The sequence below is a fragment of the Acomys minous genome (assembly GCF_964271855.1).
Source record: "Acomys minous genome assembly, chromosome: 4".
NCBI classification, from domain to species: Eukaryota; Metazoa; Chordata; class Mammalia; order Rodentia; family Muridae; genus Acomys; species Acomys minous.
In genome coordinates, this window is record NC_140486.1 from 68,520,853 (window position 1) to 68,652,681 (window position 131,829).

The following is a 131,829-nucleotide window of genomic DNA, read 5'->3' on the forward strand; positions in this document are numbered from 1 at the left end:
ATTACTCCTGCATTATGTTTCCTATTATATGTGATATGCTGGTCTGCATGGTTTACATAGTTATTTGCTAAATTCTCACAGCCACCTTATAGGCCAGATACTTTTTTTTTTTTAATGAGGAGACAAATGTAAAATAATTTGCAAAAGGTGAAAGACACAGGCTTTTTATTACTGTGAGACACCATGAGCAAAAGCAACTTGGGGAGGGAAGGGTGGGTGTTTTTCACGTTGTAGTTCCACATTACAGTCTATCACTAAGGGAAGTAAAGGCAGGAACCGGACAGGAACCTGGAGGCAGGAGCAGAGGCCGTGGAGGAGTGTTGATTATTGACGAGTTCAGCATGCTTTCTTTTAGCACTCAGCCCAGGGGTGGCACCACCCACAGAGAACTAAACTGTCCCACATCCAAGTGCCCCACAGGCTTAGCCAAAGGTGAGCCTGGTAGGGGCATTTTCTGAATTGGGGCCTTTTCTAAAAGGATTCTAGCTCATGTCAAGTTCATATAGAAGTAGCCAGCAGAATTGCCTGTGATTAAGAAGAGATCAGAGCTGGAAAGAAAATCCTTTGTTTGTTTGTTTTTTTTTTAATGACAATTGGTAACAGTCAACTGCAGCTGAGAAATTAGTGGTGATTAAGGAGAGACTGGCATCACTGAGGTGAAATCTTCCAGGAAGTGTTTCCTCAGGGTCAGCACACAGAAGCTGTGTTCCTGAGGCATCCAGAGGGATGCATAATGTGCTGACGGCTGAAGGTCATAGTTGTAAGAGTCACCCAGGTGGCCCTGGTTTTGAAGGTATGATGGGTTCATGGAGAGCAGTGTTAGTACTCTGCGGTAGCGCTGCAGTCCCCGAGGAGAGGCCACTGGTGAAGGTACAGACCCAGTCGCAGTAGAAGATGCAGGATAGAAGGGCTTATGGTGAGAAGTTGAGGCTTCAGCACCACGTGACAGGTTTAGTGTTGAAGAGAGCACAGGGGAGGTTTGTGGCAAAGGCGCAGCCCAGCCCAGAGACTCCAGCACTGTCGAGATGCCAGTACTACCATATGACCAGCAAGGACTTGCTGTAGAGTGCAACCATCCTGAAATGAGACAAGCTGTGTGTACTGCCGATTAGGCAACAAGCCTAATCAAGACAATCCCTCAACAGCATTCCCAGAAGCTTGACTTGGGCGTGATTCTAGAGCTTAACAGGCTGACACCAGAGATAGAGTACAGCACAAGAAGAGTGGTGCACAGTAAAAACTGTCTACTAGGCTATATTCAGATATGTAACGCAATATGCATAGCCCCTGCGAAATATAACTGCAACTTCTGAGGACAAATTCGTACACACATTTAACTGAACTCATTCCACAACAGGCAAAATGAAAAATCCAAGTCAGCACGCACCTTGGTCCTGTGACTTTCCTGAAAATTATGCCTGAACATTGCTATGTTTTCTGCTGGAACCATAACATTACTAGTATAAACTCTTAATTCTAAATAAATTTCTCTCAGCAAAATTCTAATAAAACATGTCAATTATAATTTTGAAGAGTTTTATAGGTTTTAAAAATGCTTGTGGGTCAGTGAAATGGCTCAGCAGAATAAGGACACTTGCTGCCAAGCCTGATGACCTCAAGTGACCTCTGGCCCCACATAATAAAGAGAACCACCACTTGCAAGCAGTCCTCTGACATCCACATGTGCATACCTATAAACACACACACACACACACACACACACTTTAAAAAACATTTTTCAATGTTCCTTTTGAAAAGATTATTGAGATTAGGGAGTTGACAGTGGCTAAGAGTATTTGCTATACAAACATGAGAACCTGAGTTGGATCTATATAGCACTCGCATTAAAAACAAACAAACAAAAAAACAAGGCTTGTTAATATTGTGTATTAGAGACAATGCATCTGGAGATCAAATCTACCTCCATTTTGCCAACTGTGTGTATCTTGGATACACAGACTTGATTTTCTCCGTATAAGAAACATACCAAAACACAGGTTTCAAAATATTCGTTAAGGGACTTGAGAATGGCTCAGTAAGTAAAGTGTTTGCTGTGTGAGCATAAGGACCAAGTTTGGATCCCCAGTACCTATGTAAAGTGTTAGTCATGGTGGTGCATTCCTGAGATCCTAGAGCTCAGGGATGCTGACAGGAAGATCCACTGGAGGTGGGGGAGGGGAGCTGCTGGCCAGGCAGCCTAGCCAATCAGTGAACTCCAGACTCATGAGACCTTGTTTTCAAACATAAGATGAAGAGGCTGATGAGATGAAGAGATGAAGAGGAAGATACCCATATATACACCACACGTGTACGACAAAAAGGTTTTATATTTAAATTTTTGAAAAAGAATATCTTGCTAAGAAAAAAATCAATGGGCCCAGAAAAGCATTCATAATGACTATGTTAGCTTTCTTGTGAGTCAAATAGCAGGCAAATTTACAACTATTTCAAAGGAAGTGATATAGCAACTTAGATCTAAGTGAGATTCCAGAACTCAAATGTCCACAGTGCAAGGTAAGTAAAAGACTCAGTGCCAGGAGGATCAGAGACTGGCTACTAAAGAAAACTGCTGCCAAATCAGTGACTGAGCACAGTTTTGTTTGTTTGCTTTTAATCATAAAGTAATTATTTAATAGTGTATTTGAAATAATTTTAAACATCTGATCAATAAGATTATTACACAAATGTGGGAGTACACAGCATGTTACAAAAAATAAAGCTAAGCATTTAAATATACAAAACTTTGGGTATAGATCCCTTGTGAAGGTACTTTTTAAACATATACATAATTTACGGCATTTTACAGCACTTGCTAAAACAAAAATTGTGGCCAATTAAACTCTCACAATCGTATAGAATATGGCCATAACAGTCTCTGTGGGAAGAACAGGATGAGAGTGGCATACTGGAAGTGTTTCCCTGGGAGGATTTGGCATTCTTTTCGTATGCAATTTCAATTTCACTATTTTTTTTGTCAGCAATAATCTACATGGGTAGATTTAAAGGGGAAGGGGCTTTGAATATCAGCTATCTCCTCAGAGAGAGGTACATAATATGTTGCTCACATTTAGAACCATGCCCCAAGAGCCAGACACTGACTGCACCTCTTAAGTACAGGGAGCCCAAAGGGAGCCCTACTGTTTCAATACTTTACCAGCAGTTAGAAATTTGAAAAGCACTAGATGTTTAAAACATAGGGTAACTGGGAGATTCTTTAAAAGACAAAGAACTCCTTCTTGGGAATTAAAAATCATACAACCAACCATCCTTCTGAAATACTGTAAGTAAATGTTTGCCAGCTTTTCTTCTTTGGGTGACCTGTGATTTCTGCCGCCGCCCATCCCCCCGACTCCCCATCAACAAAGCAAGGACCGGCTTTGGCACTCTAAGTGCAGCTATCCCTCCTTGGGCACATGGTGCACACATCTGTCTTATAAGGCCATTTTCATTTTTCCCTTATTAATTTGAATGCAAGCCTCATATTGCTTCCAGTATTTTTTGGTTTTCCACTTTGCAGTGAGGTATATCAGTAGCAACTTCAGTTTTAGAACTTGGCTGACAAGGATAGCTTTCAGTAGGTATCACAAGCAGTGCAGGGTGGGGAGCCAGAGCCAGTAACCTCAGGCACAAATGGTCTCCACTGGCTCTGTAATTCTGGTTCAACTAACCCAAGTTGATTCCGTCCCTACAATGTGGCTTGTCATACTGGGACTACAGAAGGTAACTGTCACAGTTCACTAAGTAGCTTCTAACTGTAGGCCACCTAACACTAGTGGACAGGTTACATAGGATACATTCTGACTCTTCCTTTCTTCCACATCTAGATGCAGCCTGTATCAAAGGAAGGCACCTCATTGCTACCATGTAGAACAAACAAAACAAAAAATGAAGGTGGTAAAGAGGGCTACTGTAATTACACGTAGGCAGGTAAGTGATACTTCCACATAAAGTGTACTTGGTACTGACTTCCAGAAAGCATCTGAATTTTCATCTGCAAGAACCCACAGGACATACAGACAAGATGCACTGAAAGCTTGTCAGTGTAAACAATGGTCTTCCATACTGGTGACTATTTTTCAGAGTAGATTCCAGGACAGTGCAACAGTGCTCGCTCTGTCTTCTTTGGCAGTAAACAGTGAGCGTCTGGATGGATGGAGTGATCACTTAAGAAGGGCAAGGTATAGGGTTCGAGAATACTTCATTTCTTTTTCTTGTTCCATACAGAATATCAAGTCTCTGAGGCAGATTCTCGTGATTCTTGGACGAAGCAATGGTTTGGTAGCTGTTAGGCTGGAAGTCCCAGAAACAGAAGGGTTATCTTTGAAGCTCTAAAAGGAAGTAAGAGAGAAGTAGTTAAAATAAAGACTTTCGCAAGGGAAAACCTGTTGCTTGGGGCACATAGGAGCCCACTGTCCATTGGGAAGGTTCAACCCACAGAGGTCACAACCTCATCCCTCTCTCTCCTGGTCAGGCAGCAGCCTCTGGGATGATGTCTTCTCCTCCAGGTGCTCCTTTCCCCATTCTCCTGCCCCTTCCAGGTCAGACTTCCCATTTGGAAGATTTTACAAAAAAACTTCAAAGTGATGGATGAATTTAGTATTTTCATCATGGTGCTGATGAAAATGTACATGTACAGAAAATCCATTGCCTCACAGGACAACCATCTTTTGTGTATTAACAGTAAAAATAAATTTAACAAAAGCCCATTATGGTTCAGATGTCATCAAGCCACAGTACCATAAGATCTTTAATGGCTCTTCAGAGGCCAGAGCTTCACTTGAAAATTGGTTTCCTTTCTTTCATACAACACTGTGACAGGGTCTGTGAGGGCTGCTTCCCACTGCTCAGACCACAGGAAATGATCCTGTCCTGGTGAAGTCATGTGTCATAAGTCTCACAGCAAGGTAGAATAGGACTCCATTTTTAATCTGATCTGAAGTGTCATTGGCACTATGCTGTGCTGTATTCCTGATGGTGGCAGGTTTATGAATGCTGGGGGGCATGTACCACATCTAGTGTGTGGGTGTCGGAGGCCAGCTTTCAGGAGTAGGTTCTCTCCTTCTAACATGGATTCTCCAGGGATCAAACTCACTTGCATGGTAAGCACTTTTACCCACTGAATCATCTTGCTTTCCCCAAACAAAAAATTTCTTGGAATGATAATTGTGTTAAAGTGAAACCTTTTATTATACTTTGGGTGTGTGTGAAGAGAGGTTTAGAGTCACAGCAGCAAAACCTTTAGAGAAATGGCCATATATCCATATACAGAAGGAGAGTCACAGATATGTACATGGTTTCATCAGCTGGCACTAAGCATCACATTCCTGCATAGTTCAGAATCCCTTTCTTAGGGAACATTGCCATTCACATTGAATATGTCTTCTGATCTTCAATAACATAATCAAAATAATCCTCCACACATAGTCTAATAATCGAGACACTCACTCATTGAGGCTTGGGACAAACAAAATGATTCAGTGGGTAAAAATGCTTACTGTTTAAGTCCAGATCATATAAATCTTTTTGCCTTTTATTTCATTTTTTTAAAAAGTACTCTGTTTTTAAAACTATATTCAGGACTGGCAAGATGGCTCAGTGGGTAAAGGTACATTTGGCACAAGCCTGGAAACCTGTTTGGCTCTGCAACCCATATAAAGGTCAGAGAAGAGGACTTGACTTCACGCAGTTTTTTTGACTTCCATATGAGCAGGGCGTGCATACCCACACATGTGCATCATGGATGCACACACAATAATAAACTAATTTTAAAAAATTAAAGTACAAAAAAACCCCATTTTGATAGGATTGGCAACTCTGCTTCATCCACTTGAGACAGAGAGGTCTTTAGGTAACATGGGAATCAGATCTTCCCATTTTGCTTTAATAACACTGAATTTTAATTATTTCCTTCACAAGTTCGGTTCAACAGTACACAGCATGATGTGTAAAGTCTACAGAATACTCCAGTCGAAACCACCAACCTAATTCCATGCGTACCCATAGCATGACTTCAGTAACACTTAACCTAGTCAAACACATTTTCCTGTAATGCATTCAGTTTTTGAGGGCTATACCAGCCTAACCACATCTGTTCTTTCATTAGTTTAAACACGTTCATAAGACCCCATGGCAAAAACATTGGCCAGCCCATGAATAAAAAGGGCTGCTCTCCACAGCACCTATAGGACAGAGCACCTGTGGGCGCAGAGTATGATCTGTGCATGCCCAATTGGTAAGCTATGACAAACACGGCAGCCCACAGCGAGTTACGAGTGTCTTTCTTCTCTGCAAGCCTTGCTACTCAAGCATGCCATAGATGGCGCCTTACTACTGTCAATTATAGCCACCAAAACATTTTCACATGATTTCTGCAGGATGACCTCAAAACTCAGTTTTGTAAACAATAAATATATACATTAGGAAGTCAGTAAAATGTATTATTGACAGTAAGAGGCAATCTTGTTCATAGAAGTTAGATTTATATAAAATATAACTGCATTCTTTAAAAGTACTGGGACAAAGAAAGGGAGGTAGAAAGGAAAGATAGTGAAGGAAGGAAGGAAGCCCTCAAAAGAGGGCTTTCTTCAGCCATAAATGAAATATTATTGCTAATTCTGAATTAATACATACTCAATGGTGTTCACATCTGCCTGCAACCAAGTCTATCATCTTACATAAATTTTAAAATTGACTAGATGAATGTCTTAGCAGTCCTGTCTTTATGAAAACACCTAGAAATGCCAGTTTTACCAAAAGCCATATGTAAGTTATTTTTGCACTAGTATTCACAATCATCCTAACTGGAATCACTTACAATGACTATTATAAGTGAAGTAGGTGGTAGCAACAGAAAGGCCCAGGATACAATAGAACAACTACTGTATGCCTGCAGTTTTGCCATGTCTCCAAACAGGCACGGCTGCAGCAGTCAGGCAGTGAATCTTCCTGAGGAGCTGGCGAGCCACTGGGAGGGCACAGTAGTTTTCTAAAGTTGCCAAGATGCTTTCTTCTTCTTCTGAGCACTATCTAGGTGGGTTGTGTCCCCTGCATAAAAACTGAGTCAGCTTATGATTTGATTTTTGTTCCTTCTGCACAAAGGATAGAAATTTAAACTGCTAGCAAAAACCCTATCTCATCTCTGTAGGAAATTAAAAGTAAAGTGTAAGAGTGGGAAGAAAAGAAGATAAGATTGTTAAATGTAAAGAAAATAGAGACCCAATTATCTGGGTTAAGGAACAAAGGGGTCACGGTTCATGTTTGTCATGTGACAAGCCTGAAGGAATCAAGGGAAAGAGCTGCATTATAGCTGCCAGCCCAGGGTTGAAAAGGAGGTCACTGCAACAGGATGCAGTACAAGGCCCAAGGCAATGTTATAAATGAAACAAACCCCGAGGGACACTCTAAAACACACCACAAATGTCTTTCATAATTCCCAACTTCACAAAGGTGATAGCACTCTCTTCACCCAAATCATGACTGACTTAGAAAGCCAAAAACCGTATGCAAAATAAATGTCCACCATTTTTACAATTGGGATAGTTACCAATTCTGACTGGTTTCATAATGGCAAAGCTATAATATTTAGATAATTCTTGGTTATCAAATGACAACTTGTATCCATCAGCACTAAACCTGCCTCTTAGTTCTGCTTTTCCTCCATGCCACCACGTCCTTTTACCAAAGTTCACTCAGCTTTACAGTGCTAAGGCTGGAATAGTAATGTAGTTCAGGGAGAGGACAGAAGTAAAACAGGCTCGTATGAAGAGTGTACTGTCTGGTTCTGAAACAGAGGGCTTCCTAATCCACCTCTCACAGGAGGATGTTCTTTTATGTGGATTCTTAAAATGGAGAAACAATCAACTCACCAAATGCCTAAGCAAAACTAGTATCAGCACTCTCTAGACCTACAGACCAATTAGACTAGTTTCACTGATTTGTTGGGATTGTATCATTGAACAAAAAACCATCTTATTTCTATAATAAAATAATGGAAATTCTTTTAGTCTATGGAGAAAGTAAGTACCAGTGGATGCCAGCTTTAGATACAACACCATTCCATGACTAAAATCAACCAGTCACCCAAATTCTTATTCCCATCTACATAACAGAGCAGGTAGTATAAAATAACATCTGTAAAAGCCATTCAACTTTTCCTTAAGTTATGTTACTGCTACACCAAGTTGGTAGCCAAAACAAGAGCTGTGCAACTGGAGTGGCTTCAAGAGTCCTGCCACAGTTCTCTCTCTTCATGTAGACCGTTATCCAAATGTCACCACCCTTGCAGAAGAAGGGTATAAAAGTTCTAAGAGTCAGAGGTCAGGGAGAACTTGAGCAGAACAGTGTCTTCTGGACATGACAGGACCACTGCACTCATGGTGCATGAGCTGCTTGCAAGAGGCTGAAACATGGCTGACAGCCGATAGCTTCTGAGGAAGTGAGACCTGGTACCCTTTAGGGGCGTGGCCCCAGCAGGCCAGCCATGCTCTAGTGGATGGCAGCATGTGGGAATGAAATAACACTAGTTGTCCACCTCACTAACACTCTCAAACAAACTACTTACCTTCTCTGTACCTCGGTTTCTTAAACTGTAAACAAGGGTACTAACAGCAATAGCACCCCGCCAGATCTATTTGAAGATTAAATGAGAATAGCATTTGGAACACAGTATATGATCTCTAAATGTTGGCCTTTATCATCTTAATGAAAAAACTGGCCATTTGGGAGGCATTTGGGATATTTGCAAGCAGGAAAAAAGTATAACTTTAGCTCCAGACCTTTCTCCTAATCAAATTTTACCATCTGTACTGCATTTTCTCAAGTTCTCACTAAATCATCAACTCACTAACTTTAGAGAAATGATAGATGCTGTTATGCTTCTCTTGTTTCTCAGTGAATTTCCTAAATTTCAGTGAAGCTTTCAGTGCTTAACGCTAAAGTGTAGATTAAAGGCCACTTCTGCACGTAGCGGGTGGACAGAGGACACAGGTACATCTTTCCTGTACTTCTCCAATACAATTACATAAGTACAAGACAAGGCCTAGGAAATAAGGCTCAGCTGATTCCATGCTGTTCCCTGGATTGTAAGACTAAGAAAACACAAATTGTTTCTGAATCTTAACACTTAACCAAGCACAAAACTAGGGCATTTCTAAAAGAGAGGAACTTGAAGCAATGGCACACCACGTTTCTCAGATTCACTGCCCACTTTATACTAAGGCCCAGTGCCAGGCCATTCTAACCTCTCTTATAGTGGGACACATGTCTTTCTAAACCTGAAGGAAGAAACAAAGGTTACACATGGGAGTTAGGAATCATAAAGAAACCTGGTTCCAGAATGAAAACTTAATGTTCTCTAGAACCCTGGATCAAGAATAAATAAACGTGTACTGGCACTGGCTCAGTAGCTAAGAGTGCTTATTGCACAAGTGTGAGGACCTGATTCGGACACCGAGAGTCCACACAAAAAGCTGGGCATGATCATGTTATATACTTGTACCCAAGACCTGCAGGGAGGCATGGAAATGGAAGGATTGCTAGGGTTGCCAGATCCAAGTCCTGTAAGAGACCCTGTCTCAAGGGAGGAAGAGAGAGAGAGTGATAGAACAGAACATCCATCATCTTGTTTTGGTCTATGCACACACACACAGGGAACACAACTGTGCACATGAATACCAGCCCTCCCCCTGAAATAAAAAAGTACTGCTGTTGCCTAACCCAATACATAGAATCTATGTTCAAAGACTAAGCTTTCAAGTCAGATACAAGTCAATTGGTACAATGCTTGCATAATATGCAGTAGCCCTGGGTTCAATCCTTAATAGCACACAGACCAAGTACAGTGGTTCACAGCTGTAAATTCAGCACTAAGATGATGGAGGCAGGGAGTTCAAAAGCTCAATGTTAACAAGATCAACACAGTGAGTTGGAGCCAGCCTGGGTTACACAAGACCCTGTCTCAAAACAAAAAAATAAGACTAAGCTTTCTACGCCTCAAAGGGAACAGTACTGAACTTAGAGACTGACTGCCCTCTGCTGGTCAACAAACAGAATTTTGAAGCTACAGGTCTCTTGCCTTTCATCAATTTCATTTATTTTATCCTTGAGAGTTTGTAGCATGGTACAGGCAGTCTGATATGTCTATCTCTGCCCAAAAATTTTGTCATTCCTAAGTGTGTTTCAAAGGAAGTAAAACAGACTTAGATGCCATTGAACCACAGGCTTTGAACTGTAATTTGGGTTCTGAAATTATGTCAACTATTGAGGAAATGCACTGGTTGTCAGATGTAATAACGTTCATCTTTACTTCAGGTCTCGCTGTTCAATTTTCTGGCAAAGCATCCAAATAAATGTACTACACATATCCCACATTTAACATACTGTGAACTATGATTCCTTCCCTTCTTCTTTATTTTATTTAAAAAAATGCAAATATATGTATATAAAATGCCCAAACCAAAACCCTGGATGAGACAGAGATCCTCAGCCTTTCCTTCCACTAGGATCTACATGCCACTCTTACGAATCCTATCTCTCCTTAACAGTCTTCAAGTCACTTCTTTCAGCATTTTCATTTTTATTATCTTCTATTATTTGAAAAATAATCATTTTAAACAGTCTATCTCTTTTATTACTAATGCTTATAGTGGAGTGTGAATGACTGTTCTAAAACAATAAACTGGTGACACAATTTTCCTGTTTAAATTGTTCCAATGACTAAAAATCTACAGGACCAAATCCAAATACACAAGGACACAAATAGACATTTACAGCCACAATAAAGCCAGTCTTGTCTCTCATTTCTTTATTCCTGTCACAAACTACTGATCATGGAAGACGCAACGTCTACCCTTAATGCAGCTAGTTAGTATGCTCTCTTCTGCTTTCTTCCTGGAATGGCCTTCTCCAGTCCAGCTATCCTGTTCTCACATTCCAACACTGAAATGCTTAAGGACTCAAGTCAGCCAGTACATCCCTAATACCCACAAGGACCAATTGTCTAGTTGTAGGCTGGTTGCAATCCTGTGTACTTTTTTAGCATTCTCCTAAAGCCACAAGCCTGCTGCTTGGTTACCTCACACCTGTCGCTCACTGGACTCAGGCTGACTGTGAACTATGAAGGTTTTTATAGTCACTGAAGCAGGATCTGATCAATGTATGCAGGTTGGCACCTACGCAGGCTCCAGTCAATAACATAGCTGGTGTGTTATGAGCAGTGAAACTGAGTCACATCATAGCCTTTGGCCCTTCTGAGTCAGAACTGTGATGCTATTTTCAGCTTTAAGTCAAACAAATCTAAGAGACAAACGTAAAACTCTTGGATGGTGTATTTGTAATGTACTGTGTAGTCCTGTAAAAACTTTGTATCTACTCATTACCACTAAGCTACCATCAGATGGAATTTATCCAAAGCAAACGTCTCTTTAAAGCCCACCACCACCACACATACATTCTCAAAATAATGAGAAAGGACTTCAGCAAGCCAAGTAACATAACATGTAAGAACATCAAATGGCCAAACATCAGCTAACTCAAAGAAGCCGTAACTCAACTGCCTCCTGTGGCCAAATAGAAAAATACAATTTAGGACTTTTCTAAAAGACACATGCCTAAGCAGCCTGCAACAGCACCTTCACAGTATTGGAAGTAAACCTTGTATAATAACTGAGTTGTATGGGTACAATACCTCCTATTAGCATAGCTGTATATTTAATGTGTGATGAATAATTGTGAATTTGAATTCTATATCAATGTATCAAAATTGAACTTATTTTGCATCAATATACAAAATTCTATACCAATGAATTGAAAATAACCTTGTTTGTGAGTAACAGTTAAGGCCTTAAGTTGAGGCTTAGGCTCAATAATCTACTTTTTGTTCTGTCATCCCTATATATTTCTATATTCCCCCTTCTTTCTTTTTGACCTCCTACCTAAGAAAGATAGATAAAAGAAAAGAGAGAAATCCCTGAGTCCAACCTCATTTTCTCTCTGAATAAGATCAATAATAACTTATAACCAATTTAACTGTTAGTTGAACAACTCATGGATATATATGACTAGTCTATTTTTATCATAAGAATATACATCCTAGGTTTAACAGATAGATAGAATGCTATAGGCAGATAATGTCATTTCTCCCAAAGGTATCACCATCTTCCCATAGCCATGCTCCCTGGGGACGAAGGCCATATTCATGGGCCTCCAAGGTATCCAGTCTATAGCTAATACGTTAAATGATTCTTAATCATAAGAGAGATGGTCGTGAGTGAAGTGCAATGAGAGTCTTTCTAGTAAGTAGAGTACAGTGAGGGTATCTGTGTGTGATTCCACACCTAACACTAGACAAGATAATAGCAAGACAGGTCAGACACTTAAATGGAAAAACTCAAATCCATGAGGCTTCTTAACTGAAAAAAACTAACCACAATAACACAGTAAAGTTTTACAAATATGGGATAAAGCTTTTTATTTTAATATATAAAAATTACTAACCATAAAAGTGTGAGTTAGACTTTGTGATAATTAAAACCTTTATTTCTTCCAAGACAGCAAAATGAAAATACATCGCTCAAAGGAGTATGAAGTGGTATAACCTGTTGGAAACCAGCTGGAGCTCTTTGGAAAGTTAAGCGTATGCCTCTTCTATGCTCTAATACTTAAGATGAAATACTTACCTAAGAGAAATGAAAACATTTCCACAAAATTACTTTTACAAGGATGTTCATGGCCAGTTTATCTGCATTATGAGAAATGTGCAAGCCAACAACTACCCAGTACATAAGCAAATTATAGTCTTTAAAAACTAACCTACTGCTCATCACTGACAGGAGTATACTACTGAAATGGTCAGTATAAATAAATCTCAAAAACATTATGCTGAATGAAACTACTCAAATATAAAATGAGTTCATTATTCCATAATTTTCAATTATTCATAACTCTAAAACAGGCAAAACTAAGGCATGGTAATTATGTGCCAAGGACATTAAGGCCTTGGAAGGTCAGTGGTTGACAGTTCACACTACTTCTTCAGAGCACTTGAGTTCAGTTTCCAGCACCCATTCCAGGTTGCTCAAAACCGCTTATAATTCCAACTCACGTGTGATTGCACACAGACACACACGCACACTTAAATAAAATTAAACCTGAAAACACAGTGATTGCAAAGGGAGTTGAGGTTTGCGAAAAGAATCCATTGATTAAACTTTCTAAAAGGTGAAAAACATGTTTTATATCTTGATTTTAAGAATTATAGGGCTGGAGAGATGGCTCAGAGGTTAAGAGCACTGTCTGTTCTTCCAGAGGTCCTGAGTTCAATTCCCAGCAACCACATGGTGGCTCACAACCATCTATAATATAATCTGATGCCCTCTTCTGGCCTGCAGGTGTATATGTAGGCAAAGCACTGTATACATAATAATAAATAAATAAATCTTTAAAAAAAAAGAATTATAATAACACTCAGCATATCTTGCTTTATATATATCATGTCTCAAATCTAATAAAAATAAACTAAAGTTCAATTGAATTTTAACTTAAAATTCAGATTTCAAAGGTATTCTATCAATAAATCCCCAATAAAACCTGGTAACTCAGCCATATGGCATTGGTGCACTTTGGTATAAAAGTCTGAGAAGTTAGTGATGCTAGAAATTTACATTCACAAATAAAAAAATAAGTACTTTACTCCAATACCTACATAGAAAACAAAAGAAAACATTATCTGGAAGATGCTGAAAACCCTGAGACTGTGGGCTGGGAATGTACCTCAGGTGACAGAAGGCTTGCCTAGCATACACACAATGTTTAGTTTTGGGCTTGATCCCTAGCACTGCATTAAACGGGGCGAGATGTACATACCTGATCTCAGCACTCCAGAGGCAAGAGGATCTAAAATTCAAGAACATTCTACTACATACAAAGCAAGTTGGAGGCCAGCCTAGACTCCATGAGATCTGTCTTTAAAAATAAAACAGAACAAACAAACAAAACCAAGCTAGAATATGGCTAACTCCTCCAAGTGTTATAGAGAAATTAACAGTAACAGAATTTTGGGTAGCTTTAAGTGGGTGGACCTGAACCCTCCCATTGCTCAATGCTTCACATTAGCGGAGCCTATCTACCAAATTCTAGTAACATTTTGAAGGGAGTCACAGTGACAAAGTAACACTCAGAGTTGTGGTGTCTAATGACATTTCACACATTTCTAAACATTCCACAGGAGAAGGTACTGTCCATAGTTGAGAATACTCTAAACACATGTAAGCAGCATTAAAAAAATCCAATTAATAGACTTAATCTACCTCACCATTCTAACTCTGAAAGTGACGACTTAACAAGCATTACTTACTTAATCTCTAAGGAGACAAAATACATAATTTTATTTGCTATATCTAAGACTAACTCAAGCAAATGAGGAATACCAATTTTGTTGACATTTCTAATGAGAAATAAATACAACCAATGAAAGCAATGAACTAGAATACATAAGAAATGTATTAGAAATCAAATGATTGAGTAAAATAATGTATCTACAAGATGACCTCCATGGACAAGACCTTATGAAGGACTATTTGCCTGTAACACTGGCTCAAACAAACACATACATGGTGCTCCCAGCCAGTCCTCTATAGCGGCACTTGGTGAACGACTAAAATCTCCATGAATAACACACTCTAAACTACACCAAGCGTACATTTCCTTCCTTCTGGTCCTTAGCTGGATAGTACTGTTTCAGGAGGTCTAGGAACCTTTAGGAGGTGAAATGGGACCAAGCTGGAGGAATCAGATAGTCCTAATTCTTAACCCAGTTTCTGCTTCCAGGTAGGCACCATTTAAAAAACAACAGCCATAAACTCTGGCACATAGACCAAACCAAGCCTTCTACTATGTCTCATCACCATAATAAACTTTAATCCTGTGAAACTGTGAGCAAAAATAACTTCTCCCTCTCTTAAATTGTTTCTGTCAGGTATCCTGTCACAGCAGTGAGAAAAGCAACACATACACACCATGTTCATTTACTAGAATTTTTAATATCGTTAAGATGGCAATATCATTCAAACTTACATATTAAATTTACTTGTCAAAATATCACTTATCTTTTTAAATAAAATTACCAATCTGATCCTAAAATTAGTAAAAATGTAAGAGATCCGTAATGTACTCCAAACACTTGAAAGCAGGAAAACAAAAACAAGTTAAGGAATTCACATTACTCAACTTCAAGACGTACTATACAAAGCTTTAATAATGAAGTAATCAAGTACAGCACATAGATATAAAGATGAATGGAGTAAAGCCGACAAGCCAGAGATAACCTTCACTATCCACTGAGTCTGAAAGGTTGTTGAGAACCTTCAATGCGAAAGGAATGGTGTTTATAAAATTGACCCAGACAAACTGGATGTCAATGGCCAGGGAAAAAGGTCAACGACTTGCTCGATCATAATCTGCTTCCTCCTGAAACACATGGGAACAAATAAGGAGATTCACAGACAGATAATGTTCAGTCTAAGAGACTTTGAAACACTCTGCCCTAAATGTGACATCTCCATCAAACCCTCAGGGAATCCCACGGAAGGAGGTGGAAAGGGCCAGTGGGGATGGAAGACGGCAAGGGAACAAGGCTTTCTAAATACAGCAGGACTGATGCTCATAGGAACTCAGGGGCCTGCTTGATTCTGTACCAGAGGATCCCACGGTTGACAGGAAAAGTGAACACATGCCCCCATCTGTAACCCAGAAGATAGCTCCAACTGATAACCACTTGAAAGTGAATTATTAGTTTTCTCCAAGGGAGTCTCACTGAGGAAAAAAGCAAAGCAAAACAAAACAAAACCAAAAAACCACTTTTAAGGGCAGGCCACATGCCAAGCAGTAGATAGCAAACACAAAACAAACTCAACAATATCTTTAGAGGCTCTTTGTTGCATAGATATAAAGATGATTGGGACTCTAGGTGAGAGAAGCATGGGAGAATGGGGAAATAGAAGGATCCAGAGGGTCCTAGAAACCTACAAGTAGAACATTATGATGGGCAGATCTGGGCCCAGGGGTCCTGCTCAAACTATGACACCAGCCAAGGACAATACAGGCCGTAAACTTCAAACCCCTACCCAGATCTAGCCAATGGACAGGACGTTTTCCACAGTTGAGTGGAGAGTGGGGTATGACTTTCACATGAACTCTGGTGCCTCATATTTGACCACGACCCCTGGATGGGGAGGCCTGGTGGCACTCAGAGGAAGGATAGCAGGTTACCAAGAAGAGACTTGATACCCTATGAGCATATACAGGGGGAGGAGGTCCCCCTCAGGAACTGTCATAGGGGAGGGGAATAAGGGGAAAATGGGAGGGAGGGAGGGAGGGAAGAATGGGAGGATACAAGGGATGGGATAACCACTGAGATGTAATATGAATAAATTAATAAAAAAATTCAAAAAAAAAGTGTGCTCTAGGTGGGCATGGTGGCGCACACCTTTAATCCCAGCTCTCAGGAGGCAGAGGCAGAGGCAGGTGGATCACTGTGAGTTTGAGGCCAACCTGGTGTACAAAGTGAGTCCAGGACAGCCAAGGCTACATGGAGAAACCCTGAGGACGGGGGAAAGGAAGTGTACTCTAGACCTATCAAGAGACAAGTGATCAAGTCTAACATGATAGACACACAACCCCCCCAGCATCTTAAACTCTGAAGCCTGTGTAAACAAGTACTTGCAATATACAGATAAGAGTTCTAGGGCCTATTCTATTTTGCTTGGTAAAACACCATCTACATATCTAGCTTTACGTCAACTAACCAAAATACATGTTTCAGCCACTCCTAGCCCTCTGCCCTAAACCTTCTATCAACAATCTTTGCTTAGCACACGTCTACCAACAAATTTGGCCTGATCCTATCTATATATTCTTTCTACTTTGACCCCACCATTTCAGATCCATTCTCGCGCTATCTCTGAGCACTCTGTTTAGTGTGCCTCCCTATCTTCTCATGGGTCACACTTCATCTCCCCTTATGGAGGCCACTGGAACCCTAGTGTGCATACAAGCAGTGAGAGGTGGTGCGGGCCAGTTCTAAGGAAGGCCAGTTGACCTTTACAGGACAGTCATCCTAAGAGAAGCCGCAGCAGAGTCCTTGGGAGACTCCTTCACACAGCGCTAGGAGAATTAGTTTAAAGGCGATGAAGCACAGAGGGGTTCAGCGTACCCAGCTAATAGGGATCTACTTATATTTCCACCCCAATGTTCAGTTTTCCATCCTTTCCCCAAACGTGTTAAAATAGTAACTTAAAGAGACATTACACAGCTGTAAATTCAATTTGAGTTGTAGCTCAAATCCCTGTACACTTTGGATTTGGTTTTAAAAAGTCTGTGCCTTTGGCTAAAAGAGAAAAAAGCTTTCTTTTAGGGCAACCAGGAGCTTCTGCCATTTCTGAGGTCAAGGAAGTAATCTATCCCAATATTCTTGTTTTTGTTAGGGCAGACTTGCTCTTCCCAAACCTTCCCTTCCTTATTTGTAATGTGCAAAGTGTAGAAATACCTGTTTGCTATTGAATGCTATCTGTGTCTCTGCTACCATTAAAAACAGGGTGAATGTTGTCTAATTAGACAAGGAAAACAATTTTACAAAGCCCCAAACTACCTCAAGTACTTATCCTTAAGGTTCTATTCCTTTACAGCTGTTGATGGCATGCATCTCTGACAGTACTTGGTAAAAGAAGATAAATAAGATACAGGCAGTACCTCATGGCCCATGCTACCCAGGAGCTATATGAGAAAAGGAATTCTGAGAAGCACAGTACCAATTTAGCCATACAATACAATACAATGGCAGCATATACCATCTTGACCTTTTTCTTTCTAAGTATCTTTGGAGTATCCTGACTTTAAAGCTGTAACTCTTCTATTCATTGCTTATTTCTTTAAAAAATGAAGTGGTGTGTGTGTGTGTGTGTGTGTGTGTGTGTGTGTGTGTGTATGTGTGTGTGTGTGTGTGTGTGTGTGTGTGTTGAGAGAGACAGAGACAGAGACCTTGCCTTTACCTTGTTGATGCAGGGTCTCATTACTGCTGCTCCATTAAGCACTTCAGCTAGCTGTTCTAGGCCACAAACTTCCAGGGGATGCCACTGTCTCCATTACACTGTAGGAATGCTAGAATTACAGATCAGGTTTTTTGTTTGTTTGTTTGTTTGTTTGTTTTTAATGTGAGTCCTTAGAGATCAAACTCAGGTCATTAGGCTTTGATTACTGCTACCTTTACCAGCTGAAACATTCCCCGGTCCTTGTTGCTTATTTCTGTCATTACCTTCTCTTTACAAACAAACAAACAAACAAACAAACAAATCTTTTTTTAAAAAACTCTTTTTTATTAATTATTTATGTTTATGAGGAACATTCAGAAAACTGGTTTTGATAGCCTGGTGAAAGCAGATGGCAGTAAAAAGTGGTTGTTATCTGTGCCCCTGGGAGGAAATAAAGATTAAATCTGGACTTTTTCAGTCAACAGTATGCCAATTAATGATTTATGTACTTTTAAAGAAACCATTGCTCTCTGCCTCCTCATGTTCCCTCCTACCTAGTATAGAAAAGCTAACTTGGCTAGAACTCTAATTTTGCACCAATAAGGCCTTTTCAGGATATAACATCTAGCCTCTCTTCAATTCTTTTTTGGTAATGAGCAGGTAATCATACTGCGCACTTTCTGTGTGTGTCTGTAAAATGAAGCGCATCATTTCTGGTTACTTCCAAAGTACAGAAATAACAAGAATAAGAGGTGGAAGGAATCCTGCTGTAAAGATTAATGGGGAAGTAGAAGGGCTACCTATTTCACAGATTTCTTCACAAATGCACAGTAGTTCTGGGACTCAAGTTAGCAATTCTTTATTAAGTGTCTACAACATTCTAAGACATTGAATCTGTAGTATAGAATCACAAAGAATAAGAAAAGGGACATTGTACCATTATGACTTTGAGATTTTCCCCCAAATTAGTGTAATGTACAAGAAATTTGGGGCTATTAATATGACTTTCTTTTTTCTTTTTTTCTCCCAGAAGAATAAAATGGATCTTTTTCTGGCAAGGGCTGTAATTCAGTGGGAGAGTTTCTGCCTAGCATACAGAAAGTCCTGAGTTCAATTGCTTGGGGGGCGGGGGAACCAAACAACCAAAAACCAAACCAAACAAAAAAACAACCAAAAACCAAACAAACAAAAAAACCAAACCTCATTGAAGGCTTTAAAATAGCAAGCACTCAATACTAACTTGTCAAATCAATGTTAATTACTTTATTCAGCTATTTCAAGGAGGTCAAACTAATAAAACTAGTAATAAAACTAAAGAAACATATCCAACATACAATATATTTTATTACTTTTATTGAACACTGATTCGCAGGTGACTTTTAATTTTTCTTCAAACAAGCTCTGTTTATTTCTTATATATAAAGAATTGTAATGCTTGCCCCTTTAAGACAGTGGTCACTCTTTAAGAAGCCAAACCCACAGACTGCATAGATTAGGTCATGCTTCCCTGCAGGCTCTTCCCAACAGAGGTTTAAGGACACGCTTTGTCCTGTGTCCTAACAGCAGCCCCTGACTTACGTTCTTAACTAGGTCCTGGCTCTTCCATGCTCCTGGTCACATACATGCTGAACCAAAAAAATCATCTGATGTGAAATTTCCCACCAGACCGCACAGAACTTTATATAAAAAAGTTTGCTACTCCCTCCTTCCCCCATCTCTATTTCTTATTCTTGCTCTTTATGAAGCTCCTCTCTAGGCTTTAAATAGAAGCTGCTGTTTCCATTTAAGGCTCTCATCATGTTTTGAACTCTCTGGTATATTGTTCCATTTACTATTTAATGCTTCACCTCCCACCTTGAGGCCCCATCGCAGCCTGCAGGCTCTTTCTCCAAATAAACCTCATTCTTGAAAGAAAGCATGTATTAGCTTTCCCTTTCCCTGGACTGACCACTGTTGTTTTATCATTATTTCTTTATTATTATGTTTAACATATACCAGATGCAAAATAAAGTTCTGGTAGATTGTAGAGCCCCGGTATATCTTTGTATTTTTAATTTAAAATAGAGCAGAGTGCCATGAGATCACCCCATTCTCCTCATGACTAGAGGTGTGTAGTAGAGGAGAACTACATCATGTGGTTTTGGGGGCCGAGGTATAGGGACCCAGAAATGACAAAGCATGTAGTAAGGATTCTGAAAGTGTGATTCTTCCATACCATCACTCATTTAGCCTGACTTTTACTGCTGTTTCCTCGTTAACAACCTTTTGAAAATCCTCTTTCTCCTTCCCATGCTAACACCCCCAAACAAACTAGTCTAATAACTTGAATTTCAAGTCAGAATTAGAGGGAAAATAAGCTACTACACTCATGAATATGTATAAGACTCTACCTTTGATTCTGAAGTGTTCTATCTGAGTACCTACAATAGAGAATTTTAGGACAATTTGTGGTGTAAGATTTTTCAAAAGGACGTCTCCAAACACAGAAATATCAAGAGATTTCCCTTTAGTCATTTATCATTATCTAGATGATTTCTCAGTGGTCTCTCAGCCTTCTTTCCCCAATATCCAATGAGCTTGCGGTAAAGTACTTCAATATGATGATCCTTATTATAATAGGACCACTGAACATAAATAGTTAATATAGACACATTTTTGTTAAGTACTGTCCAAATACTATTTGTCTAGTTGATAATATTTAAAGAATGGTTGGCTTAAAATATGAATTTAGAAGATTGTCCAAAATGAAATAAAATCTTATTCTCAAATCTTGGAACATTTTATAAGTATCAATATTAAAACTGCACTAATTTGTGGGGTTAGATAACAACACTATTTTTTTCCACATTGCTCTGTGAATTAGAATTCAGTTGTAGGATTACTATATACTTTTTGGAATCAGACTCACATAATTCTAATTATTAATAACAATTTTTAGATTTATTTATTTATTCTTTGTACAGTATTCTGCTTGCATGCCTATACATCAGAAGGGAGCACCAGATCTCATTATAGATGGTTATAAGCTACCATGTGATTGCTGGGAATTGAACTCAGGACCTTTGGAAGAACAACTAATGCCCTTAACTAGTGAGCCATCTCTCCAGCCCCTAATAACAACTTTTAATTTATTCATAAGCAAAGATTCAAAACAGCCTTATTTTCCCCTTTCCCCGAAAATTAGAATTAAGGAAAACCCTTATTTCCTAGAGTAAATGTATATTCTATAAACTTAATTCAGTTCCCATCTTTTAAAAAAAAGTCTGTTTCCAAAGAACAGAATATTAAAAATGATTTCATATATTGCTCTATCTTATTTTCCAGAGAACAAGTGGATTTAGCAATGACTGATACTACTCAAGCTGTTGCAATGGCCACTAAATCAGCACATGTAATACCAAAAAACATGAAATAAGGTTCTTCCTGTTTTCTATTTTTAAAAGAAAACTGCCTTTAAACTTAAATTACTGTGGTGGTTTAAAATAAGAAGGGCCTCCATACACTTATATATGTAAACTCTCAGCCATTGCTCTAGTGCTGTCAGGCTGCCCATCATGATGGTCACAGACCCAGTCTCTGAAACTCTAAGTAAGCCTCCAATTCTTTTAAAAGTTGCCTTGGCCATGTCTCCTCACAGTAACAGCAAAGTAACTAAGACAACTGCAAAACTACCACCACCAACCAAAAAACAAAAAAACAAAAACAAAACAAAATAGCCTTGAATTTCAGAATAAAAATGTTACTAAAATACTGCCAGCTGGTTGAAGAAATGGATGTTTTAAATTCAGGATAGCATTACATAAAAGTTTTACAACTACCTAAGCTTAAAGTCCAAGAAACAACAGAAGAAACCAGTATCTTAGTTCTTAAAATTAAATAAGCACCATATGAGAAGAAAATTCAGTGTTTATACCCAAGGTAAAGAATACCTTTCTGAAAGTAAAAATCAGCATTTTTTGTACTTTAATATTGACAGACAGCTTGTGCAGTGGTTTTTACCTCTGTATGATAAGTTGTCATCTTGGACTTTGTCCTATTACCATAGCAACTAAAACAAAATAATAAAGTGGTACTAGGAAAAGGAAAAGAGGATGGTCATGAATCCCTCATCTGGAATTTCAGCTAATACTCCCTCCCATAGGTTCAAGACATCCTAAGAGATACTGTTTTATACAGACATGCAAGGCCAATACAAAGCCTGGCTTTATGATGCAGCTTCTAGAAGGTCATTTGATCTGAAATAATAGTATTTCTATTATGATGATAAAGATGAACTATTAAGCACATACATGACAGTAGAATTTACATAAAACCAATCCATAAAGCATTACAAGGCAAGTATGATACCTTTTCAACCTACTGAGATAATTGAAGAATGAGGTTTAAAGACTTATCCAAATCTAAAAGCTTATGAAATTTAAGTATCAAGCACAGACCTATACATTTACTTTTTTATTACCCCATGTGCTGCAATGAGTTTTCACTAGGAAAATGTTTAGCAGACTATTAGTCGCATAGTTGACGAAATAACATGCTCCATCTTGATATTTACCATATTTACGTAAGTATGAACAGAAAAAAAGGAGTAGTGAGTTGTTCAGTGCTAGAAAAGTAGAAAATAATTTCTCTGCTTATCATATTATATTAGGTTTGAAACACTGAAAATGTTGTGCTAAGTCAAATAAGCCAGTGGTGAAAGGAAACATATCATCTAATCCTACTTCTGTGTGATAGTTGAATAACTTAATTTATAGAGGCAGAGTGGAGTGGGATTTACAAGAGGGTTAGAGAGTGGAGAGATGGAGAATTGTTAAGTTAGTATTTTAGTCTTACAAGAGTAAAAGTATGTGAGATCTTCCAATAATGTTAGTATGTTCAATACACATTACTAAACACTTAAAATGGTTCAGGTGTTTTGGTTTTTTTGAGGCAGGGTTTCTCTGTGTAGCCTTGACTGTCCTGAACTCACAGCAATCTGCCTGCCTGGGATTAAAGGTGTGCGCCACCACGCCTGTCTCAGATGTTTGTTTGCTTTTTAAGTTTTGGTACTAAAATATTAATAATAGATGTACAGGGGCCTGAATGTACATTGCTGACAGACTATGTGAGGCACTACCACTAATACCTAACTAACTAAATAAATAAATAAGTAAGCTATATGCCAAGAGAACAGTCTTTTTGTATTGCTTGATAATATAGGCAGTAGCCACAAGTGAATATTAAAATTTATGTTCTTAAATGAAAATGAGATGAGAATTTCTTCCCTTATGCTAGATAACTTCATTTCAAGAGTTCAATAACCATATACAGCAGACACTAAGTATTTCCACATCCATAGCAAATTCTATTAGGACAGGTTCACAGTGTACATAAATGAGACTAATACAAATGCACTCAATTCAAATTTGTATGTGATAAAGGTGGCATTTCAAATAAGTACATTAAGAATTGCTGGATAAGTGGTGTTGAGTAGTTATTAGGACCAAGAAAATAAAACCAAACACAAATTAACAATTTTCTCCAACTTATTAAGTCAATGTCTCACTATATAGCCAAAACTGGCTCAACCTTACTATGTAAGGAAGGCTAGCTGTGAACTCCTGGCTCAACTGAGATTATAGGTATACACCATTACCATGGCTAATCTGCATTTCAAGTCTTAAGAGATTTAAGAATAAACTTAACCCACATTTTCCCCTTAAAAGACAGGAAAGATCCATGCAATCTCACAGTTTCAGAGAGGTCACTTCATCAGGACAGGGAACAACACATTAGAGCAGAGAAGTTCACATTACTGAGTCAGAGAGAAATGATGGATAAATGCGCAAGGCCATGGGTCCAATATCCAGCACTATGAGAAAAGCTAGAAAAAATAAAAAAATATAGACCTAAAAAGTACAACATAACTCTAACTAAAAAAGGGCTTTCACAGGCAGGATGATTATAATCCCTGAATTTAGGAAGCTGTGGCAAAAGAATCCATGTTCAAGGATAGCCTGGGCTATACAGTGAGAACCTGTTTCAAAATAAAACAAAAAGAAACAAAAGAGAGATAGGGATTTTTTTGTTTGGTTGTTTGGTGTTTTGAGATAGGTTTCTCTGTGCAGCCTTGGCTATCCTGAACTCGCTTTGTAGACCAGGCTGGCCTCAAATTCACAGAGATTCAACTGTCTATACTGGGATTACAGGCCTGCACCACTGAGCCCATCAGGATAGGGATTTGTAAAGTGAATATAAACCCCAAAGACAACAATGGAAGACTGATTTAAAAAAAAAAAATAATCAAAGCTTTCAAATGTAAAGCAAAGCAAACAAACAAGCATACTTTACATGAATAAAGACCAAAAAAAAAAAAAAAAGGAAAAGAAAATGATAGGGAAGGCTTCTATTTCTTTGATTATTATAAAGCATAAGTTAGTGGGAAAAAATTGAAAATGACAATAGGTGCTGTCCCTAACTTTGTATATGTCTGAGTTTTTCTAGTAAAATTTTCCAGGTATGGATATTCTCTAATGCAAGTATTTCTAGAATTTCACACACATAACAATCTAAGTAAAAAGAAACCCTAAGAGGCAATGAAAGCAAAGACCTGAAAATGACCTAAGCATTTGTTGGAAAAGTAGTTGAATAAATTATGATTCATTTAAACATAGTACTGTCCTATATCCAGATTAAAAACCTTTTTTCCAGGACATGGAAGTGTATATTAATAATCCCAGCATTTGGAAGGGGAAATGAGAGATGGAGACGTGAGTATCACCTGGAAGTGTGCAGGCCAGAGAGCCTACAGTAAGCACAGCAGCAACAGAAACAACAAGACCCTGCCTTGAGAAAGCCGAAGGTCAACTTTGAGTTGACCTCCAAGTTCTTCCTGGACAGCCTATATACACAAATATGAACAAAATAATTTAAAATATAAAAGTATTTATGAAAGAAAAAAAGAATAATTAAGCCTTATAAACACATTTGGTACTCAGATATGAGGGTAGATGCAGTCTTAGATAAGACAGGCTTAGATAAACAAAAGAGAGATTACATAAAAATGTCAGAAAGGAGCCTAGAGCGATGGACCAGCCCTTTGAGTATATATATGTTGCTCTTCCAGAAGAACCAAGTTCAGTTTCTAGCACCCATGACAGATGGCTCAAAACCACTCGTAACTGCAGCTCCAGGGGATCTGACACCCTCTGTCCACTACAGTCACCTGTACTCACATGTGCAAACCCACACACAAACCCTCCACATACCTTAAAAATGAGTATTTACAAATGTTAGAAAGAATACACAGATTTTTTTTAATGGAAACGCTATACCTGGAGATAGGGACTCGAAAGAGTGACATAATATGTAAGAATAGAGTTGAAAAGACACTCATGTTAAAAACAACAGCAACAACAACAAAAACCTGGCAGAATATATCTTATAAAATTGGCAAAGCAGAATTTCAAGAAAAACTTGGTAGCAGATAGAGCAGAATAGACTATTTCCGTGTCTTTCATCTTTGTTTTCTTTTTGGCTTACATTCTTGACCTAAAAAACAGTAACACCGGCAAATACTATGATGAGTACCTCGTTGCCTGACTCTAGTGGTCTCTTCTTCCGTGGTCCAATAGCTGCAAGAGCTGTAAGGTTAGCATCTCTGTACTGGATCTGCGCGAGCTCCAACTGCTGCAACTAGAAGACGGGGGAGAGAAGTCAGTGTTTACACAGACGCTCAAGAGAGAAAAAATGATCACAAAACCATTTTCTTTATTTATTCCCAAATAAAGTTATAGAATGAAATAAATATTGATTCCCTTGCAGGCAAGGGCATATTCCTCATATCTTAACTCCACTAACTCTTAGTCTTTAATCTTTACACAAAAGAGACAGAGCTGGAGAAAAAAGTTTCTCCCAGTTTACCTGTTTGGTAAGATATGCCTGCAGAAAAAGCTGATCAGCAACTTGGAAAGATATTGGTCAATCTACAGTCATCCTTTTCCAATTAAAAGGAAATCAGTATAGTGTTTGTACACTACAGAGCACAGTTCTAACATGCTATATGACTTACAAATACTCTTAACTCTTACAGCCACACTGAAAGGGAATTCACTGATTACTCAAAGCAAAAATAAATAAATTAATAAAAATTGCACAGTGATGGTCTAAGAGAGTAGGGCAACTTCAGAGAAGTCACCCAAAGAAGTGGTAGACCAGTTATTAGAAACCAAACATTTGCAAATAATTTACTCTGTATCTGTCTTCATGGTAAAAATCTTGAGTGATATACTTCACTCTGGAGTGGCTCAAAGTATATGGTACAATTGTTCAGTCTTTGGGCAACAATACAGAAGGTATCCACAAATGATGTCTTACTGAAGAAGGATTTCATGAGTGATTATGTGTGAAATAGTTACATATTTTTATAAAGACAAGTAAAAATAAAATACCACCGCATAAGCCCTTTAGCTTTTCTAGAAGAGCTTCAATTCTCATGAAAATTTTACTGCTGTGTAAGACAAAAAAGTTGTTGAGGCTGAATGATAGTCACACTTTAACAGGATCAAGACAGTGCACTAAGAGAAACTTTCACTGGGAATATTCTTTAGAAAACAAACAGTAACCACTGTTTGAACATGTTATAAAAGATAAGGATGACAGCACAACACAGGGACCATCTTTGAGGAATGGGCCTCATCACATGACAAATCAGCCCTCACTTTTCATCTTAGCTTTCCTAGCTTCCAGAACTGTGGAAAATACAATCCTGTTGAAGGTAAGCCATTCACTAAGGGCATAAATATATTTAGACAACCATTAATCAAAGTAAATAAACTAAGAATTATACTCTATTTGCTCCAAAATTACAGGATACAAATCCTTTTAAGTTACAGGCTTTCCTATAAATACACTGTTACAAAAGGGTTTTCAGAAGTTATAAAATCTTTTGTTGCTACTGGCCTTTTAAATAAAGACTATAGTCAAGAGTCTGATGCTGCCACAATCTAGAACTTCTATGTAACAAAAAAACTGGTTTTAATTCATCTATCCGACAGCACAAATCAAATAAAAATATATTTTAAAGGCCTTCCCGTAATGGAAGTTCTGGTTTTCTTGTAAACTGAGTTATGTTATGTAAATATGTTTTTTTATTTAATCCCAAGTGTGACATGGAGAGGGGCATGTCGTCCTAGGACTCTGAGGGTATAAATGAGCGCTCAGAGAGAACTTGGAGTGTCATGTTGTGTGTAGCAGTTTGGAGACCAAACATGGATGGTGTGGCAATTTAGAGCAGAGAAACAGAGGAAAGTGCCTCAGAGGCTTGGAGGAGACTGCTGGCTGCGTCTGCTGTTGATGAAGACTGGTATAGACCAAAGACCCTTTGACCCTACACAGCCGGGAGAAGTAAAGGAGGCCCCTCTCCCACTAACCTTCTCTCTTCTACGCAGGGCTGGCTGGTGGGAAGGGAGGTTGAAGGCTAAACACCCAAATAAAGTAGAGTTAAAAAAAAAAAAAGAGTTCTACACCTTCCCTATAGATATATGGCATCTTCAGGTTAGTCACACTAAATAAGGACCTATACCTGCTGCAAGGAAGGTTTTTAAACTCACCATGTAAATAACTCTTTCTTTACAGATGTTTTAGAAAATTTCTAAAACAAAACAAACAAGCCAACAAAATCATCTAGAAAATGACCATAGTTTTAGTTGGTTCTACAATTCTATAGTTCTAGTACAGTTTAACCAGCACAAAGAAAAGAAACCAGACACAACTGGAACAAGAGCATGCTCTGGGCATTAATATGGATTTGGTATATAACTGTAGTTGAAGATGATGCCAACAGGAAGCTCAGAAAAAATTCAAAGAGGACTACATCATTATTTATGCAGAAAAAGTGTATGAAAAATATCATCATCAACAACAGCCCCTCACCTCTCCAATCATGGCTAGTAGGCAAGATGGCTCAGATAGGTTTGGTAAGATGCTTGCTGCTGAACCTGATCACCTGAGATTCAATCTTTAGGACCCACGTGGTAGAAAGAAAACCAGCTTCCCAAGTTAACTTCTGGCCTCCACACATATATGTACTGAGAGTATGTACATACATACCCATATACTCATATACAAATAAATGCAAGGCAAAACAGAAAACAAAAATTACCCTAGTTGTAATGAATGCATTTAGCAAAACTGAAAGATGCAAAGTTGCCACAAACAATAATAATCATCTACCCAAATATCAGTAAGGAACAGGTGATACTTGTTTCAATGAAACAAACATACATTGAAATAAAGAGCGGAAGAATAAGTTATCTGTATGCTTCAAGCCACAAAATAATCACAGAAGAAAAACAAATGAAGAGACATGCTGTGTCCTGGAATTGCTAAATTGAACTTGATAAAGATTTTGTAAGCTGAGGACATGGTTCAGGGGCAGAGCACCTATCTAGTATGTGTGAGGCTCTGCCTTATACACCAAAAGGATTTTCTGCAGATTTACCCTAGTATTTAACATAATTCCAGCAGGCATTTCTGGTGACTAGGGACAAACTGGTTTTAAGGTTTATATGAGACTAGAGTTATAACTCAGTGGAGGGCACTTGCTTGGCATACAGAGGTACACTATGCAGCACCGCAAAGCGAAGTGCAGCGATGGCCTACGCCAGGCCTACACCTGGAGCTCCTGGAAGGTGGGTGCTACGTAAATGGTCACAAAGGATCAGAACTTTTGTATCAAGACTTGGAGGAGCTGCCTTCCCAGCTTACTAATCCACTTCTACCTTGAGAGTACCCAGCCCCCCACTTTTAAAGTAAACTGCTTCTTTTCTATCACACATACAAAATCTGTCCTTACCACCCAACTATCTAACATTACATCTATTCAAGAAATGAAAAAGCCCCAAAATAAAACAAAAAATTTAAAAAAGGCAGTGGTGGATCACACCTTTAATTCTACTCCTTTTAAAAACCCCAGAGGCAGAGGAATCTCTGAGTTCAAGGCCAGCCTGGTCTACAGAGTGAGTCCCAGAACAACCAGGGCTACTCAGAGAAACCCTGTCTTAAAGGGAGGAAAGCAGGATGGAAGGAAAGAAGGAAGGGAGGGAGGGAGGGAGGGAGGGAGGGAGGGAGGGAGGGGTAAATAACCACTTTCGTATAAAATAAAGTTTAAGAACATTCAATCCGGAACAGAACTTCAAATGTTATACAAAAATTAACACAAGGTACAGAAGCATAAAGTCTATAAAGAGCATACAGAAAATTGTCACAAGTTGGGAATCTAGCTGAGACTTCTTAGATATGGCATATTTATTCATAAAAGCACTGACAAACTGGTCTTCATCAAATTAAAACCTTCTGATCTGTGACAGATACATTTAAAAATGAAAGGCTACTTTTATGTCAACACAAGCTAGAGTCATTTGGGGCTGAGGGGAAACACCTCAGCTGAGAACATGCTCCCACCAGACTGGGCTGTGGTGAATTTCCTTAATTGATTATTGATATGAAGGGCTCAACTCACTATGAGTGGTGCCACCCCTGGGCTGCAAGTCCTGGGTGCTATAAAAAAGCAGGCCGAGCAAGCCATGAGGAGCAAGTCAGTGCGTAGTGAACCTCAGTCTCTGCTTCAGTTCCTACACCAGGTGCCTGCCTTGAGCTTCTACCTCCAGCTCCCTTCAGGATGCACCATGATTGGGATGTATAAGTTTAAAGAAACCCTTTCTTCCCCAAGCTGCTGCTTATTGTCATGGTCTTAATCACAGCAACTGAAAACCCTGATTGGTACCAGGTCACGAGCTACTGCTATGACAGGTCTGACGGTGTATATTAGGGAAGACATAGAAGGAATCTGTTGTGGGAGTTTTAAAGAGAACAAGGCAGATGATGAAGGCCTGACTGGCTTGTGAAGTTTCAGAGGGAAGCAAAGACTCTTCTGGGATTATTTATGTTACATTCAGAATTTAACCTGTAGTCTGGTCAGCTGGGGCTGAAGAATCAGTCATGATTAACAAGAGACCAGCAACACTGAAGTGAGTAATTGATGTTGGTTAGTTGGAGCTGAGAAACCAGCAGTGAATAAGAAGAGAGAGCACCACTGGAGAGAAAACCTGGGAGTGCCTACTCAGGGTCAGCACAGGGACACTGTCTCATGATAGCAGCTAAACCTGGTAATGTGTAAGAACCACTCAGATGGGCCGGGCATAGTGGCACTTGCCTTTAATCCCAGAAATCAGGAAGCGGAGGCAAGCGGATCTCTGTTAAGTTCAAGGTCAGCCTCAAAAAGGTCTACACAGAAAGTTCCAGGGTTACGTAAGGAGAGAAACAGAATAAAACAATGTCCTCCCAACTGTATTGATGCACACACCTTTAATCCCAGAATTTGGGAGGCGGAGGCCCCCAAATTCATAGAGGAGGAGCTCTATGAGTTCCAAGCCAACCTAGTCTACACTGAGTGTACCAAGGCAGCCGTGTCTAATAAATAAATAAATAAATAAATAAATAGTAAAACAGCAAAAGACGACACTAACAAAATTTTCATTGCCTTTCTCAAAACATACTTTCTATTCAGAAATGAGGCTTTATCTGAAGCATGCTATTAATTACACAATAGTGGTCTATGGAGAATTATACCCTGAGTTTTCAGTTTCATAATTTATTTAGAAGAAAAAAATCCTATTTCAGAGTATATGTTTCTAACCTGTTATGCATTTTAGTCACTTCCCCCACAGGTTGCTATGCAAAGTCAATGTGCCAGCACACACACTGCTGTAGTTCTTTTCTTCCCATATATTGTCTGATATAAAATGAAAGTGCGAATGCCTTGAAGTGTTAAAAAGAAAATGAATGAATTCTTTGCTCCACTCTGCAAAGATCCATTGAACTCAAATTTTTTTTAAAAAAAGAAAGAACTCTAAATGGATATAAGGGCCATAAGACATATTTTTAAAACTCTTTAAGAAATCAGGATGCTTAAATTTTAAGGTCAAATGGCTCACTCTGCAGAATTGGGTTGATGTACTAAGGGAAAACTAGATACTAATCCACAACACATAACATACAACATACATTTCAGACAAGTCGGCAGGTGGATTAAGCCTGCTTATTTGGAATTAGAATCTGACAACTAGTAATGTACTTTAAAGCTTTACAAATAGAGGGTCAAATGGAAGAATGCCAACATCTACATTTTAGAAAAACTATTAACCCTGAAATTGTAGCTGTGAAAATTGTTTTTAGAGAAACAACAACAAAAACAACACTTAAAGCAAAGCAAAACAAACAAAAAACACCACACATTGAAAATGGGAAGAGATACCCTTCAAGTTTAAGATAAAATATTTGAATGGCCACAGACATTTTGCCAGACAGCCATAAGGTTTCCAAATGGCTGGTCAATGGCAACAGTACGCAGCAGGAGCCACTGTAATGGGCTGAGACTAGGCTGAAGGCAAAACTAAAGTTGAGAATGGCAACATTTGAAGAAGTCAATACAAGAATAAAAGCAATCACTAGACATTTTCAGAAAAACCTGCCAATTTAACAGATTGTCATAAAAAATAAAGTTTCTAAAACTATTTTAGGAAAAAAAAGATGAAAAACCCAGGAGATCTATCAATATAAAAGCTGCAGTCTTTAACAATTCAAAGTCCAGGTTTAGGCATGACTTGAAACATGACAAACACTACTGTTGAAACATCTCCAAGCACAGACAAAGCTTACAATTTGGAATTCTGTATTTATAATGCTGTTGTTAGTTCGTCCACTTTCCTATAACCAGTTTGCAAAGAGGAAACAAAGCTGTTCTAACAGAGCAACTACCAAAAAAGAGCAGCAAGCTTAACAGTTAAGCAGTAATACTTCCTAGTTAATACTGAAAGAACAAACCACAGTACTACAACTTCTGTAAGTGCACAACTTTATAAATGACTATGAAGAGAATACTTCAACTCAGGAGTAAGGTAGGGACAATATTTTTATAAAGACAGTACAGTAACCCATGTGTGTGTGACTCTAAAAGGGAATGATTTTGTACAGTTAAGTTACAGCTCTACAGAACAGAAGGAAGATAAAAATGACAATATTTAACTTTCAAACTAACAACAACTTTGAAGTCAATAAATAATAGAGAATGGCTCTCTTCTTAGACCTAGGCTAAGAAGTTTTATTTCTTTTTTTTATCACAGTGGAGTTACTGTTAGAAGACTTCAAAACAGGTTTGGTACCCCTTACTTTCAGGAAAAGAAGCCACACCCTACCAGACAATGTTGTTTGAAGATTGCTGTCTGTCTATTCACTTCATCGAATAAACACAACACCAAAAATATGAACCAAATAAAATCATCTCTTTCCAAACTGAAGACCAAAAAAAAAACAAAAAACAAAAAACAAAAAACAAAAAAAACAAACTCTAAGTACCCATGTTTATGAAGTAACATCGTACAAGATAAGATAATTAACACTTTCTGAGAGATAGAAAAAGAGAATCCTTTAGAGAGGGGGAGAGAGATAAGTATCCAACCGTTTTTTAAATTAAAGCAAGAAGACATATCCAGGATTTAGAGCAATGACAAAAGGCATAGCTAAAAATATCTAACATTAATCTAGGTTTGCTTAGAAAGAATGCTAGACACGGTTCTCAGGTTAACAGTTAGATGAATTTCCAGGGGAAATAAATTAGAATAAGAAACAATTTTTTAAAAATAACTAATTCTAACACTTTAATGTTCTTTCTTTCTTATCCTAATCTTTATACCCCTTTACCCAAAGTTCATATATTTTCATTATGTTCAAGATAATACAATACGTTGATTCTAAGAATCTTACTAGATTTCCATGTGTTTTGCCTCAGCTCCTACATCAATCCAAACAATAAGGGCCTTAGAACATTAATAAATAACCTGCTGCTGCTGGCACCTAGGCGCCTAGTGCAGCAATGCTGAGAACAACAAATTTCATAGTTCAAGAGGCACAGTTAAGGAAAAAGGTTGCTCAGGAAATCACTCTTATTTAGCACAAAGATCCTTAAAAATTGCATGAAATCAGTCAAGTAACTATAGAAACCAATTTCTTCAGCTCCATATCACACGTCTCACACCTCAATTGTCTTTATTATCATCTGCTGTCAGTTCCTTAACCAGGAATGTGAACAGACTTGATGATTTATTCAGGAGGGAAAAGAATCTGTAGGTCAAGTGAAAAACCACACACACACACACACACACACAGACACACACACACACACACACACACACACACACACCCTCTTCAACCTTAGGTACTTTCATTTCATTCTGTTCTCAGTAGCTCTGGGGGCAACTCCAGTGAGATCCAATATTAAGGCTCAATTAAAATAAGCTCCAATTAGTGGAGCTTTTTTCTCTGAGGCTAGAGAAGTCAGGAAATGGATATTGGGAAATGTAAAAAGTCAGCTACTGAGAGGAGGCTGCAGACATAAATGAACTTATTTGTTGATTTCTACAGTTGCTATGCAGAGGCCTCTGGGAGTAAAAGCTTAACCAGTCTAAGCTATAAACTAAAACCCCTGCAGCTAAACATGAACTGTGTGAAACAAGGGCTCCATTCCAGAACAGAAAACTGCTGGGCCCAGAAAATTAAAAGCCAGAGGCATTTTCCATTTAAAACTAAATCCCAGTACCGCCTCCCAGCCAAAGAATTATAAGCAGTATCAGATTTACAAAACGAACAATTACCCTGGAAAAATGTAGCCTATTGTACAGTCCCAGATGCTAAATCTCAAAAGTTTCTTTCTTTCTTTCTTTTAATCCCACACTATATTCCTCCAAGTATATGGTTGCAGTTTACAAAGAGCCATTTCCAGACGGGCCTAAGCCTTGAAAATAAATTTTAAAAGGAGAGCACATAGCTCACTGACCTCATTTGAAGCACTGCCCTTGCCTTCAGCAGTTCCTGTCCTTCCCCAAGGCTTTTGCAAATGGTATGCAACAGTAAAATAAACCCTGACCTAATTGCCAAGAGAGAGGCTGCCAACCTTCCCTCAAACACAAAGACCAGAACGGTAACTTGAAAGTCCTACCTCTTTGGCTTTCTGTTTTAATCTCAGCTGTTCTGGATCTTCTTTATTGGAGCGGCTCTGTCAAAGGAAAAGAAAAATTTAATAGAAATTATCTAAACACTAGCATTGCTGTTAAATATTTAATAAATGATGATTTCTCTTGTGATTGAAAACCCTAGCTCCAAGGGTACTGCCTCGATCTAGTCTAGTTGCACTCCAGCCCTCATGCCCCCCCCCTCCCAATCTGGGCCGGCTGCTGCAGTTCTAGCCTGAAGGAAACACATACTGAAAATGATGCTAACAATGTCAGTCAGGTCCAGTCAAGGCATGACATTGTTCTTGCTGGAACATGGCAAAATGAAAACTGGACTGAACAAAAGAAAAAAAGGAAAAGAAGTGTGGGTTCAAATGAATGAAAATAAACCACACTGGCTCATCTTTAGGTGAAGCCATTTTGGAAAAGCATATGATATTTCAATAGCTATTAAAATCAAGAACTCACCTATCCTTTAACCAACTCTCTTGAAAGAGTAATTTCTGAAAGAAGTAGGAAAAACATTCCAATATTTTTATTAGAGTTTTAGGACCTCTATTGCATGTAATAAAATAATCCTATTGATACTGATGCATGCTATAAAAAGTGTGGTAAAAATGAACACAAGGAATGTGGTAGATACTTCTTTACTCAAGTAATGGGTTAGACATCTAAGTCTGAATAACAAGAAACAGGCAATCACATCAAGACATTAGGGAAGAACATTCAAACAGAAGTCATAGTAATATCAAAGCCTTAAAAAGACAGCAAGTTTGAGAACAGACCAGATGACCAAGTGTTTGAAGGACACAGAAAATTTAAAGGAGATAAAAAAGGAGGTCAAGTGTTGCCTTAACAATCAGCCACTGGAGGAGGACTATTATTGCAGAGCACAAGAATGAGAGTACATTGGAACAACCCTTTAGAAAGGGCTCCACCAGGCGTACAGAGCTCTTACTGTATTAACCTATGACTGAGGGCGCAGGTGCCCACATAATGACAACACTCCTCTCAAGCAAGTGCTGTGAACAGAGGATGACTGAGGGAACGATGACAGCAGCTTAGAACAGCGAAGAGGACAAACACAAACAGGTTCAAACCCCATTTTGAAAGTTAAGTCAAGCAGATTGGTGGTGGACTAGATCTAGGGTACAAACTAAAGAGGAAAAAAGGATGATATCTAGATTCTGGCCTAAGCAACTGAGAGGAATCCTAACTGCAGGGGAAGACCTAATGACTACATATCTAGGGAGAAGTAATTCAACTGTCAGTTTTAGATGCCAAATCAAAGGCTGAATATCCTAAGATGGACACAAGCTTGGAATACATACACTTTAGTGGGAAGACTGGAATGAGTGAAGAAGTGAACTCAAAGAGAGGTAAAGGCATTTTGAAGTCTTGTAAGAAGTTTGAACAAGTACAGCCAACAAGAAATAACTAGAAGCTATATTTTGTTCTTGTGACCCAGTCTATCCTGTATGTCTGGCTGTCCTAGAGGTCACTCTGTAGACCAGGCTGGCCTTGACACAGAAAGAGCCTCTTGCCTCTGTCGCTCAAGTTCTGGGATTAAAGGCATGAGCCACCACACCTTGCAAAGCCATGCATTTTTATTATGAAAAGCATTCTGATGAATGGATGTAGAAAGAAAAGATCAGTTAGAAGAAATCAAAATTCAAGGAAAAGATATCTTGAACTAGAATGATGGCAATGTGATGAAAAGAAGATGGATACTGTATCCTAGACAGAGTAAATCATGGAGGAAAAATAAACAAGTTAAAGATAACATCTGAGTTTTTTCCATAAACTTGGGGTAAATTGGGGTCTCATTAATTCAGTGAGAAAAAGGCATATTAAGGGAGAAGAAAAGTGGGGAATCTGTTTGGACATATGCAGTTTGAATGTCCCATTAGAGAGCGGGGCGGGGAGGGGGAAGATGACACTGCCCCTGCATGAACTCTGCCCCTTGGCAGAGAGGTCCTGTGGGAACACAGGGGAAGGGGATGCAGGTTATCCAGATGAGACCTGAGAGGTGGTGGTCAGAAAGTAAGGGAAGAGGGCCCCCACATGTCAGAGGTCTAGGGGAGGGGAATAGGGCGGAAGAAGGAGGGTGGGAATAGGAAGAGTGAGGGGATTATAATTATAATACTAATTTTTAAAAATCAAACAAAAAAGAAAGTTCTTATTAGCTAGAAAAATGATACCAAATAAGTAGTAATTGTACGTGCTGAGAGTTTCAGAATGTAGGCTGAGCTACAAGTACGATCTTAGGAGAGCACAAAGACGGAGAAGGTACAGGACTAAAACCCAGCGCATCCCAGTATTTAGTGCTCTGTCTCAAAAAGGAAGAAAAGCCAAAGAGACTGAAAGCTAGTATAATAGCTTATATAAATAATAACTAGACTAGTATTTAATAATTTATGATTTTATTTATTTCATAGTAATTAGAAATAAAGAACCATGGGCTGGAGAGATGGCTCTCCAACGAGAGCACTGGCTGCTCTTCCAGAGGATCCAAGTTCAATTCTCAGCACCCACATGGCAGCTTACAACTGTCTGCAACTCCTGTTCCAGGGAATCCGACACCCTCATACAGACATACATGCAAGCAAAATACCAATGTACATACATTTTTTTAAAAAATTTTTTAAAAAGAAATAAATAACCAAAAACTACCTTGTTATGATAGCTGAATTCTTGCGTATAATACTTCAAGCTCAAGAAAGACTACTTTCCTGTCCCATCTCCCTGACCTTCCTAGCACAGGGGTCAGTGTTGGGGCTGAGAAAACAAGGCAGTGTCAATGTCATGGTACCCATATCCTTGTGGAGGTTTAGGGTGTCTCAGTGAGACAAGGCCAGAGAGTGTACTGGCAAGGAGCACGGCCAATAAAATAGTAGACAAGGGCCAATCAGCTAAGCTGGTGACATATGACTCTCACTGATCGAATGCATACATTGACTGAGGACATAAGCCAAGGATAACAAAACAAGCTTCCTGACTCCTGGAGAAAAAAATCTTCAATTATTCAGAGAGAGGGAGAGAGAAAGACAATATGAATGAATGAATGTGTACACTCATGAAGCCCACTGACAAGTGTATAGGTCAGAGAACAACTTATGGTAGTTGGGTTTCTCCTACCACCATGTAGAACCCAGGGATCAAACTCTGGTCATCAGGCTTGGCAGCAAGTGCTCTTACTCCCTGAGCCATCTTGCAAGCAAGAGAAAAGTTTTATAAAGTGGATAGGTTATAGATAAAAAGAATGAGGTAAAGGATAAAGTTAGAGGCATCCCTATGAACTCGTGATTTTATAATATATAGAGAGAGACATAGAAAACATTGTAGATACTTGTATGAGTAAATATACACACTTCATACCAATATTTCCTATAGCTATCCACTATTATATCCTGTATGTAATGACAGTGTTAAGCAATGAACACAGTGTGTGCTCTAATACTGGCTTCAGACCAGCATCTTTAAGTAAAAAGAAGCAGAATTGCCTATAGAAATGGCTGATTCCAGGATGGAGGCAGGAAGAGCAAAGCTTGGATCTGAAATATCATAATGACAAAAAAAAAGTAGGACATGCTCAGTGGAGACACAAGAAGGAACAGTAGTGCTTAGGTTAGAAGGGTCTCCCACCTAGAGGCATTTTGAGCATCAAAATAAATCATAATAGTAAAGGTCATACAGACAGTTGAATTAAATAGAAATCTACAGGTTCATATTTCCATGAACAGGGAGGAAAAGAAAGCCTTTTCATATAAAAGAGAGGTACTCTGTGAAGGAAAGTTAATGAGAACAAACAATTAGCATCATGTGATCCTCAAAGAAGTGGCTGACTCAGGGACTTGCTAAGACTGATGTATGAAAATTAGATGAGGAAGAGATGCTGACATTTCTGAACATGAAAGTAATCTATGAAAAACTAAAAAACTACAAAGGAAAATGGTCATTGAAAGTGGAAAGAACTGGCAAACAACTACATGCCCAGGTTATTAGGCTGTCTTTTGAGATTATTAGCTCAGAAAAAAAAAAAAGTATCATCACTTCCGTGCATTCCCAGCAAAGGTACATGACTTACATAAAGTCACAAGGAAGTAACGAGAGGGCCATGATGTAGAAAGTGGGTTGAAAGTAAGGTCTTGAAAAGTGCTAAAGGAATGAGTGCATAAAAAAGAGTGAGATTGCCTGAAGTAACATGAATTTCTGAAAAGAAAAATAAAACACAAAGAAAAGAGACAAGCGAGACGGGCAGTGAAATGTGAGCAGGTGTCTGGGCAATGGGCAGCACTGTTACACTGCGGAATAGGCAGAATGCTTATTTTTACTAGTATACAGTAGGGTGTCTAAGAGTGACAGCTCCTATCTCAGGACTGCCCTCCAAAGATTCTCTGCACTGTCTAGTATAGACAATTACATAATTGTAAATATACTAAAACCTCTTAACTAAGGTAAAAGGACAGACTAAAGTGTGTCTGTGTAAGCAGTATGCAAAGGGCGGGGAAAAGAGTAGGGATGCAAAACTTGTAAGAAAATGTGGAGAAAATGAAAGAATTCTTAGAAAAGGTGCAAAGTGTATAGTTTTGATACTGTAAGTATAAAAAATTGTTTCAAAAATAAATCAAAGAAACAATTAGAGCCAAGTATCATGACTGACACTTGTCACTTCAGAGAAAGCAATAGAGCGAGTTCAAAGGCAACCTGAGCTATATACTACATAGATCCCATCTCATCAGGAGACTAAAATGATGAAAATAGCGGTTGGTGAGCTGAGTGTGATGGTCCATGCCTGTAACGTCAGCACTCAGGAGGAAGAGGGAGGCCAGTCTCTGAGTTTGAGGTCAGCCTAGTGTAAACAGAAAGTTCCAGGTCAACCAGAGCTACACAGTGAGACTGTCTCAAAAATAAAAAAGATATTAGTATGCAGCTGAAAAAAAACCTTTCAGAAACATGAGAAATTAAAAGTAAGGTCCTCAAACAAAAATTAAGACCATGGTATGCAGCCTTCACAATTTTGTGCGAGGCTCCAACTATGTCTATGATGAAGTGTGGAGGCACAAACATAAAACTACAGTGGAACTGAAATTTTTTGTGATACCCAGCCATTACTAGTCCTACAGAACCGCTTAAAAGGAAAACCTAGGTCTATTGCTCCACCTGCCTTTTCTCTTACTCCCGCTCTCTACTCCCTTTCCACCAAGTTATGTTTTGTTTCATATATTCCAACTTATTCCTAATTTTTCCAATCTTCCTGTCTTTTAAAAATTGTTAACTTCAACTTGGTACATTCCAAATAGTATCTTAAATGAGTCTAAAAGTTTTATAAAAGTCTCCCCTGGGAGTAGGGCAGGTGGATAAGAATGGTATCAGTACATGAGCACATGAGGGAGGAAACAGGAGATTATGACTCATTGACTACAGTACCTGAAAGCTATCAGAAACACTATTTTGGTTGTGAGACATTCTATTAGTGATTTCATTTTAGAAAATTCAAGAGAAATATAAAGGCTTAATAAAAGCAAGACTGTCAACCAATGACCAAGCCAACCATGATCCCATTGTCAGGCCACATTCCTGGAAATCACACAGTGTTTTACCTTGGCTGCCCTTAGTAACATCTCTCTTTCTTCTAAGTCCTTCCTCTGTTTCTCCAATTGATCTAGCTTTTCAAGAAATTTGAGCTGTGATCTGGTATCAGTAGACAAGACATAATTTTCACTTCCCTAGGAGGGAAAAGGTCTTATGAGTCTGGAGAATACATCTTGCATTAGGCATTTGATAAACAATACAAAAAAGGATTAAGTACAACACACATAGGAAACTAGGTTTCAGAAGACAATATTTTTGATTCTGTTAAACAAACTAGCAAATAAAATGAAAGCCAGAAACTTTAATCAACCTTAAAATTTGAGAGATGATTAGATATTTACATTTCAGAAAGATTTCCTTAGCAAGCCTATTCAGAGACAGGAAAAATAATTAAGTCAAATAGATCCTAAAAATAGGAAAAAGAACCCATTAGAATATACCATTACCTATAATTCAATCTCCCTTAGTTAAGTTATTTCCTATCTTAGTAGACATAAATATGAGTAATTAAGTCTTAGATAAAAAGCAAGAAACAATCACCTCACTGAAAATGACAGCTAGGAAAAAAGCTCCAATGGCTAGACTGGCTTATTCTTAACAAACTAAAACACTTCTATTCAAACAGAACATAATAAAATGGGAAACATTAAAATTATGAAGCCCTGGTTTGGAGATGCCTTTATAAAATCTAAATTTAGAAGCTTTACTCAAAATAATTTTGTATATAATTTATTCATTTATCATTAATCCATTTTTAACCAGGTTCTTTTTATACAGACCTGGCTGCTCTGGAACTTGAGATCATCCAGCCTTAGCCTACTAAGTACTGGGAAAGCATACAATTTACAAATGAGAGCTGTAATTAAAAAAAAAACCAACCCTATAATGTCTTATCTTAAGTATTTCATCAAAAGACAACATTCAAACTGTCTCATTTATCCTGGTATGCTAGAGTATAAAAATAGTGTTTTCTAGTTTTCTACACCTATGGCCACCTGGCTCCCTCTATAATATAAATATCCTTATCTGTGGTCTGTTGTGGGCAATCAATACTTAGCCTGCCATTTACTCATCTCAGCAGTCAACACCTGGGGGAAAACTCTTCCAGCAACAAAACAAAACAAAACACTGAGCTCAATGGTGAGCGCCTGGCTTGGAACCCAGCACAGCACGACTTCATCTCCATTTTATCCTCATGCTTATGACTGCTTCAATTAACTCAGACTAAGAGATCTCATATGCCCAAGATTCTTTTTAAATTAAATTTTTATTGTTGGTATTTAACTAGATCAAAAGAGTATTACATGGTTTAAGGAAGAAGGATGTATTAGTGCTACTTATTTTACTTGAAGCTTAATACAAGAATTCCCAAATGGTCTTTAAAGTTAAATAATACAAGATAAAATGTGGAATACATTATAGGCCAAGCATAGAGGTTAAACACACTAACAGTGGTTTTTTAAATACTTGATCTTTACCATTTCTGTGTGTTCAGAAACTCTGGAGACACTTTATGGACAGAAATTTAATTTAAAGGGGACAATAAACACTAGATTAAAAAGAAACACAGGCATTCTAAATCTTAACTATATCACATATCATGCTGTTTCCTTTACTAATTCAGATACAATTGCCTGTGGCATAGTTTCTCCTTCTTCTTCCAGCTACTGCAGATGAGTGCCTTTCCCTAAGCACCTTTGTTAAGTAACTGGTAACCCCAATATTATCATGTTCCTTCCCATCTCTGTGGACCAACTAAAGTCTTCATGTACCAAGAGTCTGAAAGCCACTAGATGTCCAGACCAAGCTGTATTAGTGCCATCAGGTGAATCCCATCTAAAGGGACCACCACAGCACCTTTCAGCTAGAGAGTGAAACTTCTCCACAGCCACATCACAGGCTGTAGCTCCAGTGGAAAAACACCAAGCAGAGCCTGGTGGTGGGGGTGGAGGCACACACCTTTAATCCCAGCACTCAGGAAGCAGAGGCAGGCAGGACCAGCCTGGTCTACAGGGCAAGTTCCAGGACAGTCAAGGCTACACAGAGAACTTTTGCCTGGAAAAGCAAAATAAAACAACAAACAAACAAACAGCAACAACAAAACCACAAAAAATTAAAAAGACAAAAACCACCAAGCAGGATTAAAAGGTCTAAACTAAAGACCACTTTGTGCTTCATTTAAATTTCAGTGTTTGGCCTATAATTAATTAGAACATTATAACTAACCAAGTAACAGATTTTCAAAAGTAACTAATGTCCAGAATAGAAAAAAAAATGGTGGTTGGAGTCGGGTGAGGCTGGAGAGGTGGCTCCCAGTTTAAGAGCACTGGCTGCTCTTCCACAGGACACAATTCCCAGCACCCACAGAGTAGCCTCACAACTGTCTGTAACTCAAGTTCCAGTGAATCTGATTCCCTCACACAGACACACATGTAGGCCAAACACCAAATGTACATACATATAAATTAAGTAATTAATTAAAACAATAGTGGGAACTTAAAGGTCCAGCCCAAATCTTTCTTTCTTTTTTTTTTTATGAATAAAATTGGCCCATTATTGGGTTGTCTATATCTTTTTTTAAAATAATAACACATTTTTATTGAAAATTAAAAATAATTCCTATTACATCTCATTTTCTATCCCATCCCATGCATCCTCCCATTCCTCCCTCCCTCCCACTTTCACCCCAATCCCCCTTCCCTATGACTGTGGCTGTGGGGGACCTCCTCCCCCTGAATATGGTGCTAGGGTATCAAGTCTTTTCTTGGTAGTCTGCTATCCTTCCTCCGAGTGCCATTGGGCCTCCCCAACAAAGGGACATTCCAGCCCAAATCTTTCATACAAATACTATTACAATTAAAGTCTATAAAATAATGGTAATTTTGAAGTAAGTTCAGCTGGAATTAAGTGGTTATTATTTCTGCTTAAAAAGGATAATTTTGTCTTTCTATATAATATTCAGACAGTAATGCTAGTTATGCTAAAGAATGAATGTAGGTAAGTGTGCAGGATAAATAATAAATGTATAACACAGTGGTTCTCAATCTGTGAGTCACGAGCCCCTTGGGGGGAGGTAGAACAATACTTTCACAGAAGCCACAAATCAGATATTTACATTGTTTTTCATAACAGTTTAGAAATTACAGTTATGAAGTAACAATGTAATAATTTTATGGTTGAGGATCACCACAACATGAGAAACTGTATTAAAGAGTCACAACATTAGGAAGATTGAGAACCACTGGTATAATAAAAAGTTAAGATGGTAGTTATTCTTGTTTGTTTGTTTTGTTTTGTTTTTCAAGACAAGGTTTCTCTGGGTAGCCTTGGCTGTCCTAAACTGGTCTTAAACTCAAGAGATCCACATGCCTCTGCCTCTCTAAGCGCTGGGATTACAGGTGTATACTATGTGCCCAGAAGCTAATTATTCTTAAACTAGTGGTTAAGGTTTTCCAGGCGGGGTAAATACTACTCATTTTCTTAGGGCTATAAAATCCTAGTGACACAAGCTATTGATACAATACAAAGATTCTACCTGAAGGCTATACAGTACAGCTTTAAATGGCACATTAAAATGAAATCTTTGGGGAATACTTCTTTTGGGTCAGCACACAGAGGCTGTGGTTCAGAGCAGGCCAAGGCTATATTTCATGCTGACTCCCAAACTTGGTAATGCGTACGAGTCAGACATGAAGAGGTCATGAAGTTACAAGGCTAAATAAAAAGGGCTGGATTCCCTGAGAAGAGGCCAGGAGAGGGTACTAGTAAAGATATAGTCTCAGTTGCAGTGGAGACCCCAGAATTGAAGGAATCATGAAGACTATTGATCCCATATGGTCAGGTCAAAGTCCCTGAAGAGAGCCCAAGGGACCATTGATGAAGTGCAGCCCATGGACACCTCAGCCTTTTGGAGATGGCAGGACCATGAAAGACAGCAAAGGACAGAAGCAGCTGGGGAGCAGAACTGGCCTGAGACTATAAGAGAAACTGTGTGTGGTGTAAATGGTTGGAGAAATGCCACGCTTTGGAGCTCAGAAGTTGTCAGACACTGAGCTTTGCTTTGATTGTAATATATGCTGGTCCTTTCCTTTTAAAGTAAGAAAGTATATAAGTTATTTTTATGTTATAGGAAGGAGCCTACAGCTGAGAGACTTTTGACTTTTAAAGAAAAGATAGACTTGAGTAATGGGCTTTTTTACAAACTGTATAATTTTGTTTTGTTTTGTTTGTTTTTTGAGACAGGGTTTCTCTGTGTAGCCCTGGCTGTCCTGGACTTGCTTTGTAGAACCCACAGAGATCGGCTTGCCTCTGCCTCACCAGTGCTGGGATTATAGGCGTGAGCCACCACTGTGTGGCATGAATTTTTATATTAAGAATTTTTTTTAATGATGGCTGGAAATATGGCTCAGAGATTAAGAGAATGATCTGTTCTTCCAAAGGTCCTGAGTTCAATTCCCAGCAACCAGTGACTCATGACTATCTGCAATGAGATCTGCTGTGCTCTTGTGGTGGGCAGATGTAAACGCTGGCAGAATACTGTATAAATAGTAAATAAATAAATCTTTTGGACTTGACTTAAGGTTAACTGCATGAGATGAAACCCATAGCTGACACTGCTTGGGTGATCAAGAACTAGATACTAGATATCCCAAAGACCTAAGGTAAAACCAAATACTACTGATTATACAGTGATAAAAATGACTTCTAATGACATTCTGCTATACTTTAGATCAGTGTCTTGTTCAGCTATTGTCAGAGAAGCAAATGGGAACAAATACAGAAACCCACAACCAGACTTGTCTGTGGGAAGAGTATAAGAAAAATAATAAGACCCAAAGGGAATAGAGGATACCAAGAAAACTAGGTCCCCTAAAACTCAACATGACCAAAGCTCATGTGAACTCACAGAGACTGAACCAGCAAGTACTCAGCCTGTACAGTTCTGTACAAGGTCCTCTGTGCATATGGTATGGCTTCCAGTTTAGTGGTGTTTGGGATTCCTGAGTGTGCCTATTGGGATTCCTGAGCGTGCCATTTCTGGTTCTTGTGCTTTCTCTTGTGTTCTTTTCCTTCTGTTTGTCATGTCCAACTCTGAGGTGGTGGTTTATGTTTTATCTTATTATATTTATTTTTGTTATATTTTCATCTAAGTCTATTTTCTACTGAGAGATAGAAAGTGGGTAGATCCATATGGGAGGAGAGGTGGGGAGGAACTGGGAGGAGTAAAGGGAAGGAAACTGTAATCAAGATATATTATGTAAGAAAAGTACTTTTTCAGTAAAAGGAAAAATTGGAAAGTTTTATGTTGTCATACTAATATTGAAAGGGCATCTCAGGGACAACAACAAAGGAAAGATTATAGTTTAGCAGTGATATGTTCATGTGTCAAGCTGACACAGAGTCAATTGTTCTGGGTTTTGGTTTTTTTGTTTTTGACATGTGCTAGAGTTATCTGAAAGAGGAACTCCAATAGAGAAAACGCCTATACCAGACAGCCTATAGGCAACTATGTAGGGCTTTATAAGGCATTTCTTGATTAATAATTGATGTGGGAGGGCTTAGCTGACTTATAGCAGTACCCCCATGGGCAGGTGGTGCTGGATTATGTAAGAAAGCAAGCTAAGTAAGCTCTGCAAAACAAGCCAGTAAACAGAACTCCTCCATGGCTCTGCTTCAGTTCCTGCCTCCAGGCTCTCACTAAAGTTCCTGCCCTAGCTTCCTTTGATGGCGGGCTGTGATGTGGAAGTGTAAGCCAAATAAACTCCTTATTTCCTAAACTGCTTTTGCTCATAGTATCATTCACAGCAACAGAAACTCTAAGTCACTCCCCAATCAAAAAGTAGTGATTAGGAGAATTATTCAGCCATATACTACCTCAAGAGACTAAATTTAGACAAAAGTAAGATTAAAAAGATAGTTTGAAAGAAAAAGATGAAAAAAGGTATTACAAAAACATAAGAACCAAAAAGGAAGCTTTGCTGTTATGACAATATTAAACAAAATAGACTAAGTCAAAATCTATGAATATAATAAAGTTAGGTGTGAAGGCATGCACTTGTAACCCTAGGCACTCTAAAGACTGAGCTAAGAGATCTTTTGAACCCAGAAGTTCAAGCCCTACTTGGGTCACATAGGGAGTCAAGTGTTTTTTAACTGGAGGCAAGGAGGGAGAATGGGATGATATATATTAATAAAAGGGCTAAGTATTCAATGACCTGTGTGGTCACAAGCCAATGTGCTAATGGAAAGAGGTAAACAGACCCTAGGAAATATTAGGACATTAGTCTTCCCTCTTATTTTCTATGGCTTCCTGGTTGCCTTGAGCTCAACCCCTCTGCTTCACCAGAAATGGTACTGTCATGAAGCCTCACCAAAGCAATCAGACTAGTCATCCACAGAATAGAACCTCCATATCTGTAAGCCAAATTAAACCTTTATTTAGGCTAATTAGCTTAAGCTTTGTCTTAATAACATAAATGTGATAAAGTTATACAAATCCAACAACAAAGGCTTCAAATATACACCAAACTTTGTTACAACTTTTTGTTTGGTATCAAAGATTGAACCCAGAGCCTCGTGTACACATCTATTACTGAACTAAACAGTGTACAATCTTAATACCTTGTTTCAGTATCACTCATATAAACAGTCAACAACAAAAACAGATGGCAACATTATAAACCAGCTAGATAACAGTTATATATCAATACAAAAGACATACTCGATATTCACGTGCATGTGGACACTCTCTAGGAATGTCTCTAGGAGACACCATATATTAGGTTACAAACCTCAATGAATGTAAATTATTTGAATCATATGAACTTTCTTCTCTTATTACAAAGGAGTGAAGCTTGAAAAAACTTGAAAGATTCACAAAAATGTGGAAATTTAACAATATACACTCAACTAGTGAGTCAAAGGGGGTAGAGACAAAACAAAAGACAATACTCCAAGACGTGCAAAATGCAAAAGAAAGATCTCAAACAAACACCTTGATTTCACATCTTATGGAATTAAAAAAGAAACAAAACTAATCCCAAAACTAGTAGAACAAAGGAAATAAGAAAGACCAAAAGAGAGATAGATAAAATTGAGAACACACAAGCAAAGTTAGTGAAATCAAAAATTTCTGGTTCTCTGTAATGACTAATAAAATAAGGAAGTTATTAGCTAGATAACAAAGACAAAAGGGAAGAATCAGAAACAAAAGTGCAATTACTGCCATCAATTGAACTGACAAAAATAATAGATAACCTACAAAAATGAACAAATACCTAGACTCACATAAAAACAAATACTGATACTTTGTTTTCCACAGCATTTTCTGATATTTATTCCATATTTTTAAGGCAGTCTGTCAAATTCTCACAAAAATTTTGAAAGTAAGGATCTTAACAGCTATAGGTCTTCTGAAGTTATACATGAAACAGAAAGTAAGATGATTTCTCCAGCAAGTTCACTAGGGAGACAGCAGCAGATACTCTGGATTTTCTTTAATCTATGTGGCTACATTGTTTTGGCAATAAATGACCCTTATTACAAACTTAAAACTTCATGAAGTTACCTATTTACCAACATGTTGAAAATCTAGCTCTCAACACTTTTTAATAAAGAAAAGGGTTATTCCTTTTCACCCCATTGTCTTTTCTTAAAATCCATAGTCATTCAGTGTATCTGCCGGCCTGAAACTTCAATTCACAACTGATCTTACCCTAAAGGCCAAGAAGCAATAAAAACTACAATTCAAACACAATAAAGGCTTTCATCTTGGTAACAGCAAGTCATTTTGTTATACTGCTAGGAACTAGACAGGCTCTTCCTCCATTGAGTCTTTCCACACAGCATGCCTAGAACAGTAACGGATAGCAGCAGCACCAGCCCTCACTGCCATCCTGTAACTAACTAACAGGCGTATGGCTGCTAGCAAAGAGAACACACCAACCAATATTCCAGCCTACAAACCTCCTTCCTAATCAAGGCCTGTGGAGGAGCCTCAGACAAAGCAGGTGCATATTCCAATCTACAACAACAAACTTACTTTGGACACTACTCCAAATTCTGTCTTAATTTTATTTACTATGTAAGTATATCTAAGTAAAGCAATCAAGGAAACTGTTTTCCTACCAACATGAAATATAAGTCTAAACCATTCGAAAAACACATCGAGAAATGGACCCTTATCCATGAAACTACCTTTAATACGGTTAAAGGAGATATTAGTTTGTACTTCCTTAATAATTTCCTTTACCTTATAAATAGTCATTCGATGCTGAGCGATTGTTGTCAGTTTCTCTAGAAGGCCTCGTAATCTCTCCTGTGTTGCGTGGGAGATCAAGTTCACAGCATCAGAGTTAAGTTCCGTAATGTCATGCTTTTTACCTGTAGAGGCAGAGAAAATCCATTACATGTTTTAGTAGTGGCTTATAATTGAAATAATTAGCACAGCAGGTATTCAGTTCCCCCTGGAAGTCATACCCATTATGAATAAAGGTTCGGAGATTATGATTTTCCTGGTAAAGTCACAACTTCAAAGATCTTAGACATTACATTAATAAAACCTAGCCTGGAGCCTCAGAATATATAGACATTGTTTCCCTTAGCCTCTAGAATCATTCTCCTTGCAAGGTCATTTATAGGACAAAGTTAATAAGAACACAAATCAAGTTTAGTGTTCAGGAAGGAAAATGGTAACTGCAGAAATTAGTGCTATACTCTGTTAATTTTAGTAATTAAAAAAAAAGGGAAGTCACATTTTACCCTGGTTGACACTGTTAACAATTCATGACATTTATTTCAGTGAACTGAAATTATAAAACTGTTAATTTTTTATCTATAAAACATACCTATATTCTTTTTGTCTGTTAACCAATTATATTTTGCACTATTCATGTTGCCATAAATTAACCTATTAAATATGAGCTGAAATATGCTCAAAACCTCCTCGTTTCACCATCAATTTCAATAATTTGTTTCTTTTATGAAAAAAATGTTATTCTGGTGATGGTAATGAGGAAGGAACTTAGAGGGGGAAATGACAAACACAAGAACAGTATAGCTCACTTACAAACAATCCTATCAGTGTTTCAACTGTTTCTTAGGAACAGTAAAACTTCCTGCATCAAGAGAGATAGGCAAACCAAAAGATACAGGAAGATGTATCTAAGGTAGATGTATTTCTAAAGATATGTGTGCGTGTATGTGTTGTACATATCTATGTGTGTGTATTCATTCATGTGTGTGTGGAGTACTGAGGATCCAGCCCTCATACTTGAAGGGCAAGTGTTTGATCAACTGAGCCATTTCCCCAGGTCTCTGTGATTTTTAAAAAACATATATGTGTGTGTGTGTGTGTGTATGTATGTGTGTATATATATATTTTTTTTTCACAGATATTTAAAATTTTTATTTTTGTATGCTAATTTATATAATACATACCCATATTCTCGTCAAAGGCTTAACTATAGCAAAACATAATTTAATTAAAACTCAAATATACTTTGACATTACCACATAGTAAATTTTAATTTAAAATGTAGTCTATATAGAAAACTAAATAGGGAGAAGACTTTAAAATCATTCAACTTCTTTTAAACTAAGCCCTCAAAATGTAACTCATTACTTTGCAACAAAACTGAACTTGTTTCAGAATGAAACGAGGAAAAGAAAAACCCACTACAAATTCACAACTTCTTTAAAACACTCAGCATAAGCAATTAGTTGGACCTTCTATACAAAGAACAGTAAATTTTTAACACAATCCAATGGTTACAGTTATAACTGGATATGGGTTGGAGTGATGGCTTGGTAGTTAAGAGCACACGCTGCTTTTCCAGAGTACCAGCACTCACATACAAATTCTCTCTCTCTCTCTCTCTCTCTCTCTCTCTCTCTCTCTCTCTCTCTCTCTCTCTCTCTCTCTCACACACACACACACACACACACACACACACAAATTTTACATATAAATATAAATAACAACTAGACATAGGGTAGGCAAGCTGTTTCATGATTAAAGAAAATGAGCATTAAAGATTAGTGCTTTGAAAAGAGAATTTTGAAAATAATAATCATACACTTATAAAACAGAAACAATTTATCTAAAATATCCAAAGCATGCCTTCGGTGCATGCATTTAATCCTAGCACTTGGGAGGCAGAGGCAGGTGGATCGCTATGAGTTCCAGGCCAGCCTGATCTACAAAGTGAGTCTAGGACAGCCAAGGCTACATAGAGAAGCCCTGTCTCAGAAAACAAAACAAAACAAAACAAAAAATCTATAGTTATTGAAATTTGGCTCCAAATAAAGAGTACATTCTCTTCTATTTTTCCTCATTCACTGCAGCCACCTAAAAACTCTGTATCTGTATTCTAGCTCAGCTTTCTTATACAGTAAGAGTGAAATTAAAATGTACGGTTGATTCAAGAAAAAAAAAAGAGACTGGTTTTCATAAGATATTTCTATAATTTACAAACACATCTAATATAAGCTTTCATTTGTATACACACACTCCTAAGGACCAACAAGAAATATCATGTAAAAATACACATTAAATATTCATGCAAATTATTAAGTTATATTAGCAACCCCAGAAACAAAAGACTGTAGTGATGATTTTTAAAATAAAATGCTTCATTCTGTAATACTCAGAAAATCTTAGACTATTTCTGGAGCTTTATCTAAGGTTTAGAGTTCAAGGCCATCTCTTTCAAATAACATTTCCCCTCAACAAACATTCTATCAGGTCAATAATCATGACTCTATACTTACCAATGTCTAAAATTCTCTTTTGCAGAGCTCCAATGAAAAGAAATGGTTCTTCTTTACATGACTGAATGAGTGTGCCAACAAATTCAGAATGTGTTGCTAAGATGCAGGCATTTTCCTCATCAAGGTTGACCTCTGCCATACAAGTCACATCATTGATGTCATCTTGACCTCTAAAGGGAAAAAGATTATGATTTTGGGGTGTGTGTGCGTGCGCACTCTTGCTCTCATACTTGCATGTACACACATGATTTCAGAGTACAAAAAAACATAGGTCTTAGCCAAGTATGGTAGTACCCACTGTAATCCTAGCATTTGGGAAGCAGAGACAGGAGAATCAGGAGTCAAAGGTCATCCTTGGCCACATAGCCAGTTCAACGTCAGCCTGCTGAAAGGGGAAAAACAACAAAAACAAAAACAAAAAGAAAACCAGATATGTTTCTTATAAATAATAAAATTATTTTATTGAGTTTACCCAAGAAGTGAATTGAAGAATGTCTATCTCTTTCCATAAACCTTTAAAATTAAACTGGCATCGCTAAGCACAAGAGCACATTTCCTGGAAGAGAAATCAGAACCTGCTGTGTGTTCCAGAACGTATCTTTTCCTCTCTGGTAAGTGAGACACACCAGGAGGGATCTGGACTTACCCCAACCATCCACAAATCCTACAATGAAAGACAAGGAAATGAAAGCGGACTCTTTGCTTTCATCCTGGATTGTTAAAAGCCCCTGAGATTTCACTTTTGCACTCCACTATTCCATTTAATGGCAGCAGAAACACTAGGTCAAAAAAAAGTCCTATCACATAAAGTCCCATGAAAAATTATTTATCTGCCTAACTACTCTAAAATAAAATTTTTAATTGTTTAGATCTCAAAAAAACAAAACAAAAAACCAAATGAAATAAAAACAAAAAAACACACTCTCAAGAAATTAGCTATAAAAGGCTTATATGCAAAACATAAATTGCACACATGTATATACATACACACAAAAACAAACATGAAATAGGTTTAGTTCCTTGCTTTACACCAGTAAAATTAATCTCATAAGATTGTTGTTTTTGGCTATAGTATTAACATGAGGATGTGTATTTAAGAAAAGGGAATATCATAAAATTCCCTCTGAGCATTCTTTTCACCATATGTTTTAACAGTCTAATTGCTGATCATGATTTACATACTAATTATGCAGAAAAGTTTAACATTTTATATTAAACAGTATTCCACAAAAAGATGACAGACTGTGTGTCAAATAGTTTAATTTATATATCCCCTAGTGATGATACATTTCCACAGAGAACAAATTATAATTATCAAATACTCAAGAAAAAAGTATCAGGTAGTGTCCATCTTTAAAAAGTAGCATGTTGCTGGGTCTGGTTGTGCAGGCCTTTAATCCCAGCACTCACGAGGCAGAGGCAGGTGCATCTCTGTGAGTTAGAGACCAGTCTGGTTTACAGTGTGAGTCCAGGACAGCCAGGCTATACAGAAAAACGCTGTCCCAGAAAATAAAAAAAAGCAGCACAGTAAAGGTTATGGAGAAAGAGTGCCCACATAAACATATAGACGTGAGCCAAATGAAAGAAAGATGCCACAGACATAGAGCTTAAAGTAAAAGAAAGAACAATGGCTTTACCATCATGCAGTCTACTAATAGCTCAACATTTACAGGTATGCATGTACTAGAGGAAAGAAAAAAAGAGAACCAATTAATAAATACTAATGAAACATTCATAATAAAGAAAATAAATTCCAGCTGGGTGCAGGGGCACATGCCTATAACACCAGCACTTGGAAGGCAGAGGCAGGTGGATCTCGGTGAGTTCAAGGTCTTAAAAAAAAAAAAAAAAGGAAGGAAGGAGAGAGGGAGAAAATAAAAATAAATTCCATCTATTAAACATGCAAAGTTTTCAATAGTTCTAAAAATCAACTTACAAGTGATATAAATTAAGTGCTATGCCCAAACTTAAATATTTAAACACAGGCTGGAGAGTTGGCTCCGAGGTTAGGAACACTGACTGCTCTTCCAGAGGTCCTGAGTTCAGTTCCCAGCAACCACATGGTGGCTCACAACCATATGTAATGTGATCTAATGCCTTCTGGCATGTAGGCACACATGCAGATAGAGCACTGTATACATAATAAATAAATCTTTAAAAAAGATTAAATATTTAAACACAAAGCATAAAAATAGTAGATATAATTACCTAAAAAGGATCAGACTCTAAGTACAAAACAAAAGAAATTCTTTCAAAAAGGCCTAACTACAATATTTCAAAAAGGCCCAGCCTCCCTGGGTACTAAGTTAAAAGTAAGTAGGGATAATGAGTTTCAGTGCTCTGCTGTACAGTAGAGTGACTACAGAAAACAATAACTGACGACCTGTTGCAAAACTAAAACACAAGGAAAGATCATGAAAGTTTTCATCAAAAAGAGATGGCGATTGTTCAAGACAGAACACATTCCTCTGATTTGAACTATATACACTAAATGTAAGTATTAAAACATAACACAGTATCCATGAATGTGTAACATTATAGAGTGTTTCCCAATGTCCTGTGGACTGCCCTATGATTTCAAAGTGGCTCTGTGGCATCAGCAATGGAGGAGTGCTCCCCTTGAGCTGTCACTTGTACCATTCTGGCAGACGTAAGATAGAACTGATCTACCTTAAGACCCAGTTATACCACTCCTGAGCATATACCCAAAGGACACCCCACCCTACCACAAGGACACTTGTTCAACCATGTTCATAGCGGCTTTATTCATAATAGCCAGAAACTGGAAAAAACTAGATGTCCCTCAACTGCAGAATGGGTAAAGAAAATGTGGTACATTTACACAATGAAATATTACTCAGCTGTTAAAAAATGACATCATGAAATTTGCAGGCAAATGGATGGAACTAGGAAAAAAAAATAATCCTGAGTGATATAACCTAGATCCAGAAAGACAAACATGGTATGTACTCACTTATAAGTGGATATTTGCTGTTAAGCAAAGGATAATCACGCTACAGTCCACACACCCAAAGAGGCTAAGTAACAAGAAGGGCTCAAGGGTGGACCCATGGGTCTCCCTGGGAAAGAGAAATAGAATAGATTTCATTGGTGGACTGCAGACAGGTAGGATCAGCCCTGAGATCATAATCCTTACAGGTTTATGATCCATACAGACTGAGAAGGTTATATTTATATATAGAGGAGTGTGGGGGATGGGGAGAGGGAGAAAGAAAAAGCGGGGGTGGGGAGGCACACATGTAGGTCAGAGAACAACTCCATGAAGTCGTTTCTTCCTTCCACCTTTACTGTGGTTCCTGTGATCAAACTCAGATCATCAGGCATGCACAGCAAGCACTTTACCAACCGAGCCACGGCAGCAGCAGTCCTCTGTTATTCTTTAAAAAGCACACCTACATAATAGGAACCACACTTGGAACTGTAAATGTAGAGACACCAAGATTTCAGACTCTGCTTTAACAGTTTCTAAGGCACCTGTGGTCAGTATGACTCTTCCCACCTAAAAATGACTCAACCCACCTAGAAAATGAAAATGAAACCATACCGATCAAGTAAGTGTTCTTAGCGGAAAGCCGTATTAGAAGCTAAAACTATAGTAGAAACTAAGCATGACTATTTTTAAAGGGCGAAATAACAAAACATCATATTAAAATAAATAACTTTAAATGTAAGCAACTGTAAATTTACACGAGTAACAAGCGAGCGAGTGAGCGATAGAGCAGAATAACTGCCATCCGCTCCTCTCCTAACCCTCCCTAAAATGCTGTGAGTATCTTATCTCATATCACCAATACCTTTTTAACGCCCTCAAAGAGTATGTTTCAAAATCCTTTTCTTCAGACTACATTGAAAGCAGTAGGTAACAGTGATGCATAACAGAAATACTTCAAAAGGTTTTTAAAACAGATTCTAGTCATTTCTAGTCTCCAGATATTTCATCCTGGGTAATCCTAGAACCCAAAAATTTAGCAAGTTTATTGGGTAACTCTAAAAGTGTTGATCTATATTATACTAGCAAGTGTTAAGCAGTTTCAAAAGTATCCATCAGCCTTTTCCTGTATTTGCACCTTCTCAGTTATATCAGTTCTGCTAAGAAATCTGTAGCATGAATCCCAACAGTATTATCAGCATCTTTGATTCTCTTCCTGGGTAGGCATGACTATCCAGGCCTCATAGCTTTAACTTTTGCTTATGGTGTGCTCACCTCTAAGGCTTTTCATCAGTTTGTAATGTCTTTAAGCAAAAAGATTTTTCCTGGACATCAGTTACTATGATAAACTATGTCTGCAATATAAATTATATTGGTAAATTGCCATGTGCTATCTGGACTTTCTGGGGAGCAATTACAACCTCTTGAAAGTAAATCAAAACCACTAATCTCAGACTCAAGTATATTTATCACCAGTGTCCTCAAGACCCTTGGCTGGGGCAGGATGATTCGCTGCACAACAGCCACTAAGGCATTAAAAATGTTGCACTCTTGAGATCAGCTGGAAGGGAAACTACTTCTAATGTAGGCTAACGCTTGGTTATCCTACGTTACAACAATCCCTGCAGTGGGATGAGAAGCTGGAAGCTCATTCCAGAAGGCGCTCTGCTCTGCCTACGTCTTTCAAATGGTTACTCTAGCATGGCTGCTGTATCAGGGTTTGCCAAGCCGTTTCAGCTGGGTGTGGTAAACATCTGATTTGACGATGGTGTTTAGCTGCTACTTACTCTTTGTTCTTTTAATTGCAATCTGCACAATAAATTCACTCACTCAAAATGAAAAGTATGGCAGCTGCAGATAATTTCTATAGAGTACTGTTTGACAGCTTTGAAAGACTTCATGGTCTCATCTCCAAGTCACGATGCGTAGGGCCTGTGTGGCATGTCAGGCAGCTAGCGCCCATCTTGTAATTTAATTTTAACACCATGCCAAATCTATTGCAAGCCTAGCTGACATGAATGGGCTTTCTACGTCTCCCTACTAGCTCCAGGATGGCAGTTTGGTTTGGCCACCTGACCTTTTTTTTTTTTTTCTTCCTCTCTTTTTAAAAATCACTATCCTAAAATGATTAATGTATCAGCAGCACATAAACAATAGATACTATTGATAGATTTATATACACAACATGCAATACACAAAACAAAAGGCAAGCACATTTAAAACATACCAGAGAACTTGATCCCCTTGAAATATTAATACAACTATCAAATTTAGCAGTAATACAACATACTTTGCTCTACATGAAAACTGAGTCTCTGGTGCCCTCTGGTGTTTTAAACACTACAGAACTTCTAATATTTATCCCAGATGCACCAAGAAGCTAAATACAAAGTAGGAGTTTTCTAGTGAAAAAGTCACATTCACAACAACAACAACAAAAAAACAAAACGAAACAAAAAAAGTATTCTCTCAGTGGCTGAAACTATGACATTTTGCCCCAGTAGCTGGTTTGCCACATTTGGAGCCACCTCCATAAGGAAGTTCTTTGATGCTCATCATCTTCTTTGAGATAGGCTGGGTATTAACAGGAGTTAACATGTCTTATTGTCAATGAACCTTTAAAATAGTAAAAACATCTTTAAATCCCATATTCTCTGAGGGATTTGAAGACATTATCTAACTATTTTACCTTATCTATCGATAGAATCATATCTATCTGTTAAACCTAGGATGTATATTCTTGTGATAAAAATAGACTAGTAATTGATAGGACCATGATTTGATCAACTAACAATTAGCTTGTATAATTTACTATCCTAAACAGCCTGCAATAACACTTTCAAAGTGTTGGAGGTCAACCTTGTATTCTACTTTAGTTGTACAGGTAAAATACCTCATATTTATTACAGCAGAAATATATATAATGTGAAGAGTAATCTTAAATTTGAATTCTATACCAATGTATCAAAATCCTGCCTAAAAATGGCCAAGCCTGGATGCAGGGAGAGTTGACGGCCAAACTCTGCCAAGACAGAGTAAGCAAGTCCTCAATAGTTCCTGCTTCACAAATCCACAGTGTTTATTATAGCACTATGAACAATAGCTATGTTATGGAACCAAGCAGGTGTCTATCAACAAAGAGCATTTATAAAGAAAAATGTAATTGTTTGTTTCAGACATAAAGAACGAAGTTTTATCATTTTAGGAAGATGAATGCAGCTGGAGATAATCATTTTAAGCCAATTAACCCAGGCTCAGAAAGACAAATATAAACAATACTTTCATTTATGATTCCTAGATTGCTGTAACTACATAAAGTCATTTACAAATAAATGACAAAAAATTAGTGGTAAAGCATTTTAAAGGTACAAAAAGCATCACTAGAAGGAAAGAAAATGAAGGAATGAAGGGAATACGCTCTGTGTATAGTATATGCTTATCAAATAAACATACTTTTATATAGTACAGTATCACATATAATTAATGTGTGCATAGAAAAATATTTAAATATATAGTTAAAAAAGAAAATAGGGATTTCGGAGATTGATAAGTGGGTGGAGGTGCTTGCCATGGTAAGTATGAAGATTCAAGTTAAAATCTTCAGAACCCACATTAAACCACATGTATAGCACAAATGTCCATAACCTCATGGTTCATAATACATGGTTCATAATATAAAGGCAGAAAGAGACAAGGTAATTCCTAGAAGCTCTCAGGCCAGCTAGCTGGATAAACATAAAGAAACCCTATTTCAAACAAAGTGTACGTAAGGCGAGATGTAAATACACATAAGGGTAAATAGCCAACCAGGTAAGTTAGCTAAATACCTGCAAGACAACACAGACGTTTGAAGAAATAACTTAATAATGGTTAGCTAAGTGATGTCTCTCTGAAGGACTGTGAAATGTACAAGCCAATGTATGAAGACTAGAAGCAGCTTTCAGTAGGTTCCATGATTACAACCAGATCATGGGAAAATAATTTCAAACCTAGAGACTGGGCCTCTCGTGCCAAAACTCTTCATTTATTTTCCTATGGGAACTAAAAATTCCAAATTATTTATGTAATTGTGAACAGGTTTCATTTTATCTACCAAAGAATCTAATAAATAAAACCATGGATCTAAGTGGGAACTCCTCTACATAACAAAAAGTCAATGTTTCCTGAAAATAACTTAATCACATGATTTCAATATTTTCATGGAACTTGAAAGCTGATCCTAAAATTTATGTTCAAGACAAAAATAACAAATAATACCTGGATGCTTTTGGATTTTAAAAAATACCACAGTCAGGAGATAACATACAATAATAATAAAAAGACAGCTAATCAGGTAATGTTACTTGCTGCCCTACAATGTAAGCCTGGCCGCCTAAGTTCAATCCTCAAAACCCATGTAAAGTTGGAAGGAGAGAACCCACTCCACAAAGTTGTCTTCTGACCCCTCACACATGCTACCCCATACATGCCAACACACATACACAAACACACACTAATAATAATATTATTATTAAAATTTAAAACATCCAAATATAACATAAAAATAAAATTGAAGCAGTTTTATATGCCTCATATAAAAGGATTTTACTTTATGATAATGGTGGCATTTCAAATCAGAAAGGTAAATCACTCCCTAGTAACTAGTGTTGAAAACAATTCATTAGGAAAAGTTAATGTCAAGAACTAAAGATGTAAATGTATCTACATGAGATAAGGTTGTACACCAAAAAAACACAGAAGCATATCATTGGGAGCCTGTAATAGGAAGGGTGTTTTAGAATTCAAAAGGCATAACATGATCTTAAAATTGCTTATACCAAAGTCACTAGAAACAAAGTTATAGCTAAAAGATTTGGGGAAAGGGATTTACAACATAAATAATAACGCATTACACCTCTCTGCATACACATAAATGTGGAGATAAGCAATCAAAAGAACACCGAGCAAAAGTCTGGCAAAAGCTAGAAACCTCCCATCCTTACACTTCTGGATGCAGGTGGACTAGACTTACTGAAGGACAATTAATTATGCAACACTAGAATTCAACCAGCTCAGTGGAAACCATCACTGCAGTTACAGAATCTATCAAAAACACTTTTTAAAGCACCAGAAAACCCAGCAATGAGCACATCCTGAAGGAAGAACTGCCTTATAAGCAATTTCCCGTAGCTAACAAAAGTCTTTGGCTGTGTGGGTAAGAACTGGGATAAAGTGTCTCCCCAGCCAAAGGTTATTTCTAGTTCTTTACCACGATGATAAATCTGCTATAAAATTAAGAAAACTGAATTTATATCTTTGGGTCAAATTTGACTTTCCTATACACTAAAGTTAAAATCTGAACTACAATTTTTATTTCTAAGTCATTTTAATAGATAATTATTGCTTTAATACATACTCAGATTTAAATAATAACATCCATCATTTGATCATGCAATGGCTGAAGTCACTGAAATCCAACCATGGTGCTGTTCCCCTGTAATGCGAGTCAAGGTGACTCTGCTGTACATATACGAATACCATGAAACGATGGAAAAACATCTTTAAAATACTCAAAGCCCCACAAATGTCATCCATAATTAAAATCTCACTCCTGACACCAGTCTAAACAACCCAAAATAATCTTAAAAGATCAGAAATGATAAGAAAAGCCAGTAGCAAAATATTAAGAACCTTGTACTTCTTTATATTAGTAACAAAAAAGCCAATTATCAAAAATATTACTTAGAATAATAAAAAGGTACCTAGAAATACATATCTATTGGATATATACAACAAAACCATATACAACCTACATAAATAAATCGCAATACTTTATTAAAAGTATTTTTAAAAGATGGACATAAATTCTGTTCACAGACAGCAGGTCATAATTTCAAAGAGGTCACCTAGAAGACAGAGGACCTATGGATTCAAGATCAGACCAACTGAAACCCTACAGAGATCTGGGGGAAACTCAACAAGCTGATTTTTAAATTTACAGGGAATGGCAAAAACATAAGTACATCCAAAAGAAGAAAGAGGGGAAAGGAGGAATGGAAAGAGAAAAAAAGAACAGAAAGCAGAGGCAGCAGAAACAGTGTCATGTGCCTGAAATTCCAGAGATAAGGAGACCAAGGCAAGAGAATGAAAAATTGTGTTTTGTATTTCTCTGGCACTTGAACAGTGCCTAAAACTAACTTTTATTCTCCAGCCTGTGCTACAGAGTGAAATACTGTTATTCCCACTGAGAGAGATAGGTAACTATACTGCTGAACAATAATCTGCTGCAAAAAAGAAATGGGATTACGAATTTTGACAGTAACAAAATATGTGATTAGTAACAATTATAAAACACTTTTAAAAATCATTTGAAAACCAAACAAAAGCATGTAAAAATTGCAAGGATGCCAACTCTCGAGTGATGGGAATATACTGAATTAAACAGGCACATTTCTGTCTTACGATATGAACACTCCCTTTATATATGCAGTCATATTGTTCCTACTGCCTTGAGGGATCGCTGTGAGTTCGAGGCCAGCCTGGTCTACAAAGTGAGACCAGCACAGCCAAGGCTGTACAGAGAAACCCTGTCTCGAAAACAAAAGCAAAAACATCTTTATTCAATTTCCCTGACTACAAGATACTTTGGAAGAAAAACAAAACAAAACAAAACAAAACATGGAAAGAAGTGTCAGATAATTGCACTACTAAACAAGAAATGAAGTCCTGAGAATCACATCAACAAAATAAAGCAAAAATTTGTAATTTTTAAGTGGTAGCTCAAGAGAAGCTGAACTTTAGTGAGCTACATTCCCTCGAGGCTTAATGGAGCACCCTGACCCCAAGTCTAATTTCATGTTAAGAGTCAGGTCTGTGGTGGTCTGTGGGCTAGGGTGGAGTGTGAGGGCTGTAGCAAGGAGCAAAAAACCTTTCTGGGATGTTGAAGTATTCTTTTAATCTTGAGGATGGTACCCCGTATATCAGTTTAGACTTTTGTCAAAACTCTCTGAACTGGAAGACATTGATCATATAAATACATCATTGTCTTCGAATATTTCCATATTTCCTCCAAAACCAATATAAAACAACAGCTATAGCCTCAGTGTAGCCTGGAGACAAAGACTATCAAACTACAAATTACTTCTAAATGAAAAAAGAGAAAGAAATCTCAGCGAAGAGACACTCATTCTATGATGCCTAATGCTTGCCCGACACGCCATGGGTACCTACCCTAAGCCTTGTGGTAAACAGAAACAGAGTGCAAAGGCCCCAGGGAAGAGAAAACAGAGGTAGCAATAGGCATAAGGACAAAATACACTATCAAAGAAAGGGTAGTATACTCCAAGTCAGAGAATAATTGGAAAGTGATTCTTGGTAACAGAAAAAGTAAAAGAAGGAAAGCACCTCTTTTTTAAAAATGAAAGTCATAAAAATGGAAAACTCAAGAGAGCCATAACACAAGGCTGGAGTGATAGCTCAGAGGTAAGAGCGCTGATACTCTTCCAGAGGTCCTAAGTTCAATTCTCAGCAACCACATTGTAGCTCACAACCATCTATGTGATATGATGCCCTCTTCTGGCCTGCAGAGAACTCTATACATAATAAATAAAAACTAAATCTTTTTTTAAAAGAGTGCCATAAGACAAACAAGAAACAACTATAATAAAAAAAGACCCTCTTATCAGAAAGTATCTACATCCCAAAAAGGTAAGCATCTAAAGACTTCAAATTGGACAAGGAGTCTTAGAACCAAGCCCTGTGTATATGACTTTTTTCCTAAACACAGACATTTACAGTAAATTAGGTACATTAAGGTTTGGAGGAATGTTTTGAGTGGATGTAACAACTGTCAATAAAGAGCTGTTTAGCCAATCAGGTGGAAAAAAGGACAGGAAATACAAGGTGGGACTTCCTGGAGAGGGGATGGAGCCTGGAGTGGACAGCTGACAGAGGAGATTTGACAGTTGACAGGAGTTGGAGGAGAGAAACCTAGGAAGGTTCAGATTGACTAGTGCTTGGGATATATGTACATTATGAGGATTAGCTTATTGTTAAAAAAAAAAAAAGTAGCAGTTTAGATTCCATCCAGCAGTAGTGCTTGCAGCTTTGAATTATGTTTCAGTCTCTGTGTCAGTTACTGGCTTCATAGGCGGAACATTTCATTTACATTTTATTGTAACAAATTGGCACCCAACAAATTTAGTGTACCTATACCCTTGAAAAAGGATACTTTGTTATAGTTTGGTGAGAGGAATAGCTCCCTAAGAGGTAACCCAAATAATAAAATAGACACTGCTATGGTTCCTTTCCAAGTTGCTATGGCAGAAGGCTCTTGGATCCTTTTTGGCTTTTTTTGTGTGTGTGTGTGTGTGTTCAGGGAGAAAGGCAGAAAGCTGAGAGATGCCAGGCTAAGTTACCAACAATGAGAAGGGAAGAAGGAACCAAACTCTTCCTTAGAGTTGATAGCGGCTGAAATTCAGAACTTACTAGCTGCAAGGTGTTTGTCAGCTCTCTCTGGAAAGGGTCCACCTATGCGAACTGGCAATAAGAATGGTGGACAGGACTTCACTTATTGAAGCCTAAATTGGCACAACTGACCCAAGACTTAGAAATTTTTGTGAGATTTCTGTGGATTATGACTAGAATTGAGAAGAAATATTTGTGCAGGGTGGTGTGGCACACACCCTTAATCTTAACACAATGGAGAAAAAGACAGGTGGATCTCTGTGAGTTTGAGACTAGCCTGGTCTCCACACTAAGTCAGGGGATGACCCCCTGATGATAAATTAAGTTACTTGCAGAGACAGCCTAGGATTTAAACTGACAATTTTTTCCTTAAATTTACTAAGTATGTTCCTTTGTCTTAACAATAGATTACATGTCCTTACTAATCTAAACAATGGATACACATCAATCTTAGGTTTATGTAAGGAAACGTCACTGCTCTAAACAGGCCAGCCAATCTCCTTAAAAGTGGAGCTTCCATTGGGAGAACTGGTGCCAAAGGGTAATTGGCCTAGGAGATATATATTCTGTTGGTCTATGTAAGGACCAAGGTTGGGCAGGGAGACAAACATGCAAGCTGCATGCCTCCCACATCGAAAACCCTTTGTACGCTGAGTTGAGGTGTAACTGCTCTAGCAGCTGGCTTATCCCTCTAAATGTGAGCTACGTTCACAGGGGACAGGTGATGGTCACACCAGATGCAAAAAAGATAAAGAGGACTTAGGGTGACAAAGTACATGTCAGTTTAGTTAGATCCCCAAAACTCAAAGGCCACAATTCATATACATAAAAGGTTTAAGCTTAATGCCTTCTCTTGTGCTCAGGGCAACCGACTTGTCTCTAAAATGGGACACATTTTCCCGGGAGGCAGGTAGCGGCCTGACCTATACATCAGGCACCATAAAGCCTAGAAAAGAATATTTAGAACTAAAAGTTAAAGTGCCCGTCCCTTATGAGAGAAGGCATGAGACAAAACCACCTGCAACAAATGTTAAAACCCAGGTACAAGATATCTAAGGTATGCATATACTCTAAAATGGGGGTTTATGTAAATGTGAAAACCCAGGTACAAGATGCCTAGGGTATGCATAAACTCTAAAATGAGAGTTTATATAAAGTTTAAAAGGTAGAAGCATCCATCCCCAATGGAGAGAAGGGGTAAGACAAAAACACCTTCAATAAATGTAAAAATTCAAGTACAAAATGCCTAGGGTGTGCATACGTTTATTTAAAGCTTAATGCCTCTTCTTTTGCTCAGGGCAACCGGCTTGTCTCTAAAACGGGATGCATTTCCTTGGGAGATAGGTAGTGGCCTGACCTATATACATCAGGCGCCTTTGTGCCTAGAGAAGGACATTTAGAACTATACAATCTTGTTTTGAAATCAATTAAATAATGATTATATGTTCCTTGGTAATGGTAATATTATACTTCCTCTTTGAAAGAGGTCAAAATAAAACAGACCTGGATGAAAGGGAGACTGATAACTTAAGTCAGTCTATACATACATGAACTCAAACTATAGAATCAGCCTCGATTGTTCTGTGCATCCTGCACACCTCATGCATTTATAGTTTTACAAATTTATAATGCTTGTGAGAAATTATATATTTTCAGAACAAAAGTACCAAACACTGATGCTGGATCAGACCCAACAGGATTCATCCTCCAGCATACTGATATGCTGACATCCTGAATTCTTCGTGTTCCATCCATAAGCACTTCAGTTGCTGTTCATTATGAGAACAGAGCAGCTCCCAGGACAGCTTCAAAGGAAGCTCCTGATTCCAAGTGGTCCAGCATTTCCCACTGTCCCATACAGGACCTTTATTAAGCCTGAATTTGTCAATATTTAGAGACTGCACCACAAATGCTATCTCTAGCTTGTTTAACCATTTTCCCAATTTTTATTTGGGCCCCTACATAGGTATTATTTGTCTCAAATTAGCTAGAAGAAGCCTTAAGAGAACGACATCCCATTTCCCTTAAGGAGAGTTGGGTAAGATTTTGGGCTATAGATGTAATTTTTTACAGGGAGTTGGTTATGTTATTATTGGTCTTAATCAGAGAGAGAATGAGATTGGATTCAGGGATTTTTCTCTGAAAATATAGAAATATATAGGGATGATTGGACAAAAAGTTGATTATTGAATCTATTCTTCAACTTAAGGCCTCATTTGTTACTCACAAAGTTATTATTAATTCATTGCTTTAGAATATTATATATTGATGTAAAATCAGTTTAATTTATTGTACTATTCAATTTTATCACAAGAATATACATCCTAGGTTCAATAGATATATAAGATAAAATATTTAGATAAGGTCTTCAAAAACCTCAGAGACCTACAGAATATGGCATTTAAAGTTTTTTTTTTTTTAATTGTTTTGAGGATTCTTTGAAAATGAGACAGGCTGACTCCTGGCAACACCCAGCCTGCCTCAAAGAAGGTAATGAGCACTGAGGAACCTCCTTATGGAGATGGCTTCAGATGTGGCAAATCAGTCTTGTTTTCTGCCACAGACAGAATTCTGCCTGAAATGGGCAAGCTTGGATACAGGTGGAGCTGAGGGCCAAACTCTGCCAAGACAGGTTAGGCAAGTCCTCAAGAGTCCCTGCTTCACAAATGCCTGTCAGATATACTGGACCAAAAGGCTGAAGATGATGCTCAAACGTATTAAGAGTTTTGAGTGACTGTTCAGTTCAGGCAGCCAAGTGTTGCTGTCATTTTTTCATTTTGGAAGCTGTTAACCTGCACTCTCTGTTTACTCAGGTAATTAATTTTATTCCTTCTCAAGTCTCTGATAGGGTTGAAGACAGCAAAACATTATGAGTATAACATGAATATAACGATTGTTTTGTGGTTCTTGTCTGTGTATATTGTATATTGTTGTAATAAATGTATAGGTAAAAGGTTCTTTTTATAATGAGACTAAAAGGGAGAATTGTGGAGGAATGTTTTGAGTGAATATAACAACTATCAATAAAGTGCTATTTAGCCAATCAGCTGGGTAGGAGGACGGGAAGTGGAGAGCGGGACTTCCTGGAGAAGAGGAGGAGCTGGGAGTGGATAGCTGATAGAGGAGAACTGAAGGCTGACAGTTGATAGTTGAAGGGAGTTAGAGGAGAGAAGTGGCCCAGGAATGATCAGATTGGCAAGTGCTCGGCATATATGTACGTTATGAGAATTAGAGTAGTTTATTTTAGTTTATTGTGAAAAAGGTAGCAGCTTAGATTCTGGCCAGTGTAGTGCTTGCAGCTTTGAATAATGTTTCAGTCTCTTTGTATTAGTTACTAGCTTACAGGCAGAAGAGATACATTGTATTGTAACAGTAAGGTTAATTACTAATAAGTATAACAATATACTTCAGTTAGAGTTTAATCTCTTTTTTCTCAGTCCTCAAAATAACCTGTACTCAACCCTTTTATGATGATATGAATGGAAGATACAATGCCTACGTAATAAGATGAAGAGGGCATCATAGGCACTGTGACATAGCCTCGCCTTAAACTGCCTGAACACAAGTACTATGGCTCATTTGATAATTGGGGTGGCTACCAACTGACCAATCAATATGGGGTACCCTATCAATTCTAGACACACTGGACAAAAGGATGATTCACCTGCTGAACATGATTGCACTAGACTTCACCATACTACTCAGAGTGACACATTGAAAATGCATGGATTATTTCTAGAATTTTACATTTAATATTTTCAGAATACTCCTAACTGCCATTACCTGAAACTATAGAAGCAAAATTGGAAATAAAAGACAACAGTAATAATGCATATATATTATGTGTATATATAATATTATATATAAACATATAAGGTTCAATAGTAGACAAATGTGACCTGCCATCTGCTGGGACAGGCCTAAGAACAGGGACTGGCCAGAAGCAGGGGACAGAGGTAAATAATTTGAAGGGTACATGAAGGTGATACTGGACATATTTAGTACTGGAATCTAGACTAATATTAAATAGGTTTTTAAAAATCCACTGAAAACGTATGTATGACTTATGTCTGGTGTTTACAAATTATATTCAGTAAAATACAATTAAAAACTTTTAATGTATATGGTTGTTTCGCCCACATGTATGCCTGTGAACTGCATGCATGTGTGGTACCTATGGAGGCCAGAAGAGGGCACTGATCCACTGGAACTCAAGTTACAGGTTATGAACTCCATACGGGTGCTAGGAATCCAACCAGTTTTGTCTCTTTTAGACTGTGTTACAGGAATTGATAGCTTTTGTTTGGACGTTATTCTTCACCATCTTTTCCCCTAAAAGTTTACATTCACACATTGGACCAAGTTTTAACTACTGATTTTTTTTCTTTACCTGAAACCGGTGGCTCCATTCTCTTTTATTCTACTATTCTGAAGAGGTGTTTGAGCTTGAAGAGACAGAATTTTATTTCCAGGTAAAGTAATTTGTTTTATGATAGAAGCTGTAAAAACAAAACAAGATGGAAAAGATACACTATCAGAGAGAGAGAATATGAATTATGTCACATTAGGATAAATTCAGAACATTTTCAGTAATATGAAATAATCAAAAACTATATTAAGCTGCCCAGAATTATGTTTAAATTTAAGTAGGCTAGTGAATGTAACCCATGCATAAGAATTCATCTTATAAAGATCTCTAGCCGGGCATGGTGGAGCATGCCTTTAATCCCTGCAGGCGGGTCTCTGGGAGTTCAAGGTCAGCCTAGTCTACAAAGAGTTAGTTCCAGGACAGGCAGTGCTGTTACACTGAGAAACTGTCTTGTTTTTTTTTGGGGGGGGGCCCTCTAGATTATGTTTTTATGTAGGCTCTTATTGTCTTTAGAATTAGCATCATTATAAAGTCATGCTCAAAAAGTGACTAAAATACAATATTTTATATATATTGTATATTAACACATATTTACTGTTAGAATGTTTTATAAGCAGTGTTTATTTCAAAACAATACATATATCCCTAAATGTATGTAATGTTTATGTAAACATAACAGCTATCAGTCTTCTCTTAAACTTCTCTTATTAGTCAAGTGCAAGCCCTGCCATGCTCCAGATCTACTGTGAAGAAGCTGAGCGCAGCACGTGCATGGAGGAAACTTACTAGTAGGCATTACAGTGCTCACTGCCATCTTCTGCCCACATTTCTGAGTGGCCAATGGTGAGGAACGGGAAATAGTGGTCACCTGATTTGCGCTGCCTCCTGAAGGCTGCTGGACTACCTGAAACAATGAGAGATGGTTACAGTCACTCAAGAGAGCATGCTTTAGCAATGAACAAGAGCTTCCATTTTTAATAGTTTGCTGTTATCTATCTGTATATATACCTCTGTCTACCACAGTAAGAATGCCTCCTTCAAATTTAGATTTTTTATTTTATTGAGACAAGATCTCTAGGATAGGCTCTGAGTCACGTGGACCCTCCCACCTCAGCTTCCCAATGTTAGGACTTGGGGGTATACTACTACACCTAGTTGAATTTGTATGTAGTAAAGTTATCTTGTTCAAAAGAGAAAAACATTATCACACACATTAATATTATTTTCTACAGAAGAATTCAAATTAAGGAAAAAAATCTACATTTTACAACTGTTTTTCTTGTTTGTTTGTTTTCCAAGACAGAGTTTCTCTGTGTAGCCTAGCTGTCCTGAACTCATTTTGAAGACCAGGCTGGCCTCGATCTCACAGAGATCCGCCTGGCTGGCTCAGCTTCTCTGAGTGCTGGGATTACAGGCTTTTTTCATTTTTTTTTCCCCTTCCTTGTTTTTAAGACTTATTTCTTCATCATCATCACCATCATCATCACATCATCACTATATACAGTGCTCTGCCTGAATGTACACCTGCACACCAGAAGAGGGCATCAGATCCCATTATAGATGGTTGTGAGCCACCATGTGGTTGCTGGGAATTGAACTCAGAACCTCTGGAAGAGCAGATCGTGTTCTTAACCCCTGAGCTATCTTCCCAACCTTACGTTTATTTCTTAATTATCATGGAAGCTTTTAAACACATGCAAAAGTATAGAGAACAAAATGAAACCTTTTATACCACTACCTAGATTAAACAATGACTAATTCTTGCATAATCATGTTTCACCTATACCTTTTACCCACTTCCTAATTATTTTAAAACAACCTAAGAAATATCTTCTTATTCATAATATTTCAAAATATGACTACAAAAGAGAAAGACTTTTATATACTATTTTTTTAAATGTCATCATAAAAACATCAGAAAGTGCTGTTCGCCTAAGTAATAGGTACAGAAATACAGTAATGGATGGGGATAAATAAAGAGAAATTAAAGTGCTAACAAGATTATTACTGTTAGCTTCAAAGAAAAGACAGAAAAGCAGAGTGTCACATTCTTACTTCAAAGAAGAACAGTCATCATGTATCTGGGCCAGCTACTGATAGGGAGATAATTACAAGTTCTTAAGTTTCTCTGTATTTATTATAAAGAGTGATGGTCTGCCCAAGAGACATGCTTCTGAGTAAAAATTTACAAAAACAATTTACTCTATGTTATAATTATCTGTAATTAAAATGTGTAAATCAAGTGTGTGCAACTAAAAAGAAAAATACAGTAGGCAAGGCATGGTAGCACATATTCCTTAGCACTGAGGAATCTACACACCTTACTGTACAGTACAGTAAGGGCTGCATAGTAAGGGCAGGGGGAGTAATAAGAAACACAAAGCATTCTAGTGTCTCCTTAGAGAATAAAGAAAATGAAATAATTCAATTGCTATCACTCTTCGCTAATAGAGATCTCCTACCAATGGAATATAAGAAAGAATGATTCAATTGCCATCATTCTTTGATAAGAGAAAAGTGTGTGTGTGTGTGTGTGTGTGTGTGTGTGTGTGTGTGTGTGTGTGTGTGTGTTTTGTTTTTGAGACAGAGTGTTAAACTGCATAGCTTAGGTGGGCTTAAACCGTATGATTCTTCTGCCTCAGCATCCTGAGTAACTAGAGTCACAGACCTGAACCGCAAAGTCAGGCTAGAAAAGAACCCTTTGATGAACAACTATATTTCAGTGGAGTGGAGATTGTGCATAATCTGAAGTCCCGATAAGGGCTCAGGGTCAAAGTATATTTAGTAATACACCTTATACATTCAGACTGATAATGAAGAAAAGGATCTCCATAATTCTCCCTATAGTTCTGTTCTTCCATCTCTATAAAATATTCACTGTACTCTCCAGAATCATCTGCCTTTCTTGAGGAAAGATAAAGAGGCTAGAGATTTTTTAAAAATATACTTTTATTTTATTACACATGTATAAGACAACCCACATACAGCAGGGAGAACCATGTGACAATCATGAGAATAATGAGTTCTATACATGTTACATTCATAGTGACTTAGCCATCTGCATTCGTCTCGTTTGAAGTAAGTGTTTTTCCTGTCTTGTTGGGTCTAAATTTTGGAACGAGATTCAATATTTATCCTTTCTCAACTGCAATAGCTTAACTTCTTTATCTTGATCTAAAACGATCTTGTCCCCTAACCAACTAAACTTGGTTGTAAAACTACACTATCTTGTCTTCAATGCCTCTCAGAGACTTGAGAAGGAATAAAACTTAAATTCCTGAGTGAACCAGCAGTGTGGGTTAGCAGCTTCCAAAATAAACAAATTGACTTAAGACAGTTTACTGCCTGACCAGTCACCCAAAACACTTTATAATGTTGGAGCCTCATCTTTAGCTTTCTGGCCCAATATTTCTGCCAGACTTGTTCGCAGGGCAGGAACTATTGAGGACTTGCTTACCCTGACTTGGCAGAGTGCCGCCACCGACTCTGCCTGCATCTAAGTAGCTCATTTTTAGGCAGATTCTCTTTGTGGCAGGAACGAGGACATTTTGCCCAGTGGCTATTAGATTTAGAAACATAGAGGGAAGACAGAACAAAAGCTAGATGACTGAACCTACTCCTTAACTCAAGGCTTTAATTGATACTTATAACGAAGGTTATGTCTAAGTCATGGCTATAGAATTTAGTATATTGATACAAAACATGGTCATGTCAAATACTTGGCAGGTTTTGACACAAGAATATATAGCCTAAGTCTAACAGATAGATATGACTCTATCGATATATGAGGTAAAATAGTTGAATAAGGTCTTCAAAAGCCCCAGCGACACACAGAATATGGCATTGAAAGCTGTTCTTATAATCCTAAATTTCTTCGACAACAAGACAAGTTAACTCCTGACAACACCCAGCCGACCTCAAAGAAGATGATGAGCATCAAAGAGCCTTCTTATGGACATGGCTTCAGAGGCCAGGGATTTTTAATTAACTTTCTCATTCTTGAATTTTGCTTGCAAATTCTGTAGATTTATAATTTTAATTTCATCTGGTAAAATTAATTGTAGAAATTTAATTTTAAAAATGAACTGACTGAAAATACAATTTTTCTGAAGTAAAAAGTTAAAATTGAAATTTAACTTTTATTCAACTGAATAAAAGTTTTACACAAATATCTAAAAGAAAACTTCAAGCATCAAATTGAGGGAGTAGGAGTTAGAGTCCCTGATAAGGACCTAGGGAGACAGGCCAGGCTAGGTAATAAAGATGATGAACTTCTAAGGTGGCTGGCTTTTTCCTCTTCTGTCCTGAGGGGGGGAAAAGCCTGGCAGCTTGAAACCAAGGCCTGTGGGCTTCTCTCCCCTGAAGGCCTCAGGCAGATGCACTTACTCAACAAGGTCAAAGTCAAAGCAGGACTCATCACACAACAGTTGTGAAGCCATCAAGACATCCTGTCTCTCTTCCCCTGAGTCATAAAGAAGACTCTTCAGAGACTTGAAGCCTCAGCCCTGGAGAACAGACTGGAATCATGGCTTCCTAGGTTCCCCCTCTACTTTTCTCTGGGTGTGTGTGGTGTATGTATCTCACCCTCAACAAAAGCCTTTCTTCACCTGCTGATTCTATCTGCTCCTGTTTGTAGTAAATTTTCTCTGCTGCTACCTCCTTCACTGGAGAGTGTTCCTGACTTTCAGTTCTTCAACTGCCAGAAAAAATTAACTAGATAAAAACCCATAGTCAGTAAGAAAAATCACCTGATTGTTTCTATACAAAAAAGTTAGGGGTAAAATAATAAGTTTGGTATTTACTTTGAGTACCTAGTTACTACAGACAAAAAGAAGAGCTAGTGAAATTAGCCATTTATAAGAATTGAATTCTTACAGAAACTCCTGGAACTACTAAATAGGTTTGCATTTCAGGTACTTAGTACAAAATAAAAAGCTTACACCTAAAAGAAACTGAACAAGAAGCTGGGTGCAGTGGCACACTCCTGCAACCCCAGCACTCAGGGAGGCAGAGGCAGGGGGATCTCTGTGAGTTTGAGCCCAGCCTGGTCTACACAGTGAGTCCAGCACAGCCAGGGCTACACAGAGACACTGTTTTGAACCGCTCCCCGCAAAGGAATACAATAGTTGACAAGGAAAAAAAGCAGAATGTAAAGAAAAGAACATGCAGTAATAAATCTAATATTTAAAGTGGTGATAGGTAAAATACATAATTTCATAAAATAATACAAATTGAAAACATGTAATAATGGTAGTTTGGAAGAATTTTTACAACTTGAAGTGCAGTTAGAGATCTTATTCAAAAGCCTAAAGATAGAAAATTCTTCAGAATTAGTTCAACTTAAAATAAATATTAAGCAAGTCTTAAGCTCGGGCTGGAGAGATGGCCCAGCAGCTAAGAGTACTGTTGGCTCTTCTAGATGTACTGGTTCAATTTCCAGCAACCACATGGAGGCTCACAACCATCTATATTGTGAGCTGATGCTGTCTTCTGGCATGCAGGTGTACATGCAAATAGAACACTCACATACATAAAATAAATAAATCTTTTTTTAAAAAAGAAAGTCTTAATCCCATTGTCAGTTATTAAAAGAACTGTCATCGTATGAATGCACATGTGGTTGCCGACTGGCTGATTGCAGAGCAAAGAGTATTAAGATTTGGCTATTCTGGCAAAGAGAAGCAGGAGGAGATAAAGCTTTTTGTTTTCGGTATTGTGGGGTGTCTTACCAGTGGTCACATTTATGTATCAGAAGAAAAAAAGAAATAACATCTCACAATGGAAAATATGGTACTGAGTGGTATTGAGATGAGGCTCACCTCAGAAAAAGCCTTCTATAAGCAGATGCTCTCTTCCTTAAAGCTAGACTGAAAAACAAATTGGCAGGTCTGACAAGCTGGCCACTGCGTATGAATAAAGAAGAAAAGCAGGGCTGTGCTGGAAACAAGTGTCAATAAAGCACGTGATGAAAAGTGTCTGAAGAGAGAGGGGCTGAGTGCAGTTCCAGGGCCCGGAAGGTGGACCAGGGCTTTAGCAAATGCAGCAGTGACCACAGGCCATGCAGGAGTTCACACAGCATAAGCCAAAACTAGAAACTGGTATAGTGCTCCAGAACCCATGACGTAAATATGCTCTGATTTCCTCTTGAAGTAAGAGATGCTAAGAGACTGATCTAATCTTTCTCAAAGGTGTAGTAAATGAAAGTGAGAAGTCATAAACACACAACTTTGTATCATACTCTGTCAAACTGTGTCTACCTGGTTGTAGTGATGCTGGGATTTTACTTACTTTAAAAAGCAGTTCCTGGATTAAATAAAGTTTTAATTCACCAAAAATTAATAATAATAAATTAAAGGAAGTAAGCTATAAAAACTGTATACCGGACATTAAGGAAATCGGCTCATGTTCTTCATAATATGTATCTTCTTCATAATGAGTAGCTTGACCACAGATATGATCCAGTATGGAAGTTTTGTTTTTAAATGATCATGTGTGGTATTTCTTATGAACTATAAAGAATGCTTGTTTGCTTCTTTTTAGCACTCTTCATCTAAACATAGAATTAAACTGGATTGTGGTTTATAATAGACTCAATAACATTCTTTAATTCTTTTTCAACTTTAAATTCAATTTAATTTTCTAAGGCTATAGAGGAGGCTCAAGGGTTGAGAGCAGTTATTGCTCTTACAGAGGATTCGCAGCACCGACATGGTGGCTCACAAACACCTGTAACTCTAGTCCCAAAGACTCCTATACCCTCTTCTCATCTCCATAAGCATCAGGTACGCGCAAAATACACATACATAAATTAAGGAAAAATATTCATAAACCTAGATATCAAATTCTTAAGCTAAAAAAATTAGCACCAAAAAAGGTTTCTAAAGTTGAAGTTAAAATACTAATTTTCAGAGTCAGTTTTTGAAGGCATATCCTAGCAACTAACATCAAATTTGTAGCCTAATAACATGTATGAGCAGCCAGGCATAGTGGCATATGCCTGTAATCCCAGCACTCAAGGAGGCAGAGGCAGGTGGATATCTGTGAGTTCCAGGCCAGCCTAGTCTACAAAGCGAATCCAGGACAGCCAAAGCTATACAGAGAAACCCTGTCTCAGAAAAAAACAAACAAAAAAACAAAACAAAACAAAAAAAACCACACATGAAGGCAAAATTTATATATTTTTTTAAAGATGTATTTATTTTTTTAATTATGTATACAGTGCTCTGCCTACATATACACCTTCATACCAGAAGAGGGCATCAGATCACTTTATAGATGGTTGTAAGCCACCATGTACTTGCTAGGAATTGAACTCAGGAGCCCTGGAGAAGCAATCAGTGCTTTTAACCTCTGAGCCATCTTTCCGCCCCAATATTTTTTTAAAAGAATAAAAATATCAGGGGAAAAAAAGCACCTTAAGGTTTATCATTACATTTTCTGTTATACTTTTCATGCAGTTCTAATGATTTCCAGTAATTAATATGTCAAGCAGGGCATGGTGGTGCATGCCTTTAATCCCAGCACTCAGAAGGCAGAGGCAGGCGGATCGCTGTGAGTTCGAGGCCAGCCTGGTCTACAAAGGGAGTCCAGGACAGCCAAGGCTACACAGAGAAACCCTGTCTCGAAAAACAAAAAACAAAACAAAACAAAAAATATGTCAAACCTATAAGAAATACATCCTTTCAAAATATTACCAGCAGCTTTCTGCTTCAGAATTCTAAAAAACTGGCAGTTCTTTCCAGTTAGGTAATTTAGTATATCTAGATTCTTAGCTTTTTTGTTTTTTGTTTTTCTCTTTGCCTTTTCTTCATCATAAAATTAGCTTTAAATCCATAATAGATTAATGATACACTTTTTCTAAAAATCTATGCAAGTGACAAAGTATGATTTTAGGCAATCAAAAAGATTAGCACCGACTTAATAATAATGACCAGTGGAGAAGATTCTGTTTCTACTCAGTTCTGCCAAAGAGAGGCCTTTCCCTGGAGTAGTTCCTCAAATTCTTTGGTTCCCAATCTTACTGCCCTCAACAATATTGAAGAATCATTAATTTTAAGAATGTTTCATTCTGGAGGGTGGCACACACCTTTAATCCCAGCACTCAGGAGGCAGAGGCAAGTGAGGCTCTGTGAGTTTGAGGCCAGCCACTCCATAGTGAGTTCCAGGACAGCAAGGCATACACAGTGGAACCCTGTCTCAAAAAAAAAAAAAAAAGAAAGAAAGAAAGAAAGAAAATGTGTGGGAGGTCAGTCTGATGTATTCTGATGCTAATTACTGGCTCCAAGATCTAGTTACTACCCTGGATCTTGCCTCCCTGATTGTCTGAATAACTATAACTGGACAAGACAGAAGGAAGGTGCGGAGTGAAGTTTCAAGGGCTTTCAGCAGAGAGAGTCTTGGGAAAGAGAGACCACAAGGGAGGAAGAGGAAGAAGACAGGATCAGATGAAAAGGAAAAGGGCCAACGCCATGGGTTGGCGTGGGAAAGGAGCATATGGCTGGGTCAGCGTGGACAAAGACATGAGAACATTAGCAGGTATTTTGGGATCATGGGCGGGAGGTAGCATGAGATGGGGCTGGGAGTTAAAGATAGTATAGAAGGTAACTATCTGCCACACTCCAGGTAAAGGCTCATTCTAATTAAATATAACAGGTTGCCTGGGTTTTCAGTGATTGTTAGCAGGTTAGAAAATACACCATACTGCCATAATAATAATTAGCCCAACAATAAAAACTAATTAGGCCATATTTTTAAATGAACCACAACAAATATCTCATATCTTGGTTTAAGTTCAGGAACCCAGTGAAATCCAGCCACAACCTGTATATCGCCCCACTTGAAAATCAGACCAAGAGTCTTAATGAGTAAGACAAGAGCTCTCTAAGTGACTGTTACCTTGGCTACCCAACAGTCAGACCGCCCTTCAATCTGGCCATCTGCTTTGTGCCTGAAGGTGCCTTAGAAGGCAACCATGTGCAGATGAAGTCTACCTCTTCACACCATAAGCTGGGAAGCATACACAGAACAGAGTAAACTAAATAAAAGAGAGCTAAAGCACAGTATTTAAAAAAAAAAAAGTTGACAGAAGAGAAAAGCAATCACCAAATAATCAAACAAACAAAAAAACCAGCAAGTGGTGTTAAGAACTTTACTTAGAAAAGCAACTTTAAGTTAATTCACCATGTAGTCCCATGGGTGAACCTTCATAGTCTAATAAAATGTGTCTTTTCTTGAATAAAATAGAAAATTTTGCATGTCTAATAGATAAGTAACTAAAATTCCCTTCTTCTATCAAACAATCTATTGAACATACCAGGAATAAGAAAAAATGCCCCTTCACTCTCTCCCTTACTTCTTAATATTTTATTTTTTAATATTAGAAGCAAAAACAAAAGCCACACCTAATGGCACAGGCCTATACCACTAGTTACCTGGTAGGATGAGGCAGAAGGATTGCAAGTTCAAGGTCAGCCTGACAACAAGTGAGTGCCTGTTTTAAAAGAAAAGGAAAAAAGGTCCTGGGGGAATGGTTCCGTGAATAGTGCTCCCAGCACAAACATAAAAGCTGAGTATGGGGCCTGGAGAGATGGCTCAGAGGTTAAGAGCATTGACTGCTCTTCCAGAGGTCCTGAGTTCAATTCCCAGCAACCACAGGGTGGCTCACAACTATCCATAATGTGATCTGGTGCCCTCTTCTGGCATGCAGGTAGAGTACTATATACATAATTAATAAATAAATCTTTTTTTTTTTTTAATGTGGGGAATAGCAGAGCACATCTCTAAATCCAACACTGGAGAAACAGGAGGAATACACTGTAGAGGGGATGGAGAGATAGCACTGCTGTTAGGAGTGTTTTCTGCTCTTCCAGAGACCCCAAAGTCCATTTCCAAACCAGGAGGCTCACAACTGCAGGCAATTCCAGCTCCCACTTCTGGCCACTTCAGGTACCAGAAAACAGATAGCATATATTCACACGCACACACATGCACAAATCTTTTTTAAAAAATAAGATGGAAAACAATCCAGGAGAAACCGACTGTCAACATCTGACTTCATACACAAGTGTGCACACATGCACACACACAGGAGAGAGAGAGAGAGAGAGAGAGAGAGAGAGAGAGAGAGAGAGAGAGAGAGAGAGAGAGAGAGAACACATGAGACATGAGAGACGGATAGACAGACAGACACAGAGAAAGTGTCTCAAAGGGCTGGGGTTATATAGCTCAATGATAGAACACTTGCCCAGAATATGCAAGGTCTTGGCTTCAATCTTCAGTCTTGAAAAAGGTCATCATAATAATCCCCTATGTAATATCTTGCAAAAAATGTTTAGTCTAAATGTAATTTTGAAATAATAACATAAAACAAAGAGACATCCATCAAATAACTAGACCAGGCATTTAAATTATTATGATAATGTAACCTCAACACTTAGGAATTAGAGGGAAGAGAATCTGTGTGAGTTCCGTGCATACATGCATGCAGGCAAGACATACACATAAACAAAAAAGTTTTAAAAAACAATTATTTTTAATAAAAAGAATAATATTAGTAAACTAATAAATATACCAATGTCTCATGTGTGACAAGTTTGACTATGTTAATTTAAAAATCATCCTTTTCATTAGAGACATACATAGTCACAGAGGAGGGGAACATCATGTATTCCCAAGACTGCAAACTTAAGGCCAACCTAGGTAACTTAGTCTCAAATTTTAAAATGTTTTAAAAGGCCAATGATGTAACTCAGTGGTAAAATGTTTGCCTAGAATGCTTAAGGCACTCTACCACAATCCCTATCACTGAAACAGAAGAAAGGAAAGGCAGAAGGAGAAGGCACAGGAAGGGAAGGGACAAATAGTTGTAAAATGTTTGAAATACACAGTCATGACTTCCATAACTTTCAAATGTTCATTCAGTAAAAACTATGTGTGAGCCTGTCTATGCAACTTTAGAGAGGGAATTTGAACAACTGAGGCTAAAAGGATTTCAATTAGCCAAATCTGGGAAGTATACAAAGTCTTGCCAGTTTTCTTGATGTCTGAAATTCTTTTGAGTAAGTAGCTGAGGAAGAGACAAAACGGTACTCACTAGCTGCTTGACTGTGACCGCCTGTGGAATGGCAGCTGAGTGTGGAAGGAGGGCACTTGGCTGTGCAACTTTGATCTGGACTGGAGTGCCAATGACGGGTTTGTCAGGTTTGGTCCCAGAGGAGGTACTGACAGGCTTCACAGACGGGAGACAAAGTGGTGCAGCTGATGCTTCTCCAAAAGTTCCTGATGGAAGGGCCAGCGTCACTGCTGCCCCAGACACAGCCGGCTTCTCAGGCTGAAGGGAGGCTGTGGTCACCGTACTTGGAACTGATGTTGGAAGTGGTTTTGAAGTCTGAAGCAGAATAGTTGGAGCTGTTGTATTTCCTGTTGCAGCAGCTGGGGCCACAGAATGCAGTGTTACAACTCCAGTGTTTGCTCCTCCTGGACCAGCAAGTGGACTCAGCGTCTGCTGAACAGATGGAGTTCTGGGTGCTGTTGCTCCAGAGACAAGGACTGGGGAAACTGTACTTGTCACCACAGGAGAAGCTGTTGTCCTTGTGGTACAAGAGGCAATGACCACTTCACCAGAAATTTCCTTAACACAGCTCTCAATGAAGCTCTGGGAGTTAGGAAGAAGCTGTCTTAAGGCAACCACACTCTTCTAGAAACAACAGAGGAAAGGAAGACACAGGTAACTTGTCAGTGGTCAACTTGATAAAATAGAACACGGTAGCATACTACTCTCTACTCACCTAAGCCCATAAGCAGATTATTTTTTTAATTTATTTAATTTAATTTTAGCATGATGGTGTCAGAGACATTGGAACTGGAATTACAGACAGTTGTGAGCTGCCATGTGGTGGCTGGGAATTGAACCCGGGTCCTTTGGAAGAGCAGGCAGTGCTCTTAACTACTGAACTATCTCTCCAGCCCAATAAGCAGATTATTATTATTTTAGTATGTATAAGATTATAACACAGAAGAATCTAGGTCACTTTGTTGAAACATTGTAAGTTCTCAAGAAAACCTAATTGGAAAAAAATGTTAAAGTAATGAGAGTTAAACAGACAGTATAAGTGTATGTTTAGTTGTCTCTTAATCATAATCAGGCTTAAGCTGAAGTGATAAATCCATTGTCTCTATAAAGCATTTAACACCCAAACTCTCTTGGTGATGCCAGGAGATATCAAGTTAAAAAAACGAAAAGAGGGGCGCTGAGGAGGTGGCTCAGAGGTTAAGAGCACTGTCTGCTCTTCCAGAGGTCCTGAGTTCAGTTCCCAGCAACCACATGGTGGTTCACAACCATCTATAATGAAATCTGATGCCCTCTTCTGGCAGGTATACATGGAGGCAGAACACTGTATGTGTAATAATAAATAAATAAATCTTAAAAAAACAAAAAAAAAACCAAAAAAAACGAAAAGAGGATTCAAAGGTCCTTAGAAAGCAGATCAGTCAGGCTGTGGTGGTGCATGGCTTTAATTGCAGCACTCAGGGGAAGAGGCTAGGACTATACAAGGAAACTGTGTCTCAAAGAGAGGAAGAAAAAAAGCAGATACAAAGCACAAACCTCTTCACAGTAACATGTGGTAACTTACAGGTAGTATGGTCTGACAACAAGTATCAGCCCAAATTCTAAACAAGTAAGTTTGATTTTAAAAATATGGAATTTAAGCTGGGTATGGTGGTGCACATTTCTAACATGAGTTCAAGGTCATCTTTGGCTACACAGTTTGAAGCCATTCTAGGATGCATTAGATTCTGTCCAGAAACAAAGAAAAGAAAGAAGAGAAAAAGAAAAAAGTTAGTGAACTTGCCAGGTGGTGGTGGCACATGCCTTTAATCCCAGCACTCGGGAGGCAGAGGAAGGTGGGTCGCTGTGAGTTCGAGGCCAGCCTAGTCTACAAAGTGAGTCCAGGACAGCCAAGGATACACAGAGAAACCCTGTCTCAAAACAAACAAACAACAACAACAAAAGTTAGTGAACTTAGCTAGGATACTAGCGTTCAAAGCCTTAGGTTCAATTCCCAATACTACCAAAACAAAAACAAAAACCCTTTATGGGGGGAGGGGCAATTGTGCTAGTACTAATCAAATACTGGCCCACATGATACAAAGCGGGTAATCCTAGGGGATAGAAAGATTTAAGTGAGGAGAGGAACAAAGATAAGCGAGGAGGGGGAGAGAGTCAACTAAAACTAACAATGTATGGAAAGACACAAACCCAATGCTTGGTGATGAATTTTTAGACCCTGCTACTGTCATGATCAAGACCCAGTAAGAGTTAGAATGGAGGTCATTAAATAAACTTCTCATTGTCAGGAGTGGGCTACTGCTTCAAGTTGTTGGTCAGAGAGTCCCAAGGTCCCAAAACAATATAGGGAATCACCACTGCTGTTAGTTGCTCACTGGGCCTAAATAATAAGGCCCTGTTACTGAGGAGGTCCTATGCTAGGGTCATAAAACAAAGAAAAACCAAGTTGAAACTGGGCTGGAAACTCCAGCTGTTGGTAACCCTCATAGTCCTTAGATGTGCTATTTAGGCCACTTGAGAGAAAAGTCAAAGACTTTATGTGGACTCTGTAATTACCAAGACTGGTACCAGCCAGGCTGGATACACCCACTAACTATCACAACAACGGCAGTTCTGCTATAGAGGTGATCAACCAGCTTCTTTTTGCAATGGTCAGTCATAACTGCAGAGACTAATAATTGGTCAAAGTGCCAAGGATGAGTGGCTGTTACAGGCAGTGGTAAGTGAGACATGTATAGGCCCCTTCAAGGCCCACGGAGTATCACAGAAGTGGGGAAAGAATGTCATAGCACCAGAGGAAGGGGGATGGGTGTGGAACATGGTTTGCAGCTGTGACTATCTTCGCAAGGTCTGCATAAAAGAAAAAATAGGGAGAGGATTTAGTAGGGAAAAGGAAGGGAGGATATGGAGAAGGGGATAATGAAAATGAAGGACATATATAAAAGGCATATGGAAACCAATAGATCTCTCAGTTTGAGGCCAGCCTGGTCTACAGTGCCAGTTCCAAGACAGCCAGGGCTATGCAGAGAAACACTGCCTCAAAAAACAAACGAACCAGAAAAAGAAGGAAAAAAACAAAAAACAAACAAACAAACAAACAAACAAAAAACCTGCTAAAGAGAAGACTCAGGTTTTGCGGACACCAGGACTGCAAATGGCATTGCTCATGCCACTGAAGGAAAAGGAACTCATGGAGGTTAAACTTGGAGAGCTGCCAAGCTGGATACTGATGGGGAATTTCACCCCCGGTGGGACTGCAGGAGCCTTCCAGAGAGGTTATGACCGCTATTACAACAAGTACATCAACATTCAGAAAGGCAGCCTATGTGGTTCCAGCTAATGCATTTCTTACAAGGAACTCAAACATGAGTGGCGACAGAAGTACCACTGAAGAGGGTCCTCGTGGAGGGTACCACACGCCTGAGCATAACTGCCTGCCCCAGTCCATCCATGAAAAAATCAACTGTGACTGAATTTTTATATCCTGAGAACTAGTGTCCAATAAAAGGTGACTGACTGGGGGGGGGGGGGGGGGGAGACAGACAGACAGACAGACAGAGAGATGATTCAGCATTTGTAGTAGTTTCCAGAGGACCCCAGTTCAATTCTCAGTATCTAGTGGGTGGCGCAAATCACTAGTAACTCCATCTCCAGGGTATGAGAAGGCCACTTCTGACCTCTGAGGGTACCCACACACACATGGTATACTCAAATGGACATATACACAGAAAATTAATCTTTGCAAAAAGAGAAAGGGCTGCATCAATTGCTCAGTGGTTAAATGCATTTATTCTCTTAGAGGCAACACAAGTTTGGTTCCCAGCCACTCACGTGCCAACTTACAATTGTCTATAACTACAGTTATAGTGGTTCTAACACCTTTTGATCTCCTGAGACACCACACACACATATATTGTACTTTTACATACATGCAGACAAAACATTCATAAAATAAAAAAAGAAGACAATTTAAATGGTTCTTGTATTCTTTGAAATAGAAAGTAAATACTACCTGGCATCTATTATCAAAAGGTCATATAATAATCAATGGACATTATATCATCCATTGTGGCTTCACACTATGGTACCAACAGTAGGTACGAATGTGAGACCTCATCTTAAGACCTCTGGGATATGCTATTAATGGGACTGTGGGACCCTTGTCTCTTCTTTCTCTTTTACTTCCAGGCTATGTGATGAGCAGTTGGATTTTTAAATGTATTTTTAAAAACTTATTAATTCATTCATATTACATCTCAATTATGACACCAACCAAGAGCAGTTGGATTTTATCACATGCTGTTGTCATGATGTGTTGTCATAGCTAATGCCAAGGCAAACCAATCACAAAATGGAAATCCTAAAATCTGTGAGCCAAAATATGCCTTTTTCTTTAAAAGTTCATCACCTCAACATTTATTATTAAAATGGAAAGCTGATTGACATCATCTGTCACACAGCAGTCATCAATTTTCCTCCTTCTCCCTCATAGTACATCCAATAGGGGCAAAACATCAATGGACTAAGTAGAACACCACTGCTATGAACAGCACCTACAACTAAAACATCTTAGCAATGTAGGGGTCTTAATATCTCAATTAAGTAGGCCAACACATTCAAACCATGGCCATGGGTCATTTCACAAATAGAACCTCACATTCTAGAATAATCTGCCTAATCTGCCTATGGGTCTAGATGTACAAAGAGCAAATCTCATTTTATTTTTGCTTTAAAAATTAAATACTAGGTAGTTCACTAATTTTTCAATTTTTCCTACCCTAAGGCTAAGTCTCTGGCTAACTAATACTTTCTCAGTTTCTCTGATCCTTCTTATCACAACCTGTATCCACCAATTCGGTCACTTATTCAGAAAGAGTTACTACTGTTTAAATATCCTTATGAAAATAGGATATTCTCACCGCCTTCCCACTCACCCTTCACAAAACAGAACAAGTCTTCCCTATGAACTGCCTTTTACCGCTGCTGGACCATTACTCCAACATTCTTAAAAGCCAACTCTTCATTCTATTACCTCAATATTTATACAGCAAACTTTTAACTCACTACATACAGTCCTGAGTTGTTAATGACTTTATAATTTCAAGCCTCTTCAAAACACACACACACACACACACACACACACACACACACACACACACACACATATTTACATACACAAAAAAACCTAAAAATAAAAATCTTTGATTATATTCCAATATAAACATTAGACAACATCAAGACATCAAGTTACATTCATGAATAGGACATTACTCCTAGAGGAACCAGTGGAATGGCTCAGTGGGTAAATGCATTTGCCACCAAACTTGGCAACCAGACTTCTATACCATGAGGCTCCCTGGGAAAGAAGAAAGCCTACTCATACAAGTCCTATGCCCTCCATGCATGTGATATATGCCCCTCCTCCTACCCAAATATCTAAATGCAAATAAAGTTTTACTTATTGTTATGCCTGTTTTTCTAAACTGTGCAAGTCAATGCTATGAATGCTGCCTTATACTTCATAAAAGTGCTAAGGTTTCTCTCATTAGTTTCTTCATACTGATTTCCATTTAAACAAGTAATTTAACCCAAAAATTTCTCCAAAGAAAAGCATCCCTACCTTAAGAAAAGGAACAAGGTGCGGCTGAGGTGCAGACTTGAGTTCGATATATAGTTTCCTAGTAAACTCTTCTGCTTCAATTTCTGAATCCTAAGGAATGAGAGAAAGCAGATAGTTTTAGATCTACAAATATTTTGAGAAACAAAACTGGGTACAGTGATAAATGCGTGTGAGACAGCTACTCAGAATGCTGACCCAAGAGGATCACTTTAGCCTAGGCCCTGAAGGCCAGCAGAGACTGTAGTAAGCCAGTCTCTTAAAATTTAAATGAATTTACAACATAAAAGGTGAAGTACTTAATTCATAATTGTAGACAACATTTTGTTTGTTTGTTTGTTTTGAGGCAAGGTTTCTCTGTTTAGGCCTGGCTGTCCTGGAACTCTCTGTAGACCAGGCTGGCCTTGAACTCACAGAGATTCGCCTGCCTCTGCCTCCCAAGTTCTGGGGAATAAAGGCATGCGCCACCACCTGGCTTACAGGCAAGTTTTTCAGTGGTAAATCCCATCTTTACAAGGCCCTTTTATCTCATGTCAGCAGAGAACTAAATGAACAATAAGTAATAGACATGTCCAACCAGAGAATACAGTGAAGACACGATTCTCTTTATGAAAAAGATTCCCCTATACAACGTGAGAGAAGAGCTAATTGTGAAACTTTTGTTTCTTCAAATTTTAAATTACCCTAGTAAGCCTAAGATTTAACTTTTTAAATATTATTGCAAATTTGTAATAGTTCTAAAGAAACAATGAGCCCTTAATTATTTTCTACTCTACACATTTCAGGGATCTTGTGGTGGGAGGGAGAGGGGGGTCACTGTGCTGAGATTTACACTAATAGTGTAAAGTTATCTTAGAACTACTGCTAAGAAGTCAATGACAGACGGAGCCAGTCCTCAGCGTACTGCTGTGCACTTGTGATTAAAAAGAGGGGCTGAAGAGACGGCTCAGCAATTAAAGAGCACTGGCTGCTCCTCCAGGGGAACCCCAGCACCCACAGGGCAGCTCACAACTATCCAACTATCTATCACTCCAGCCTCAGGGGAATAGAGGCCCTTTTGTGGTGCATAGACATAGACGTAGGCAAAAAAATAAAAAAATAAAAGGAATTTTAAAGGGAAAAAAATTCCACATTAAGACAAAGGGAAAGCCAATTCTATCATATCAGAATGCTTCACTGCAAAATAGTTTAATATTGTTTACCAACATATATCATGTCTACTGCACAACCAAGAAAATAACAGAGGAAAATTGCTGTGCGTGAAGCACTAGCCAAACCAGCAGTGTATTGTCATGCTTGCTTACCTATCTTTCTTTCCTTCCTTCACTGGATATTTGGTAGCCATTTTCTCAAAAACATAGAATTTGTTATCAATGATTAAAAACTAGAATTCTCAGCCGGTGGTGGTGGCACACATCTTCTTTAGTCCCAGCACGTGGGAGGCAGAGGTAGGTGGATCTCTAAGAGTTCAGGCCAGCCTGTTCTACAGAGTGACGAATTCCAGGATAGCCAGGGCTACCCAGAAAAACCCTATCTTGAAAAAACTGAATTTCTCGACCTAAAAAAATGACAATTCTGGAAAATGTATAACTATTTTTTCTGAACTTGATAGCTTCCTAGAATTTAAAGCTTTTCTTAAAAGGTTGCTGAGGGGACTGGAGAGGCGGCTATGACTTTGGAGCTCAACATTAGCACAACAATCGGGTATAATCTCTCAGGCACCAGTAACCCCAGTGCTATTCGGACAGAAACAAGATTACAGGGCATGCTGGCTGCCAGTCTAGCCAAAAACCATGAAGTCTAGGTTCAGTGAGAGCTTCTGCGTCAAAAAACAAGAAGCAGAGTGATACAGAAGGACCCCTGGTGCCTCCTCCGGCATCTGTGCATGGCATGTACACAGGTGCACGTGCCACAGCCACACACACAAGGAGGCAGCCACTGCTGGCCAAACTTCCCATCATCCCTATGAGGAGAGGCTACTAGAGGAACAAGATTGGCAACCCACACACTGTTCCACGAAGGTGACAGGCCACTGTGGCTCTATTTTGGTGTTTCTCATCCCTACCCCGAGAGGCACTGGTATTGTCTCTGCTCCTGGGCCCAAGAAGCTACTGATGATGGCTGGTATTGAGGACTGCTACACATCAGCCAGGGGATGTAGTGCCACCCTGGACAACTTTGCTAATGTCACTTTTGATGCCATCTCCAAGACCTACATCTACTTGTCACCCGACTCTGCAAAGAAACTGTGTTCACCAAGTCTCCTTATCAGGAATCCACCGATCATCTTGTGAAAACCCACACCAGAGTCTGTTCAGAGGACCCAGGCTCTGGCTGTGGCTACCACATAGGGCTTCTTATACAAGAAAAATAAGGTGAATTAACTGTTTAAAAAAAAAAAAAAAAGAATATTAAGGTATCCCCTACCAAAATATTTGAGATCTGCTGTTTGCTAGTCTTAGATAAATAGATTTTAAACTAAAAAGGATTATTTAATGAGTTTAATAACTTGATATCTGTCTACAAAATATACATAAAAATAACTATTCAAAGCCAGGCGGTGGTGGCGCACCCCTTTAGTCCCAGCACTTGGGAGGCAAGGGCAGGCGGATCGCTGTGAGTTCAAGGCCAGCCTGGTCTACAAAGGTAGTCCAGGACAGCGAAGGCCACACAGAGAAACCCTGTTTCAAAAAAAAAAAAAAAAAACTATTCAAAATATCATGTTTATCTTAGATATGATAAAAATTAAACATACTGCCAGGTGTGGTGGCGCACGTCTTTAATCCCATCACTTGGGAAGCAGAAGTAGGTGGATCTCTGTGAAGTCAAGGCCAACCTGGTCTAGAAAGTGAGTCTAAGACGAGGGCTGTTACAGAGAAACCCTGTCTCGAAAAATCAAATTAAACAAACAAATAAGCATATTAAAGATTTACTTTTCTATATGTAGTAATTACAATGTTTTAATGAAGGGAAGTATATTTAACAAATATACTTAAATCTCATTAAAACATCACTATTTCCCATTTAAACATCTCCTCTGGGCTGTCATCAAATTTATAAAACTATACAATTCCAACTTACCAAAAGTTGTTCCACCAGCTTCTTCACATTCCGCCCCATTTCTGGAGACTGTGATCCACTACATGCTAGTTTTATTAACATTGAAAGGAAGTTTTTACATTTTTTCACATTTTCTAGCACTGCCTGATATAGAAAAATAATCACAAATGTTAGTAAACAGGAATTAGAACATAGCAAGGAACTGTATATAAGATTTAAGTGAAAGTTTACCGGAGAAAGACTAGTCTGAGCAGCTACTGAGGTCTCTGCTTTGAGACTGGAGTCATTTGAAGGAGTAGATAATATTCCCAAACTTGGTGGCTTCAGGATAGATACAGTATTCACCGGCTTAGCAGGAGTAACCGTGACAACACTGCTTGGTACAGCCACAGACTGAAATTAAGTTAAAGGTTAAATGTGTATTGCTGTGATACCCCATAGACACTTTACACTGCAAGGACTAGGAATGAACTTTGACCTCTCTGCTTTCAGGTGAGGGTCTGTGGGTCCCGCTCAGCCATCGTTCTACTCCTCATTGTCATCTACCACCATACTAATAACCAGCAAGTTACTTAATCTTCTAACACCGATTCCCAGCTGCAAAAGCAAAAATAGGAATACAATTTACTGTCCCTAGGGTGGTCTATAAAAACCAGTGTCACACAAAAAAGTCCTTAAAATATTAATGAAAATAGATATTAATGGAGCTGGGAAGATGCTGAGTGTAATAGTAAGGTATTAAGTTCTGATCTTCAGCACCCACATAAAAGCTGGACACGGTGGTACACCCCAGACATCCCGGGGCTTGTGGGGTGGAGTTAGGTTAATCTCGGGGTGCAGGATTCCTCACTGGACAGCCATTCTAGGACAAATGGCAAGCTCCAGGCTCAGTGAGAATCTCTCTCTAAAACAATAAGGTAGAGAGCAATTGGGGAAAACTTTATTTAACACTCAGCATGCGTACGTGAGCATAAAAGACCTCTCTCCCTACACACACACACACACACTCTCTCTCTCTCACTCTCACATTTGCATTTTCTAAAATGTATTTGTAATAGCAAATCTTCATACTTTCTATAAACTTCCTTCTTTTTCTTTAGTATCAAACAGTTATCAGCTAATTTCCATATACTCAGCTGTACTAATCCTAAGTGTTGCATTGGAGTACGTAAAACAGCATTATAGGAGATAGATGTCTTATTTCCACACTACAAGGAATTTCATTAATTTCTACATGTATTAGAATGAGGTAGTGTGATTCTAGCACCACCTGCAGGACAGAAAACTTAACATAAAAACTATAAGCTACGGTACGAAATTAGAAAACCACATATAAAGCAACAAATATCTAAAAGTTACATAACCGAAGAAAAACGGGGTAGAGTGAATAGTATGCACATAGGAGACTAAACATTACAACATTATCGAAATGCTTGCATTCTCCTTAAGAAAAGTTTTTTTTTCCTGTACAAGTCAAGTGTGTGGACACCCAAACTTTCCATTCAGAGAAACTGGTACATATATCAGAAAGAATGTCCTGGTAAAATGGGAAATAAACTTAAAATATTAATGAATAGTGATTATAACTGATGATGAAATTCTGAGCAAAAGAGGTAAAATTAAGGTCCTGGAGAGACAGCTAAGATTAAGAGCACTTGCTGCTCTCCCAGAGGACCTAGGTTCAATTCCCAACACACATAAGGTGGCTCACAGCTGTCTCTAACTCGTTACAGGTGGTTCAACCCTCTCTTCTAGCATCCATAGCAATAGGAACATACATAGTACACATACATATATGCAGGCAATAATTTTTTAAAAGAATAATATTTTAAACGTTTAAAAATAAAAAAATTTAAAGGAAAAATTGCAACTAATTTTAAGGTAAGAAGTACAACTAATATCAATCCCACTTCATTAGATAAACAGAAAGCTTCAATTTCAGCATCCAAATGAGTTCTTCCCCAGTCTGAACCCTCCACAGTGTCTAGAGACAAGTCCTATGACGTGGCTTCTGAATCCTTCTGAGGACTCTGTGCTTTCAATTTCTGCTCACAAGGGACACATTTCCCTTAGGAGACCAGATACTACAGCTGCCACCCGGCACGTCAGGTGTCTATGTCCACCGAACAGCAAGAAAGATGAATCTGAACCTTGAGAGGGGTGATTAATTCTCATTATCTGAAAGATGTAGAGTTGCTATCACACAATAGAGGTCCCTGTAGTTTGAATATCACTTCTAAAACTCATGTTGAAATATAATTGTCATTATAGTGGTATCAAGAAATGAGACCTTGGGCTACAGAGATGGATCAGAGGTTAAGAGCACTGGCTGCTCTTCCAAAGGTCCTGAGTTCAATTCCCAGCGAACACATGGTAGCTCACAACCATCTATAATGACATCCGGTGACCTGTCATGCAGGTATACATGCAGGCAGAAACACTATACTTAATAAATAAATGAATCTTTAAAAAAAGAAAGAAAAGAAAAGAAAAAGAAATGAGACCGTTAAGAAATGATCAGTACAGCCGGGCGTGGTGGTGCACGCCTTTAATCCCAGCACTCGGGAGGCAGAGGCAGGCGGATCGCTGTGAGTTCGAGGCCAGCCTGGTCTACAAAGCGAGTCCAGGACAGCCAAGGCTACACAGAGAAACCCTGCCTCAAAAAAACAAAAAATAAAAAACAAAACAAAACAAAAAAACAAACAAGAAATGATCAGTACATGAGTACTTTTTGACTGTAAATGGATTAAGGCTTCTATTACAGGAGTGAGGTTCATTCTTAGGAGAAGCACCCTAATAAAAAGGTTAAGTTCAGCTCCGTCATTCTCCTTCTCTATTGGGCTCTCCTCCTCCTGGGACACCATGCTCTTTTGCTATGATATCTCTGCCTTAGGATAAGGCTCTCCCGTATACTGACAACATAATCCTAGCCTTCCCATCTCTAGAATCATGAGTCAAACAAACTTCTGTTCGTTGCAAATTATTCAATCTGTGCTATTCTGTTACAAGTGGAGAAAAACAGAAAACCCAGTGTAGGGCAAAAACATAGTCCACACAAATCCCTAAGAGGGGAAAGCCTACTAGTAGGCAACTCTCAAGACCAGCATAGCCAGTAGGCAAGAATGTGAATAATATCGGGGGGGGGGGGGGGGGGGGGATGAAAGACATGGGAGAACCGACATGTTCCTTTTAACCTCTTTGTTTCTACAGGAAAGAAGCCTACTGACATCCCAGAACAGTTGTCTATATCATGTATAAATATACATACAAGTGACATAAGATGTAAATTTTAATGAACCCTTACAAGGAGAGGTTTGTTCTGTCCTGGCTGCTAGAATGCTATTGGATGACTTTCAGTTATCAGTTCATTAATTTGGCCTCTGCTGCAAAGAAGAGACCTTGCACAAAAGTACAGTTTTCCCGGTAGAGTCCAGTAAAGCCTGGTAGACAATGTTGACTCACAGTAGGACAACGCTGACGAGATACATATGCTCCAGTGTTCTTCATTAGGTTGGCTGAAACCTTTATCAACTTTGAATCTAGGTTGAATTTATTCTTCTCTTTACAAATATTGATTCCTAACAAATAACGTATCTACCAAATTCTTATTTAGCACCTCCTTCTGCAGACTGCAATCCATGGTTATTAGATGTATTTATATTACTTAACACATTATGCAATGAATGTCTAATAATAATAGATAGCATGTTTTCTTATTTCTACTTCTCCAACAGTTCACAGTCTAATAAGCATCATCATATATTATATGCCTTCAACAACACACAGACACTTAAATATCTGGCAAGAAATAATTGAATAATAGTGAGAAAACAGCTAGTATGCACACACACACACACACACACACACACACACACACACACACACACCCCACTTACTTGTCCTGAGGAAGTACTGGAGACAGTGGTTGCCACAGTAGTTCCTATCTGTGTCAAATTTTTAACAGGCGCCACTGTTACTGTCTTCATTAATTGTGAGCTAGAATTCTTGGGGAAAAGGAAAAGATGACATAGTTATCGATAGTAGTCATTTTGTTTATTTACTTATTATTCTTTAAGAAAAAGTCACCCTATGTAGCCTTGGATGGTCTAGACCTCAATACACAGACCAAGTTGTCCTGGAACCCACAGGGTTCTACCTGTCTCTGCCTCAAGGAACATGTAACCAAGCACAGTCAATATTAGTCATTTTAAGTCACCAGTATTGAAGGCAAAGTGAAAAGACTTTTAGCAAATTTATCTGGTATACACTGTATCTTATGAACATCCTATACTATGAGCTTAACTGGTGAGTTGGTTAGCTGACATTTCTTAAAGAAGGCAACTGATTCATAAAATAACTTTTTCTTTTATGTTAATTTTCCAATTAAGTAAGTTCTACAACATTCAGCAATAAAAATCTTAAACTTGGGCCAGAGAATAAACATCTTGCCATACAGGCTAACAATATGATTATGAGCCCCAGAACCCATGGTGAAAAGACAGAACTGAGTCCTAACAGTGGTCCTCTGCCCTCCTCATAAGCACTGTAGCATATATGCACCCACACTCATACACACAATAAGAAAGTAAAAAATAAAATCTTAAACTTGATTTGTCATACAGAAAACAGACTCTTATTAAATATTTAATTATAAAGAAAAATCTGTTAGCCCATAGCTAAACCAAATGAGAAGGAAAATGGACTACTGACAGAGAAAATAACTAGCTGAGCAACTAGTATCAAAATTGGAAGTAGGACAAGCAAGATGATGATGACAAGCAAGTCTGATGATCTGAGTTCCCTCCTGATAAAAGAAGTGACTTCTGAAAGTTGCTCTCTGACATCCACAAGCGCAGCGATGACATGCACACTACCCCCCCCACATACACACACAAAACAAACAAATATAACAGTAAAGTTAAAAAGAGAAAAGGAAGGAGGAAAAGAGAGACGAGGAGAGGAAGGAAGGCAGTCAACCTTTGACACTGGGTGTCAACCTCAGTTACTCTATCTCTCACAGAACCTGAAGTGGCTGAGTTTGGCGCCACCAACTGGCCAGCAAGCCCTGGGAATCCTCTTCACTTTGGTGCTATAATTACAGGTGCACCTTGCATACAGTGAGTGTTAGAGATCAAACCCAAATCCTCAGGCTTGGGCTACAAGTACTTTCCCAACTAAATACATCCCTAACACCCGCACTTTCCAGTTACATAAAAATGTTCATAAGAATATTTTTAAAAAATCATTGACACAAACTAAATTTCAATTACATAAAAAGATAAACACCTACATAAAAGTTACTTCAAACAAGGCAAAACTAATGAAATATTAAAACAGATCCCTGACCATTGAGCTGTAACAAGAATAAATTAATATAAAAACAAACAGATCCCTGTATTACATAGAAGTAAATTCTATAATGTATGGATGAAAACAAATACTATAAGAAGTCTTACTAACTACAAATTTAAAATGAAAGAGATGAGGAGATGGCCCACTCAGTAAAGTGCTTGTTTCATAAGCATGAAGACCTGAGTTCAGACCCCAACACCATGTAAAAGTAAAAATACAACAAAAACAGGTGAGGGGTTGCTGGGGGAGGCATTGATAGGAGTATCCTGGGAGGCTCCTGATCATCTGTGACTTCCAGGTTCAATGAGAAACCTGCCTCAGAAAAAAACTGAAGAGCAACCGAGGAACATAGACAGTGAGTATCAGCCTCTGGCCTGCATATGCACAGGAACACACATGCAGGCACACAGCCACACACATATTGCATACGCACAGGAACACACATGCTGGCACACAGCCATACACATATTGCATACACACAGGAACACACATGCAGGCACACAGCCACACACATATTGCACACGCACAGGAATGCACATGCAGGCACACAGCCACACACATATTGCATTCGCACAGGAACACATATGCAGGCACACAGCCACACACATATTGCACACGCACAGGAACACACATGCAGGCACACAGCCACACACATATTGCACACGCACAGGAACACACATGCAGGCACACAGCCACACACATATTGCACACGCACAGGAACACACATGCTGGCACACAGCCACACACATATTGCATACTCACAGGAACACACATGCAGGCACACAGCCACACACATATTGCATACTCACAGGAACACACATGCAGGCACACAGCCACACACATATTGCACACGCACAGGAACACACATGCAGGCACACAGCCACACACATATTGCACACGCACAGGAACACACATGCTGGCACACAGCCACACACATATTGCATACGCACAGGAACGCACAAGCAGGCACACAGCCACACACATATTGCATACTCACAGGAACACACATGCAGGCACACAGCCACACACATATTGCATACTCACAGGAACACACATGCAGGCACACAGCCACACACATATTGCATACTCACAGGAACGCACATGCAGGCACACAGCCACACACATATTGCATACTCACAGGAACACACATGCAGGCACGCAGCCACACACATATTGCACACGCACAGGAATGCACATGCAGGCACACAGCCACACACATATTGATTGCATATGCACAGGAACACACATGCAGGCACACAGACACACACATATTGCATACTCACAGGAACACACTTGCAGGCACAGACACACACATATTGCACACACACAGGAACACACATGCAGGCACACAGACACACACATATTCCAAAACGACTCAGGATGATTATTTTCTTTCAGCAGAGGCACACTGCCCCTTTTGAACATTTCCTTTAAGGACAATAAAAATCACTGAGTATGAAGGTCCAACCTTCATTATTTTAGAATTACCAAGTACCAAAAAACTAAACTGGCATTTAATTTTAAAGTTGAGCAAAATTATCTCAAAATTTTACTGGCAAATATGTACATATTTCTATGAAGACAGAGGCTGAAAACCAAGTAGATTAAGGTAGATTAAGGTAGATTACCGGCACCGTACAGATCTTGACTGTTTGAGAGTTTGCTGGTACTGCTGGCCTTGGAGTTATGTTACTTGTGGTCTTGGCTCCTGTTACAGCTTGCTGAGGAGATACCAGCATCAACTGACCACTGTTACTTTTGATCAAAACTGTTCCTATAATTAAAAGAAAAACAACTGTTGACCCTGAAGCTGATAAATAAAACACAAGCATCACATATTTTTGTTTCAACACTGGGAAATGTTCGGAATAAATGCTTAATATATAATGAGCTTCATGTTCACTAATTACCATAAAATGGTAAAATATCTTAATTCAAAGCTACTTAAGATGAGTGTGCAACACATACCTGTAATTCTAAGACTAGGAAGCTGAGCCAAAGGAATTCAGGCTCAAGACCAAATGGCAGTACACAGTAAGAACCTGACTTTAAAAAAAAGAGCTAACCAAAATATTTTAAAATCAGCAGGGCAGTGGTGGCGCAAGCCTTTAATCCCAGTACTTAGGAGGCAGAGGCAGGCGGATCACTGTGAGTTCAAAGCCAACCTGGTCTACAAAGTGAGTCCAGGACAGCCAAGGCTACAGAGAAACTCTGTCTCCGGAAAAAAAATTTTTTAAATCTAAGCAGATGCTCCCAAAGTAGGCAAAGTACTTTTCCTTAGTGATACTGACACCACAACACTATATAAAGATGGACAGGGGGCTGGAGAGATGTCTCAGCAGTATGTGCTCATCTTTGAGAGGACTGGCATTCTGTTCTCAGCACCCATAGGCTTTCCCAGACCATTTTTACCCTGAAACTATGACCCCATTCAACATGCTCCCAAATCCGAAGCATTCTGAGCATGACACTGTTATAGTAAAACTGGAATCTAGCGATGGGCATGGTGGCACATGCCTTTAATCCCAGAACTCAAGGGCAGAGGCTGGGATAACTCTATGAGTTCGAAGCCAGCCTTGTCTACAAAGAGTTTTAGGACAACCAAGAAACTGTCTTGAAAAACAAACAAAGGAATCTACCTTACGTAAAGACATTCCATTGTTCCATAACAGTTAATTCCAATGGATGGATTAAGGATCTGGTAAGAGACAGGTTCACCATGAGATAATGTACTTTTCCTTCCCAGAATTCCCACTCCCTAGTGCAATCCCTCAGCTGCCATACTAAGAATAGTTAGACCCCAAGGACTTAACTCCAGCTCTTTTACAAGGTATATCTCCATCTTCAGTAGGGAAGACAAAAGTATCCCTCAGGTCCACACAGTATCCTGCTCCAATAGTAACAATGTCACTCAAAGAGAAGTGTGTCACAGGCTTGTCCCCCTAAATATCTCTTTAGATGAACTGATCCCCTCAAATGCTAAAATTTTTATTAAAAATTATGGTATATAAAAATAAATCCTCTTAGCCAGCCAATGGTGCACGCCTTTAATCTCAGTGCTCAGGAGACAGAGACAAGTGGATTTCTGAGTTCGAGGCCAGTCTGGTCTACAGAGTGAGTCCAGAACAGCCAGGACTACACACAGAGAAACCCTGTCTCAAAACAACAACAAGAACAATAATAATAAATCATCTTCACAGAAATAGAAGGATGAAACAAAAAAGGGAATAGAAAACAAAAACAAATATCAATGCTAAATTCAACTACATCAAAAATATAGGCCTAGATAGATGTTATTTTCCTAAGACTTGTCTTGGATTTAAAAATACAGCAAGCTTAAAACTGGGCATGGTAGTTTAGCCTATAATGTCAGCATGTGGGAAGCTAGGAACCCAAGAGTATCCTAACCTATACCCTGAGTCTGAGGCTAGTCTAAGCTAAATATGAAGACCCACTCTCAAAACAGAAAGGTGGAAATAAGGAAAATTGCACAAACAACAATAACCAGAAGAAAGCTACAGTAGTCATAATATACCAAACAAAACAGAGTCATTTAAAAAAGGGGGGGGGGGATACAAAAAGAATGTTTTGTAATGACAAAGACCTCAAAAAATGAGGAAGCTCCAACAATTTGGGCAGGTGGGATGGGGGTGTTGAGACAAGAACTCTCTGTGTAGCCTTGGCTGCTCTGGATTTGCTTTGTTGACCAGGCTGGTCTTGAATTCATAGAGTTCCACCTGCCTCTGCCTCCCCAAATGCTGGGATTACAGGTGTGCACCACTGTGTCGTGCTGGGCTGGATAGTTTTATATCAACTTTACACAAGCTAAAGTGATCTGAAAGAAAATTTCAATTAAGAAAATGCCTCCATAAGATGGTGTTGTAAGTGAGCCTGTAAGGCATGTTTTAAATGAGAGTCCAACCCTTTGTGCTTGTTACCATCCCTGGGCTGGTGGTCCTGGGATCTATAAGAAGTCAGGCGGAGCAAGACATGGAGAGCAAGCGTGTAAGCAGCACGATGGCCTCTGCATCAGCTCCTGCCCTGCTTGAGTTCCTGTCCTGACTTCTTTTTATAAAGAACGGCAATGTGGAAGTGTAAGCTGAATAAACCCTTCCCTCCCAAACTTGCTTTTGGGTCATGGTGTTTCACCACAGCAATAGAAATTCTAATTAAGACATTCATTAAAGGATGGGATATGCACACTGAGCAAAGGCTTACATAGTCCAAACTTGTCAATCAAAACCAAACTAAATTCCTTAACAACTAAACCCTTCCTTCTCAAAAGAAAATCTCAAAGGTCCTTAATATATTCTGAATCATATGGCCAGCTATCATTATTGATTTCTGATGCATATACTATGACTTTGCTTTAGAAAAAAGTTTCCTTGTTACTTTGCAACCTGTGCGGATACCTCCTTTATTTCAGTCCTTAAATAAGAGGCCAAGAATCTAGAAACAACTACGAGATTCTATCACAAGAAACAAAACTACAGAGCCTAAAATACATAAAGAAAAACTCTAAATGACAAGAAAAATAGTTCAACACTTGCAAAGTCTCCATTTTCAGCTAGGCATAATCCCCGCACTCAGGAGGCAGGAAAAAAAAAAACCACTCCATTTTTACTAAAAGAACTAGACAGATCAAGGGAGGCGATGTCAATGAAAATAGAGCATTTACACTATGGACAAGCAATGCCTAGGAACACCATCAAAAACTCACAGGAGACCAGGAGGGAAGGCCAAGATTTTTTTGAGGCAGGGTTCTCTGTGTAGCCTTGGCTGTCCTGGACTTGCTTTGTAGACCAGGCTGGCCTCACTCCCAGTGATCCACCTGCCTCTGCCTCCCAAGTGCTGAGATTAAAGGTGTGTGCCACCACACCTGGCTAAGAAGGCCAAGACTTAAAAAGAAATGTAAATCAAGTAAACTTCGTACACTTTCAGAGAATATTTTATCACACAGTGAGATTTTTATTTAAGGGGGCTGAAGTGATGGTTAAAAGCATTGGCTGCTCTTCCAAAAGACATAAGTTCAATTCCTAGCACCCACATGGCAGCACACAACTGTCTGCAATTCCAGTTTTAGGGGACCTGGCACCCTCACACAGACATATATGCAGGCAGAATACTAATGTACATAAAATTTAAAAATTTTTAAAGATTTTTATTTAAATGTACAGAGAAAAAAATTAAACATGGACTGTTCAAACTGGGTATGATGGTATTTGGTAATCCCAGCACCCAGGAAGATGAGGGCAAATCATTGCAAACTCAAGGTCAGCCTGGCTTACTTAAGCAAATTCTAGGCCAATCAGTACTACATGGGAGTAGGGGGTGCTGGAAAGATGGCTCAGAGATTAAGAATGCTTGTTGCTCTTTCAGAAAACCCTGAGCTCATTAGCAGCATGAAGCACCCATAAGAAGACTCACAGTCACCTGTAAGTAGCTCCAGGGGAATCTAAACTCTTAGAGCACCTACACTCATGGGCACCAATCCATACAGACAAACACATAAACACATAATTAAAAGTAAACAATAATAAAATCTAAAACCAAAAGCAACATTTACATTAGTACACAGAATAAGCCCTGATAAATTTAAAAGTACTGAAATCATAAATGTGCTGAGTCCAACTGTATGAAAGTAGAATTAACAGGAAAGGAGTTGATAAATTTTCACATATACAGATATTAAGCAATACATTCAGAAACCAATAGATCAATTTAAGAAATCATAAAGTAAATTGGAAAACATACAGAGATAAGTGACAATGAAAATGCAAACTAGCAAGATTTATGGGGTGTAGTCAATGTGATGTTTACAAGAAAATTCATAGCTACAAATATCTATCTTAAAAAGATTAAACCTGAGCTGGGCATAGGTGGCACACACCTTTAATCCCAGCTCTCAGGCTACACAGAGAAACCCTGTCTGGAAAAACAGAGAGAGAGACAGAGACAGAGAGACAGACTCAAACCATTAATATCCCATAATCTTGTGACACTGGAAGCAGAACAAACTGAAATCTAAAACAATTATATGTAAAGAAACTATAAAGATTACATCAAAGATAAATATGAAACAGAAAAATAATTGAGAAAAATTAATGAGCCGAAAACTTGGCTCTTTGAAAAGATTATCAAAACTGACAAATTTGCAGAATTGGTGGCATGGGCTTTTAATAAGATTAGGAAGCAGAGGCAGAAGGATCTCTGTGAGTGCCAGGACAGCTATTACTATATAGTAAGACCTTGTCTCAAAATAAAAACAAAAACAAAACAAAAAAACCTGACATCGTAGGCAACAAACAAACACCTCAAAAACCACTAAAATGTGGAATGACCAAGGGAGCAGTATCTCCAATTTGCCCTCAGCACCCATAGTATGGCCTTATTATTCTTCCCACTTTAACCTCATCGCCAAGTACAATGCTTGCTCAGCAAGCATCCTGTTTGTTTATAAGCAAACCATAGAGAAAAAATACTAAACAACTGTAAATCAGTAAACCAGATAAATTTATAAATGAAAGAGACAAATTCATAGAAATACACAAAGTACTGAACTTTATCATGGAGAAATAAACAATTTGAATATGTCTAAAAAAAAAAAAAAACAAGTAACAAATCAAAAAAGCATTCATACAATAAGCCCAAGTTTAACTGGCTCTATTGGTCAACTCTACCAAACATCGAAGGGGGGAAATAATGCTAAAAACTTGACATTTTCAAATAAATAACATTTAATTCATTTTGTCCGGTCAGTATTAGCTATACTAAAAACAGGCAAAGAGATCACAACAAATTATAAACCCTTTTAAACCATGCATACTAAAATTCCCAATCAATTATCAGCAAGCTGAATCTAGTATCAAACACAAGGACCAGTTATTAGCTCAAAGTGTGGTTCAGTAACTGAACATTAAGTAAAATACCTTACCAACAGAAAAAAAACAAAAACCAAACACAAAAACTATATGATCATATCAAGCAGAAGCATAACAAGCATTTGACAAAATCCAATGTCTTTTTCTTTTTCCTTTTTTGGTTTTGTTTTGGTTTTGGTTTTCCAAGACACGGTTTCTCTGTGTACCCTGGCTGTCCTGGACTCGATTTTTAGACCAGGAAGGCCTTGAACTCAACAGAGATCTGCCTGTCTCTCCCTCCCTGAGTGCTGGGATTATAGGTGTGTGCCACTGGGCATGACTCAATGCCTTTTAAAAAAAGATTTATTATTTTTCATTATATATTATATATACATACATATGTGTGTATATGTGTGTGTATATATATATATATATATATATATATATATATATATATATATATATATATATATACACACACACACACACACACATATATATATGAGGGGAGTATAGCACGTGAGTGCAGGCACCCAAGGCATCCAGATCAGAGCAGCAGATGCCCTGGAAGTGGAGTTACAAGTGATAAGCCTCCCAATGTACATGCTGAGAACTGAACTTAGGACCCTGCAAAAGCAGTACAAGTTCTGAACTGTTTAAGCCATCACCCCAGTCCTTTAATTTCTTTTTCTTTCAAATAAAAATATTCAACAAGATAGACATTTCCTCAATCTATAAAAGAGATCTAAAAACAAACAAACAAACAAACCTTAGCTAACATCACACTCATAGTGAAAGACAACAAGCTTCTGAGCTAGTACCAGGAAAAGGTGTTGGAGATGATGAATTTGGGCTGGGCACGGTGCACACACCCGTAATCCCAGCACTTGGGAGGTAGAGGTAGGTGGATCGCTGTGAGTTTGAGACCAGCCTAGTCTACAGAGCAAGTCCAGGACAGCCAAGGCTACCCAGAGAAACCTTGCCCACCATGCCCAGCACAACATGTTCTTATCTATAGAAAATTCTAGCAAATTTCCTAAGAATCCAGTAGAACTATTTATTAAGCTCAGCAAGGCAGGAAGAAAGCACAATCACTAAACAAGCAAAACAAGCAAACAAACAAAACATTTTTTGACATTTACAGTGAACAACTAAATGAAATTAACAATTCCACTGACAAAAGCATCAAAAACAATATACTTGAGAAACTGGGAGTAGTGGTGCACACCTTTAATGCCAGCACTTGGAGGATATTTGAAGGTTGTCTTCAATTCCAAGTAAGTACAGGCCAGCTGGAGATTTGAGACCATGACTCGAAAAACAACTCCCCACTCAAACAAAATTAAGAAAATAAGTATAAAACTATAAAATATGTAAGTAAAACTAAAAATATATTATGGAAAAATAAAATATCCAAATAAATGGGAAAACGCTCTGATGTTCTTGGATTGGGAAATATAGTACCTACTTTGCATGACTATTAAAGAGATTAAGTGAGAAGACACATGAAAAGGTCAAGTTCCAATAAACAACCCAAACCTAGTAAAAATTACTTTAAATACATAAGTGATGGACTGGAGAGATGGCTCCAGAGAGGTTAGGATCACTGACTGCTCTTCCAGAGGTCCTCAGTTCAGTTCCTAGCAACCACATGGTGGCTCACAACCATCTATAATGTGATATGATGCCCGCTTCTGGCCTGCAGGTGTGCATGCAGACAGAGCACCATATATAAATTTTTTAAATATAATAATTAATAATAATAATAATAATAATAATAATAATAATAATAATAATAGGCAAGCAGGGCATGGTGGCAAACACCTTTAATCCCAGCACTCTGATAGGCAGAGGCAGAAGGATCTCTGTGAGTTCGAAACCAGCCTGGTCTATAGAGTGAGTCCAGGACTGCCAAGATAATACAGAGAAACCCTGTCTTGGAAAACCAAAAAGAAAGAGAGAAAGGAAGGAAGGAAGGAAGGAAGGAAGGAAGGGAAAAAAAGAAAGAAAAAAGCCAAAAACAAACAAAAAAATACATAAAGGAAATTGAACAGTAGCCCCTTCTAGTAACTAAGGTGTATTTTTTCTACTTACAAAAGGTTGGGTAGCACTGCTTACTCATCCTATATAAAATAGGCAAGCAATACAACAACCAGATGTACATCAAACCTAAAGGATCATATGGGCCAAAATGGAGTACAGGAGTCCATTACTACTAGAAAAAGATTTACAACCTCTCCTCCTACACAGACCAGAGCCCCAAAACTCCTGAGGCTGTAGAAAACAATGGATCCAATTCTTTGCCTTTCCCACTTTAAACCCGGGCATCCAGAGGGATCAAAGAACTTCACTTTCAATCCAGTGCAGCTGTGCCAGCAATTGGTTCCTAAAGTATTCTTTTTTCTTATTTTCTACTTGCATGTGTGTGTACGGGTGCGCGTGTGTGCGCACATGCTCACACGAGTGTGTGCATCATGTGTTTTGTTTGTATATTATTCAGTTCCATTTTAAAACTGTTGTTTGCACTTCCCTTCACTTTTCTATGTCTTTTTTATTTGCTATATTCTTTAACCACATCTTATACTCTTCCTCTTATTCTTACGTTTTTTTTCTCTCATTATCTCTTTTTACTTCCAAATGATAACCCCTTATAGCCATAACAATTTCTAAAATCTGTGGATCTTTTGTAAAGATTTATTTATTCTATTTTAGGTGCATGAATGGTTTGCTTGCATATATGTACATGCACTTTGAGCATGACTGGTACTTGTTGAAGTCAGAAGAAGGTATCACCTCCCCGGAACTGGAATTACGGATAAGTGTGAGGAAGAGCTAAAAATTGAGCCCAGGTCCTCTGCAACAGCAAGGACTCTTACCTGATGAAATATCTCTCCAATCCCCAAATCTGGGGATCTTCTTCTTTCTTTAGTTGTTTGAGACAGGGTCTCTCTGTGTAATAGCCCTGGCTCTCCTGGACTTGCTTTTGTAGGCCAGGCCAGCCTCGAACTCAAAGCAATCCGCCTGCCTCTGCCTCCTGAGTGCTGGGATTAAAGACATGAGCCACCACGCCTGGCTAAGTCTGGGGATCTTAACAGTCTCCCAACTACTACTACTTTCCTTTCCTAGCTATTTTATTCACTTCAATCTCTCTCTTCAAAGTTGATCTAATACTTACTCTGTCTTTTCAAAGTCCATTAAATACTTAATTTTTATCCTTATCCATCCCACTCTTAATCGTAATAACAGATATCTGTGTATACCGAATACTATCTTTGGTTGTTCATCTTCCAAAAGTAAGTAAAGTCAAAGTGGCTGCTATTATTAATTGCCTAGTATAACAATTGCATAATGGTACTATCAAGCAGTTATGTATGCTTTCCCAGTTAAATTCATACCCCAGAAATGAAGTAGAACTTATGCCAGGTCCCCAGAGGCCCCTGATCTAAGGAATTATTTTCTGAACTACTCACTCTTGGCTACTACACCCAACTCACAAAACATTGCAAACTAAACTAACATTTACTTGAACTAAAAGCATATAGTTGAAAGAAATAGATGCTGGGCATGGTGGCACAAACCTTTATTCCCAGCACTAGGGAGGCAAAGGCAGGCAGATCTCTGTGAATTTCAGGCCAGCCTGGTCTACTGAGTGAGTCCAGAACAGCCAGGACTGCTACACAAAGAAACTCTGTCTCCAAAACAAAACAACAAAAAGAAACCCACAAAAAGCCAAAACAACAAAGCTCCTTCAAAAATTCACATTCCTTAGCAAAGACATCTAACGAGTGTCAGTCAGTCAGATAAAACCTCAAGGAGCTCACAACAATGCTTAGAAGTAAGTTCAAAGACAGACATGAGCAAATAAATAAGGAAAGGGTGGATGGTGTGAAAGGAGATTCCAACAAATACTTAAGGGAAAAGCAAACCAACATGAAATGCTAGAAATTAAGTCAAATAAAAAATTCTGTGGAAAGTCTCAGCAATAGAATAGATCAAGTAAAGAATGGAATATCCAAGTTTGAAGACAAGGTGGAAGAACTGTAACAATCCAAGGACAAAGATAAAATAATAAGGAATTATGAGATATATACAATACTCTGAAGGAAAAAAGAGTATGGTTGTAAGAGTAGAAGAAGGGGTAGAATCTCATCCTAAAGGCATACAAAACATCTTTAAAGAATCATAATGGAAGATGGCTGGAGTTGCAAAAAAAGATGCCAATCTAGATACAGTAGGCATTTAGGACATGAAGGTCCCAGAGGCCCTCAAAACCACACATGTAATTACCATTACTCATTAGCCCATGAGAACAAAATGGTAAGACACTACTGCTGAAGGCACTCCATACTTTGGTTACAAGACATAGAGAAACCAAGCTAGAACTGACCTGACAAGATCTTCCATGCTAGAAGGTACTATGGCAGGCAATGGGGAAGAACTGGCATTAATGGTAATAAAGCAAACCACACATGAAACAAGATGGCGCCACTGCAATAGTGACATGACAGGAAGGTAAACAGCTACTTCCAGATTGGATGTAAAGCCAGTTCCATAAAAGGGCATTGATGCCTGCCTGGAGTTGTAAACTGGTCAAACCCATATCTCGGAAGGCTATAGGCCTTAAGGTAAGGCACCCTACTACCGCGATCTTTTTTAAACAGACAAATTTCAAACTCCTGTAAATATATGTTTACACACATAGATTGGGCTGCCTTCAACTTTGGTCAAAACAGCTTCTCTCAGCAGTGGTCAGCAGTTAATGCAGACTCATAACTGATCAAAGTGATGAGTAAGTGACTACTGAGTACTCAGCCCTAAATGGAACATCCATTATCAACCCCTGCCAAGCTCAGAGAACACCAAGGAAGAGGGAATGAAAAGAATATGAGTCACAAATGGCAATGAGCACAGGTTACCTACCCAAAAACTGCTCAGGATAAAGCTAAACAAGATCACTCCCATGGGTAGCATTAACTGAACTCAATTGTGTTAGCTTAAAAAAGAAAGGTGACATGAATGCGGAGTAGGCATGTTGGGTGCCTAGGGGAGTGGAATGGGGAGCTGGGGTGGATATGATGGAGACACACTTTTACAAGTACAAAACTGTCAAGGAATGAAAGGTATTCTATTTTCTAAATCGGCAGCGGTAGTGGGTGAAGAGAGGGAAGAAGGCAGGAGGGGGAGCAGAGAGAAATGAGCATGGAGATCAGACCTGAGGAGCGGGGGTAAGACAGAAGGGCTTAGGGCTTGCAGAGCGAAGGGAACCCATGGCCAGGGGCATCTGTGACAAGCTAGACTTAAAACAGGGTAGGCTTCTGGAAGGATATAGAGGTGACTCTAGCTGAGACTCCTAGTACTGGGGGTCATAGAGACTGTAGAGGACGCCCTCTAACTAGACAAGGCTCCTAGTGGAGGGAGGAGAACACCCACCCACCCACAAAAACTTTGACCCAAAATTTACCCTGCTTACAAGATGTACAGGGATAAAAATAGAGCAGAACTGAGGGAATGTCCAACCAATCAACCAATGCCTGGGGCAACCTGAGACCCACCCATGCGAGAGAGCCAACCCCTGACACTATTAAGGATACTCCACTGTATTCCCAGACAGGAGCCCATCAGAGTTTTCCTCTGAGGTTCCACCCAGCATCGGTTGGAAACAGACACTGAGACTCAAAGCCAAACATTGGGCTAAGCATAGGGAGTCTAGTGGAAAAGTGGGGGAAAGGATAAAAGGATCTGGAGGAGACAGGAGCTCCACAAGAAGAGCAATACAGCCAACTAACCAGGGCCCAGAAGGGCTTGCAGAGACTGAAGCCCCAACCAAGGGCCATGCATGGACTGGACCCACCTCCCCTACACAGATGTATGTGATAGGCAGCATGGGCTTCATGTGGGTCCTCTAGTAAGAGGAGTGGGTGCTGTCTCTGACGTGGACTCTGTTGTCTGCTTTTCAATCACTTCTACCTAACTGGACTGCCTTACCAGGCCATAGGGGAAAAGGAAGCGCTCAATCCTAATGCGACTTGATGAGCTGCGGGGGGGTTGGAGGGCGGCGACTTCCCCTTTTCTGAGAAATAGGGGATGGGGAGTGGAGGAAGAGGGGCAGGTAGAACCAAGAGGAGAGGAGGAAAGGGACTACAACTGAGATGTAAAATGAATTCACTACTTAATTAACTAGTTTTTAAAAAAGATATTCTATTTTCTAAAAAAAAAAAAAAAAACCAACAAAAAAAAAACCTGGGTAACAAATTACCCGTTCCTCTATTAATATTATTTCAAAAGCTGCCTAGTATTCATTCTCTACCTCACATATAAATTAGTGGTCTACTTTTTTGCTCTGTGAACTGTTGTGTTTCAATGGCAGAGTCTGATGTGAATGGAAATGCTTTGATTTTTCCATATTCTCAGCATTTGTAAATAGTGTCCTGAAAGAGGAACAAATCTATAAAAATCTAGATCCAGAAAAACTCTAACTCAACTGCTACAATTCAAAATACCTGACTAGTGACTTTCTAGTCTCTTCTCAAATAACGTAGTTAGGAAAAGTGAGATACACAGCCATCACTCTTCCAAAAGAATACTAGAAATGCAAGCCCTTGATACACAAACAAAATGTGTTTCCCTTTGGCATCCATAAGACACAGGGTTTATAACCATATTAAATTACCTTAGTTACATTTTCTCACTTAGTTCTGTACATACATGTATGTCTAAGCTGTATTCTTCTCTAGGTACCATGAGCCAAAATCCTAATTTTTCATATAATTTCCCACAGAGAGTTTAAAGCCACTTTTATTGCCCCATTTTCATTTCCTAATTTAGTAAAAAAAATAATAATTAGATCACTAGGCTTTAAGCATCCTTCATTGATCAAAATAGAGCCTGATTTACCAAAGCAGGGTTTTGTTTTATTTTGGGTTTTTTTGTTTTCTGGTTTGGTTTGGTTTTTTTGTTTTTTGTTTTGAGATAGGGTCTCTCTGTGTAACCTTGGCCATCCTAGACTCACTTTGTAGACCAGGCTGACCTCAAACTCAGCGATCCGCCTGCCTCTGCCTCCTGAGTGCTGGGATTAAAGACATGTGCCACCACCCCCGGCTCGCCAAAGCAGGTTTTATTTCTCTATTAAATTTCACCTTTTAAGGTAGACACATAAGGGCCATAGTTGGTGGTGCACACCTTTAATCCCAGCACTTGGGAGGCAGAGGCAGGCAAATCTCTGTAAATTCCAGGCTAGCCTGGTCTACAAAGTGAGTCCAAGAAAACCAGGGCTCTGTTTAAAAAAAAAAGACACATAACACTTTAAGTGATTATTTCTTTACATATTTGTTGTTATGAATGCATTGATTATTTTTCAAAAATAATAATGTTAGAGAAGAAAATAAGACTAAAATAATCTATGGAAATTTAGAAAACCTATTGGATTTCCAAGAGAGGAATGTTGTCTCTCTTACTTACTGATGTATTTATTCATAGTATTCAGCACTGAACCCAGCTTATACTGCAATTATCAATACATAACAAAATACACTTTTGGCCATGTTATCTACCCCAACAAAAAAATCATAGTGTGTACATAACCTAAGTGCAAAAACATACACTTTAGTAAATAATAAAAAATAACGAGCAACCAACCTAAATGGGTAATAAAGGAACTATTAAATAATAAATTATGCTGCCATTAAAATGTAAACTTGTTGGATACTGAGAGGCTCAGGAGGTAAATGAGCTTACCACCAAGCCTGAGAGCCTAAGCCTGGAGCTCACATGGTGGGAGAGAACTGACCCTTACAAGCTGTCCTCTAACTTCCATGTGATCAACCCGCTCCCAAAAAGTATAATAAAGAAAAATTAAGCTTTTTCTGGGCATGAGAGAAAACACCTGTAATCCTAGTCCTCTGAAAGCAGAGGCAAGAGGGTCACAAGTTCAAGACCTCAAACTCAGAGACCTGCCTACCTCTGCCTCCTGAGTGCTGGGGATTAACGGCATGCCTCACCCTAACCAGACTAGCTGGTGTTTAAAAAGTAAGAAGGAAGCTGGGGCTGCTCAGTGGTAGACTGTTTGCTTAGTACACACAAGGCCCTGTATTAAATCCCCCAAACAGCCAAAACCTTAAGAAAAGAACGTTTTCACATATATCTACTCATACACACAAGTCCAGAAGCTAGGGATGTTAGGCCACAGCTGTCATCCCAGAATGCCTACGAGCCTAGCACTGGGGGAGGGAGCTAACGGCAGCTTGGACGACAAAGTGAGTGAATTATGGCTGCAGGAAGGCTTAGGGGAGCCAGACCTAGAGCAAAAGCAAGCGGTAACACTGAGTTGTGCAAGGACAGAAGAGGACTGGGAGCAATACTAGGGCGGCAAATTTGAGGACTGCTGTGACTTTCTCTGGGAGGGTAACTACAGACACACACAGACAGACAGACACAAACACACACACACACACACACACACACACACACGCCTCTGACACTGCATAAACTAACTCAGAAACGGCCACACGGACCTAACTATCCCACATGTTTCCCTAAGGAGTGTGCTGAAGAGAGGACAGAAACCTTTCATTTCCTCATAAATGCCCCTGTACTTTTTATGTTTAGCCCCTACTCAGTAGAAAAACCTGTAGTCACGCATGTTTGCTTTCTGTTTCAAGATTGATTTACTCAGTGTGGAGAGAAGTGTGTACATGGAAGCCAGAGGCTAACTTGGGGAATCATTTCTCTCCTTTCATCTTGTTGTTGTCCTTTTCTCTGATCTCACCTTAGGATGGTAGATATTAAAAATGTATAGCACTGCATCCAGCTTTTTACATGAGTTCTCAACCAGTGGGTCCAGACCCCCACAGGGGTGGGGCGTGGGGGGGTGGTATCACATTATCCTGTATACCAGACTAGTAAGAGTAGAAAATTACAGTTGAGCCGGGCGTGGTGGCGCACGCCTTTAATCCCAGCACTCGGGAGGCAGAGACAGGCGGATCGCTGTGAGTTAGAGGCCAGCCTGGTCTACAAAGCAAGTCCTGGACAGCCAAGGTTACACAGAGAAACCCTGTCTCAAAAAAAACCAAAAAATGAAAAATTACAGTTAATGAGTGAAGTAGCAACAAAATAATAGTTTTATGGTTGGGATCACCACACCCTTTAACTATATTAAAGGGTGAAAGCATTAAAAAGGTTGAGAACCACTGTGTTAAGGGATCAAATTCAGGCTTGTTTGTCTGGTGCTTTGTTCAGCCATCTACTCAGGCCCCTTGCTTTGAGACAGGATCTCACTGTACAGTAGACAAGGCTGGCCTTAACCCTGAGGCAATCCTCCCAGCCTCAGCTTCCTCATTGCAATTATAGGCTGAATTCTCCAATTAGAGGGGTTGTATATTCTCAGACCTTGCTGGTATACATATTCTAAAAAACAAGTTCTATCCAAAGGAAACTCTGAAAGAAGTAAATTAAGAACTGACACACAGCAGGGCGTGGTGGCATATGCCTTTACTGCCAATACTTGGGAGGCAGAGGCAGGTGGATCTCTGTGAGTTCAAGGTCAGTCCGGGTCTACAGAGAGAGTTCTAGCCAGGGCTGTCACACAGAGAAACCCTATCTCAAAACAAACAACAACAAAACAAAACAACAACAAAAAAGAACTGATACACATTCTTGAGGAGCTGTTAATCATCAGTGCATGAGAAGTGTGTAGATGTGATTTCATTCTATTGACTTATACTACACAGCGATCACAAGTCCTTTAAACATTTCTCCTCCCTTGTGTAGAGCTTCTTCAATAATATAAAGACTTAGGCTGTGATCTTACTTTACTGTTATAAAACTCAAACCCATTTCAGTTTGGGCTTCTTGATTTAGAAAATACAAGTTTACACTCACAAATCTTTAAGTCACCTTTCGGCAGTTGCATTCCATGAAGAATACGTACACATTTATACCTAAATAGAGCTGGATTCGAATCCCCTCTGAATTCTACGAGTTACTTGCCTGGCATTGGGCAATTATCTCCTTACCCTCATCTATCCTATCTTTTCCTTATTCTCTCTCTTTCTATTATGAGGAGAGAAATACAATGTGTTAACAGTGATTACATGGCAAGCCCTCAGTAAATAAATTGCTACAACTTATCAGCAACCTTTCCCCCGCGACAATGTTTCCTATCTTAATACTTTTTAAAAATGTTTCTACAAAATTTCAATGATGCTGGGTGGCAGTGGTGCAGCCCTTTAACCTCAGCAGTAAGGAGAAAGAGGCAAGAAGAGCTCTTTGGGTTAGGGCAGCCTGGTCTACAGATTGAGCTGCACGATAGCCAGAAAACCCCTGGGGGAGGGGAAAGCAGACTTCAATGACTAGACAAGAATGTATACTGTAACAAAGCAGCAAGTCAAAACACACTCACCACTACTTTGTAAGACTGTGGGCAGGGTAACAACTTAGAACTGTCAAATGCTGTATCCAGTGATTTACTATTTTACAAGTGGAGGTACCTTGTGTACCTCACAACACTGAAAGACTTCTGTGAAATTCCCAGAACATAATATGTTCAGGATGTCCATAACCAAATGCAGCAATAGCCCCAGTGTTAATAAGGGTTACTATTGCTATGATGAAACACCATGACCAAAGCAACTTAGGGAGAAAAGGGTTGTTTTTTTGTTTGTTTGTTTGTTTTTGCTCACAGTTCCAAATAACAGTTCATCATAAAAAGAGGTGAGGGTGAGCCTGGCATGGCAGCACAAACCTTTAATCCCAACCCTGGACGGGGGCAAGAGGATTTCTGTGAGTTCAAGGCCAGCCTGGTCTACTAGTCCAGGACAAGCAAGGATACAGTGAGAAACCCTGTCTTGAAAAACCAAAACAAACAAAAAGCAGTGAGGGCAGAAATCTGGAGGCAAGAGCTTATGCAGAGGCCATGGAGGAGGATGCTTACTGACCTGCTCGTCATGGATTGTTCAGTCTGCTTTCTTTTAGAACCCAAGGCCAGGGATGGCACCACCCAGAATGGTCTGGGCTCTCTCCCATCAATTACTACTTAAGAAAATGCCCTACAGATTTGTCTACAGCCTGATCTTATATAAGCATTTTCTTAATTGCGGCTTCTTCCTCTCTATGACTTTAGTTTGTATGAAGCTGATATAAAACTATCCTACACACACCTCCCCCGCCCCCAAAAAAAGCCTCTGTCCTTTTGCTAGGAGATACTAAAGAAATCTTTTCAGTTAATGTTTCCATTTCTTTGGCATCCAAATTCTTTTTCCCTCCCTCCCTTTTTCTCTCTGATATTCCAGACAGGGTTTCTCTGTGTAGCATTGGCTGTCCCAGACTCCCTTTGTATACCATGCTGGCTCAAACTCAGAGATCTGTTTGCCTCTGCCTCTTGAGTGCTGGGATTAAAGGCATGCACCACTATGCCCGACTTTAATTAAGGCTCTTTTGGCTGTCTTTTCTTTTCTTTTCAGCACTAACTATCAACATGTTAAATTTCTACTTTCTGCTTAGAAATTTTAATGGAAGCCAAATCAAGATTTTTTCAATTAAGGAACAAGTAACAACCCCTCAGACATTTACAGTATTGTAAATTATTCTGGTGGCCCACGCCTGTAATCCCAGCTTTCTGGGAGGCAGAGGCAGAAGGATCTCTGTGCGTTCAAGGCCACCCTGGTCTACAAATTGAGTCCACGACAGCAATGGCTATTACACAAAGAAACCCTCTGGGAAAAAAGACAAAATGTAAATTATCACAAACCAAAACTTTTATGCAGATTATAAAGGACAGTCCAACAGAATAATAAGCTTCCAATGGATAAAAAGCAAAGACTCATTAACACAACACTCACACATCACATCACACACAACCGTTGTACGGCTCAGATTTGTCAACACCGGCACTTGTTCTCTACCGAAAGGATTCTTCTAACTTAAAATTACATTTATTGCACATCTAAGATGTGTAGAAGGCAGCAGTTGGCCAGGTGCAGTTACACACACAAGTAATCCTAGCTCTTGGAAGGAGACAACAGGAGCCCAAGGTCATCTTCCCCTACACATCGGAGTTCAAAGCCACCCTGGACTACAGGAGACCTTATCTCAAATGGGGAAAAAAAAAAAAAGAAGAAAGTAATCGCTTCTGCAGTAAACTTATTTTAAGTCGCTTAGATGTAAAAACCTCTTTGTCCTCACTTTCAAAAGCTTTCTTTTTAAAAGATATCTTTTTTCCTGATCCTTACTCCACATGAAAATTAAGTCCAGCTAGTCCCTATGTCCCCATCTAGGTGCCAGCCAATGCCACCAGGGACATCCTGAAAGTGCTTCTTCCAGATCTGACTGTGTCACTTCCATGGAAAGACCGCTTCCTTAGACACGAAACGCAGTAACCAACCTAGAGGTTATAAGAATGGTAAGGCCAAGTCACTGCCCGCAAGCTTGCTACAAAGTCAAGATTCTGAGCTCTCCTGGCTCCAAATTCCCCAGTTACAGGTAAATTCCTCAGTTACGAGAGGTTAGAGGGGACGGGACAACACGACACGCTGCCATGTCCCCGAGTCACCTCAGGCGAGCAGGGATGTTCCACGTACCTGGAGGAAGCTGCAGATTAGCAGGCAGCTGGATTGTCGTGGTGCCCGGAGTTTTCACGGTGACTATTTGAGGAGCGGGCAGCCTAGGGCTGCCGAGTTTCGGAAGGGCAGGGACGGGAACCACTTTTGTCACTAGGGTCCCAACTGGGGATGACAAGGGCTGGGGCGTCACTGGCTCCACGCAGACACTGACAGGAGCCTTAGTCACAGGGCCCAGGGCCACCGGGGTGCTCTCCACCCGCACCGGCATCGCGGCGGCTGGGGCCATGGCCACGGCCCCCGAAGCGCTCGCGAGGACAGGAGCAGCGGCGCCGCCGGCCGGCTCCGTGAGGCCCGCCGGCATCCCCCCCTCAGGGACTCAGCGGCAGCGACGCTGCCCTTCCCGGAACTGAAGCAGGCGACAGCCGACTGACTCGGTCGCAGTCCAGGCGCCGCAGCATCGCGCGGGGCACACGCGCGCTCCGGGCCCGGCCGGCGGCGGCGACACCGCCGGGCACTCCCTCTTCAGCGGCGCTCACACGTGCGCGCCTCAGCCCCGGTGCCGCGGCAGAAGCGCCCGGATCGGCAGCTCCCTCGGGGCGTCACTTCAGTTCCCACCCGGGGAGCTTTAAGTCTGCGCTTCCCCGCCAGAAATTTCAAAACCCTCCAGACCCGCGGAGCCCGTCCTCGCCCCGACACACGCTCCGCACAGCCGGCGGCGCAGCGCTGCCAGCCATGTTTATATAGCCACGCGGAGGCCGTGCGCACGCGCCCTGGCAGCCCCCGCCGCCCGGGGCTTCCCTGGAGCCCGGCCTTCTGATTGGTCGGCGAGAGGAATCGCGCTCGTGACGTCACGAGGGGCGGGTCCGGAGTGGCTCAGAATCTTCCTCTAAATTCTGAGCGCCCAGGGGCAGGTTCCCGGAAAGTTATCACGTGCGGGCGGCGGGCTGCGCGGGCTGGACTGCGCCCCTGCGCCCCTGGCTGGCTCGCCCGGCCCGCGGAGCGCCTCGGAAAACCTACACCCGCCTTTCCTAGGACGGGAAACCTCAAGAAAACAGTGCGGAGAACTGATTCTGGAGAAGGCAGAATTCAGTAACTCAGTGCCAGTTTCTGGATTTTTTTCTTCGGCGTCACTGGAAAGAAAACCTTACAAAAATTTTCATTACAGTAGACATTGTGAAAGTCAGAATAGTGTATAATTTTATCGTTTTAAAAAAAATAATTAGACTTGGAATGCCTAGAACATAAACTGGATTTTTTTTTTTATTCCTCCTTACCGGCTTAGATGTCTGTATCCACTATTAGCTTATTTGTTTTTATTGAATTTTCTTTAGACTGGGTCCCGGTATTAGCCCTGACTGACCTTGGACTCTGCCTCCCTGTGCTAGCATTAAAGGCTTGTACCACACACCTGAATCGTCTATTTTATTTTTTGTTTTTTCAAGACAGGATTTCTCTGTATAGCATTGGCTGTGGTGCACTCGCCTTGTAGACCAAGCTGGCCTCCTGAGTGCTGGGATTACAGGCTTGTGCCACCATGCCTGGTTTATTTTATTTTTTATTTTTAGACAGGCTCTCAAAATGTGGTTTAGGATGATCTCAAACTCACTCTTCAAAGTGTAGTAATCCTTCTGCTTCGGCTTCGTAAATGCTATTTCCTGGCCTATTTAAATTGTTTACATGTCGCAGGCGCGGTAGTGCATGCCTGTAATCACAGCATCCGGGGAGGAGGAGGAGGAGGAGGAGGAGGCGGGCGGATGGCTGCGAGTTCAAGGCAAGGCGAGTCCAAGACAGACAAGGCTACACAGAGAAACCCTGTCTGGAGGGGAATAAAGAAGAAAGTTTACATGTCATCTGCTGGGAAACTAGGACAGGTCTGATTCTTAATCTTCAAATTCCAGCTCTTTGGGGGTGGAGGGAGTAGAGGGGTTCGAGTCAGGGTTTCTCTGTGTAGCTCTGGCTGTCCTGGAACTCACTCTCTCTGTAGACCAGGCTAACTTTGAACTCAGATCCAGCTACCTCTGGCCAGCACCCCACCCACCCTCACACCGAGCTCCTCACCCTTACCCCAGTGCTGGCTCCAGATCTAAGATCTTAAGTGCATTCAGTCTACTTTTTTTTTTTTCTCACTTAAAATGTGTATTTTTTTTTATTGAAGTTTTAAAAAGAAATTTTTTAACCAGACAAAAGGATGCACAACATTTTAATCTATTATATGATACTGTCTTGTCCTGTGGTGATCATGTTTAGTCAGCTGTCCATAATATACAATACTGGATCCAGGCACCTTACCTGAGACCTTGTATACTTTTTTTTTTTAAGCAAATGATACCATACTGAGGGGTGCTTAGCTCTAGGGGGGTCCCATCCCCCCTATCATATGTATGTTGAAATTTCAATGGTATTAGGAAATGGGTCCTTTATTAAAGAGACCCGCCCACTACAAAAATGGCAAGTATGTGAAGTGTTTCTGGTAACATGATCTTCCCCCAATTATGCATGCATGACACAGCACTTGGCAACCTACAAATATGCTGTATTTGTTGCAGGGAGGTATGAGGGTGAACACTTAGGATCCCAACACTGGGAAGATTCCAGCAGAAAAACCCAGAAGCTGAAGGCCAGCCTTCCTGTGTTCCAGCAGCTCCAGGCCAGACAAGGCTACATAACAAGACCCTCTCTTAAAAAGACAACAAACAAAACACACTTTAACTACTAAACATTAAAATAGTTAGGGCTGGAGAGATGGCTTGGTGGTTAGAAAACCTATGTGTTGCAGTTAATTTACCAATATGGCCTAATAATGTTTATTACCAGGCCTATTATTGTTACAGCGGTATTTTCTAGCCCATTAGCAATCAATCAAGACACAGACACCTGTTATATTTTAAAATAGCCTTAATTAACCTGGGGCAGGGCAGATACTAATCCCATAAACTACTTCCCATAGTGGGGCAGGTATCCCACACCTGCCCCAATCCCATGCCATCTGCTTCTAATAATGTCTATCAAGTCCCCCACCCCCATGCATAATCCCAAATACTTGCCAATTATCGTCATCTGGGCCAAGTCTCCATCCATGCTGGCCATGTGCTTCTCCTCCACTTAACTCATGATGCAACCTCCTTCTCTCCTTTCCTCCCCTCCAGTCTCCTCAAGCCCAGGACCTATTAGCCACGCCTATCCCCTTTGCCCTGCCCAGGTCTGAAGGCCTTTTATTGGTCAAACAGGTTAAACTCTTAGGCAAAGTGGGTTGCAGAGACAGCAAGCAGTAATTAGCATCAAAATACACCCGACCAACCTCCAACACTAATGCTCATTCAGAGGGCCTGAATTCAGTTCTTAGCATCCATATCAGGCAGTGCACGACAACCATCTGCAACTTCAGGAGCTCTGACAACCTGCCCATTGTGAGCACCTCAACTCATGTACACATACCCACACACAGGCACATACATAAAATTAAAAATAATAATTGCCAGGCGTGGTGTTACTCGCCTGTAATCTCAGCACTCAGGAGGCAGAGGCAGGTGGATTTCTATGAGTTTGAGGCCAGCCTGGTCTACAAAGTGAGTGCAAGACAGCCAGGACTACAAGAGAAATCCTGTCTTGAAAAACCTTAATAAATAAATAAATAATAACAAATATATAAAAATAATAAATTACAAAATTAATCATCCTTAAATGCCATATTCTATAGGACTCTGAGGTTTTGAAGACCTTATCAAAATATTTTACCTTATCTATCTATAGAATCATACCTATCTGTTACATTTAGGATGTATATTCTTGTGATATAGACAGACTAGTAATTGAAATGACCATGATTTGATCAGTTGACAATTAACTTGTCTAACTTACTTATCCTAAACAGCCTACAGTAGGATTTTCAAAGTATTGGAGGTAAACCTTGTATTCTACTTGAGTGGTAGTGGGTACAATATCTCAGAGTAGAAATATATATAATGTGTGTGAATAATAATCTTAAATTTGAATTCTATGCCAATGTATCAAAATTAAACTTATTTTGCATCATATACAAATGTCTATGCCAATGAATTAAAAATAACCTTCTTTCTTTTCAGCTCCTTTCTCCAAATCTAAAAAAGAAAGATAAAGGAAAAGAGAGACATCCCTGAGTCCAATCTTGTTTTCTCTCTGGATAAGACCAATAGTAAGTTAAAACCAACTCCCAGAGAAAATAAACATCTAAAAAAAATAAACAAAAAGAAAATAAACATCTAAAGCCCAAGAAAGCTTACCCACTCCCCTTAAGGGAAATGGGGTGTCATTTTTTTAGGGTTTATTCTGGCTGATTTCGGACAAATAATACCTTTGTAGAGACCCAAATAAAATTGGGGAAATGGTTAAACAAGGTAGGAATATCATTTATGGTCTAGTCTCTAAATGTTGAGAACTTCCAGGCTGGCTTGTGTGCTTATGTGGGACAGTCTGAAATGCTGGACCAATTGGGACCAGACACTTTCTTCGAAGCTGTCTTGGGAGCTGTGTTGTTCTGATGGAGAACAGCAACTGAAGCATTTGGTGCTGGAACATGAGGGATATAGCATGTCAGCGTACAGCATACTGAGAGAAATGAATCCTGTCAGGTCTGGTTCGGCTTCAAAGTGCAGTTATTTTGTTCTGAAAATATATAATTTCTCACAAGCATTATACCATCCTAAAATTATAAGTGTAGTTCTCTGCTCTTTGCATGAGCCGAAGAAAGACATCTGTAAGTCTTCATTCATTCCATACAAAGAGTGGCATCTAAAATAAAAAAATAATCATCCAAGCTTAACAGTATACACCTTTAACTCCAGCAGTAGAAAGGATGGGACAAGCAGTGGATCTCTGTGAGTTCAAGGCCAAAGTGGTCTATACAGTAAGTTCCAGGTTGGTCAGGGCTAGTGAGACCCTGTCTTAAAGTAATAAGGTGATGATGATGATGATGATGATGATGATGATGATGGTGGTGGTGGTGGTGGTGGTGGTGATGATGATGATGATGATGATGATGATGATGGCGACGACAACAACTCATGAGAGCCTGAGGGAAGAGGATTGTAACAAGTTTATGGTGAGCCTGGGCTATATAATGACTCTGTCTTGTCCATCAAAATTTAAAAAGCCAAACTAATTGTATAAATACTTTTGAAAAAGTTCTGAGAGAATGCCTTTGCCTCTCCTGCCATGCAAGGTAAGATTCCACTAAAAAGATGACCACTTACGAAGCCATCCCTTACCAGACTATAACTCTGTGTTTCTCTTGGATCTCTCTGACTTCAGAAATCTGATGGACAGGTTTTTTTATTTATTAATTTATTCATATTACATCTCAGTTGTTAGCCCATCCCTTGGATCCTCCCATTCCTCCCTTCCTCCCACTTCCCCCCTACTCCCCTCCCCTATGTCTGTGTCTGAGGGGGACCTCCTCCCCCTGTATATGCTCATAGGGTATCAAGTCTCTCCTTGGTGACCTATTATCCTTCCTCTGAGTGCCACCAGGCGTCTCCATCCAAGGGACATGTTCAAATATGGGGCACCAGAGTTTGTGTGAAAGTCAGACGTCCTTCTCCACTCAACAGTGGAGAATGTCCGATGGACAGGTTTTTAACCACAGTTACTTCTTGGGAGGGAGGGGGTGCCACACGATGTGTGCAGCTCAGGGAACAACTTTCAGAAGTCTCTTTCCACGATGTGGGGTCTGGGAATTGAACTCAGGTCCTCAGACGTGGCCACAGATACCTTTACTGGCTGAACTGTCGTGGCACTGGTGTAGGGTAGTATTTTTGTTATAGCATCCCAGGTCACTGTCTGTCATTCTTCATTCACGCTTTTTTGTTTTTTTAAGATTTATTTATTATGTATACAGTACTCTGTCTGTATGTATACTCGCAGGCCAGAAGAGGGCCCCAGATCTCATTGTAGATGGTTGTGAGCCACCATGTGGTTCCTAGGAACTGAAGTCAGGACCTCTGGAAGAGCAGTCAGTGCTCTTAACCAATGAGCCTTCTCTGCAGCCCTCATTCACAGATTTTAGTCTTCTCCATTGCTGTAGACCATTCTGGACAATCCTCTGTCCTGTGCTCTAGAAGTATACACACACACACACACACACACACACACACACACACACACACACACACACACGCCCTCTGCTGTTTGTCTCATTTATCTCATCCAGGTTAGGTGAAAACTGTCCATGCTGGGTGTGCAAGTTTATAAACCCAGGAAGTGGGGGCAGAAGGAGCCAGAGCTCAAGGCCCCATTTGACAGTACACGGCTCAAGCTAAACCCGTCAGGTGATCTAACTCATTTACAGCTCTCCCCATGCCCCACCCCAAGTATCCCACAATTTTCCTGCTCACTTACATTGATGCTGACTCCCCCAAATTAAGTTCAGGGGACGAACACTGACAGGACATTCACTAGAGTGCATTCCCTTTTCCTTTTCAACAGTAACTGCTTCACTTCAAGGGACTTAGCAGGGAAGTTAAGGGCAGAGGCAATTTAGTGGAAAAGAATGTTTGACTAGGACGGTCCTACAAAACTTTGCTGTTAAAATAATACTTTATCCAGAAAACTAAGATTCAAGCCAGTTTGTAAAAAGCCAGTGTTCCCTTTCTTTTGAGCTACTATATCAATGTCTGATTCATTATATATCCCTGGTCATAAAGATATTTCATAAATACTAAGTGAATGGATGGATAGAGTCAAGCAAAGCAAAGATTTAAGCAAAGCAAAAACAGTATAGGCAATTTAAATTTTAGTACTGTTTCTCAAAATCTGAGTAGATGGGTTAGCCTTGATTCCCCCACCCACACCCCCCCCCAGTATAGTCACCATGCCTAGCTTTTTGTTTGTCTGTTTGTTTTTTGTTGTTTGACCTTTTGTGAAGACCTTGGCCTCAGGCTAGGCTACAGAAAGGCCATGCCAAGAAATACTGGCCACACATACTCTGTGGACCATGCCCCCGCCTTTTGAGATTATGTTTTAATTACTGTACTGAAAGGTGTGGTGTCAACTTGACACGGGCTGGAGTTATCTGAAAGGAAGCAGCCTCAATTAAGAAATGCCTCCATATGGTCCAGCCACAGCACATTTTTTAATTAATGATTGATGTGGGAGGGTCAAGCCCATTGTGGGTGATGCCATTCTTGGGCTGGTAGTCCTAGGTTTTAGAAGAAAGCAGGCAGAACAAGCCGTAGGGAGCAAGCCAGTAAGCAGCACCCCTCCATGGCCTCTGCATCAGCTCCTGCCTCCAGGTTCCTGCCCTGCTCGAGTTCCTGTCCTGATTTTGATGATGAACTGTGATATGGAAGTGTAAGCCAAATAAACCCTTTCCTCCTTAACTTGATTTTTGGTCCTGGTGTTTTATTGCAGCAATAGTGACACTAAATAAGAAAATTACATTTCACCCTTTTCTTTCCTCCCTCCAAACCTTCTCATGTACCCCTCCCAACTCTCCTTCAAATTCATGGCCTCTTTTTCCATCAATTGTTATTGCATGCATGCATGCATTTGTATATGTACATAAATTCCCAAACATGTTTGGTCCATATAGTATTACTTGTAGGTATGTTTTCAGTAGTATTTGGTGTTTTTTTCCCCAGGGGAGGGCCACCCATCCTGCCCCCAGCTTTACTTGGTTGCTATAGTTCTTTGTGTAGGCTTGAGGCCTCATGGACTTTTCTCTGTCTACTTTAGCATATCCGTTGGTGTCAGCCTGGTTCAGCTCACATTTGGGCAGTAATGTTGGTGATACTTGATGGCTGTAGCTCCTAACACAAGCTCACAACAGATCCTAATCCCTTGGCTGTTGCAATACTCCCTGAGCCTTAGGTACAAAAGTAATTTGTAGAAGCCACTGGGACCAGGCTCCACAACTCTGCATTTCTTCTTTTTTCTTTTTTTTCAGACAGAATTTCTCTGTGTATCCTTGGCTTTGGAGACCAGGCTAGCCCCAAACTCAAAGAGATGATCTGCCTCTGACTCCAGAGTGCTGGGATTAAAGGTGTGTGCCACCACGCCCAGCTAGAACTCTGCGTTTCTATTGGCTGTGGTTTTCTGTAGTGCTCTCCAACTATTGTGGGTACAAGGACAAAGGTTCATAGATTGTTCCTAGGGATGGTGCTGGTCTAGGAAATGGTTGGTTACAGGTTCTCCTTCAATAGCTGTGACCTCATTAGCACTGACTCCTTAGACACGTCTCCTCCAGGCCAGGGCTCCCTCTGGTTGCTGAAGGATCTTAACAGAGCTGCTGCTTTCTCTTGAAGCTCTCCATACACTTGCTTTCTGGCAGACACTTAGTATTTTGACTATACGCCATGGGGATTTTCTTTTCTGGTCTTGGGTGTTCTGACTCTCTTGATGCTTCTTGAATCTCCAAGGGTGGGTCTTTCTTTAGTTTGGGGAAGTTTTCTTCTATGAGCTTATTAAAGATCTGGTCTATGCCATTGACTTGAGATTCTACTCCCTCATTTATGCCTAAAGTCTGAAGATTTGAGATTTTTTTGTTTTTGTTTTTGTTTTCATTTCCTGTATGTTCCTTCCCTGTGTATTTAAATTTTTTTCATGTTTATTACTTATTTGGTCTGGATCCTCTACTTTGTCTTCTCTTTGGTTCATTTTACCTGTAAGGCTTTCCTTTGAGTTTCCTAGTTGGGCTGTTGGGTGCGTGAACTCCATCCTCATCTCAGCTTGAGTCCTCTTCAATGTTTCTGTCTCTCTACTGACTTCCATTCTCAAGTCCTAGATGGTCTCCATCATTTCCACCAGACTCATGTTTGTGTTTTGTTGGGCGTCACTCAGAGGTTTATTCTCCTTAAACTTTTTCTCCCTGACTTTACTGAGATGTTTCTGTCTTCTTTCAACTCGAATTCTATGAGAAGGGTTTTGACTTCTTTTTCAATGTCTTTGTCCTGAAGTTCATTTATGTAATTCTCACTGGCAAGCATTTCCATGGGCCTGGCAGGTATGGGGAGAAACTCCTTGATCTTTCATATTGTTGGTATTCCCGTGATGAGGTCTGACCACATGGATTCCCTTGTTAGATTTAAGTTTACTACAGAGAAATGGGGCAGGTTGCATGTAGGGATGTTGGAAGTGGCTTGGGTGGGCAGAGGGGACTAGGCTGGTCCACAGGATGCAGTTCCTGTTTCAAGCTGGGGGTGTGGGCATTGATAGGTATGAGTGAAAAGGTTGGCTATGATGTGGCAGAGTCTGTTGGTTTGGCAGGTAAGTATGGCCCAGCCCTAGAGTTCCTCTGTAATAAAGGCAGAGAAGGCAAGACTAGGCCTGTACACTAGCTATGGGCCCTGGGCTAATATTGTAGATTATGAAAAAGACATGGATGAAAAGGTAAGGGTTAGTCAGACACTGGGCTAAACCCTGGAGAAGGATGTGGGAAGTCTAGGTTTGGAGAGGAACGGTAGAGTCAAGTGCAGAAGTCCTTGGGGTGGATGAAGGTATGGCAGGTCCTGAGGGAAGCCTAAATGTTGGCTGAGGTGAAGGAGAACATGGTGTGACTAGGCCAGAACACAGATTTGGCACCCTGCAGAAGCTTATAATTTGGTTTATAATACATCTAATGATGGAAACTTTAGTTCTCTTCTTGCCCAAAATATTCTCCTCTCTACCTGGCATTAGTAGCCACTGGCCTGAATCTGGAGTTCAGTAGTAATGGTGTTCCAGTTCTGTAAAAACTGAAGTAGGATGCTGGGGGACACAATGATGCATTTGTCTCCACATATGAAAAGAGTGAAGGAAAATAATCAGTTGATTGTATTACGTTTATCTGTTAATACCCGTAAGTGTGATTGTCTTAGGATTTCTGTTGATGTGAAGAGACACCACGATACGTCAAGTCTTACGTAGGAGGGCAACTTCACTGGAGCCGGCTTACAGTTCAGAGGTCATCATCCTGGGGGGAAGCATGGTGGCACATTTGGCAGACGTGGTGCTGAGAGGGAGCTCAGACTTCTACATAGAAGGAATCCCTCGTGTACTGTACGGATGCAATACCTGTCAATTAAATAACCTATGGCCCCTGGCTGAGGCGGGACAGAGATGGGACTTCCCAGCAGGGAGAAGGGATTCTGGAATAGAGACAGGCATGGGAGATTCAGGTGCCAAGATGTGAAGATGATGGATGCATGGTGCCTGAACTCAGGTAACCAGCTATGTGGCAAAATGTAAATGAGCATAATGAGTTCTTTTAAGTTATCGGCTAGTCAGAGAAGTGTGTAGCTATATGGCTTAGGCATTTGTAAATAATTATCTTGAGTCTCATGAGCCCTTATTCTGGGAGATAAGAGACAGGAGGAAAAGAAATCACCGGAAACATACTGGTATCATACTACAGCAGTTCTGTATGTGGATCTGCAGGCAGCGGGAAGAGAAAGTGAGCCACTAGGCCTGGCTTGAACTTCTAAAACCTCAAAGCCCACTCCCTCCTGACACACTTCCTCCAACAAAGCCACACCTACTCCAACAAGACCACACCTCCTAACAGTGCAGCCACACCTACTCCAACAAGACCACACCTCCTAACAGTGCAGCCACACCTACTCCAACAAGACCACACCTCCTAACAGTGCAGACACACCTACTCCAACAAGACCACACCTCCTAACAGTGCAGACACACCTACTCCAACAAGACCACACCTCCTAACAGTGCAGACACACCTACTCCAACAAGACCACACCTCCTAACAGTGCAGACACACCTACTCCAACAAGACCACACCTCCTAACAGTGCAGACACACCTACTCCAACAAGACCACACCTCCTAACAGTGCAGACACACCTACTCCAACAAGACCACACCTCCTAACAGTGCAGACACACCTACTCCAAGACCACACCTCCTAACAGTGCAGCCACACCTACTCCAACAAGACCACACCTCCTAACAGTGCAGCCACACCTACTCCAACGAGACCACACCTCCTAACAGTGCAACCACACCTACTCCAACAAGACCACACCTCCTAACAGTGCATCCCCTATGGCGAAGCATTCAAACACAGTAGTCTATGGAGACCATTCCTATTCAAACCTCCACAGTTATGATGTTGAAAAATACTTCTTTTATTTGTGTTTGTGTGTGCTGAGTGTATGCATGTGAGCGGGTAAAGAAGCCATTTGTCTTTCAAATAAGGGCCATGTCACTAAATGTCCAGATATCCTGAATAAAATAAGACTGTGGACAAATGCAAAATTATTTCCAATAATTCACTATTGGGAACACACAAAAAGAATACAGGTTAAATTGGGCAAATTTGAAGAATAAATTTAAAAATTATTGAATGAACAAAGTAAGTTATTCTTACTGTTCATTTGAACTTGCTCATCAAGTAAAGGTGTTTGTGACACAAGCCTGACCATGTAAGTGTGATCTCCACACAAATGGAAGCAGCAAACCACCTTACAAATTTTTTTCTGACCTTTTTATGTGCATCATAATGCATCTACCCCCACCTCGATCATACACACAAACGCTAACACTAATAACCAAAACACAATTTTAAATTTTTTTTGCATTTGTTGAGTAAATTTATTCTATATATGCACGCATGTATATACACATTTCTATTAAAACATCACATTGAGCTCCATATGTCTATATATTTTTGATTAATTTTAAACTTTAAAAGGGAATTAAGAGCAATTAAACATGAAGTATGCCTTAGAAAATCTTCCTGAGGCCAAGCTTCAAATTGTACTTAGCATCAGACGTCTTCATGGGCGATACTTTGAACCTGGTCCATGCGTATATATTTTCATCAATTCTTTTAAATACCTCCTGCAACAAAGCACTCTTACAACATGATGTTTTGTCATATTCCTTCTGAAAGGAATATGGGCTAGACATTTCTCAAAGGTTTAACCACATAATTCACTTCCTTTTAAAATTTTTTATGAGATAGGATTTTACTATGTAACCCTGAGTGGCCTAAAATTCAAAATCATCTTTCCTCAATTTCCCAAGTGCTAGAATTATAGGTGAATTCCACCATGCCAAGCTATTGCTTCCATTTTTATGCCTCCATTAAAGGTTTAAGAGTCTTTTTAAAAGATTTATTTCTTTTATGAGTGCTCTATCTGCATATACACCTGCATGCCGGAGAGGGCATCAGGTCACATTATAAATGGTTGGAAAGGATTCCAAGATGGCGGCGCCGATCACACACTGCATCTGATTAGCAGGAAATCCAGGACTGCACAGAGACGTAAAGACCAAACTGAGAACTACAACACACAAGTGGTGCTGATTCTCAGGTGAGAGGGATCCAAATTGTGTGGGGCACGGGTGGGTCCAACCCCTGGCCACCCAGATAACCCTCGGAAAAATCCCTGGGAACAGCCCACATTAGCCACCATCTTGGGAAGGGCTGTGGGAAATCCCTGCAGCTTCGAGCCCTCACTGCCAGATACTGCTTGGGGATCCTGGACAGAAAAACTCTGGGATATACTTGCAGCTCCGGGATACCCCCCACCCCACCCCACCCCTGTCTGCTGCTTACTGGATCCGGATAGGGAGCGAACAAGCATAGCTTAGTCCCAGCACAGAACACAATCCACATTAGCTGCTTCCCGAGTGCTAGGCACCCAAGTACCTTTGAGCCCTGAGCTATCTCAGTCTCCCCCCGCCCCCCAGTGCCCCCAGCTGCTTGCTGGCCTAGGCTGGCTGGGTCACAGGGCAGATAAATACACGCCTGCCATCCCAAGAGGACCTGTGGAACTTCTGAGCAGCTTGGAGACCCGATCTCTTACAACACCCCCAACGGCTTACTAAGCTGAATCCAGGCTCCGGCCACGGTCCGGTCTGCATTAGCCACCATCCTACGAACAACTTCAGGCCTTGGTCTGTATAAGCACACCTGCCTGAAGCATACCACTCAGACACAGCTAAGACACAAGGCAAGCCCACTGAGCAGAGACCTGTTTGGGCCACATTACTCACTAGCTGCAATCCTGTTAGCAGCTTCTGGGCCGTGATCTCACTCCACCCACCTACAGCCTATTGGCCAGATCCACCTAGGTGACAGAGCAGAGACTTGTGCAGGCCGCACCCGGCATTAGCTGATGTTTCCTGAGAAGCTCGGAGCTCTAGTCTCTCTCGGTTGGTCTTACCCAAATGGGGCACAGAGAACCATCTAGAACACAGCAGATAGACAGAGCCCTGCCATCTCAAAAAGGACTGTACAGTACCTGAGCAACTTTGGGCTTAGAAATATATCAGCTACCTCCTTTTCTGCTGGAATACAGTCGGGAACCCACTGTCCAACATCCTAAGGAAACCTCTAGGGAGCTCTAGCAAACAAACTTTGGCTTGAAGTTATCTTCACTTGCTCCCAATCTGCCTGGCCAACCTGGGACACAGATAGCGCCCTCATTGGAGGAACCCCTATGACTGCTAACACCAGAGACAACAAGATGACTGGAGGGTAGTGCAGGAAGGCTATCAACAAAACTGAGAGCCACATAACAACACAGGAAACCAGTGATCCTAACACAGCAAGCCCTGGAGATATGAACAGTAAATCTATAATAGTTGTACATTCAAAAACTAACACCAGATTTTTGTTAAATATATGCATTTTAAATGACAGTTAAGATGTATAGTGTCTCCAGTTTGTTCTTAGCCGGAGAAGCTTTAGTGGACTTCTGAAGCTGGCAAATGCAGCAGCCTGCCGCAGGAATGCTAAGAAGGATCTCATTGCAAATACTTCTGTACTTCTTTAACCTGAGAAAACAAGTTTTTGGTTTTTTTCTTTTTAAACAAATTTGTTTTATTTTTATTTCTGTGCATTGGTGCTTTGCCTCCATGTATGACGGTGTGAGGCTATCAGGTCCCCTAGAATTGGAGTTACAGACAATAGTGACCCACCACGTGGCACTAAGTGGTGATGGGTGATAGACTCCAGAAGCCCAGAGCTTCCTGTGGCTCTAACTCTGCACTATCACTCAGCGCCCTCTATTGACAAGGAGGAACATTTCACCAACTAACACAAGAGACCACTTTCTCAAGCCCTGGCCCAGCTCTATCACAGAAGAGGACACAGGGAAGATGGCTTGTAGTAAAGCCCAGAGCTTCATAACTAGCATATGTGTTACCAGAATTTTATACCTCAAGTTCTTTTAGTCAAAATATTTTTCAAAGACTAATGAGAACAGCATCGTTTCATATTTGTTGGAAACATCTTTAATGACTGGCATAACAAGAGCTGTATCTTTGCCTCTGCATTTGTTCTGTTTCAATGTTATTTTGGTTTGAATACATGAAGAAAATCTGGCCATTAGCAGATATGTAGTGGCAAAAGAAAAGAGTATTTCAAGAGACTTTTTTCATATTATGGTGGACAACCAAAACTTGGCAAGTAGTATTTTTTAAAGATTTTTTTAAATGTAATGAATGCTCTATCTGCATGTATACTTGCATGCCAGAAGAGGGCATCAGATCACGCTATAAATGGTTAAGAGTCACCATGTGGTTGCTGGGAATTGAACTCAGGACCTCTGCTAGAGCAGATAGTGCTCCTAACCTCTGAGCCATCTCTCCACGTGCCACCACGCCCAGCTACTGAGTCCATTTTTACTGCTGCTTGATTTCATTATGTAAGGTATATTGGGAAAATATTGGTTCACTATCAAAGCACATGTAGCAGTCTCCTTTTGCCCAAGGTCTCTTTTCAGAGGCTTTAATTATTCAACTACAATTCAAAGAAATTACATGGAAAGTTCCAGAAATAATTTGTAAGTGCTAATGTGTGAGCTACTCTGAGTAGCATGATGAAGTCCATTCTTCCTGCTTTCCTACCTAGGGTGTGAATCACCACCTTGTCTAGCATGTCCACACTGGGTATCCTTCCTGCCCATGAGTGCCTTAGCCGTCTGAAGTGCCACAGTCCCACAGTTCCCGTGTTCAGATGATCTCAATGTTGTAGCCTAGGGTACACCAGAAGCCTGTACCACTACCTCCACTTCAACTAATTACACATTTGATCCTTTCGTCACAAGGGAGGTGAATGTAAGGGGTTATAAGTGGGTATCAGTTGCTTTACTCTTTTTACTGTTGTGACTAACTACTTGACAGAAGCAACTTGAAGGAGTAAGGAGTATTTTAGTGCAGTTTCAGAGGTCATAGCTCATCATTGTGGAAAAGACTAAATGGTGCTCAAGGTGCCATGTGCAGCTGATAACTATTCCTCACATATTGTTGCCCAGTATAGAGAGCACAGACTAGAACTAAGGCCTGTGCAACCAATCCTGAGTGACCTACTTCCACCCGAGAGGCCCTCACATCCCAAAGGTTGTACAACCTCAAACACAGTGGCACAATCCAGAGGCCAACTGGTCAAACATAGGAACTGTGTGGTAATAAAGTTCACATTCAACCATAATGTAACAGAATAAGGTATGTGAGAGGCCACATTTCATACCTTTTATTATACTGTACTGTTGGAATTGTTCTATTTTAATACTTAAGCTTTATCGTCAATATAATAAATACACATTAGTCAGGGTTCTCTAAAGGAACAGAGTGGAGGAGGAGGAAGGAGGAGAGAGAGAGAGAGAGAGAGAGAGAGAGAGAGAGAGAGAGAGAGAGAGAGAGAGAGAGAGAGACTTACAGGGGGATTATTAGAGAGTGGCTCATAACTTGTGGTCTGTTAGTTCAACAATTGTTGTCTCTCTTGATGTAAAGTCCAAGGACCGAGTAGCTGTTCAGTCCTGGAAACTAGATGTCCCAGGATTCCCAGTATGTGCTGGAGCCCATGGGAATTCCTAGGCAGCTGCTTTTCTTCAGGCTGCATTGGAATCATGAAGAAGCAGGTTCTAATGCTAATGAAGAAATACCTCAGGAGCAGGACAGATGAACTTGCCAGAGAGAGTTGTTTACTGGAAAAACCTGTTTCTAATTGTGGTGTGGCACAGCCCTAGCACACACCTTTAATCCAAGAGCTTTCTGCTTGAGTATTGTAAACAGGATTAAATAAAGTCAACCATAGGTCAAGAGGTGGAGGAAGCAACCAGTTGGCAGGAAGTGAACTTAAGGAAAAAAGAAGAGTAAGAGGAAATCAGGATGGATAGAAAGACCCAGAGGAAGTAGAATGGAGGAACACTCAGTTTTGAGGGTTTTTTGAGAAGGAGCATTCCCTTTTTCCTTTTGGACCACTGCCTGAGGAAGGTCAGATGGGTGCTGACTGTGCCTTTCTGAACTAGCAGGTTTTCACAGCACCTGAGTCCCAAGTCTTTATTGGTAAAACTGAACACTTGAGATTTGGGGTTTTGTTTTGTTTTTAGAGACAGGGTTTCTCTGTGTAGTCTTGGGTGTCCTGGAACTCATGATGTAGCTCAGGTTGGCCTCAAACTCATAGAGATTCATCTGCCTCTGCCTTCCTGAGTGCTGGGATTATAGGCATGTGCAATTAAAACAACAGCAGCAATAACAACACTACACACACATAAACATACTCACAGGTTTTCGTTGATGAGAAAAGTGAGTTTATTAGGGTCATTTACAGGGATGTCTGTGTTTTCCCAAACTCATCCCAAACCACCATCTTCCACCAAACTACTGCTTCAAAGAACGGCAGGTCTATAGCAGAACTGAGCAATCCTGGCCTTCCGGGGCTACCTACTGTTAAAGCAGGAGAAGTATTATGGGTTGCTGCGCTTGGGAAACTTGCCTGCTTATGTAGTTGCCTGTGTTTTTCACTTGTACTGTCCTATTTCTGTACTCATCTGTAGATGTCTACTGTCACCTGTATTTGGAAACTGCCTGTGCCCCAGTGTCCATCAGCCTATGTGGTCTATACATTAGCAATGTGTACGCATTCATTTACAGGGAATCTTGGCTATCTTGTTAAAGGAACAAATAAGAGGTGTGTGTGTGTGTGTGTGTGTGTGTGTGTGTGTGTGTGTGTGTGTGTGTAGGAAGGGATGCTTCTATTCCATAAGATCATCTGCTTCTGGTACAGGGGCCACTATATATGTGACATGACCTTCTTTCTTTTTTTCATTCCTCACTATTAGTGAACTACTGTTCTGTCTTCAGTATCTTTCATAAACTTAACAAAAGAGCACTGAGTTTCCTGTTAATTGTATGTCACAGCATACCAGCATGGTTGCCACATTACTTCTAACATACTGTTAAAAATGTTTCCCCATATAAATTTTTTCTAGGACTGCAGAGAAGCCTCAGTGGTTAAGAGTGCTTACTGCTCTTCTAGAGGATCCAAGGTCAGCTTCCAGCAGCCAAGTCTGATGGCCCACAACCATCTGTAACTCCAGCTCCTGGAGACCTGATGCCTCTGGCCTCCAGGCACCTGCACTCATGTGAGCATGCTCATATAGAGACATATCCAGACAGATAAGTAAAAATAAATATTTCAAAATTTCTTACTCACACACACACACACACACACACACACACACACACACACACATACTCAAGAAACAACTCAACACATGTAAAAAAAATTAATTTACTAATGTTTTAGTCCAGACTACATTTATGACAAAATGAAACAAATTAAAACCATCCAGACCATCCATAAGAAAGCTCCAGACCCTGGGCTGGCATTACTACCTTTTGGATTTTTACAAGCGTCTTTTATACATGTTTTCCTTGTTTCACATGAGATGGAACATTACATTCCACTGAGAACTGGCCAAGATAAAAAAGACTTCAAGATGACCTTGAAAAGTAAAACTATCAGTACAGACAAGGAAACAGAAGAGTGAGAAAATACGCAAAAGCTCCCCCACTGAATGTTTAGGTATTAACTCTGTATTTGTTCCCTGAAGACCCAGAGAGACGGCAAATAGCGACTTTTGCCTGGAGGATTGGGTGGGGGGAGGCGGGAGAGGTAAAGGCTGGACAAAACTCGCCATTAGACCAAGTAGAAGCAGGCAGAGTCTGAGCTTTTCAAGACGCCTTCGTAGCCATTATGTCTGTCAAAACTCCTGCGGGACACCCAAGTGAATCTTTCTTTGAAACAAAATATCTCCATTGAAGCTGGCATATGAAAACAGCATAGTCATCAAAATTCAAGAACCATAGCTGAACTAGGTGGCCGTGAATGGTCCGAGTGGCTAGTGCAGTGTGGGAACCTTTAATCCCAACACTTGGGAGGCAGGCGCAGGTGGTGGATCACTCTAAGTTCGAGCCCAGCCTGGTCTACAAAGTGACTGCAGGACAGCCAAGGCTACACAGAGAAACCCTGTCTTGAAAAATCACAAAATAAAATAAAATGAGGCAGAACTAACAATTCTAGTGGGCAGTACAGTCAACAAGCATACACAAACATATCTTTACAAACACATGAGTTGGGTACTATTGGGTTGGGTGGATGTAAGTACTGTCCTATCCATGGTGACCCTATGTGTAAAGTGATAATGTGCAGCAACTAGGAAGTGGTGAGCACAGGGATGTGTATTGTATACCTATCACTGTGACAGGATATCTGACAGGTAACTTAAGGGAAAGGGTTTATTTTGGCTCACGGTTTCAGAGGGTTCAGCTATACATGATTACTTGACATCATATTTCTCAGACTGTGAGGTAGAACATCATGGTGGCAAAAGGTTGTGTGGAGAACAGTTCACCTCACATCAGACGTATCAGACAGGAAGTGGAAAGAAAGGGACAAATGAAGGGATGAGACACTCAGTGACCCATCCTCAATGACATGATTCCCTTCCTACATTCCCTTCCAGTACGTTTCTGGAATTCTCCAATAGTCCTGTCAGTTGATGGCCATGACAAAGGCTGTGACAGGCATTTCACATTACTAGAACAGTTCCACAGCTCTGAGGCTAAGAGTTTGCTTAGTGTACACAAGTGAGGGAAGCTGTAGCTTTGGAAGAAGAGGGGGAGGGAGAATGGCGAGAGATGAAACAAAGATAGGTGTATGAGTGAGTTAGGCGGATCTCAGTACCTGTCAGACTCCTGGGCTCCACCCGAGACCTGCAGTCAGTAGTACATTGAAACAACATGCCCAAAGCCAGGTGTGGTGGCGTGGTGGCACCGCCTTTAATCCCAGCACCAGGGAGGCAGAGGCAGGTGGATTTCTGTGAGTTTGAGCCCAGCCTGGTCTACAAAATGAGTCTAAGACAGTCAGGGCAGTTATACAGAGAAACCCTGTCTCAAAAAAACCTTAGAAAGAAGTTAGAAAGAAAGAAAGAAAAAAAGAAAAGAAACAGCATCCCCAGACATTTGTGTATAGAATAGATTACACCATAAAAAGCAGGAGATTATGTACATTTGCCTTAGCATTTTAAACGTCTTTGCTTAAGATGGAATATAGTTTTTCTTGCTCTACCTTTGGGCTACATCACTAGGTTCACACCATACCTTCACAGCTGTTTCTGTTTTGAGGAAAGTTTTCAGTAAATTGCGCAGGCAGGTATGCCCTACACTAGCAATTCTCTTGCCTCAGTCTCCCAAGTACTTGGGATAACAGGTGTGTGTGTGTGTGTGTGTGTGTGTGTGTGTGACTACCATTCACAGCTTAGAAAGGATCTTTGCATTTCTGCGAAGATATTTTTGGGATTTGGGGAGTAATGGCACTGAATGTGTAGAGAGGTTTGGCCCATGCTCTAGCCATATGGCCTTTCAATCCGAGTATAAATCTTTAGCAACAACATCATTTTATATTTTTCAGTGTGTAAATCCTTTACTATGTTGGGCAGTAGATTCATCCCTAAGCATTTCTGCTTTGTGATGCTATCAGAAATGGACTTGTTTGACTTTTCTTTGGGATTATTTATTGGTAGGGTAAGTACACACAACTCTTTTTGCATGTAAATTCTGTGATGAACCATACATTAATGCTGTAACTGGTTAAATATCACCTGTGGACAGGAAAGGTTTTCCTGCCTTCTTTCTGTCCCCTCCTACCTTAACTTCCAAAACTGTGGGGACTAAAAGCAGGCATCCTTCATCTTCAGGTTTTCAGTCTGGTGTTACCTTTGAGGCTTTAGCATGTTTAAGAAGTTTCCTTACCTCAGTTTATTGTCTTTAATCACAACTGATAGCTTACTGAAGATAGACACAGGAAAATTGGAAGCTTTTGAGACAAGGGAAGAAAAAAAATAACAAAATGGAAACAGTTGTGGTTCCTAGATGTTTGCTTCAAAGACTGTGTCTGTCAGCAATAGGTTTGTTATTAAGAAATAAACTTCTACTTCATGGCTTCACTGTCTTAATATATAAGAAAAAGGGAATTCTTTCAAATGTATCAAAATCTGTTATAAATCAATGAGACCAAAAGCCAAAACCCTATCAAAAGTTAAGCAAACAATACAAGTAATGAAAAAATTTTTTAAAACTTTAAAAACATGCATTGTCCATATATTAGAAAGTCACATTTCCAATTGGCCAGAGACAGAACCAGCACAGCTACAATGGGAAGCATGCGAGGCATTCTGTTACCAATTGCAACCTCATGAATAAATGGTAATTTCTCACTTAGAACTTTGTTTTTTTATCACCTCCTTTTGTTCATTAAGACATAAAATGTTTCATTGCCCTTTTAAAAGACCTGGTATTGTATGCTACATTTATTATAGTTTTTTTTTTTAATTTCAAACCATTAGCAACATAGCCTTTGTTAAATTTATGTAGTTGCAATTCCAATTCTACTGATATATTCTTTTAAAAATTCTTCTACTTGTGTGAAACATGTATCTTTCATTGCAATATTTGCAATAGTAAATGTAAAAATATGAAAAACTGACATCTAAAGAAAACTGGTCAATTAATGCTTTACTTACATGTTTCTGGAAAAGCAAGCTAGAAGACAGTATTTCATAAGATACTATTTGTGTTAAAATATCGTATTATTTGTATCCCTGATGTAACAAAACCCCTGGCAGAAGCTACTCACAGAAAGGGATTTTTTTGGCTCCCAGTTCAAGTGTACACTATGGCGTGCTGAGGGAGCCATGACAGCAGAAGGCTGAAGTGACTGGCCACATCGTCCTTACCATCCAGGCAGGATGCAGAGATAATTGAGCTCATCTCAGGTTGCCTATGTATTCAGCCTGGGTTCCCAGGCGTGGAGTGGTGCAACATATGTTTGTGGGAGTCTTCCAAATTCACCTAATTT

General features: G+C 39.6%; 1 protein-coding gene across 2 annotated transcripts; it reads right to left on the reverse strand.

Annotated features, from left to right (window-relative positions):
* Positions 1–2,594: 2,594 nt before the first annotated feature.
* On the reverse strand, positions 2,595–111,445 carry TAF4B (TATA-box binding protein associated factor 4b). Of its 2 annotated transcripts, XM_084780217.1 has the most exons (15): positions 110,725–111,445; positions 92,921–93,066; positions 89,837–89,944; positions 86,172–86,333; positions 85,962–86,084; positions 82,884–82,973; positions 77,288–77,890; positions 66,982–67,099; positions 66,217–66,325; positions 50,432–50,601; positions 47,913–48,043; positions 39,670–39,795; positions 34,054–34,110; positions 25,590–25,694; positions 2,595–4,328 (listed from the first exon to the last, which is right to left on the reverse strand). In XM_084780217.1, exons 1-15 carry the CDS (start codon positions 111,065–111,067, stop codon positions 4,161–4,163), a joined length of 2,559 nt encoding a protein of 852 aa, XP_084636343.1. In that variant the 5' UTR covers positions 111,068–111,445; the 3' UTR covers positions 2,595–4,160. The 2 variants fall into 2 exon arrangements, with proteins under 2 accessions (XP_084636343.1, XP_084636344.1); XM_084780218.1 differs by lacking the exon at positions 86,172–86,333.
* Between the last annotated feature and the right edge of the window lie 20,384 nt (positions 111,446–131,829).

What these genes read in the sequence shown, in the direction of transcription:
- TAF4B (XM_084780217.1), bottom strand. Translation starts at nt 111,067, where the DNA reads ATGCCGGCGGGCCTCACGGAGCCGGCCGGCGGCGCCGCTGCTCCTGTC. An exon ending in AGCTGGTGGAACAACTTTTG is followed by an intron (nt 82,974 to 85,961) that starts GTAAGTTGGAAT and finishes CTCATTCCTTAG; the next exon opens with GATTCAGAAATTGAAGCAGA. An exon ending in CACTAGAGTCAGGCAACGAG is followed by an intron (nt 4,329 to 25,589) that starts GTACTCATCATA and finishes ACTTCCTTTTAG; the next exon opens with AGCTTCAAAGATAACCCTTC.